The following is a 144,179-nucleotide window of genomic DNA, read 5'->3' as shown; positions in this document are numbered from 1 at the left end:
ACCTCCAGGGATGGGCAGTCAGAAGTTATTCCTTTTGTTTGTTTCCCCCACCAGCAGCACTCAGACCAGCTCTGCTGGTTTGTTCCATGCCTGCCTGGGGCAATCCACCCCTGCACCTGCCCAGTTCTGTGTGGAGGCATTGCCTGCAGGAGCCTTTGCTCCAGCTTTGTTTTCCCCTTAAATGGGAAAGTCTTGTATCTGCTTACTTCATCTGAAGCCAGACTCAGAATGCCTTTGGTTCTGCCTGTATCAGGGTTCCTGCTGTGGCTCTGGGGCTGTCACATCAGGAATCACCCATCCACACTGCTGATCCTGTAACTGATGCAGATAATACACACTCCCTTCCCATATGCTCCACCTAACTATAGGGTTGCTGTTTCTGAGCAATCAGTGAAACACAGATGATAGATAACTCTTTTCTGTCTCATTATTTTCCAGGTTTATCTCTCCAAGCCTGGCTGCACACTGTAAATGGCAAACACAGCTACAGTACTAGTCAGCAGTGGAATGTGATGATTCTGTCCTACACCATCTAATTTAAAACCTGCTTTCACCCTTGGCAAATCTCTCAATTAAAAGCCCAATAACAGCTTTTATTGGCTTCTGGATATCATAGGCCCAAGGGGGAAAACATAGTTTTCTACTAAAAAAATCAGGTGTTTCTTCATCTCTGCCCAATATATTAGTCATGGAGAAAAAAATGGATTAAAAGAAACTTGTGCTTCTTACAATGAGGAAATTCAGAGCTTGCAAAGATTCCACTCTGTATTTTCAGTTCAACAGGATGAAGGAACTGGATATGTAATAACACTTTTATTGCAAATTGTACCAAGATCCCTTTAAACAGCTAAATAATTGCAATTGTAAAGACATTATTTTCAGGCCTTTAAGGAAAAAACGAAGTTATATAAGAATGAAGTGCAACAGAAATACTTGGTTTTGTCATATTTTTGGACATTTAGATGTGATTTGTCACTGTTTACATTTAAATGCTTTGTGGATCAAGGCACACTGGAGAATTAGATTTCACTTATATGAAAGTTCAGGTGAGTTGTTAAATTTGTTTTGTAGCCATTTTTAAGCCTGGTTTTTAACATTCTAGCATGTCAGCCACACTGAGACAGGGGGTAGGTGAACATCTTCCAGTAGCAGCACAACCAGTATTGGTGGATTTGAGTAGTGACTGGAATTGGAAGATTTGCTGAAAATTGTGAGGTTAAAAAAAAAAAAAGAAACAACCAAAACATAACAAACCAGAGTTGTTTTCATCTGTCCTATTTTCTTAGGCGTTCACATTTGCAAACTTTTCTATGCATCAGTAAGAGCTAGAAAAGAACTTTCTCGTGCATTAAAAAAGAAAAGCTGAGTTTCCCATATTCCAGGAGCTGGGACTGCAAAAAGGACAACAGAATAAATTCTGAGAATTGCAGTGTTCTGTAACAGGAATAGTTGGTGAGAGTTGAAATAGCATCACGTTCCTTTGACTGCATAACTTTGATATTTAAATTGTCTTGCAGCATTCTCTTCCTCTGAAAACTGAACCTTATGTAATTGAGAAACAATAATCTAATATCATAATAGAGTTTTATCATGGCCATTAGCCAGCATCTCCAGTGGAAATAAATGCCTATTATTAGTCCAATCTATCACAAGATCTTGCAGCATTTAGGACATTCCCCTGGGTCATCATTGCACACACCTCCTATAGTAAGCCTTAAACTGTGACAAATAATGTCTTTTTCCTATGGATGCTCCCTCTCTTCTATATCTGTTTGTCTTGCAAAACATAGCAGATTTTTTTATGCAGCAGGCTAATGAATGATAGAAAAAAAATCCTATTAAAGCCAAGTCTTTGTTTCCTGTTTCAGTGTGGTTTAGACATGCAGAGACAGCATGATAAATATTTTATGAGCAGGATCCAGCAAACACACAGTGATAGGATGCTGCCATGATTAAAGGAAGTATTTAAGATGTCTCAGTTGCCCTTCTGTTTCTCCTTAAAGGTCAGCTGGACAGCAGCACAGGCCCCTGTCAGTGCCCTCTCTGCCTCAGCTGCAGCCCCAGTCTGCAACCTGCCAGCAACAAAAGGACATTTGCCAAAAGGCTCTGTGCAACTTGTTCCTGCCTGGAAAATCCCAGGAAAAATCCCTACAACCCAGCTGCCTCCAATTCCTCACAGTTAGAGCAGAAATTTAGCATGCCTCCCACCCTGCTTCCTTCAAGACCTTCCCACCAGGTCCAGCAGAGACATTTTGACACCTGGCACAGGGAAAGGTTGGCTGCCTCCTCCCTGCCCAGCAGGACCCTCCTGCCAGCCACCCTTCAGAGAATTGCTGCTAATTGCAGCAAAGAGCTTCCTGCTCAGACTCCTGCCACTGAACAGACCTCCCTGAGCACTGCAACCCTGTCACCTGGCAGCAAACACACCTATTCCTCCTGGCATCAGCTGGCTAAATGGAATAAGGACACATAAGGCATTTGCAGAAGTTTTGCAAAACCAGATCCCTTCCCTGACAAAGATGTGGTGGGAACAGAATTGGTGAATAGGAGGATATTTGCTTTGGAAAATATGGTGGCCACTCCAATATCAGGATATTAGGAAGAAATTTTTGACTCTGAGTGTGGTAAGATGCTGAAGCAGGTTTTCAAGAGAAGCTGTGGGTCCCTCATCCCAGGAAGTGTTCAAGACTGGCTTGGATGGAGCTCTGAGCAGCCTGGAATAGTAGAATAGGGCTCTGCCCACAGTAGTGAGATTAGAACTGAATTAACTTTAAGGTCCCTTCCAACCTAAACCCATTCTATGTTTTTAGGATTTTACAAGCAAAAATTTCTCCAGACCAAACAAAACCAACTCCATGCCAAGTCAAAGAACAGGATAACTCTCAGTTGCTGAGAAATCTGGAGTGAAGAGCACTGGACCAATGGGTGCACTCACTTACCCTCAGTGTATTACTCAGTTCCTGCTCTGTGGGTTGAGCTTGGTGGGTTAAAAAGAAACTCATGTGGTCTCTCACAGAACAAGAAATAATTCTTAATGCACTTGCATATTATGCAAGAGTGAAGGCATGTGGCAAACTAGTGGGAGCAAAATCCATTTTGTTATGACTCAGTTGGTGGGAGTCAGCCAGAGGTTAAAGATGGATTTTCCTATTTAATCTGTTCAGCCTCAGTGGCAGGGCTGGACCAGGAGCAGTTCCCTTCATGCTCTGCAGTGCCTGCCCCCCTCCTGTCTCCTGCTCCTCCTGCTCCTCCTCCTCCTGCTCCTTGTGGTCCCCCAACCCACCCAGCACCAGCCCCTGAGCACGTTCAGTGGCTCCTAAGGAAAATGCAACCTCATTTTCCTGTTCCTGCTGGTTTTCCCATGTATTCAATGTTCAGCACTGAGGAGAGGGCTGAGGGGCAAACTTCTTCCTTGCTGCTGGCTCAGAATCCTTAGGGAAGCCCAGCAATAACACAGACCAAATCCCATCGTGTCTGGGCTTGCAATACAGGATGTGGCCATGTGGCAATGTGTATTCTGTCCCCATCTGTTCAAGCTGGGTGAGTCAGTGACCCTTATCTCCTGGCACATATTATCTGCTAATGGGCCATCTTTAAAACAGCTGGGGCAATCACCTTTATCTTTCCCACAGCCCATCCTCCCTCCAGGAGATATCTCCTGTTAATGGGCCATTGAGTCCCAGTGCATGGCTGATAAAATTACATCATCCCACTGGGAGATGCTCCAGCCAGGGGAGGAGCCAAGCCTTTCCTACCTAGAGAAAAACTGAGATTTGGAACACCAAGGTACCTTCTTTCCACTGCATTCCAGAGGAAAGCCAGACCTTTCCACATCATCCCTGGACCTTCAGAGGAAACTGCACCTTCTCCAGGAGCACTGCTCCAGCTGAACCATTTCAAAGAGAAGGTTCTGCCTTTATTGGCAGACACCTTCTTCCAAACCAGGACACACTGGTGAATCCCATTCCAAGGAGTCAGGCTCAGAGCCCCTGCTGGCCATGGTTGTTTCCCAGCTCTGTCTGCCTTGGGTGCACCCAGGTGTGTTCCTGCACATCTCCAACACTCCCAGAGGATCCCCAGGCACAGGGATGGAACACAACATTGAGCTGATAATAAAGCTGCTCCTGCTGAGCCACCTCCCTGTCCATGCTGGCTCTCAAAGCCCCAGCTCAGAGGGTGAATATAGAAAAATATAAACAATTCTGTAAGCAATGTTGGTGTTGCCATAAGTGCTGAAATTGTCATTGGCTGATCTGGTGCTCTCAGACAGTAATTTTTGTCTTACAAAAAGGCCCTTTTTGCACTATCTTCTTCCACAACATTTATGTGACTCGATTTTCTGCAACAGCACCTTAATTCAGCCAATTTGAACATTAACTTCTAGACAGGGTTGAATTATTTGCAGATGAAATAACATAAATTGCATTAGTTTTTTAGAAGACAGTGCAGATCCCAAATGATACTTTTGTTCTAACAGGAAAGTCAATGTTCACTAATTAGGTGAGTAGCCAGTAATAAAGGAGCAAAATCTTAGGAGAACACTGCTACTGGTTTTTGGTTGTTTTCTCTAGTAAATAAAATGCACCCCCATCATGATGTCAGATGCCTGATATGCTCTACCCTTAGAAAAGACACAAGGACAATTAGTGGTACAGTCTCTGCTTTGTTGTAACCTGTCAAAACAAGCAATTATGGTTGAAAATAATTCTTTAATAGAATATTGGACATCCAGGTACTCTCAGAGCAAAAAAAAAGCAGAAATGTAGAGGGGAAAAAATCAAATGAAAAAAAGAAACCAGAAAGGGATATTTATATACTTTGAGGGAGAGAAAAAAGGTCAGGAAAATGCAAAGCAAGCTGAGGATTTTGTGTCAGGTCTACATGGCTCATATTTGGTAACTGAGAGCTTATTCTCTATTATCACTCTGTAGTCCAGGGAAAGGCTAAATTTTCACTTCAAGCAATTAAATTAATCCTCTTTTTTTTTTTTTTTTCCCCACTTGTTCTTTGTTTCCTTAACTGCACAATGTCATTAATTGGTATCAACCCAAATTGCTTGTATCAGCTCATTCATCTGTAAAGGCCACCAGCTTTCAATCCAATTCCTTTTCATTCACTGCTCTGGTGTAGTTATCTTTCAAGAATACACATTAATTTGTGCTCAGCTAATGTTTGGTTTTTGAAATATGTTTGGATGTGTGTGCAGTGTCAATATTTGATGAATTTAATCAGGAAATGCAAAGGTGGATTTATTGCCTGAATCATTAGACTTAGGGATTTTTTATTCATTAGGCATTTGTACCCACACCACCTTTTAAAAATACTTGGTCACCACACAGAGATGATATAACATTGCTGGCAGGACTATTTTATTTATTTCAAGACTTTAGCTTAAGCCTGGTGGTTCAACATCAGCTAAATTCCTTGATACAAAGTCATCAGGCCCATGAAATTTATAATCAGATATCTCTACCCTCTCTAACCTCCTTATCTCCCAAATACATTGTTTGCAGTTAAGGCATTTTGTATTCTTTAAAACAAGATGCTATAAAAAAGAATCTAATTTTTTTTTTTTTTGTTTTTAAATTTGGCTTCCATTAGGGTAAAGCTCAGCCAGGCAGAGATAATGCTCAAACTACTTAAAATCGTGGAAGTGGTTTTGTTTAAATTCTTAGAGCCTATTATATAGCTCAACCTGCTTTAAATGTTTAGAGTGATTTAAACCTCCTATAGGTTAATGAATGAAACAGGCACATGTGTGCACTACTCATGGCATTTGTTCAAGGTCATTGGAAAAATTCACTTATTCTTTGTTTCCACATCATTTGGCACAAGTCCCTTGTCAAACAATAACCCCAGACTAAGTGATTAGAGGAACATGATTAGAAACATGGTGAATACTGCTTAAAATTCTTGAATCTATTAGTGTCTCACTTTAAAGAGCTCTATCTTGTAAGTACAACAAAAGAAGTCTGAGATCAGTGGAAGAACTTTGTCACATAAATCTCTGCATCTGGTGGAATCTGCCCATAGTAGAGGGGTTGGAACTCAATGATCTCTAATGTCCATTCCAATCTAAACCATTCTGTAATTCTTTAATTCTGTGATTCTATGAATTCTATGACTGAAAATCCTTCATGAGCACAAAAAAAAAAAAAAAAAAAAAAAAAAAGGAAAAAAAAAAAGGAAAAGAAAAGGTTAAGATCATAACTTTCAACTGTGAAACTTCTTTTTTTCAAAATATGTAGTTTTGAGCTCAAAATTTCCTGCTCTATCTTGTAGAGAAACTTGCAGGGAAACTGCCAGAATTTTGCCAGAACTCCAGGATGACCTTGCTTGGGCAGGGATTGGAACACACACACTATGTTCCCTTCCAGCCTTACCCATTCTGTGATTCTGTGAAATTGTAGTCAGAATCTAAATTCTCAGTATTCCTTTCAAACTGTTTTGTTCCTTTAATAAAACCTTAGCCTGCCAGTTAAAATCCAGTACAGGGAGTTTGAATCAGAATAGAATTTGCTGAAAGATGGCAGAAACAACAGGAATTCTGAAACAGCAGGGCTTAATGAGAGGGTTTGCTAGGAGACTCCAAATCCTGCAGATTATTGATGTGTAACAGAGGGCAATATGCTTTAACATAATTTTATCTTTTGTTCTGGTTATCTAAACAATGTAACAGCTGTCTTATTTTTGCAGCTATCTTATCCTATCTAATCTTAACAGCTCATATGAGCTCTATGAATTTGTATCTTGCACCTTCAAAATATCAAAAAAGCCATCAGATTTGAATCCAAAGAGCAAATGTAAATAATTGAGATGTAAATATTTCTGATGTAAATGTCTCATTCCATAACAATTTCAGGGCATTCCATGCCATGGGATAAGAGCATTTGTGAGTGGAGTTCAAATGGAATGGCAGCTGCAGTTCTCCTTGCAAGGCATCCCCCTGCTTCCAGCTTTCAGTCTGGGATGGGACTGACCTTGTTCTTGTTCTGAGGGATGTTTGCTAGCTGACTGCTGCTATGCAGATGATGGCTGGAGGAAGGAGGGGGAATAAATAAGAAAAAGAATAGAGTATGAAAAAATAGGAATATGTAGTTAGTCTGTTCCTTGCTTCCCTCCCACATGCAAAGAGCAGTAGGGGAACAATAACTAAACATCTTTGTCCTCATGAAGAAATAGCACCAAAAGCTGTGCAGCTGTTCCTGAGCTAAGGGTGGCCCAGTCTCTGAATAAATCTTGAAAATCAAGGAGTTCCTTCTTCAAAGTTACATGCTCAACACTTTTTTTATTTTAGTTTTAATTTCTCCTCTGAAGCCTTGGGATCCTGATTTCTTTTCCTTGGTGATCCCTTTTATTCTCCCTGCAGAGTGTCTGTCCCCATGGGGGATCTGAGTGCATCCCTCCAGCTGAGCAGAGCTCACCTGCAAGACCCCTCTGCACTGGAGAGTCCTGGAGCAGCACAGCCTTGACAGCTGAGTGCTGCTTGGGCCTTGGCACTGTTTAATTCATTAATGCATTAATTTATTAATTATAAATTAAAATTATAAGTGCAGAGTCCAGCAGCTCAGCCAGAGCTCACCCATGTGCAAAGTGTGACACCCACACGGTGTCATTCCCTTGGTCCCTGGTGGCCCTGGTGTTCTCAGCCCCTCAAACCTCTGTGCCAGCAGCAGGAGCCCTGCTGGACTCCTCTGAGCTTGCCACCACCCACGGGCACAAAGCTGTTCCACAAACTGCAAATCAGCAGTGGGACTGCAGTCACAGTTTGCCTGCGCTGCCTGGGATGTGCCACTCGCAGGGCTCAGGGAAACTCAGCCAAACTGTCCCTGCTGCTGTCTCAGGGCTGGCTGGGCTCTGCCAAACTGGGCTAGGGGCAGATGTCCCTGCCCTGCCCAGGGGAGCTGGAACTGGGTGGACTAAAGCTCCTTTCCCACCCAAACCACCCCATGTTTCTACAAAACCAATAAAGACAGGACAAGCTCTTCTTTTTCTCCCTCACTCCCTCCCCTTGGAGCTCTTGGAAAATACTTTAAACATTATTTGAGTGTAAAATAACTTCAATCCCTCAATTCCTTGCCTTTTGTGATGTCTCAGAGCCCAACTGCAGCACTTTGCAAGGTGGTGCTCCCACCCTGGGGAAAGGTCTCCTGGTGGGATGGGTGCAGCAAACTGAACAAGGTTAAGCCACAGTGAACATGTCTAAGCAAGCCCAAGCCAAAATCTATATTGTGTGCACCAACCTAACTATATTTAGCTGGTTTTCTCCATATTTTGCTGCCTAGGTGTTTTTCTACGTCTTAGCTGTTTTTCTGCATATTTCTTAGTTTAAACGAATATTTATAATAAGTACACAAAAATAAACTATTTTAAAATATTTTTCAACAACTTGTTAAAACTCTTCAAAACCACTTAAACATAATTTATATCAAATAAAAAACCCCACTAAATAACAAAATACCAAAATTAAAAACCCAAAATAAAAATAAATAAATTTTAAACAACCACCAAACATGGTACCTAAAAAACTGATGCAAAACACATAAGCAACATAAAAACACCAATCAAAAAATATATAATCACATAAACAATGATTTTAAAATATATAATTAAAACTAAAAAATAATATATCAACTTCTACGTAATCATATTAATTTACTATCCAAAAATCCTATTTCTCCTGCAGATGGGACATGTCCATGCACCAGGGCAAGGCTCTGCTCTGCCCCTCCAGAGCCCTCAGCAGAAACACTCAAACCAGCAAGAGACCCAGCCAGCCTTTGGAGAGTTTGCTTTCCATTTTTCTTCTGTTAGGGTGACAGGAGCAAAGAACAATTACAGCGTTTTTAGTCCAGCTGACAAATTACATGTTAGCTCAATTTAGCCTAAGCACAATTTCCCAATCAAAGTCAAACCAAAACAGCCAAACAGGCTTATGTTTTCTAGAATTCATTAATCCTGTTTGTCTTTTTCACCTCTACTGATTACTATTATTATACCATGTCCCCAACCAAAGAAAAAATGTGAGTTTTGGTTTTGTTTTCTGGTTGCATTGGGTTTTTTCCCTTTTCAAAGGTGCCTACATTGCAAGGTTACAAATATTTAATTAGAAAATGGAAATTCCACTGACTGACCAAATGCAATTAAGCCATCAGCTCATTTAAAAACTGGATGTGAATTTAAATAAGGCTCAGCTTTGTGGAAGCTGCCTCCCTCTGATGGACATTTTTTGGTTTGGATCAAAACAAAAAGAGACTAATTCCTTATTAATTTCTGGCTAATTTCTTACTAATTTCTTACACTCACCTCTGCTATTAATACAGATATCCAGTGACTGTCATTGACAAATGGCAGGGAAGTTGTTTTTGTTTTTTTTTTTTCCCTAAAGCTAAAGAATGCCAAAAAATGTCACAGAGAATGAAGGAAGAAGAGAGGTAGGATCTTAGATGTGTTTTGCTCAAAATCTGGTATTGATTCCCCAGGGAGCAAGTCCAAAATAACCATCTGTATGAGTGGGGAGATGCCTCCAGCTAATCATTATATGATACCACATGGAGAAATGTCTTTGAACTCCCAGATTGTTCCAGTTTTTGGAAGCTTGAGGCAGGAAAACAGATCCATGGGATCCCACACCTGTAGCTGTCTGCTGGAGGTGAAAATTGAATCCATAATTTAAAAGAATTAATCTCAAAGAAAACTTCAGGTTTTCTCTACAAAGAAATATGCAGAAAAGGCTGTTTTAGTTATAATAATAATGTGTAGGCGATTCCTGCCATCCAGATGAGGTAAAAAACTGCCCTAGATTTAGATGCCTAGAATTATTTCTGACTTTTTATTTCATTAATGTATTATTGTTATGTATTTTTAATATAGTGACTTTTATTTTTTCCTGTGAAACACTTCAAGGATTTAGAACTCCCGTTTTCCGACCTGGTATGAAATTCTGCCTCGTGGATTTTGAGTTCTTCTATCCTATTTTCTGAAGTTATGGGGCTCCTGAAGCCTGTTTGATGGGAGAAATAAAGACAGGGATAGCTTGCATCAAGCTTTCCACTTGTGGAGGAAGTCCTTATTTATTTTTCAGGTAGAAGGTAGAGGGGATAGAACTAAAAAAATACATAAAGAATCAGATCTTGACTTTTGTGAAATCTTAACCACACAGCTGTGAGTAGACTTGTTCATTTTTATGTTTTATTGACCAACCAACAGCAATGTCAAATTCTTGATGCTCACTGAGCTTAATCAAACCAGTCTCAGGGCTGGAACTGGATGCATTTTGTTCTTAGAAACACAACCAGTGAAACCTGCCTGGAAAACAGGATGATTTCTTCTAAGTCCAAGTGTCTACCTTGAAGGAAGGGGCTTTTTGGATGTAAATTTTCATGGAATTGCAGAATGTTTTGATTTGGAAAGGACCTTAAAGACATCTTGTTCCAAACCACCTTCCTCTAGACTGGGTTGCTTCAAGCCTCATCCACCTGGCTTTCAACCCTTCCAGAGATGGGATTTTGAGCTTAAGTGTCTGCCTCCATCTAGATGTCATGAAATTACACCTGCATCTTTTTAAACTCCTTGATTGACTCTAAATTTAACTTTAAAACACCCAAAGGTACTGGAGAGCCCCTGAGTGTCCACGTGTGCCTTCCCTTTTCCTCCTGTCAGCCCAATTCCTCACAGGCAACACTTGCAGACAGTGGAAGCACTAACTAAATCACAGGCGCTGCCAGGTTTTCCCAGACCTCAGAGAAGATAAATGATACTGGGTAGTTCTTGTAGCACATAATGCTTTTCATCCACAAAGCATGCAGCTAATATTCATTCAAAACCAGAGAGATTTATGCAATAAAATTCTGCTTAAAGACACTTCCCAAATCACAATAGAAAAAAAATGTTAGACAAAAGTCAATGAGGCATTGGCTCAGCCATTACACACCTTGTAGGTGTTTCCTAAATAGATAACTGCTGGATTGTTGAGGAAATTAGAGTTTCAACAGTTGAGAAATTGTATATTTAAGGCATAGTTAATTTTGCACTTGCCCTTGGAGTTATTAATTATAGATATACAATACCCTTTCAGTGTCTGTGCACCTGTATTTAAAACCAGACATTTTCAGCATATCTGCAATGTCTCTGACATACTTTAGACATTCATTTTAAATGAAATGAACCCATCCAAAAAGGCCAGACTTCCCTGAGGGACAGAGGTGGGCTAGTCAAAGGTAGGTGTTGGAGACAACCAGTTTTGTCAGATAAATGCTCCTTGAAGTGCAAATGCTAAAGCCTATTACTGTGCTGGAAGTAATCATGAGCACTTTGTGCACAATAAATACATATTTTCCCTTTGTTTAATGATGTTGTTTTCATCTTTAAATATTTAGTTGGGTTTTGGTTGTTTTGTTTTTTTTTTTATGCTATAGTTAAGAGATCTGGAAGACTTTGTCTTTTTATATTAGTAAATAAATTGGGGCTGGGACACAGGATCAAGTCCTGCCTAGGAGTGCTCATGCTGCTCAGTGCAATGTCCATGGCAAGCATGGCCCATGGCAAAAAAACTCTCCCAGACATTGGACAGGCCTGGAGCAGGGAACAGCATCAGCCAGGGACTGGTCCCAGTAAGGAATTTGAACTGGGGATGTGGAGATGTGGAGGTGAGAGGTGATTCATTCTCTTTGACCTCAGCACTAGAAAGAGATCCTTGGCTAATTTTATTGGCTAGTATAAATGTGGGCATTTCATCCCAAAGTTTTGGGAAGTGTTGCTGAATACTTCAGAAGAAAAAGCCCAAAAGGCTTTGACATAATATGGGAACTTGGAATTTGCTGGAGTTAAGGTGTGGGAGCAGAGACAAGGGTGATGATGCCTCACAAGGCCATAGTTTTCTTTTCTTGCTTGGACAAAGCTCTTTCTTTTCAACTCTCTTGCATAAAGCAGTGAAAGCCATGGCACAGGCTTGTATGCTTTGGGAGAATCATCTGTCAAACCTTGCCAAGGTGGAAATACTGATTTGACTTTTGAGGCATGATGAAATGAGAAGGTTGGAGGTGGGCTGAATGGTTTGATGCAGTGTCACTGACAATTCCTTCACCTGACACCCAGTGCCACAGAAAACACAAAATGCATGTTCACCTTTATTAGTAAATATAGATTGAAAAATCTACATTAATAAAGATGAGTTGCTATGGGCTCTTTACTGATTTAGTACCTTCCATGTTTTTGAGCTCACCTCACAAATTTATGAGAAATGAGAAAGCTGTAAGATTTAGATTTTAAACTTTCTCTTCACATCATTTTTGACAGCTCTGATGACCCGATTTCCTGCTACCTTCCTGTGATTTTGATTCAGACCTGAGTACTTAGGAAAAAAAAAATCACTTGGATGAGTTTAAATGAGTCTTCAAATAACTTTGCACACTTCTCTATTTTTTTTATATTTGCATGATTCCACTAATTTCAGTGAGTTCTCACACAGCTTTGCAAACTTAGGCACAAATTAATTAGGACCAGAGCTCAGCTCATGAAGTGCTCCAAATGACTTATGAAAGTCAATGATAACATGATGCAGATTCACAGAGCAAGATGAAAAACTCAGGAGGCTCCATGGATGCCTAGACCAGTACCACACAGTAGAGCTTGATTTAATCCAGCACCCAAACTTGTCTGTTTAAAGACAGCTCAGTTAACAATAGCCTGCTCTGTGTTGTTGGTGAAAGGGGAAGAGCAGAATCCTGTAGCATCAGCAAGATTCAGAGAGCATGAGAAACAAGCAAAGGGACTTTGCTTGAATTGTTAATGAATTATGGAAATTACAGCATTACAGAAGCAGCAGAGGAAAAAATGGATCATTCTCACAACCAAAGAGAGGAGAAAAAGCTGAAGACTGCATTTATCAGAAGAGTTAATTCTGCTGCTGAGAACATTTTGCCAATGAAAAAATTAAATGCCATGAATTATGGAGATTGTTTAATGTATGTGACTGCTCTGAATAGAAGAAGGTACAAAGGCATGTCAAAAGAGTGGGGAAATCAGCAGCTGAATTTGGCAGCTAGTGAGGAAAGAAGGCCATGTGCAAGTCATCATGACAGCATAAACCAGTAAATAACCAGGGGGGGCTGACACGGGGTTTGATGCAGCAAGGGAAGACTGGGTGTGTATGTGGTGAAAAAGCCTCTCAGAAGAATGAACAGAGAAAAAATGTGTTCTGAAGAAGCTGGGAGGTGTGGGAGAAGTCTGTCAGAAAGCTGCAAATCTACAAAAATTTGGATTAGAACAGAGCTCATTGAGGATGGCTGGAATTACGAGATTAGAAAGATTTGGGGTTTTGTTCTTACAACATGGTTTTGATGCAAGAACACTACCTTGTTTTATATTTTCCATTAAAAAAAATAAGTTTAACACAAATTCTAGTACCACCAGATGTTTGCCTCCAAGTTGTCTTCTGTGTGAGAGATAATGTTATGCTTCCTCACAGAAGTAGTAACATGACTGATTTAAATCCTCCTCTCCTTTGTAGGTAGAGGTGTTGTTTAGGGCTCATCCCCATGAGCTGCCACAATGTTCCTTCTTGCACAGGCTATTCCCCCAAGGAATTGTAAGCCAGCCATGGAGCTGAGCTTGGGAAGAGGAACATGAGGGTACTGACCCATTATTCCCATGGGACATCATAGAAGTAAAATAACTGAGTTCCAGGGCATCCAGGTTTTCAACTTTCTAGACTTATCTTTAACAGAAACCTTTTATGGGAAAAAATAGCTTTAATCAGCAATCCAGTCTCGATGGAAAAAAAAAATAAAACAACTTCAGTGTAAATTCCATTGATATTTCTGGAAAAGATCTGGCAAGGTAAGAAATATCAGGACCCAGGTGGTTTGAAGTGGGAGGATGCTGGAGTCACTACCAGGGGCCAGGTGATGTGGTTGATCAGCGAGATGGAAGATGATGGAACCAGTGGCAGTGGGTAAGCAGGGCTGGGGAGGAGAGGAATGAAGAGAGGGAGGAGAAGGGAAAAAACTCAGCATTTCATGTGGTGAGTCCAGAAGAGAGGGTACAGGGCAAAGGGCTGTGAGCAAACCATTGTCACTTGAACATGGTACAAAGGGCAAAAGATTTCTGCTTCCCTCTCTTCACTTTCAGAAGTGATTGTAATCCCACATCTCCAAGGCACCTAATCAGAGTTAAAAGGAAAATACTGGGGGGGAGAAAAAAAAAATGAACAAAAGGGGAAAAAACCCAATAAATTCCATTAACGGATAATCAAAGCTGTATCCTCCTGTATCCACAGATCTATTAGTGCAAGTGTTTTAATTTGATTTAATGTTTTGGTCATAACTCCTCAGTGTGGCATGAAAGTAATTTGAATAAAGGGATCTGCAGAGGCATCAAATTCCATTCTCCCAGCTGTGTTGTGAAGCTTAAGGATGTTTACATCTATAGACCAAGCACAGGAGTTTGCTGTTTATTCCTTATATATATATTAAAAGAAATGTGCCTTTTCCTTACCCTCACAGAAAAAGGTCTTTGTGTCTGTCAGTGGGATTCCTTTGAACCTAAACTCTTATTTTATAGAGCAATTTTTATTCATAATTGTAGCTATGGGGCCTGATCCTATTTTCACACCAGAAAATGCAGTCGATTTCAATCCAGCCAGTCGTGGTCAGACTTCTGTAAATGAGATTAGAATTGAGCCTATGTCAAACACAGTAGAGCCAGAGAAAGATTTATTTCTCTCATTGAACTCTTTGGGTGAGGATTTGTCCAATTAAAATATATTATCTATTATACTTTGGACAGCATGACCAAACTAAACTAACACTCAAAATTGGATATCTGGAAGGGACAGGTTTCTGTTTTTCTTCTTCAACATCAGATCATTTTGGAGCTTTTGTTGATCTGGGAACTTTTTAGAAGCCAAAGACACAATTTTGCAAAGATCAGGAAGACCTGCCCTAACACCTTTGGCAAAAGGCCTGGGCTGTGTTCTGAAGAAATGAGTGGGTGTTGTTCTGAATTTGAAGCATCTCACACTCTTGTAGTCATTGATGCATTGGTTAGAAATTTCATTTCATTCCCATGCCTTCAGGAGATCAGTGTTTGCACAGTGAGCAGGGGATGGTTTTTACTGCAGGTTTGGGCAGCTGATCTGCCAAAACTTGGCCTAATCCCCACTGAACAGTAATCAAATAATCACCTTTCTCTAGCACTAAATGAGCCAAGAGATGTGGCCAAAGCAATCAGCCTCACCCACAGGAGTGCATCTCCCCATCTTACCCAAAGCCTAAAACTTACCACAACTCTTTAAACTTCCAGTGCCACCCCCAAAATGTTACTGGGTGAAACAATCTCGGGCATGGTTCTCAATAACTGTGTCTGTGTCTGCCAGCAATTTCCACAGAGGGTTTCCTGGAGCCATGCTCCCATTGCCAGGCTGCTTTATGAATTTTCTTCTTTGAAGATTTCCATTCCATCTCTGAGGGAGGTGGCTGTTGTGCATCCCAGCATTTATGGGATACTAATGCCTGGACAACCACAGTAAGTGTCTGAAGCATGAACTGTCAATAGGTACCTAAATGTCCAGAGAAATCCAGGAGACATGTTTAGTTTCAACATATTCTAGACATCCAAATATCTTTGAGAGTTTGAGAGAGAGATTTTTTCATTCTTCCCTTAGTCTATGTTGACCTTTATTTTCTTCTGTTTCCTTCCATTTCTTGAGGTCTCTGTGATGCTCCAAATATTTGCTCCTGTCTCTCAAGAGACACAAAAATGCTGATCCTATGGTGCTCCTCTGTCTTTTGCAGGTCCCTTCTGCTTCCACCAAAGTCTTAAAATAAAACTTCTTTTCATTACACTTTGGCATTCATATTTGGATATGCTATTAGGATAGTGGCAGTATTTACCAAAACTATAAAAAGAACATGAAAAGATGATGTGATGGAGAAAGAAAATAAACAGGAACACAATGCTCCTTAAACTAGACCCTTTTAAACTTAGATATTGCATTCTAAAGGTGCCAGCAGTGCAGATAAAAAGGAATCACATCAAGAAATGTGAACCATGGCCCTTTTCAAAGGATTGCTCTGTAATTAGGATTTCTCCCTCTTGGCAGACTCACTGAATAACTGTTGAAAGAGCCACTGATGGCATTGGAAGCACGAGACCAGAGCCCCTGCCACCACAGCACCATGGTCATCCTGAGACCCTACTGCAGGGTCTCAGTGCACTCATACCCACTCTGAAAGGCAGATTTTGGTCTGAAATCTGTCACTCTTTTGTGGATCTAAGAATAGTTAAAGAGGTCACTGAACCTCAAGCTCTCTGCTACCTATTCTAGCTGAGAAATGATAAGTGATCATTAAAGCAGTCCTAAATCCATGCCAGTGCAAAGTGGAACAGGTTTCATAAAGAAAACCTCTCAGTCTTTTCAGTCCATGTCTCACTCTAGTCAATTAAGAGCCATTTTTCAGCACAGGGTAGGAAACAGCTCTGAGGCTGAAGGGGGTGAGTGATGACAGTCCCCTCATTTGCTGCTCACAGAGCCATCTGAGAGATGTACCTCAGGAGATGACAATTGCTGCTGTCAGCTGCCCCTTACAGGGCAGTTTCATGACAGTTAGCTTTTGAATTGGAAAATATTAATTATTTATATTTGCTGCAGCTTCACAAAGATTAGTGCAGCATTTTAAGCTGTGCACAGTGACTTCCAGACAGGAGATAGAAATGAAGGAAGTCAGGAAATGCTTTTGGTTAGAAATATAAATGGGCATTACCTGTGTTTAAGTTGGATATATTACAGTCCTAGTAGGCATTCATTATTAGTCATATGGCATTTTTTAATCAGTATGTACAGGAATAATTAGTTTTAGACAGTTTGCTTTCACAATTCCATGTTTACCTGAGCAGGCAGTTAATGCACTGGGAATAAAGCTTAGCTAGTGTACCTATGTTCAGAGATGAATTTTGGGAGCTTTCAGGAGACCTGGGAATAGGACCCTCAGTCTAATCACAAGTTCAGTAGCAGGGAATGGCAACTAAGCATAGAAACCTTCTGTTATCAGTGCATCACCTGTCTTTTGACTCTCTGTGCAAATTCCAGGTGAGTTTTGTATTAAATTAATTCATATAAAGTAAGTAACTGCAGACATTGGTTTTCCAAACAGTTTAATCAAGTGCATCTCATTCAAGCTGACTTTCTGATCAATGTGGGAAAGGGTCCAACCCTCTATTTTTCTTTCAATATTCTTACTTCCCACGTTTTCTGGTGCTCTTTATTTCCTAATAAGTAGCAGCTCTTCCTTGACATTTTATCAAGCAGTTTTCATACTGTTTTATTAGAAGTTATGAAGCTGAAATATTGAAGTGTACTAAATGAAAATGTTTAAATGATAGGCTTGATACATTGCAGATGCATCACAAAATTTACATGTAGCACGTAGTTAAGTGCATTTTTAAAAACAGAGAGCTACAGTTAAAAAACTAGTCAGCTCTTTTCTATTGGTGAGAAATAGAGTTTCAAAAATACTTTTTGCAGAGGCTTGCCTTGAGGCTGGTTGATGGGAGGCCCTCCCTGGGCTGAATATGGATCCTGCTTTCATTGCCTGGGAGAGGAACAGTGCAGATTCTATTAATCATAATAAGGATTGCAATAAATCATAACAAGGATTCTGTCCCAACCAAGGAATGAAGCCAACTCTGAATCTGGGGCTGAATGCAGAGACAAGTTAATTCATCATTAAGTTGCCAATAAAGAATTTGCCTTGATCTTAATTACTGGTAGACCCCCATGTTAGAGCCCTGAAAATGTCTAAGTACTAAAACAAAGAGCAAACAAGGTGTCAGCATGGAGTGATGTGCTGATCTCCCATCCTGAGGTGATGCTGGATGCAAACAGCAATTCTGCCCAAATTTGCAGGCACCTCAGAGGTATCCAGCTCTCCTTGATGTGCTTGCCCTGGATGTGACATGGGAGGCAACAGAAAAACACTTCTCTGCCTTAATGGAAGCTTTGGGATCTCAGGATACTAAAGAAATGGTACTTTTAAATTTGTCTTTGTGCCTGAAGGGGAGAACACGTGGTTTCTTGCACTCAGAAGAGATAATCTGAACAGTCTTGTGGTCAGGCCTCTTGTGGGATATTAAGACAAATATAGCTGACAGCTGATGATTTTAATATGTGGCAGAATTGTCCAAATTCCCTTCATAATAATGGAGAAAAGATTAGATGCTTCTAAGCTGAAATGTATTTTATCTTAAGATAGATATTACATGATTAATTTATTTAAAGTCCAGAGGAGGCCCTAAAGATAATCAGGGTCTGGAGCATCTCTCCTAAAGAAACAAACTAAGGACAAGGGACAATGGCATTAAACTGAAAGTGGAAGGATTTAGATTAGATATTAGAAAGAAATTATTTAGTCAGAGTGTGTTAAGGCCCTGGCAGAGGCTGTCCAGGGAAGCTGTGGCTGCCCCATCCCTGGAAATGTTCAAGGCTGGGTTAGACAGGGCTCTGAGTGACCTGGTCCAGTGGAAGGTGTCCCTGCCTGTGGCAGGGGGTTGGAATGAGATATCTTTAAGACCTCTTCTCACTAAAGCCATTACATGAGTCTCTGACAGGTTTTCTTCAAGTGAGAAAGTCTCCTTGACCTATGATGCTGAATAAAGTTTTGCAACTAATCCCAAGATGAAAAATCCATGAATTTGAGCATGTTAACCTGACCTGCCACAGACACCAGCTAGTACTAGTTTCTGATCACATTTAATAATGTTTATTTATGCAAAAGTAAGAAGTAATCAGTCAAATACATTCTGTGCTTTCTTGCCAAGATCTTCATCTCTAACTAAGTGCCATCCTCAGCAGTGTATTGTCAATGTCATTTGTTTCTTTGTCTGATTCCTATGCCAGAAACTTCTCTATCACTTTAGATTTTCACCTTCAAACATATTCAAGCAATCTGTCTTTTCCTATCAATTTCTCCCATCGTTATTTCCCTCTTTTGGATATTAAAGCCTGGTGGCTCATGCAAAGAAATTACTGCTCTTTTTCTAACTTGGCAGCTTTTATTTGTAGTTCACAGTGCTTTCCTTTCAAACTTGTTTTCTCCCAAACTTTTTTCTTTCTCACTGCACTTCTTATTTTATTTTTGGTGTTTGTGAGCTTTTTCTTTCTAAGGTGACCTACAAAGGATTTTTTTTTAATTGGACTTAAACTTTGTCTCTTTCTGCAGTACAAATATACTCTTTCTTTTTGTTTGTTTATTCATAGCAATTATTTTTTCTTGGCTATTTCAGGAATGTCAGTGCTGGCCTTTTCTGGTTTTTCTGGATGCTACTTTGAATCTTCCCAAGGACATTTATTAATAGCTCTTACATTGCAGCTGACTGGATATGGGTGTTGAAAGTTTAATCTGTTATCTCCATAAAATATAATTACTTGTACCCACCAACCTTGAAACAAGCCCATATTTATATAAAAATCCCTAACTATTTCTCAGTGAAAGCAAAATTTACTAGGTACCTCATGTCTTCCTGAAATGTTCTCTAAAACTGCTTGCTTCATCAGTTACCTATCATCTTCACTTAATTTCATCTAGATTTTCATATCTATGTACATGTGCCTAATATAATAAATTAAAATCTTACAACCTTCCACTCCCTGTCCCACAAACATGAAACATGAAGAAACATGTTGTATCTAATGCCTTCCAAACTTCCTGAGGAAGATTTCATCAACACTGTAGTTCTCTAGTTTTCACTTTCTCATCCCAATATTAGAGCCTGAAACTGGTTTAGGTGAATCAAACCTTAAATGCCTATTTCTTGCTCCCCAGGTTTATTTTTTGACTAGTGGATTCTCTCTGTTTCTTTTTGCAGTTCACTTTTTTATACTGTGTAGACCAAGATCATTTACTCCCCTCTTAACAGCAAAACAGCAAAACGTTTTTCCTCTGATCTTCCTTGTAGGCCTTAGTAATTTCTCTTCCTTGGTGATGCACAGCCAGGGGAGTATTAGATATAAGTCCTTTACAAGGTCTTTCTGCAGGGCCATTAGTAAGAAATCCCTCTAAATGGATACTAATACTTAACAGGTAGGAAACTGAATATCAGGAAATTCATAGAACTATTTCACTCTGTGAAATGTCTCTCCTCGAATTTTGCTATTATGGCTTTCATCATAAAACCATTTGGGTTTAAAAAGACCCATAAAATCACTGATTCCAACCACTGAGCTTGATTGTTGCCATTTGGGGGAATAAACAGCAATCCTGTGTTAAAAAGGGATCTGTGGTTTGAACACCAGTGAAGAGAAGTAGCTGTTGAATTGTGTCCTCTCCTGCTGTGGCCAACAAGCTCAATGACAGAGATAAATGTGTGTTGGCAGCGTTACTGGATCCATATTTTAAGCAAAAATTGAAGCCTCACTTCTGCAAAATGCTGACATGGCTATCTAGAAAGATGAACCATTAAGTGCAGGATCCATCCTCCCTCCCTTATCTGCTGTGCTGAGTGCTCTGCAAGTTGGTATTTCACATATCAGCAGAAAGAGCCATGTGATGAAGCTAGGAAAGTCTTCTGAGTGGAAAAAAATACCCTAAAATTAATCTCAGCCCTGTGCCAGTGTTTTAGGTGGTCTGTTGCATCTCCTGTACCACCAGGTGATTATGTACTGAGAAATGAGCTGATCCCCTAATGCACTGAGCCCCTCAATGGAAACTGTTGGATGTTTTTCTCTTCAGCTCCAGCTGATTAACACCTTCATGTTTGGTCAGCTGAATGTCTCAGCCCTAACCCTGTGTCTCTGTCCTGCAAGGAAAGGCTGTGGGCTGGCCTGAAGGTGTGGAAGCAGCACAGGAAATAAAGACTTGTGTGCTGGCCCCTTGGAGAACGTAGACACAGTCCCTGGGACCAAAATATTGCCATTTATTATTTCTTGATTACTTGATCTTAACTGAAAGGAACACATAATTTGTTTCTATATAACTCAGCAAATTGTATCTGTGAACAAGACTCTGGTTACTTTAACCCTGTCCATTTCAAGAACAGGTTGATTAGAAAATCACTTTTTTTGTGCAATAATTAATTTCTGTTTTTCCTTACAGATTCATCCAGCCATCAGGAGACATTTACAGATTTGTCCTACATTTCCAGAAGATCCTGTCTGATTTGAAGTAAGTGGTTGACTGCTCAGTGATGGCCACTTGTAGAGGTCAGCACATTCAGTCAGATTTCTGAGTGATCAACTATTCTGAAAATAAAGCACATTCTTTTCTGATGGAGAAATTCCTACTTCCTATGTATGAAATGCAGTATCAGGATAGTCCTTGAGTCCATGTTTCTATATTTTTATCCCTATACCCACCATTTTCATGGAGGAGATGGCCACATTTCATATCTGCTAGCAGTTCAGTTGCTTATTCTGGCAATGCTGATATTACACTATTTGGAAATGGCAAACTTATTTCACTGTTTCACATTTAGGAAAGCCCAGAAGGAAAAGTCTGGGGATTAATCTAAAGGAATATCTTGATTAAACCTTTGTGTTGAATTAGAGTGGATTGGAGCTGTAAGGCTGATACAGCCTCGATTTTCCAACATTTCCCAACACCAGTGTCCTTTTGTGCTGCCTGCTGGGTGATTCTTCAGAATTATGTATTACCTTCAGCTCTATTTAATTTGTTCCCATACGAGGGGTGTCTGACAACGACAAAAAGTGTGCTCTTAAAAGTGCAGCCATTATAGTATCTCCTTTTATTGTCTGCTGGTTACACTGTGTTCTATTACATTACATGAAAAATAGAGTGTCTCTTCTCTGATTAGATAGAGAGGAAAGATGGGCATTGTATTTTGTCAGAATTTTCAGCAAGTGATAGGGGTAAATGAATAAAATATTCTAAGTTAGTGTTTACCTTGTTTCTTCCTTTGCTGACTACTGAGATCTCTTCATATTCTTTCCTTTTATATAACAACGTTAGCCAGAAGCACATTTTTTTTTTTTTTTTTTTTTTTTTTTTTTTTTTTTTTTCCTGATCTTCAGCATTTTTTAGTGGATTCTAGAACTTATGGCACTGATTCCAGGTCTGGCAGCAGATGGCAGTTTTCTGAGCAGGCTGGCAGGAGGATTTTTCTTGTGCTCCCTGAATTAAATATTTAAATAAAAGGGGTACAACTGATGGCTGATGTTGACCCCTAAAATCCTCTAAAGTCAACACTAAGAACTCTCCTCTTTTGCTCTGTTCATGTGTGTGGAAGTGAGAAGTTCTGTGATGGATAAATCTAAATCAAAAACCAGAATTGCAGATTTTTCTCCCCAAAAGTGTAGCCTGTAGTGCATATATTTGTCTCCTGTTTCCCAGCAAGGTGTGGGGATCTTCTAGATGAAAGCTGCCATAAGAAACCGACCTATGAGTGAAGAATTCCCTTCTATTACTTAGTATCTATTACTAGCTCTACCAAAAACTATCCCAGTGTTGGGTTGATGTGGCCAGCAATGTGTATTCTGTCCCCGTCTGTTGGGGCAGTGACCCTGATCTCCTGGCACATATTATCTGCTAATGGGCCATCTTTAAACCAGCTGGGGCAATCATCTTTATCTTTTCCACAACCCATCCTCCCTCCAGGAAGATATCATCTGCTGCTGGGCCATTGAGTCCCAGTGCATGGCTGATAAAATTCCATCATCCCACTGGGAGATGCTCCAGCCAGGGGAGGAGCCAAGCCTTTCCTACCCAGAGAAAAACTGAGATTTTGGACAGCAAATTTTCCATCTTACCACTGGATTCCAGAGGAACACCAGACCTTTCCACACCATCCCTGGACCTTCAGAGGACACTGCACCTTCTCCAGGAGCACTGCTCCAGCTGAACCACATCTGCCACTGCAGGAGGATGCAGCCACCATTGAATGGGACTGCTGCCAACACCCTGCCTGACTGACAGGGGGTCAGCTTGGATTCTGACTCTGGCAGGGTTTGGGATTGTTCTTTGTAATACTGTATTTCTATTTTAATTTTCCTAGTAAAGAACTGTTATTTCTAATTCCCATATCTTTGTCTGAGAGCCCCTTAATTTCAAAATTATAATAATTTGGAGGGAAGGGTTTACATTCTCCATTTCAAAGAGAAGCTCCTGCCTTTCTTGGCAGACACCTGTCCGTCAAACCAGGACACAGTGGAAGAATATCACAGTCTACATCTGTAATGGAGGCTGGTAGTTTTGAGGGGCCTTATTTTCAAAGTAATTAAGTTTCCAAAAATAAAGGAAAATCCCCTTAGATCTATTCTTGACAGTTCACAGTCATGCATCTTTGTTTTCTCAGGATAGGTTGGCTGAGTTTTTTCTTGAAAGCCTGAAAATCAAAGACAACTTTGGAAATTTGTGACATTTAGGAGAGAAAGGATTCCATTCATGCAAAGCAAAGAAAAATGAAACACTCCTCTCTAAATGAGCCATAATCCATCTCCCGTGCCCAATTAAGATGTCGATACATCTCTTGCCTGACTTATGTCTCCTTTCAAACTTGACATTGCTAAAACAACATTCCTAATCTCCACCCCTTCCCTGAACTTTCATTCTTCTCTGCATTTCAGTCATTCTGAAAAATAACACTATCATTCTCATCAGTCAAGCTTATCATTTGGGCATTATATTTACATGGATGGATTTTTCTCCACTGCATCCTGTTTCTAAATCTCACTGACACTTCCTGACAAAGAGCTCTAGGTATTCTAATCCATGTAAGGAGTTAAATTGTAACCAGGATCTTACCACCTGATGTCTCAAGCCTCAATAAACATAGTTTTTCCCATTTCCTTTTCTCATCTCTTTTGCAATGTCTGTAAAAACTTGATAATATTCAGAATAGGTGGGTTCTGCAAACTGCTCCCTGTAACACCCTCAGTTTCTTTACAACTGCATTTTTTACCTATCTATTAGAAATTACTTACATAAAGAGATCACTTCTTCTTTTATATATGTGCAGTAGCTGTAGAAACTTCAATAAGATTAAAAAAAAAAGATGGCTGTTAACTTTAAATGCAATTATTCAAACCATTCCTAAACGTGAATGGCTTTAAAAAAAATGCATTGAAACAGCTAGCTCAATTCTAGCCAAATATCTGAGTAATCTTGTGAGAGCCATACCCATCTTTATTGAAAATAATGACCTGAAATAAAGGTAAAACTGAAAACATTTGGAGCTATCCTTCTCTATAAGACTCCAAGGCACACATTTAAATGGAATCAGTGTTTACCTCTCATCTTTACTGAATTGATCATTTACTTTATTCCAGCTTGGTTACTCTACAAAATGAAACTAATGCCTTCTAATAATTGTTGGCACAGAATATTGTGCTACTTGGGCATGTTTACATGAATTTTACATAAATGAATAAGTAAAGTAATGGTGTCTGTCAGTGCAATATTTATCATTACTTACTGAATTGTAAGTGCCTAGTTTAAAGGCCATACCTTGCTAGCAATGAGGATCTGCACAGGTTACTCCAGCAAATGTGATTTTTTCTGTGATTTTAGCTTCAGCTGCAGCCTAGTGGCCAGCTGCTTTAGCTGTGATTCAGCTGTCAGCACAGCAGAGCTGTGTCCCTGGAAAACCCCTGCAAACTCCCTGACCCTCTGTGATCCTGTGCCAGCCCCATTCAGACAGGTACAACTCACTGGGGACTTCAGGAGAAAGGAAAGCTCAGGTGTCCCACAGATCCTTTCCCCTCTGCCAGAGCCAGGCAGGCTCAAATGTTCTGTTTCAGATGTTCTGGTGCATCTCTAAAGGATTAAAGTCTGATGTGTGAGCAGTGATGAGTCCCTGGGTCATGTGTAAACCTTCCTGTAGATACCTGTAGCTGTGAACCAGGACTGAAATGCCATTTGGGGTGTCTGTGTTAGCAGACACTGACAGACAGACAGAAAGAGGGGAGAGGGATATTCCCTCAAAATTATTCAGTTCATCTTAAGACACAGATAATTAAATAATCCCTGAATATGCCTTGAAGATTATTTCATCCAATTGGCCAGGCTAAAGAAATGTCAGAACAGGTAGACTTATAAAGTCTGTGAAAACTATTCCTGTCCCAAAAAGAAGAAGAGGGAAATAACAAGGAAACAGAGCTCAGGATTTTTACTTTATATAAATCTGTCTGCTGACACAGAAAATGGATTGGAGGGGGTGGTTCATCACCACTGAAAGCACATGACCCTGTCACACGAGCTGCAGAAATAGCTCCTAAGGGCTGGTACAGATCAATCTGAATAGTCTGAGGTTGTGTTTTAGAAACATCCCTGCATGTGCCAAACCCCAACATTATATTCTTGTATTTAGTTCTTACTGCTACCATGTGATGCAGATAGTCCCTCAGAACTGGGACTGAGGTTGGAAAGAAGCCAGAATCACCTCACAACCCAGTCCTGACAGACTGAAAAGGTGAAAAATCAACTTTAAGGGGTTTATTTCTGAATCTATATGTGCAGAATTCAAGGATGAGCAAAATACCAGGATGAGCCCGGCAGGAGGTGACAGGAATTGGCAGCTGAACCAAACCCAAGCTCCAGGAAGGCAGTTAAACTCACTCCAGAGGAAAATATTCTTACTAAGGATAGTAAACTATCCATAGCTGTTTGTTTCTATATTTTCAATTTGCCTGTTAACTGCTTTGCAGCCAGGGTAAGAGAGGTGGCACATCCCCCAGATTGCTTTCAGGACATGGTTCAGAGGAATAAGGATAGATTCACAGGAATAAGATTCCCTTTGACATATTTCCAAAGTGCACAGGCTGGCATGGGGGTTTTTTTGTTACCTTTCACATTCCCAGTGTCCTGTGCAACACCCCTACATCTGCATTCAGCCTTATTGCTCAGGTTTAAATTGGCTTAATTAGTAGCATTGATTGAAATGAGAATCATGGGTGTGGGGGGAACTTACATAATAATTTTTCAGTACTTTTGCTCATTTAATTCTGAGTTGTCAAACACTGGAACAATTGTCCTGGGTTGTCAGCCATGGAGTGGATATTGTACTGGAGCTTGACTCAAGTTCTACCCTACCCCAAGCTATTTCTAACATTAACTCAGGTAGTTAGGAGAACAGAAGCAGTGTTTTAAACCAGTCTTATGTGAGCAGCTTGCTGTGGCAGAGGCCTGAGAGCAATTCCTTATGTCTGCCTGGACTGGGGCCACCCTGGGTGCCAGTCAGTGCCACACTGGGAGCTGAGCTGCTCTCAGCTGGCCACAGAGAGGGTGTTTGCATCCATTCAGAGCTCACATCATCCTAAGATTTAGACTTGGTGAGGTTTTAGAAAAAGATTCACTTATACCAATAGATTTCACATTGTCATTTTTACCTGTGAACAAAATCCTCATGACTACAAGTTTTGTGAGCTCTAGCTTCAGTTCACACGTGGAATGTGCCTGGATCAGGGTCTAGGTTGGCCACAATTCTCAAAGAAAAGAGGAGATGCTAAAAATGACTGACCCATCAACAGTCTCTCTTTAATTTCCCTTGCATCCAAAGTGATCTGTTCCAAGTTATTTTAGCTGAGAGATCACATTCAGCATGCAGAGCTGAGATTTCATTACACAGTTTATCACACCCCTGAGTTTAAATCAGGAGTAAAACTCCCTGGTGCTTACCATGGCCACTGTGCTGCATATAAAACCTACCAAAGCTCCTCCTCCATGAAGTGAAGGGGATCCACACAAACATCAGCAGTCAGGGTGGCAGACCCTCCTGTGCCTCACTGCCCAGATTATATATAATTATAGCTGTAATGTGCTTATAATTGTATAAATACAACATTACATATCAATTAAATGCACTGTAATACATAATTATAGATGTATAATATAGCTGTGTTACATTTATGATTTTATCTGTGCAAGAAAGAGTACAAGCTAGGAGCATATAAATAAAAATCATACCTTATGCTCTTTCATGCATAGGTAAGTACTAAGTCAGGTCTTGCTGTGTATCTAATGAAATGCAAATAATCCTTTCACCAGCTTTTTTATCAACTTTCCTACACATTTCCTGTGTGCTCTGCTCCTGGAGGGACACCCTTTTTTAAATCTTGACAAGGTGTATGGCCTGACTGCAGTGTGCAGCAGCTCCCTTCCCCAGGGATTGCATTTTGGATATGATTTTCTCTCTGGATAGCACAGGAAACATCCTATTTGAGATTCTCTGGCTACTGCTTCCACAAGGAGCAGGATGCAATGTCTATATTTTCCCAGTGATCCCTCAGGCAGCTGCATTCCCTTAAACACCTGGATGTTCCACATTATGCAGAGTGCTCTCTGCAAAGGGCTGGGAGAAATTATGAGATTCAACTGCTGGGGGAGTAACCTAATCAACATACAAGGTCACATTCAAAAGCTTGAATGTTGCTTCCCAATTAGAGCAATGTATCAGATGGAAGGCAAGGGATTAAATATTGATGATTTCCTGCACTGGGCTAGTGATTTTTTCAGGGAAGCACTTGCAGTTTCTCAGCCTGAATCCATGTGCCATATGCATGCTTACACTAGGTATTTTTTCTTTACTTAAGTCAGAAGAATAAATCTCAAATAAAATTTGAAATATTACCCTGCAGTGAAGACAAACTCAAAGGTGGTTTTTTTTTCCATTGTTCTTTCACACTCTGGATAGAAATGACAAAGGTAATTAGCCATATTCCATTTCCAATTACCCCAGTTTCCTGATCCAAATTCTACTCTGCTGTTCTTGTTAGGAATTGCATAGATGCTGCAGAACAGATTTCCATTCACACATGTTCAAGGCAGCAGGTTCTTCCAGGAGATGGGCAGATGTTTCTGGCTGGGATCCAGAGGGAGCCTTGGAGCACTGAAACAGCTCAATCTGACCACTGTGAGAGATGCTCAGGACAAGGCAGTTGGATCACTGGCACTGAATAGGTCTTCTTCCCTCTCCTGTTTATAAAGAGTGATGTGGCAAAATATTTCAGTGCCCAGAAGAGATTTTCAGCTGTGTCTTTCACAGTGATGGTTTTGGGGGTGTAGCTTCACCACACTGAAGAGCCTTCTGTGCAACATTTTCCTCTTTACTGAATCACACAGAGGTTTGGGGTGGAAGGGACCCTTAAATGTCCCCTAGTCATGAGCAGGGACACCTTCAGCTACATCCAACCTGACCTTAACTGTTCCTTACCCCTTTCACCAATTATTCATTGCCTCCTCAGCATCACACATTTGTGCTGTAGAAGAACGGGGTGTAATTTTTCAGTGATTTGTAGACTCATTGCAAAAGTTCAGAGCAGTTTGAAAGTTGGCATACTATTTGGAGAACAGCTTCTTACTACTAATATTGAAATTTACTTGAAATTCTTTATTTTCAAACTGAAATATCCACTCCCTTCCCCAGTTAAAAAATGGTCCCACAGCACCTGGTCTTATCACAGGATTACAGAATAGTTTGTGTTGGAAGGGATCCTTAAAGGTCATCCAGCTCACCCCCCTGCAATGAGCAGGATCATTTTCAACTGGACCAGTTTGGGCAGTGCTCAGACCCCCCTGAATGTTTCCAGAATGGGACATCCACCACCCCTCTGGGCACCTGTTCCAGTGTTTTACCACCCTCACTGTCTAAAAATTCTATTTGATGTCTAATCTAAATCAAATATCTTTCAGTTTAAAACCACTACACCTTGTTCTGTTGCAGCAGGCCCTGATAAAATCTTTCTCCTAGGCCCCCTGAAAGGCAAAAAGGTCATGATAAAGTTTCTCTGGAACTTTCTCTTCTCCATGCTGAAGACCTCCTTATGAAATAATCTGAAGGTAATGAAAGGGGAAAAAAAAATCCAAATGAACACTTTCATGTCAAGGCCATGAAGTCCATCACATCCTGAAAATACTTTGTTTGCAAGCTCCTATTGCTTGGACTCTTAACCTTTCTTGATCACTGGATATTTTTGCTGTAATAACTGCCTCATTGTATAATTAATTTCACTGGAGAATTCATTCATACAGTTATTGCTTTGCATTTTTCAATAATTAATTCCCTGTAAGTAGGTTCATATTTTTTGTATATTCCCTGTAATACTCCTGACTTCAAGGTTACTGAACCAATCTTCTCCCCAGCCATTCTCTCTGTCCTTTTCTTGTCTCCCTTACTCTGTTCCTCAGTCCTGCAGCACTCTCACACAGCAATGACAATGACAATCTTTGTTCCTTTCTTTGAGGGCAAATATACCCAGTTTAAGAATAGACAAACACAAAAAAAAAAAAAAAATAGTGGATGGATGAGATGGATGAGGCACTTACAAGGTTTTTTGGAAACAATTCAAACCAATGCCTGGCTAACTCTGGTCTTGGCAGTGGGAGGGTAATCCCAGGGCCAGCAGGGTGGGCTGGAAGTGACCAGTAAGGGTTTGTTAAGGACTTGGAGAACTTTAGAGGAGTTTGGGAGGCTCCAAAGACCTGGAGTGACTAAAAGGATCTGAGATGAGCATTTTACTGGTGTTTGCAGGGGTCCTGGTAAAATCCCTTGGTAAAAGGAAGTTGTTTCTCTTTTCTCACAGGGAATAATTAACAGAGCAAGTTTGGTGAGCTCACATCTCTTGGGAGAATACAGGAATTACTCAATGAATTTCTGGATCATAGCACTCAAGTATTACTCACTTTGTTTTAAATGTTGGCATTCACAAAGTTTGTGTTTCTTCCCAGGACAGCTGTTTCCCAAACACAACCTTGATCTCAGTACCTGTTTCATAATTTCACAGAAAGTGATTGTTTATTAGTTGATGTCCCCTCATTTGAGTTTTCTGATCAAACAAATCAATGTTAGAGAAACAGTGCTTTGGGGTTATCTGTGTAATACATGATACTGATCACTGTTAATAAGTGAATTGTTTCTTGGTACAATTTTGTCTTTGTTAAACTGATCCTACTCCAGACTTTTAAATTTTGGACTGGAGTTATGCCACTGTTACAGAATGGACCTGTTATACCCCTTAGGTGGATACAGTCCAGTGAGATGGACCCTCCACTCTGCCTCTTAGAAGAATTTCTTTAGTGAAACACTTCCAGGTTTGCAAATTTATTATTGGAAATATTTTCTGTTTCTTTTTTTTTTTTTTTTTCCAAATAAAATTGCTTCCACAAAGCTTAATTGCTCTCTAAAGGAGGCAAAAAAATAAAAACTCAATAAAATTAAAGAATCTATTATCTATCTCCTTTGCTCAGTCCAGAGGACACAATCCAAACTTTCCTGGTGACTTTGTTTGCCTTTGGATTAAGTTCTGACTGCAAAGTTTGGGTTTCAGGCACATTTCTGAAGCACAAAACTGTTCAAATCATCAGCCCCAAAGGGATCTGTGCTGCAGGGGAAAGCAGGCAGAGGACAATTAAATGATGATGTCTGGATTTGTCAGGCTTATCAGGACTTTTTGTATCAGAGCAGAACTCACATCTTCATATGTCAGGGCTCATCTACCTTAAATAGTCCATGATCTTCCAAATATTGGGTTCTAAGTTTCATCTGAAATATTATCAGTAACCATTGTTAGAAAAGTGATACACTCTTTAGGGATTAATCCAAATATCAGTGGAGTTGTTAGGAGCTTTACTTTAAATACATTGGATTGGAGATACACCTGATTAATCCTCTTTTAATCTGCTGCTTTCATGGCCTTTTGCAGCCTGGTATGAGTTCACTCAACCCACAATCTGCAATGGCTAGCAGCTGTTAGTAATGGCAGCCTGACTCTGAACTATGAAATCCTTTTTCCCTGTGCACCTGAGGTGGCTTTTCACCCACTGTGACCCTGCAGCTTCTCCTCAGCTCAGAGTGTGGGCACTGAGGAGCTCAGGTGTGCACACAGACCCTGACACTGGCTCAGCTCCCACAGCCTGCTGCTGAAAAAACAGCCTTTAATCCCCAAATGTGCCATTTACTTAAGAGCTGGACAGGGTGATACTTGTGTACCCCTTCCAACTCAGAATATTCCATGTATTTGTGAATAGATCAGACCCTTGGCTCTATTAGAGGCACAAAATCTCTGCTCTTGGAGTTGGTTATGCAGGCACAGCACATCAGGATTAGCACATTAGATGGACTCAAGATGCTCAGAAACTGTGCCCTTGCTTATCCCTCATTAAAACAAGATTTAATATGAACTTTATTTGAATGCATTAGCATACATATATTATCATTATTCCTTAATATTTCATCATGAAAACATATTAAGATGGCTATATATGGGAGCAGAGTCTCTGCTGGGTGAAATTTGCCTGCATAATGCACTCACACAAAATTCAAGGTGTCATAAGGTATTTTTAATAATTTTAAAACAAAATCTTAAAAACTGTGAAGACAGAGGTGTACATGGTTCATTGCCATGGAAAAGGAAATTAAATTTAAAGTTCAGAGAACTTAAATCTTAGAAAAAAAAAAGAAAAAAATACATGGAAAATAATTTAGGTTTAACATTTCACTATGAAATGACAATTCCAAATTAAAAAAATTACCAGTTATGTGATACATTTCTTAAAATTTTAATTCTGGTTTCGAATGGAAACATTTTTGAAAATTGTTTCCAGTTGTGCAAATCTCAGTTTTTCCCTCAGGATTGAACCTCATGTTTGCTATTGAGTTGCAGACTTCACAAATATTACATAGAAATTCTGACAAAGGTTATGTCTTCCATTGGAGAAAAGAGAAAATACTCTCATTTGGTTTAAGGTCTTCCCCCACACTCTTGCAGTGAATTCCTGCAGTAGATCTCCAGTTTCCCAACATTTCTTGCTCCTTCCTGCAACAACTGTGTCCATGATCCACATGCCCTGTGTCCCTGACAAGGGTTTCTCCCACGACCTGCTTTGTGAACCAGGAATAAAATTAATTCTGACCATTAAAATCAAACCTTGCAATGCAGTTTTCTGGTAACATCCTAATAATGAAGAATAAATATGTGCTACTACACTTTTCATTTCAGAGAGATTTTTCAATGAGATTGAAACTCTAAATTAATGCACTTGACAAACTCATAACAGCTTTAACCTGAGAAGAGTGCAGAGGGTTTGTGCTCAGCCATCCCTGACATCAGTTGCTGCTGCAGAATTTACAGGCTCCAGAGGTTTATTCTTTCTTTCTTATATAGAGATAAGTGTAGACCCTATAAAGCTGATAAACTTTGGATGAAGTTTTCTCCTGTAGAAGAAACTTGTGTTTCCCTCAGCAATTTTGAAGCCTTGCTCTTTTCAGTAAAGAATTCTTTCCTTCATAGAAATGGATTCCTGGGACAGTCTGCATGAGGACTAATTCCGTTTGATCACATGTTATTTTCAACAAAGCCAAATATCCCAAAGGAAATCTATCTTTCTTTTGATTTCTGAACAGCTTTCAGGTCCAATTGTTCATTCTTCCTACCCCCCAAGCACACTGAATCTAGGAAGAGCAGCTGTAGCCTTCAAGAATATAAACATATGTTATTGCTTAATTATTAAAATAACCCAAACAAGCACCTCCTCTCCCCCCCAAAAAACCCCTACAACTATTTACTTCTTGCTTTAGTTGCCTTTAATTGTAGTGGTAGCTTAATAAGCTAATTTTTTAAAAGATGTAAAGAAAAATTACATTTTACACTCTTTGAGCCATTATCCAACACTCATTTCCTCAGTTTTCTTTCTGTCTTGCATCTTTCTGCTCTTCATTTGCCATCACAAGACAAGCTCATGGGATTTGTTACAGTTATGCTCAGCACCAAGCTATGAGAATATATCATGTTTGCATTTTTGGCTAAAAACCCACAAAATTTTACATCTGATGGTTTTGACACGTGCTGATCTGTGAAAGTTGCTGTTAATGCAGTCATGCCAAAAAAACTTAAAAGAAAACAGAGACTGGTGGCTGGAAGCTAAATTGCTTTCTTCCACACCCTCCTCCACCAGATATATCTTGTATTATGTATTAGGCTTTTTTAAAAATGCACATACTCTTTAATGTTACTGGAAAGTTAGGGAGGAAGAAAAGGGAATGAGTTTCACTGTTGGATTCCAGCCAAACTTCTTTGGCAGGTCTGAGTGAAAAAAGAAACAGGGAAATTTTCAGAAACCTCCTTTAAAGAGAGATCTTTACTTGAAAAAAAAAATTAAATTGTCTTAGCATATAAAAAATACTAAAAATTTTAGGAGTGAAATCCTGACTTCATTGAAATCTCTGGCAAAATCCCAACTTGTTTCAATGAGACAAAGGTATTTGTTGTAAACTCTCTGATCTTGCAAGATTTTGGCTTGTGGAAATAATTGCAGATGATCTAATTTGGACAAGGAACAATCAATTAAATGATGAGGGATGTCACAATGTTCAGCAGCTCACTGCAGATAAAAGACTTATCCTGAAAGATACCAAACATCCATTCAGGCAGGGTTTACTGTAAAGAACAATATTAAACTCACCCAACATTTTTTCTTCTAACTCTGAGCTTGTTGAGGCTGAGGTTCTGCTCCAGCTTCAGACATCTCCATGCAGGCACCCCATCCAGGTGGATTCCTGGAAGTGTTTAAATTGCTGTTAGGATCAGAGGGAAGCTGGTCAAGCAATCTGCAAAGCAATTTGACTTGTGCTTCACTCAGTGCCACGAGCTGCTCCCAGTCACTCAGGGAGCAAAGCTGCTCCTCTGCAGGGAAATTTGCCCCACTGGTTTTCAGACAAGATGGACTGTGCTCTCCTAGAGCCCATTTGACCACAGAGGGAGCCCACAAAATGAAAAATAGTTGAGCTTAGACCTCTGAATTATCTTTCAAATAAAAGAATCTTGTAACAGGAGGGCTTTTGCAAATGTTTATGGCAGGCTGGAGTGTCAATCAAATTGATCCCTAATCATTACAGACACCTACTTGACTCCAGTAGCTTCTTGGCAGACAGAGGATGGTGATGGGATAATAGCCCAGGGAAAAATTTCTAGCTAGGAAAGAAAAAAAAAGTCAGAAAACTACTGGCAATAAAACTTTGGGATCAATAAGGTGCTTGAAATTTCTGTGGAGGAAATACACGTGAATGTTTATATCAGCCTTGAGCAGCATCATCACCATGTGACATTATACCTTCTGCATAAAAATTATATCTGAGAGCATTTACCCCTCTTGGCATGAGACTTTTTTTTTTGACACCTGACTCCTACTTAGGCATGAATCCTTACTGTGCTTCAGAAGGGAAGGTGGCTGAAAATAGAATCAATGATGTCTTAAAAATAGGAAAGCTGATAAAAATAGGACACTACAGCTTGAAAAAATAATATTTTTATAAGTAAAGGCTATTGTGAGAAAGGCAATTCTAGGACTCAAGCATTTACAAACTAGAAAATGACAGAGATGAAGTGTAGAAAACTATGCATTTAGAACTGGAGATAAGGAAAAATGTAAATTAGATAATGCTCACCTTGCCATTGGAAAACAGGACAGATGTTTATGTCTCTTTTGGTGGCTCTACATAAGTGCTGCCTGATTTCTATCAGGAGCTGTGCACACTTGCCAGAGTCAGGCAGGACCACAATGACCTCAGTGCCAAACTTTCTCTTTCTGAAGGAACACTTAAGCAATTTGGAAGTTGTCAAATACCCTGAGGTACTGGAAAATAGAAATTATGGAGGCAATATGGCAAAATCAGCATCTCTGCAAGCAGGAAGCAGCATGAAAGTCTGAGGAAAAGAGACTGTAAAGCTGCCAAATTAATATCCACAGCCTCCTTACCAGCGCTGCACATCTTACACTAGAAATTCAGTCCCTCAGTGAGAAGTGAAGTCTTCTTGTTAAAACTAAAAATACTGCCTCTGCTTCTAATGAACAAAAAATCCTAATGGTAGAGCTTATGTTCTCTGGGTGAAGGCTCACTGCAAACCTCTATGAAGGAGGGGTAACAGGAGCAGGAAATGGAGGCTGAAGGCAAAACATAAATTCAGGGGTCAAACTGGAGAAGGAGCAGCTTTGCAAAGGTTGATATGAAAAGATGAAGGGGGCAGGAATTTCTGTATAGGCACTACTGTGCATTTTATAAATGAAATTGAACTTGATGGTCAAAATGCTGCTACACACTCTCAGCACTGGAAAAATTATCATCTTTCTATCCTGGGAAGTGAGTCTATGAATTTTATTAATTGGTTACAAAAGGCTATGGTCTCTGCTTTTCATGGATTCCTGTTTATTATAACATGAGAAATCATCATTAGGCTAATGAGAGGAATGGTTCTCAGGGGTCTCTGGATAGAGAAATTATCAATTCTTCTAAAACAATATACCCTTGAGAGACTGGAAACTGTCTCTTTAGTTTCTTCCAGGAACCACATAATTCTTGAGGCATTAGGAAACTAGAGACAATGACTTTTCACTAGATCCACAATTTAATAAATGCTTGCTAAAGAGTTTAAATTTTTTTTTTTTTTTTTTTTTTTTGTATTGGAAACACTACAAAACATTATGACAAGAATGAGCATAATTTTCCTGTTGCACTGGGTTGGTTTTGTCAGGAACCATACCTGTCCAACCTCAGCACCTTGTACCTTCATGCAGAAGTAAATTGATGTAAATTAACAACGTGTTTTGTTTACATTCTCTTTTAAAATTTCATTACTGGGCACGTGGTTAGGGTGATAATTCCCCATAAGATACCTGATACTATCAGGTTGCTCTCTCATTTGTTCCCAGGCACAGCAGATGAGTTATTAGCATCCATGGAGGGGCTGTAATTCTGCAGTGACATCTTGCTCCGTGCCCTTCATGCATGTGGGAAGACAAGCCATGCTGCAGAGCTAAGAAGGAAATAGATCCCCTGCCTATCCAGCTGCCAGGACTTTTCCCACTTCTCTACCCCTCTGATCCTTCCATGAATCTTGGTGCAGCCCCTTCATCTGTGTGCTCCAAGACCTGCCCTACTTTTCTCAGAGCCTTCAGTGGTGTGAGGCTGGGAATACCCACAGAACTGTAAATTCAATACCAAAATTTGCCTAAGGGATAATGTCAGTGCAATAGAGTGCTGTGACAGGATAATGGTCTCCTGGCACAATAAAACTGCCAAAAAGAAGCCAAGCAGTTTATGGATAATAAATGTCAAACAGAGGTAGATGTTTATTTTCAGAACATCACAAGCCTATTATCCTGTCAGACCCTCCTGTTTCGATTTCTTTATTTCCATTAAGGTAAATGAATAAAGAAAAGTAAGGAATGAGATGTCCTGCAAGCCAACCACGTCCTGTTCATCCTGAAGGCTCCAGTAAAGCATTAGTTTACTTCAACATACATGTTTTTGAGCAGCTGCCTTGCTCAGCTTCACTGATACAGGAGCTTCAGTCAGGCAGGAATCCCTCCACCTCTTCCAGGAGGTGCTTGTGTTCCAGTCTTGTAGTTCTCAGCCTGTTAGTCCTTGTTAGTCCTGTTAATCTTCATTCCAGGGAAGAGGGGTACATGGAGGGGAAGCAAGGACTAAATGTTTGTCCTTGCTTCATTCTGTGTCTGGATCAGCTTGGCAGAGACGAGCATTAAATGTTCTTGGGAGGGGTAGATGAGGGCTGTGGGCAGCCAAATGGGACAGGTTTATGTGGGTGTGATCACCCTGAGTTTCCAGAAGTGGGTAAAAGTTATCTCCATTTATGTCCATATTGCAAATAGATGTAGGTTGAGTAAATCCAATGTCATCTTTTGACATAAAATCACAGAAATCACGGAATGGTTTGATGCTGCTGTCAGGCTAGGAGAGAGGTGAAAAGGATGTAGCAACAATACTTCCTTCATGCAGAAGAGAAGCAAAAAGCTCATTTATTAAAGAAACAAACCACACTTATATAGAGTAGATTGTGAAACTAAGGATAGAAGTGATTCCATTGGTGCAAGGAAGGTACCACCCCTGCTAAATATGATTTCACAAAAACATCACGTCTGTCATGTATCCAGCAGGTGCTTGGTCATTGTTGTAATTCTTTCTCTCATATTTTCCTTGAGCAGCCTGAGAAAATCCAAGCCTGTTTTTCCCCTGGCTTTCACCAGAATCCCACAGTTTGAGTTGGAAGATGCCTTAAAGTCCCAAATCTTCTGCCATGTGCAGGGACACCTTCCACTATCCAGGTTGCTCCAAGCACCATCCAACCTGGGCAGGGATGGGGCATCCACAGCTCTGGGCAATCTGTGCCAGTTGCCAGAGCTTCACCATGCTTATAATAAAGAAATTTTTTGACATATGTTCCCTCAGTTGAGCATTCTGCACTCTTTACTGTTTTTTTCCTGTTGTTTTTATTAGTGGTGATGGTATTTATTAATTTTTAATTATATATATATATATTCATATTTTATAATGGTGTTTAACTATTAAATAATCACTACATTACCATTAGTTTTTATTAGTATTAAACAATACGTGTGCTACTGCTACAAACAATCTGTGCCTCAAAAGACGGCATGGCCTGTCATTGAACAAAAAGAGGAGGTAGAAGAGGCACTTTTATTTGCATATAAAAGCAAATTGTGCTTTTATTTGCATTTGATACATATAAGAAAGCTCAGAGCTGCTGTAGTGGGCAGGATGTCATGAGCAGGCCATGCCAGCCTGGGTCTGGAGGGTGGATATAAAGGGAAGAAAGCAGAGTATCTGAAATGGGGTGAAAAGGCTGTTTCCAACAGAAAATGCACTGAACTGAAGACCATCATGTGAGAAGAATGCTGTGGTGACATTTGATCTCACAAACATTATTTACTTTGTGTGCAGCTTTCCATTCACCATCTAAGTAAAGTCAAAAGGTCTCCAGAAAAAAAGCAGCATGACTAAGGGAACTCTTGGCAGCTTTCCTGTGCAGAGAATGCCAAGGGCACAATATTAACCTTCAGACTTCCCTCTGGTCCCTTTCTCTTCCTTCACTGGCTTTCCTGACATTGCTCCACTTTCTCTTGGGGGAATTAAGATTTTTTTTTACTCTCCTTCTTTCTTTATGGCTGAAAGAAAAACATCCAAGGCTCCATTTTGAACATCCAAAACACCCAAGACTCCTCCACAGAAGAGTGATCTGGACATGAACCCTAATATTCCATGGACAGCAGGCTGGACTTTAGCACGTGCATTTCCTAGGAGTGGCTGAACAGCCAAGGACCAGCACTTGAAAACAGCACTTGCAGGGGGAAGATGGAATCTGGGCACCAAGGGGAGAACCACAGTGTCATGATAAAGCTGTTTCAGGATTATCTCATGGTAGATGGATGCAGTTCTTTGTGCTTGCTGTGACTCTGCTCACAGACCCTTGATAATTAATTTCAATACAGAAGGGGAACAGATTTACTGAAACATTCCACAATTTCTGCCCATAAGGATCCTTCCATGCTCTTTCTGAGTGGGTTTTCCTCCCCAGCTGCAGGGAGGGATGTCTTTGGTAAACAGCCTGGATGAATGAGGGCACCTGGCAGCACAAGTGACACTCATCCTCCAAGAGTGTGGACATCTCACCTGATCCAAAAAACTTTGCACAGGCAGATTGTGACAGGACAAGAGGGAACAGTTTTAAACTAAGAGGGCAGGTTGAGATGAAGATTTTACAAAAACCTTTTACTGTAGAGGATGGTGAGCCCCTGGCACAGGGTGCCCAGAGAAGCTGTGGCTGCTCCATCCCAGGAAGGGTCCAAGGCCAGGCTGGACAGGGCTTGGATCAACCTGGGATAGTGGGAGGTGTCCCTGCCCATGGCAGGGGCTGGAATGGGATGAGCTCTAAGGTTCTTTCCAGCCCAAACCATTCAGTGATTCTCTGATCTGAGGGTCAGGGGTCTGTCTAAACAAACCACCAAGGAGCCATCAGTAGTGCAGGGAGGCAGACAGTCATGTCCAAAGGCTGTTTAACTTCAATCTCAAAAGACTTAAAAGTCTTAAAATGAACCCCCTGGTGAAGATGTCTTTTTGATGATTATTAAGGGGCTTACCTAAACTGATAAGACTAGGCACATATTTTTAACAGACAGTGTTATGTGAGCTGGAGCCCATCCCATAAATGAATTTCATTACTTCCTATTGCATATTATTTCAATATTGCTATACAAAATACACTCTGCAAACCAAAATCAGAGGAAAATGAATAGATGATAAAATGATGAAAGTTAATTATATCAGATGAAATGATGGGATTTTCAATTATTTTTTTATTTCAATATTAACTGTCCTTAATATTTAATTTTAAATTCTGACACCTCTGTTAATCTACTTAGAATAAGCTGGGACTGAGATATTACTTCCATTTATATAAATAATTTAAACTAATTTCAAGAAGTTTAGGGTTTTTACCAAAGTTATAAAAGTGTGATATCATTTAAACTGTGAAAAGCACTGAGCAAGTAGCAGGAAGTTGGAATTTAGGAATCAAAAAGGTGGGAAAATTCTGTATTTCTGTCTGGAAGGATGACATTTGCTATGGTGATGCTGTGATAAAATCTTATGGAGTTCTGAAACTATCTGTTCAATTTATTTGTATAAATTCTAGTTTAGCTTCATCACAGATGAAAATCATGCTATAAAAAGCTCTCCAACTCTGCTTATGCATCTAGGACATTTAAGATAATTTTATTTAACTAATAAAAATTATTTTTTAAACCCTTGGTTTCTGTACTTTAATTAAATACTGGGATCTATGTGAAAATTATTTGGCACCTACTATGCAGAGGAAGGGGAAGTTAACTGCATCTTTAAAATAAGAAATTTGTCATTCACACTTTTTCAGCAAAACAGACACATAAAACCCCAGAGAATCCAAATAAGAGTTTTCTGTGTTATTCTGTATATTTTGTTATGTAAATGCATACAGATAAAAAATATCCAATATTTGCAGAAGTGTGTCCCAGATTCTGTCAACTACTGAAGGTGAACATAAGAACATATATATATATATATATATATATATATATATATATATATATATATATATATATAAAGTATAAGTGCATTTTTTCCTTTCTCTTTGTGCTTTAGGGAAAAAAAAACCTATCCATGCTTTCATTTTTTTTCATCCCTGAGGAGGGTGAGGTTGGAGAAATAGGATCTGCTCCAAAGCTGATAAATTTTGCATCCACAGTTCAGGACAAGGAATATTAGGAAAGTCATAGCAGACTCCTAAAACCTTCTGATGATGGAGTTTGGGCCTCTTCTCCAGGTGCCTGGTGCCAGCAATTGCCTGCTCTCTGTGTTAGAAGGTCTTGGTGCAATATTCAAAAACCTACTTGCTGAAGTTTATTTCATGTTATCTCAGTTACCAAGGTCATGCAAAACACACTAATTCTTTCTTCTCTTATATCTTATTTCCATATATTTGGGAAAGACCATTGTGTCCCCTTTGTTCTGTGCCTTTGTTCACACATTCTGCAAGGAAAATCCTCAGAGGGACCAGTGCTGTCCCAAAAGGATGGGAAATAGGTAAAGCCTGAAGAACTGAGAAGTTTGCAGAGGGGAGATGGTTTTGGATTAGGGGACAAACCTCATAAACACTTGGGAAGGGGAAGGAGAGTGATATTGGTGTGAGACAGGGTGCCCAGAGAAGCTGGGGATGCCTCATCAAGGCCAGGCTGAACAGGGCTTGGAGCAACCTGGGGCAGTGGAAAATGTCCCTGCCCATGGCAGGAAGGTCACACTGGGTGATCTCTAAGGCTGCTCTCACTCTAAACCATTCTATGGTTCTGTGATGATGCTGTGATTCTCAGAGTATCACATCATATTCAATAAATTGGTCCTAATATGCAAAGTGCTTCATGATCTTGGCATGGCATTCCTCAAAGACAAATTAATTAATCTCCTTTTGGCAAGACAGAGCCATTCACAAAAAAGACAGGGCAATCAGGCTGACTTATAGCAGAGCTCTGTGCAATTAGTTTACTGAAATTCTACTCCATAATCCCTCCCCATGGGAGAGTGTGTCACTGAAATCAGCTCAGCAAAGATGAAAGAGGTTCTTCATGGTCTTCATAACAATTCAGCAGGGCAACTTAACTTTGTGGGAGATAGAAACAGAAATATTTGAACAGAAGTAAATTTGCTTTCGAAAAGTTTTGTTTATCTTTTATTGCAATTTAATTAAAAGCCATTGATAGCAAATGATGAGGTTTCTGCTGCAGCAAGTTGCTCAGGCAATCGTTTTCATGCTGATGATAACAGAATCTCGAAATCAAACCCAATAATTAAACTCAGCAAAGAACATCAGAGGAAAATTATTGACTGAGGCATCAATTCATGTTTTGTTGAGGTATGACATCTCATGCCATGCAGTGGAACCTGCTTGTACTGAATTAATTTTTTATATTTTGAGACTGTTTCTTGGATAAATGGCATGAGAGAAATGGACACTGGTTCCTGAAACTTGCTGTCATGCAGATATGAATTTGCAAGGGAGATAGAAAAGGCTGCAATGACAGAGTTCTCTACAGCCTGGGGAAAGTGCAGAGGCTGTGATGATTTATATCCCCTTTGGGATGGGAGCAGAAGATGACAGCCACATTATATCTATATATATATAACCCTGACTTATCTTGTCTCCTTATGGTTTCTCATATATAAGCAATGGAAATGGTCCTTCAACAAATGAAGCAGAGGTGACCTTTTTTTGTCCAAAAAGTAGAAATCAAAGTTTGGAGTACACTATAACACAGCACTGAGACAGGATCTTTCAAACTTATCCTTGAGTTCATTGACTTAACACTCTGAATTAAAATTTCAACTCTGGACTGCACTTGCCCAAATCAAGTTTACTTCTGGCTCAACTCTTTATACCTTTCAGCAAAACCACATCAGGCCTTAAGGTGTAAGCAGCAGGATTAAGTGTCATGACTTAGAGACACATTCCATGTGATGTTGAACTATTTTGGAAAATACCTTATTTTATTTTTTTTTTTTTTTTAACAGGCTCTGGTTGTGATGAAGTGAAAACTTGTTTCCCCTACTTGATTATCTTCATAATTCAAACTCCTTGTGATACCAGACCAAAGAAAGAGTCTTGATGAGTCTGCCACAGTACATCCATTTGGAAAATGAAACCATGCACAATAATTACTTTCAGGAAGTCATTTTCTAACCAGATTTCCACCCATCCCACTTTAGAATTACCATGACCATCTTTCTCCAGTTTATTAGTAATAAAATAACATTTAACAATATTAGCAGACATCCTACAGTCTAATATTTAGCAATGGCCTTTAGCTATCTTGAAAACTGCTGTAGAAGCAACTGACACTTTTTTCTTTGCAAAAACACATTTCTTCTTCTTTATTTCCTTCTGTGAGCTTTCAGATAGTTAATTTTCCATTACCTCTGGTTGACTGGTCAGTAGCCTTTGGCTTACTATTCCTCCTCTTTCTTTTTAAAACCTCTACTTTATTTGCTTTATCCTATTTTATGGGAACCTTACCTGATGTCTAGGAGTTCACAGACATCAGACAAAAATTCCAATATATTTTCAATTTGTTGTCTGAGAATACAATTTAAATTCATCAAAGTGTTTCTCAGAACCTCTTCTACTTTTGTTGTGCTTCAATTTGTATTCCTCTTTTTCTGGCATCACTCTTTTAGCCATCTGATTTGATCACATCTCACCCTCTTGGTGAAAATAGAAACAAAAATGTTATAGTATAGTAACAAAAATCTACAGTACCTTGATGAAGAGTCAAGAGGATCTAGTCTAAGAAAATGTTAATTAATATGATGTACCACAGTGTCCATTCCCCCATTGGAGGATCTAAACCATCACACACCTGAAGGTCTTTGGAGGAGTTAGGATCCATCAAAGGCAGAAGAAATTGTTTAAAGGAGACAATCTTAGAGAAGCACTAAAGGCAAATGGAGAAGGAAGGGGGAAAGCAGAGGGGTGTGTATTTGTGTAATGAGGGAGGTGCATTCTTGTAATTTGTGTATTTGCAGTGACAAACTTTCAATGAACAGGTGAGATTTGTGACAGAATTTCCTGTTGATCTCCCTGTTTTGTGCTAATTGACATTTTAAAATTAACAGGTTCATTTGGGACTGGGGTTTTTTATTCTGCAGTTGCTACCTCTCTCTTTTCCTCTGTATTCTTCCCATTCCTCCCATCAAAGTTGTCTGAAATTATACCCCTGACACAGCTACTGAACACAATCACAAAAAAAGAGAGACTCTGTAAAACACAGGAAAATTTACATACAGGCTGAAGTATCTTGCACGCCCAAGAGTTTTTGGAGAAAAATTTTCCAAAAGAACAGAATCCAGAGAGTGTTCCAAAGGGTGGGAAGCCTTGTCAATAATATGTGTCAATAATAAACAGTATATCCTGGGAAAGGCACAGCAGCATCAATAACTGAACGGATTGGGGGGGGAGGGCAAAGGCAAATTAATGAAGACTAAATAAGGAAAAGGGAATGTAATTAATTAATACTAGTCACCAAAATTTTACAGAAAAAAGTCTCCTAAAACAAATGCAATTTAAATTTTGATGATTTTCCAAGGGTGGCTAATTAAGGTAATAACAAAACTATAATGTATTTAGAGTTCAGTCTGGTGTTTGACTTTTTGCTGCACAACATTTTGATTAAAAAAATTGGCTCCACATCATATTAATAAGGCAAATGATAGGAGATTAAGAGAGGGTAATGCACAAAATCTGCAAGAGGGTTTGTCAAAATGGGAAACTCTGATGGAGAGAAGATGCTCTTAGCACAATTCTGCACAAACTGTTCCTAGGGCTGGAGCTATCCCACGTTTCTGGAAGGCTGGTTGCAATTGCCATTGGTTGGACTCAATTATCTTAGTGCTTTTTTCCAATCTTAATGGTTCTCTGATTGTTCTTGCATATCTTTTTTTTAAGGAGGGATCCAGTTTTCCTGGGTTGTCTCTAACCACCAGCTGTATTTTTGGTTCCTATCTGAGTATCCTGCAGCAAGCACCCAAATTTCCAGGCAAACAGTGATGATAGGTGATTTGAAACCCCTGTAAAGATCACTTTATCTAATTTAGGTGATTGAATTCAGGCAGGCAAGAGATCTCCTTGGAGGCCTCCAGAGCACCCTGACTATCTCCACTGACCATGTCAGGAATTTCAGCTCTTCTTTTAAGAGGAATTTGACACTGAGTCAGATAAACTGGATCACATCCCCTTGGATCACTTGGCCTATATAAATCTACAGTCTCAACTGATAGGGAAATCTGTATCATTCACTCAGCCTTTCTTGCTTTTAAATTCATTAAATTAGTCCAGTGCAACAAAAACCTGATACCACACATGGAAATCACCTTTATTCTCTGTAGTGCATGTGCTGTGTCAAAGGTTAAGAGCATCCAGAGTTTTCATTAAGGACAAAATATAACCTGAATTAAATTCTTGCTTTGCCAGGAATTTAGGGCATGAAAATTGAATTTCCAGCTGGTGTAAGTGGAGTCAAAATCACAGTTCCTGGTTTTATGAAGAAATAACAGTCTTTCCTTTTTCTAACACTCTGTTTTTCTTTTCTCTTTGCCTGTGTCTTAGCTCCAGTCATTCATAATCCGCTTTCCTATTTTTCTATTTTATAGCCATCCCACAGGAGTAATGTGAAATATAACCAATCAGTATTTGTAAAGCACTTTGAGGCTATCAGGTGGAAGGAAGTGTGTAAATGCAAATTGTTATGATTGCTCTTACATTGCTGCCAAGGGACCTGCAAACAGAATCAGGTCCCCATATATTCAGATATACACAGATTTTAGTCACATCTTGTGAAAGCAGCCAGCAGATACAAGCTGAGGAAGCATAAGAGGATAGAAGTTTAATAAAATATAGAAAAGGGTCGTTCAGGGATTGTTTATGAGTTCAAGACTGAATCACTGTTCTGTCACAGATTCTTGCTCCATTTTACTCCTAGCACTGTCCTCAATACCTGCTTTTGGAATATTATTACCCTGTGGTGTCTGTACTGGTTTGTGTTGTTCACAATGCAGTGACCTGGTCTTTCTGGACTCCTCCTGCAGTCAGTGTAATCTAATTCAGCTTTTTATGAGGCAATCCTTGTGGCTGTGGTCAGACATTCACTTAGTGACAAGTAGATCTCATATGATAACACAAATTATGACCAACTGTTTTTGTCATCAACTATGCATTGTCTGGACCCAAACAACTGTCCCAGATGTTGGCATCTACATTTGATTAGGCAAGTCCCATCCTATAATTACCTCTGTCAGTAGATTAAACACTGCCAGGGAGCATTCTCAAGCACTGGAATGCAATCATCTATATTCTTCAATTTTAGAATGGTGCTGGAATTATTCTGGCCTGAAGCAACCAGCACTTTCCCAATGCATTCCTGAGAGTGGCTCAGGATCCAGCACCAGCCAGGGACCATTCTGAGTGACTGCTTTGGATGCAGCTGTCCTGCTCCAGAGACAGGGATATTTCATGGCTGTAGACACTGATAGGCTGTGCCAGCTGGACCCAGAGGTAGAAAATGGACCCTGGCACTGCTTGGTTTACCAGGAGAGTCATATCCACAGCTCACCCATCCCAATGTGACTGGGAACATTCAGTGGTTCACAAAAATGTGTCCTGATGTCCCAGGCTGATAGGACATTTACAGCCTGATGGATCAGAGTCTTTTCAGTGCCACTCCATGGAAAAATAGTGTGGCAAAGGCAGGAACAAGACCATATTCCCTGCAGGCAGCTTTCAAATGCTTCACACTCCTGCAACCACAGTCACGCTGGGCTTGGTTTGGTTTTTTGATTTTTTTTTTTTTTCCCTGTTTGTGTTTTCAGGATTTTGGTTTTTGTTGTTGTTGCTTTATGATTACTTGTTTGTTCTTTTTTAGTTTTGATTTGGTTTTGTATTTTTGGTTTTGGTATGGGTTTGTCCATCTGGGTTTTTTTCAAATGTTGCATCACCCCATAAAAGACAGAAAGAAAGAAGCTGTGCTGATACATTTTGCATGGGCTCATGACCATGTAGGTTTGCTATTCATGAAACAAGTTCTCTGGCTCCCTGTTATAAATATCTTAAAGCAATGCAGCTTTTAGGAGTAATAAAGTACTCTATCTTCAGCTTCCTTTCCTAGGTAATAAATTAATTAGTTTTCATACTCCTTTTTACCTCTTATTGAAACCACTATGCCCTCATGATGTTTAACAGCCAACAATATCACTAGGAGAATTATTGCATGTCTCTTGATTTCATGTCAGTCTGAAGGAGCAAAGCCTGGATCTGGCTGCTCTTTCTCCTCCTTTTCAGTTTCTGCAGCAGCTTCTCTCACCACACTCATCTCAGGATTCACAGCAAAGGCCATCCCAGGCCACCTCCAAACAGCAGACTATGGGGGCAGGATTACAGAGCAGCTGCAATAAAGGAGAAGCAAGAAGCCTCTTAGGAGGATGTTTTATGAGGTGGTCTCTTCTACAAGATCTGTAGTGTTGCCTTTCCTGAACCCACCATTGTAAACTCAAAATAACATTTCTGTGCAGCATCACCCTCTGCTCTGGGCTGAAGGACAGCACTGCCCTCATCCTCCATGAGGAGGTGAAATAGCACAAGGCAAGCATCCAAGATGTTGTCAGACCAAGAATTAATGCAATCTACTTTCTTCCTGGGATTCCTGTGCTTAGGAGAGGATTTCTGCCTTCCTCTGCAACCCAACATTAAAAATACATTGCAGCACATTCCCCAGCCAGTTTGAAAACTCTCAGCACAGGTTTGGTGTCTGGGCAAAGCCCTCACAGAGGACGTGGGGAGCAGGTATAATTGACAGTGCCACAGATCTCCATCTAGGGATGGGTTATAGCAGACACCTTTGTTTTCAAAGTACTTTTCCAAATAGGCAGAGACATGAGAATCAACTCATGATGATAGAAGAAATGAATATTCAATGTCTGCCTTTTATGATCATAGGAAGCACAGCAGCAAGAGCTGAAAAGATGGGGTTTAATTGTTGCAGAAGTGATAAGCTACACGTGGGAACACATTTGTTGGATTTTTTTCACTTGTATGAGGTAGCTTCCTCAGTCATTTCCATTTTCTCCAGATGAATCAATATTTTCTCTCTAACAAAAGAAAACAAAACCACAACTTAACCTCCCCACCCACACAGAACATATTACTTAACTGCCTGCTGCTCCCAGCTATCTTCACAAGCTGTGTTCTTGCAGCATTTTAATTTTTCAGTCCTCTCAAGAAATATAATAACATTAACATTATGCATTTTATGATGCTTTTAGTTGTTACAGATCTTGCAGTTCTTTTCTGGCAGCTTTTATCAGGTTACAGTGTGAATTAGCTATAAAAGCTTAGAAAATGGCAAGGATGGATTGCAATCAAAGAAAAAGGTAAAAAGGAGAAAAACCTGTCTATGTCATTCTAATAAATTTCCAACAAAGCTTCTAAATTTTGGTCAAAACCCCTCAAGTTTATTAAGATTTTCAGAATTAATCAGGGGGGAAAAATTGCTTAAAACATGGTCCAAAAGCTGGATTGACAAGTTTTTCATTTCAAAACTAAACTTATTGTAGGAGAGACAAAACCATCCCTCAATGTAAATAAAGCACTGTTGTTATGCCCAATATTTTTCAAAAACTGCTTTTCATATGTGAAAGAATTGGCCAAGTTTATCCAACAAATATTAACCCTTTGCAAACCCTGGCTTGACAGTCTTTACTAAGTGAGCAACATTTTAGCAACTTCCCCAACCGCTCTGCAGCTACTCAAGGAAATAAAACTCAACTAGGGGAATAAAACTTTCACAATTAGCTGAAGTACTTGAAAATATATCAATGCATAATGCAATACTTGCTCCCTCCCATACCAGAGATTCAAAGGCTCTTTAGCTTTTACTCTTTTCACATTTTACTCCTCTGCTTTAGCCTGGCTGTCCAGACTTTTCAGCAATGTCTGGTGCTTCTGTATAAAATCTCCAGTGCCAATGGGTGCAGCTTTCTGTCCTGCAGGGCTTGATATTCTCCCTAAAAGGCACCTCAGTGTTTCATTCTCTCTCCTTGTTCAACTGGAAAGGTTTTCTCAATTATTTTTCAACACAGAAAACAAAAGAGCCAATTCAACCACAGTAACCAAAGGTTTTACTTTGTATTTTTTTTCCCTGGAGGGTCACCCCAGTTCTTACATCCTTTCTCCACTGTTCTCATTCCCCAGTAGGATAAACAAATCTCCTCTGTCTCCCCCTTCCCATCCCTGCTCCCCCTGTGCAGTGCTGGCCCTGCTGTTCAATGAAGTTCAAAATTGAAACCAGGATTCCTAAGGGATTTTTTTTGATGATTTGCATTTCTGAAACTAAACTCTCTAACACAATAGAGTTTTTCTTTCCCAGTTTGAGGTAGAAAATTATAAAAGTCTATGAACATGAACTGCTAGTTGGTCTTAAGTTTGTTTTACTTGATCTAAAGTACACAGCCTCTGTTGCTATTCTGAATTATCCCTCTGCATTGTTTTTTTCAGTATTTAATGTCTTTTTATGCCATTAATTTTCACTATATCTGCCCAGCTATTAAACCATAACAACTTAGAATCACTATGTCAATAGGACCACTTGTGCCTTTACTTGTTTTTTAATCTCCATATGGCAATCTGGCTCCTGGGCACCCAATATACCTTTTTTTAGTACCTAACCAGCACCTATGCCAACCCCTCAAACCTGTTGATAATTTTTATTTAAACTAAATTGTGTTTCAGTAGCTCTTTGAGCTGAACACAGTCCACCAGTGCAGCCTCATCAGAGCATCACAGGGACTATTCCACTCCTCCTTGCTTTAGGTTACCCTGCAAGTAAATTTGATTTGCTTTGACTTTTGGTTTGCTTCTCCTTTAACCAAAACCATGTCTACTTTGCCTTGTGCTGTAATACCATTATTTTAATTGTGCTGAATAAATTTTTTTCCCAAAGTTGTCTCCTTCCTGGGAATAGGCAACTTCAATTATTTTCCTCAGACAGATCTGCACTTTTTCCAGACTGAATTGTCTCAAATATTTTGGAGTGTTTTTAGTTTCTCTCTGTGGTTTTCTCTTTCTCTGAGCTCCAGACTCTGTGAACCATCACTCAGCTCCCCCAGCTAACATCCCTGACATGCCTGTTATTCCATTTTAAAGAGGATTCATTGGATGACACCAGGGAAGACATAAATATCAGCATATCCCAGCACAGTTCTCAGAAAAGGTGCTGATGCTCTCCTTGCTTCAAGCTGACTTTTTAGATCCTCCATGGATTTTACTGTTTGGGATGACCAATATAATGCAGTGCTCACTTTATCATCCATGTTACCTGAGGGGTAACACTTGCAGGCACCTTCAGAACATCAGTATCTGGGCCACTACACAAAACCAGCCTGAATTTGAAAGGCACAATGTGCTTGCAGCACCCACTGATGTATCTTAAAATTAAGCCAGTTTTACCGGCACTAATGTGGATTACACGTTGCTGCTGTGCACTCCCAGGGACAGGCAAAGGCAGCTGGCAGTGCCTTTGGGCACTATTCTTTATCCTCCTGCTCAGAAGGAGGCAGCAGGTATCAATCACACCTTTCACAGCTTTCTTTGCCCCTCTTTATCTGGTCTGTGTTTCAGCCATGCTGTGTCAGAATGCTCTGCTGCATCCTGGCACTTGTTGTCCTGGTGTTGTTCTGGTGTGGTCCAAAACCTTCAGAAGCTGCAGAAAAAAATCATCCTTTGCCATATCTTATTCAGGCACTAGAGGGACATGCCTGTCCCAGCATGGTACAGTCAATTTTTGCTGTGTTCCTGAGGTATTCCTGTGGTCACTGGCTGTAATGAATCATCTCAATTACTGTCTGCAACCTACAGGTCAATGGGGAATGGCTTTAAGTTTAAAAAAGGGTAGATTTAGATTAGATATTAGAAAAGAATTCTTTACTGTGAGGGTGATGAGTCACTGGATCAAGTTGTGGATCACCACTGGATCAGAGATGTTGTGGATCCCCACCCCTGGAAGTGTTCAAGGCCAGGTTGGATGGGAATTTGAGGAACCTGCTCCAGAGGAAGGTGTCCCTGCATATGGCAAAGGAGTAGAACTGGATGTTCTTCAAGGTGCTTTAGAACCCAAACTATTCTGCCACTTTATCATCTGGCCAAGCTCCTCAGCTCCTCAGCTCTGTGAAGGACCCACTGGGCAAGGCCACAGCAACCAAGAGAAGTGATTCCAGGTTTCTCCCTGTCAGACCAGCTCCCAACACCATCTCAGTCACAGAAGCAGTTAGTGCCAAGGATCCAAAGGCTACAGGTATCCCACAGCACCCAGGTACCTCTGCCACTCACAGCCTAGACATGGCCACAATATTTTGTCAAAGACTGTCACAAGCCTGCACGTGTAGAAATTAGGAAACAGGTTCTGGCTTCCCAGTCAAGGTCTCACTTCTGTCTATAAGTGCAAAGGCTCGATAAAGTCTTTGCATTTAGACTTTATTCTCTGGGAGCACTCAACCATTGGCATAAGTACATCATAAAATAGACAAAGAGCTGTAATATGTACTAATGGAGTGTAGCATTTCCTGGGGTTATTGAGGAAGGCAGTACCTTAAGATGTGCAGATAGATGGCTGACAGGGTCTTTTCTGCAGAGCTTCCCACCTTACACCTCTCCTTGTTGCCTTTAAGATCTCCAATCTGCATTTGTACATCAAGTATATCTAGGCCACTAAATAAAAACAGCCTGAATTTGAAAGCCATGGTGTGATTGCAGCACCCAATCAAATATCTAAACATTAAGCCAGCTTTACCAGTGCTGTTGTTTTCACACTTCTGAAAGGCTTCAGGCTCCCAATCTGAATCAGTGTTTCTGCAAACTAACACAGACCCTCCAAAGACATCTGAGTTTGGCTCCTTCTCTACCAGTCCTGTACACTCAGAGTCATAGAGTCATAGCATGATGAAGTTGGAAAAGACCTCAAAGGTCATCAAATTCTACTGCTGGTAGCAGCAGAAGCACACATAGAAGGGGTGTCAGCATGAAAGGGATTGTTGAATACGCTGTTTCATCTCCAAAACACTGATAAATTCAAGTTGGGTGCAGCATGCTGTTCGTCCAGTACTGAATCAGACAGAGGCTGCTAAGTGACATTTTTGAGCTCACCATCTTCCACTCACCCTCTTCTTTCTGTTGGGGTTTATTATGGAAGAGCCTTTTTCTCTCAGACTTCGCAGTGTCCTTGGTCCCATCTCAAAATAAATAATTTCTGCTTGACAAAACTCACTGAAACGTATCAGGAATTTTGTGAAAGAGGAAACACCAAGCAGAGAGCTGCATTTTTGGGGTTTTGCTTTTTCATTACGCTTCTGTGATTTAGGATTACAAGTTAAGTACAAAGCTCCTGCAAAGCCAGGCTGCCTTTCCTCCTGCCTTTCCTGCACAGGGCTGTCAGCTCTGTTGGAGCTGGAGCTGCTGTCCCGGGCAGCCCTGGCTTCAGCTCCCAGAGGAGCAGAGCTTTGTGTCTGGAGAGTTGGTGGGCAGCTTGCCTGCTGCAAATGCATTTCTCTGCTGCTCTCCTTTGGTCCGAAGGAGCTGCAGAATTTCTCTTATGTAATGGTCTGCTGGTGTCTTTGCTTGGAAAACCTCTTTTTCAGCTGGAGGGTGTCAGGAGCTGTGTCCTACCTCTCTTGGGTCACTGCTGAGAGAGCAGCTGGCCGAGGGAGATGTGCCAAGGTGTGGGGCAGAAGGAAGGAGCAGCTCTTCTCCCCTTCCTCCCCTTGTGTCCAGCATTTCCCGGGGTCACAGGAGCACGGGGGCAGCTCCTTCTGGGCAGCAAATGGGGCAAAGGGGAGATTTGGGCTGGGAGCTTTGCCTGGAGCAGTGTGTACCGTATACCGGCCCCGAGAGCCACAGCGCGGATGGGGCAGAACCGAGTGCGGGAGAACGCGGTGGGACAGCGGGATGGGAGAGGAGAGAGGAGGGGAATGCGGTGGGACACGGGATGGGAGAGGAGAGAGGAGGGGAATGCGGTGGGACAGGGGATGGGAGAGGAGAGAGGAGGGGAATGCGGTGGGACAGCGGGATGGGAGAGGAGAGAGGAGGGGAATGCGGTGGGACAGCGGGATGAGAGTGGAGCGAGGAGGGGAATGCGGTGGGACAGCGGGATGGGAGCGGAGGGGAATGCAGTGGGACAAGGGATGAAAGAGGAGCGAGGAGGGGAATGCGGTGGGACAGGGGATGAGAGAGGAGCGCGGCCAGGGGATGCTGCAGCCCTGGGACCGCGGGACGAGAGCGGAGCGCGGCTGCCGCTGCCGCTGCTGCTACCGCTGCTGCTGTGATAAAGCGGATCGCCAAGTCTCCGGGCCGAGCTCTCCCTCCTCCGGCAACCGGCGGGGATGGGGAGGGGGAGCGAGGGAGGGGCACGGAGGGGTCGGGGGACGTTGAAATGCAGCATCATCCTCCAGCCATGCGGATGCCCTGTGTGGTGTGTGTGTGTGTGGTGTGTGTGTGTGTGGTGTGTGTGTGGTGTGTGTGTGAAGGGGCGGAGGGGAGGCGGCAGCGCTGCCCGCAGCTCCCGGGCTGCGCGGGGCGCGGAGCGGAGCGGGCACTGCGGAGCCGGCAGCGCTCCCGGCGCAGCGCCCCAGCCTCCCGGAGAAAGGGGGGCACCGGGCGGGAGGGGAGGGACGGGAAGGGGGGCGGCGATGCTGCCTGGCTTGGGGGGAGGGAGGAGAGCGGGGAAAAAAAAAAAAAAAAAAAGATAGGAGAGAAAGAGGGAAAAAAAGGCAAGGACCCCCCCCCCCCCCCCCCCCTCCCCTGCCCGGTCCTTTCCATCTCCGGCACACACACACACACCCACACGCACACACACCCCATTGATCAATATTTGGCTGTCTTGCTGCAACTTGCGCAGTCTTTTAAAGGAGTAGTAGAGAGAGAGGGAGAGAGAAAGGGAAACTGGCAGGAAGGGGTAAGGAGCTACACATGTCACATGTGCTTTCTAAGACGGCCAGGAGCATCTGCAGGCTGGATCTGGTGGAGGATGCTGCGGCAGGTGATACACAGAGGGCTCCAGTCGTTTTTCTACAAGCTGGGCTTATTCGTGAGCAGGCATCCGGTGTTTTTCCTCACTGTGCCCGCAGTCCTGACCATCATCTTCGGCTTCAGCCTGCTCAACCGCTTCCAGCCTGACACTGACCTGGAGAGCCTGGTAGCCCCCAGCCACAGCCCTGGCCAAGAATCGAGAGGAGCTTAGCCCAGCAGCCTTTTCTCCCTCGATCAATCCAAAAGCCAGCTGTATTCGGACTTGCACACCCCGGGGAGGTATGGCAGGGTGATTCTCCTCTCCAAACCCGGAGGCAATATTTTGCATCAGGCTGATGTGATCCTGCAGATCCACCGAGCCGTGCTGGAAATGAAGGTGAACTACAAAGGCTATAATTATACTTTTTCCCATCTGTGTGTGTTGAGAAATCAGGATAAGAAATGCGTGCTGGATGATATTATTTCAGTGCTAGAGGATCTGAGGCAGGCTGCCCTCTCCAATAAGACAACAGCCAGGGTGCAAGTGAGCTATCCCAACACTAAATTAAAGGTATGCTCTTACTGCATGCTTTTGCCAATTAAAGAGGCAGCACTTCATTTCTTGTCCTAAACAGCAAAGAGAAATATAATCATATCTATCTCTCTCTGTGGAAATGTGTGTGATCTGGGCTTTCCTCGTGAAGCAGCTGAATCTGGTGCCTTGCTTTTGTTCTGGGTGAGGAGGGAGGGTGGGGGACTGGAGCTGCCGGAGCAGGAGAAGGGAGCAGAGAAGAGCCTGGGCACCAGGAGACCTTGCAGTGCCTTGAAGGTTCAATACCTGGGGGGAAAGGGACAGGAGGTGGGTGGGGGGTTGAGAGCTGGTTTGCACTATCCCTTTTCCAGCCTCACTGCTGTGGTGGGATAATTTGTTTTTAATGTGGCCAGAAAAAGCTTTCCTCAAAGGCACAGTGAGGTCCTGTGTCTCCCTGCCCCTGCCAGTGCTGTAGGAGCAGCAAGAGGTTTGGGCCAGAATTAATTTCAGGTGTCCTACCTTCTTTACCTGCATGCAAAGAAGGTGAAGGGAAGTGGGATTTTTTTTTTCTCTCAGTGTAAAAATTATTAACTCTGTCGCTGATTGATGGGCTGGAGTTTTGGGATGGATCCCACCAGCTAGAGGCTTCCTGCAAAGTTGAAACAAGGTAAAAGGTGAAAGAAGTTTCAGTCCTCCCAATTAAAAGAACAAATAATTTTGGCACAGAGTATCTCAGGACTATTTCCTTGGCACACAAGCACCCATCTGCTTTCCCTCCCATCTGGAGCAATTCCGCTCACCAGGACTAACCTGCTGTGAGTAAATAAGGTACAAAGTTTGCAGGTAGCTCATGAAAGAAGTTTTTGTGGATTACAGTATATCTGCATGCTCCCCTGGGCATTGTACCAGAGGCAAGATTTCTTAAAAAGAGTGTAACAAACTCCCTAGGACACTATTTACTCCTGGCTCAGGTCACAGGGGAAAGGAAATGCTCCTTCTTGTAAACCACAGATCTCTGGGGTTACCTCTCCCCCTTTTTCAAAGAGTTCCTTGGGGGTAAAGGGACATGCTCTTGCAAGTACCAGCACTAAGATTCTGAAGTCATAATTTGTTTCTTACTGTACATTTACCAGAAAAAGATCCCATAAAGTCAATATCTGTTCTGAAATCTGAAGTAGAGACCTAGATTAATTTTATTTGATTGTCTTCTTTCTTCAATAAAAGTGCAGGTGGAACAGTTGGATTTGGTCCTGTGGCTGTAGATGTTACAGTATTGCTTTGTACAGGGTTGTGACGCCTGAGATGAGTGTGTGAAAATGAAAGGGTGTCCTTGCTACTGCTGGAAAGTCCTGAGTGCAAGAGTGCTCAGAAAAATGAGTTATTCTGGATCAAATGTCCCCAAACAAATTTTATCTTCTAGGTGTTGCAATCCCACTATTGCAGAATTGAAGTGTATCCTTTACATTTTGTTTATTTCCTTAGAATTAAAATTAAGGTAATTTAGAGGAGAACACTGATAAACTAGACCAACAGTGTTATAAACCAGCTTATACAGAAATAGTCACCCTACTCTCTCAATCCAGGTTAATTTTCTTCTCCTAGACAAACTCTGATCTTATCAAAACTAGGATGTGGTCATTTGCAACGTGTTTTTTCTTTTTCATTAAAGATTGCCTACAGCTCCTCCTTTTTCTAAAGATAAAGCAAAGGAAAAGATAATGTGGTCTGGATTAGCTACTTATTGGATTTCCAGATAACTCACATAGATTTTCTGAAAACATAGAAGTCTAACTCTGAGCACTGTCCAAACACCATCCCAGCACCTTCAATCCCCCAAGGAGTTGTGTTTCATCTTCCAGATGAGGGAATAAATGCCCTTAAGTAACTCAGTTTAAAGCTGGACAGAGCAGGGAGCTTTCTGCCCTCTTCCCAGAGAAAGAAGGTAAAGCCTCCAAAGCCTGTGACTGCACTTCAGAGAAAAGCCAGCAATTTACAACCCCATTTCTGTGCTAGGGAGAGTTCCTGCTTTTACTGAGGAAAGAGAAACACACACTGCCACAGTTTTCCTTCTTCTTACATGGTCAGGATCTATTATGGAGCTGTGGCCAGCCTGAACCTGTATGTCTGCAGTTCTTCACCTTCTCTGGTCCCTTTGGCTCCAGCTGCTGGGATTAAGTTACCGTTTTGTATAAATTAATTCACTTTTTTATCTCTGTCATGTCTGTTGTCCCATCTACCGAGATGTGGGCAGCATCTTGTGATCTCCTTCAAACCATGAGCAAAATCTTGATTTAATCCTGGCTCTCAGGCTGTTTACTGACCTTCCTTTCTTTGCACCTCTGAACGGAGGCTGTGGAAACTCAGGCCTGTATTTCTTCTTTGTGTTTAACCAGAAACATCTCAGATGCTGCATCCGCTTTGGTAAATGAGTTTCTGGATGTTCAGAGAAGGGAAACAACCCCCATGGCTGTATCGTGAGGTTTTGTATTTCTTCATACATGAGTTGTGACATTAAGGAAAAGTTGTGTCTAAACCTCATGGGACTGCAAACAAGAGGGCAAATCTGCCAGGTCTGTTCAGTGTGGGCCAGTGGTCATTGCATTCACTGGTCCATGCCCTTGGGATTCTTCTCAGCTAAACTTTCCTGCACCATTAGGACCCACCAGGATCTTCTAGGTTGACTCATTTTCCCAAAGATCCTGTTGCCTGGTTAATACCGGTAGGTTTTGCTGTTTTATTCTTTTAATAATGGCCTCAAATTGAACAAAATTCTTCTAAAAACAATATGGGGATTTACAAACCATAAAGGTGCCTTATATGTGTTTTGTTCACAGCTGACATGAGTCAAGTGTCAAACTGTGCTGGTCTGGGGCCACAGTGGACAGTGTTGAGCTGTTCCACTCCTGCTCCATCTGGGAGCTGCAAAAACATCTTGGGGTTTTTTATTTCCCTCAAGCCTTGTGAGAAGTTTTCCCTTTGTCTGTCTTCTCATCTCCTGATGGAGGCCAAATCAGTTCAAACCTCTCAGGTGAGGCTGGCTGAAGGCTGGAAGGGGGTGAGTTCTTGGCAGGTTTCCCACAGGAGCTTTGTGGGAACCACTCAAGCAGGTTCCAGCAAACTGGTTTTGAAGCAGCTGTTATCAGGTGCAAAATCTGATGGAACTGCTTAGCTTTTCCTGAGGAAATCTGGATGTGAAGGGTAATTGTTTAACCATTATTTGCTGTAATGTTGGCAGAACTTACAGCCTAAATACTCATACTTTCACTATCCCTCCATAAGGCAGGAACTTGGTCTCTCCACTCAACAGAGAAGCAGCAGAGGCAGCACTCACATTCAGAGCACAGGCTGCAGAGTGGTTTCAAATGTCTGAGATGGGTTTAAAATCCACTCTGGCTGCTCAGAGATCATTGCAGGCAAGTGCAGGGGAACCAGGCTGAAGGAAAATGCCAGATACCATTGCTGTGGGGACACTGTAGCCTGCTCACTGCAGCCTGCAGCCCAGCCAGGGAGTGACTTGCCCAAGGTCATGCAGATAGACAGTGGCAGAGCAGGAAAACAGAGCTGCATATATGAAGTCTTGATGAAGACTTTTGAAATACTTGCTGGAGATACATTGCTTTCCTCAGTTCAGGACATAAAAACCATGTCCCTGTGCTTGGAGTCTGAACTGTGCCCTAACTTGCACGGGCTGGGCAAATCTACACTGTGCACTCACCATCAGTTGTCAAACTGTTAAATCTCAAGTTTTGCAAATATCAGCATTGTTTTTGTCAGCTGAGACTTCCAGAAAAGTGACTGGGCACGACCTGGGAGACAGCAAGGGAAAGAGTCCACTCTGGGTTGGTAAATCTGCTCCATCCCTCAGTAATGGTGTGTGGTGTTCCCAGAAGGGAGCACATTGTTCCTTTTTGTTTCTTTGTTTCTTTTCATGTTAATTTGCTAGTTTGTCTGAGAAAACTTGCCTGTCTGAGATCAAAATAAATATGACAACTGCTGGTTTAAAGGAACCTTTGTCAGCAAGTTGGTTCCTGTAATACTGCCTTCAATTAATTAAATATCAGTCATTTATGAACACTAGGCAAGATAGCAGCCAATAAACCAGAAATCTCTATTACCCCATTTGTGATAAACACATCAGCTGGATATTGAATCTGCTCTTGTTTAAACTGAAGTGTTACTTGCATTCACTTAACATCTTGAAACCTCTAATTGCAGTTTTGCTACTGGCCAGATTCACAATTTGTCTCACATTTACAGCTGTACTTTAAAATGATTATTGCTCCATTTGCATTTGTGGAGTCTTTCTGACTGCTCTAAGTGTAATCCCTCCTTAGATGTCCCTGAGGGGGACACCTCTATGGGACAGAGAAGTTATGAAACCAGAACCCACCTACATCAGGGTAGGCATCTATGCACCAGTAATATCCACAAACTGATTATCCCTTCAGCAAAATCAGTTAGAGTGTAAGATTGCCTTAACTCCAGTGAGCACATTCTTCCTTAGGGGCAGAGTGGCTCTGCATCCACCTGTCCCAGCCCAAGCCTGTGGCTCAGGATTTTGTGAAGGGCTCTGTGGCTGGAAAAAGCTACCAAGTCAAAGCAAAGTCATAAAACATGTGCAGGAGAAGATCAGAGAGGGAGGCTGGAAGCTGCAGATAGTTTTCATCTCAGCCTTGCAGATAAAGACAGGATGGGGCAGGCTGAGCTCAGAATAGCTGCTCAGTAGCATGAAAGCAAGTGGAAAATGTTTGAAGCCTAGGAGCATCTTCTGGCTCACAGATTGGGAAGATAATTTGGGGGAAAAAAAGCCACTTTTACTCTTCCAGCTGTGTTTCCATACTGTTCAGCAGCACTGGCAGGGCTCCTGACCCTCCTCACCTGGATGGGCTGGTGGAGCTGTGCCTTTGCTGGGAGATGTCTCTGCACATATCAGCTTCTGAGGATGTGAGCAGGCAGCCTGTCTGCTCAGTTTGGGCAAGAAATTAAGTGCTTCCTTGCATTTTTAGGAGAATTCTTCACTCCTTCCTTTGCTTAGTACACTAGGAGAGTTCTCTTCCTTGGCTCTGATAAACCAAGCACTAAGAAAACCCTCTTCTGTAAAAGAAAGGCCAGACTATGAGCCCTGACTGCACCAGGACATGAATCTGGGTTAACATGTACCAGGACAAGCTATTCCAATGTAAACAAACAGCAGAAAGGCAGCAGAGTCCCAGAAAAGCAAGAATGAGTGCTTGGATGTTCTTTCTGAACTGTTGTTCTTCAGTTCAGAACTTAACATTCCTTGTCAACCTCTGAGGGACATTCCACCTTCAGCTGACCAGGGGTGGAGAGAACAAGTTCCTTGGCTGTGGGGCTCATTCCTTCCCATCAGCAGCTCACAGCTCTGGCCAGATAGAAAACTATAAAGGAAATATTCTCCATTGACCTTTTGGATGACCTTGGTTGTCTGATTTCCCTCCCAAATTCTACTCTTTGGTTTTGTCAGCACTTGCAGGGGGACATGGCCTTTTGTGCAGTGCCAGGCCTTGATGTGAATATTAATAAAGAAGCAATTGGAAGGTTGTTTAGGAGAAGAGCAAGATGCAATTACAAACCCCTTCTGCTAGTAATAATGGCTCATCCCTGTGGATCTGGGATGTATGTCATCTGCTTGCCAAGGGGACAAAGCCCAGCAGAACTTTGCCACTTTCCTAATAAAATATTGGTTAAAATATTTGGTTAATGTTTACCAGTGTTTCTACACTGACAAATAACAGTTATCCCTATGTTTTCACCAAAAGGTCTTTATAGCCTTAAATTATTTAGCATCCTTTATGAATATGTGCGTATACATTAGCATGCATATCTTAGTTGGCAAACAGTGATGTAGGTAGGGCTGGGGTAGGCATTTGGAAAACAGTAATCTAAGAGCAAAACCCATATTAAACCTCTTCAGCCACTGAGATGAGTCCTCTATGCAGTGGTTATTACAGAAGTCACACCCAAAAAAAATCACTGAATGGTATTCCAAGAGAAGTGAATTGATTTGGGGAAACCATGATCTCACATTTATATTGAAAACTTTTAATTTCTGTAGGCCCCACATCCACTGCCCCTTCATACTGCAAACAGTGAGATGGGGCTGGGACTTGAGCTGTTAAAAATTCTTCAACAATGTAGGAAAGCAGATAGTGTGTGTGACAGAAAGGAGATGACAATGAGAGGCAGAAAGAGCAAGCTATGAAGTGTTCTGCATCTCTTTTCCTCACTGTATTTCTCCTGTTCTCTGTTTTCCTACCTACCAAGGGGAAAGGTGCCCATGTGGGGAATAGGCAGCAAAGGAAATTCTTGGAAGTGAGGCTGTGAAACAACCCACAAAGGGAGAGAGCAGTGGCTGAGCTCCTGAGCAGTGCAGGGGGGATCACATGCATGGCTCATGTCACTGCCCCAGCCCTGCCCTCCCTGGGGGTGAATTGGCCTCAGTTTTACACTGGCCAGGCCACCTGAGGGCAGGAGCTTAAGGTGAAGTGCTGGAGATCTCTGATGACACTATCCAGGGTAAACTGGGGGCAGCAGAAAGATTTCCATCTAAAAAGATTTACTGGGGAATCAGCTCAAGGACAAACTGGTAATCTTTTTTTTTTTTTTTTTTTTTTGGTGGCAGCTGTGGTATGAAATTTTGCTGAAGTTTTTTTCTTCTCCTTAGCACCACTCCTACATTGTTAGGCAATTCCTCCACAGCAGCATTCCTGCATGCCCAGCAGCAGCTCTGCAACACACCAGACAGCCTTCACAGCTGTGAGCTGGCCAGATCAGCTCTTCGCCCCAGTTTTATATTTTGCCACAAAACACACCCTCCTCCAGTCCACTCTTGCCATCAAACTGGCATCACACCAGGGAACTGCTGGGTGATCATGGGTTGTGAGACTGCCATGTCACTAGCTGGCTAATTTGCAGAAAGTTTTGATCTGATAATGACTATAGCTAAAAATCTGTTTGCACTACATGTGTGTAGTCTTTCCTGACTATGCATGATGACAAATATTTTGGTGTCTTGCAGAACAATTCTTCTTTACAAATTACACAAGCCCTGAAGCCTGCTTGTCTGTGCTGAGGGCACCTGAGAAGGTAAAGGGCAGTCCTGCCTTCCTGCCCCACACCTTTGAAGGCAGCAAACACCACTGAGACTCCCACGCCATGCAGTGTAAGCAAGGGGGATTAAAGATCCACAGTTATTTCTTTGTGCTAATGGAGACCTGGGAGCCCCATTAAACCCTTGCACAGGGAAACCCAAACACCTGCATGTATCCTCTCACAGCATGTGAGGACAAACATCACCTACAGGGCACCTCTGGGGCACCCAGCCCTCCTGCCCAAGTCTGAAACAAGACTGAGAAGCTGCCCTTGTGTAAGACAGGGTCTTGTTTCTCTTACACTTTGTGTGCTTGTTTCCACCAGGGTTACACAAGTGTTGTCAGACTGATGGGCAGGTGTTATTTTTACCACAGGCATAGTGCATTTTTGCACAACATAAACAGCTTCCTAAAGGGAGCTACGATTCAGCAGTGGCCATGCAGGGTTTTGCTGCTTCTGTTCTAAATGCTGAATTATCTGGACTAAATCATGCATGGCCTGGCTGGCCCAAAAACCTTTTTCTATCTGAAGTTACAGCACTCTTGAAACTAAAAGCATTTCTGAAACAATGTCCACCCTGCCCATAATTTCATTTTGGAGGATGGAAGAATAAGGGCAGGTTCCCACAGTTCCATTTTGACATGCCCTTAATAAAATGTTCCCATTTTTTGTATTAAAATGGTTCATTCTAGGTAATCTTTTAAAATTATTCCACAAATACTTTTCTCTCACATTATACTTTAGCTTAGAGAGCAAAGGAGGGGAAAACACCAAGGTCACTTTAAGAGAAGTTTTTTATCCCATGTTCAAACTTTAGGAAAGGAAAATTGCAGTAAAATAAAGTCACCCAGCTGGTTGAGGACACAGCCCAGAGTCCTGCACACAAATTTACCCACCAGGAGGGTGCTCTGGCTCCTGTTAATGCCATTTTACACTGAACACCAAAGCACTGTATCCATGGGACAAGTGATCCTGGCTTCCTGTTTTCAAATCTGATTTAGTTTGTAAAAAATTGTGTGGTTCATTAAGAAGAAAGATGTTGTTAGCAGTATTTCATTATGCAATTCCATCTCTTTGACAGAATCTGTGACTTAAATATAAATCACCTTTTTCCTAACCATTCTCCAGGATGATTTCTTAGTGCAGATTGTAATACATTAACAAATTCATTAACAAATTCAGTGCTGAGTAGATGCAACATAGAAATACTCATGTGCATTTATCCCCTAAAATTCACAGTTCAGTTTGTTCATGTTCTTCACTCTTTGAGTGAGGTTTTATTCACAAATAAGCACAAAACACCCCCCAAAACAGATTTTACCATGTAGACTCACATCCAGATGACAAACCCACTTCTCCTCAGGAGTGGCTGGAATATGTGGCAATAAATTTTCTAACAGTGGTGTTTCTTAGTTAACTAACTTTATTTTTTCTGTCCAGAACTGATTTCCCAACTGCTTGTAGAAAACACTGGTCACCCAGTTGGTGCACAGCAGATCTGTCATTGTAAATAGCATAGAAATTTGGGACACCAGCAGAGAAATGTGAACATTTCTGAAGATTTACAAATGTCTCTCTACTCTTTTCTTTCCCCAGGCTTCAAGATTAGCACAAGCATTAGGCTTTAGGTATATACCCTAAAATAAATTTTACAAGCCTGACAAGCTTAAGAGCTCCCCTGCTCTCATAAAGCATTTCATTTTCGGTTTTGGGAATTTAACTTTAAAGAAAAGAGTGGCTTTTTTGTTGTTTTTTTTTTAAACTCCTGAAAGAATAAAGCTCCTATCCTTACAACTTTTACCATCTTCTTGCCTCAATTATCAGATTTTGGAAGAGGGAGAAAGAGGACATCCGTGAAGGGAAATTTGTTTTATATAAATGCCAAATGCTGTAATTGCATATGATCCATGGTCTTTTCATCACAACATTCACCTCAAAAGGCAAGTTAAAACAGATCATTTGTCACTACTTAACAGATCTGAGCCAAGCTCTTTTAGGAACTATTCTGATACTTTTGTTATGGAAAACCCAATTACATTTTAAAGTAGTAAAAATAAAAAAGAAAAATAAGGCAGAATGGGATGTTTTTTCATTTCCTTTAGAGCAGCTAAAAAAAAGATAACCAGGATAGGGAATAGCCCAGGATGAAGCTCAAAATACTCAGATTCACACCTAAACCACTTGAATTGGCTTTTCCCACAGCCTCTTCAATGAGGATACTGTGGACACAAAGGACAACATTGCAGATGGTTTTTGGTAAAGGAGCAGTTTGGGGTGTGGGATGGTGGTTTTGGTGCAGGGTATCCATTCAAGAATTCATATTCTGCAGAGACTTCTCCTTTACATTGATTTTTCCCATCATAAAGGGCGGTGGTGCTGCTGGAGAAATGCAAAGAGCTGTTGGAGTTTTATGAGCCTCTTCCATGTAACATCAAGAGGTGAAACACATTAAAGGTTTATAAGGTCAGTGTAACCCATTCCATGGCCTGTGCAGGATTATGAGGAAACCCTAATAGAGGAATTAATTCAGATTGGCTTGGATGGGAAATCAGTCATGTGGGTTGGAAACTGGCTGAAAGATTGTAAACTAGGAATCATGATAAATGATAATGGAACAAGTTTATGGAAGGTATCTTGCAGGGCATCTGGAGGATTTGTGTTAGGTCTGGTCTCATCTAACATCTCTGTTAATTATCAGGAAATGGAATTGAATTGCACAGGAGTGAAGTTCACAGATAATATTAAGCAAGGAGGACATGTCAGCAGCAGCTGAGTCACAGAATTTACACAGGCAGATCCAGAGCAGTTAGAAACTGAGCAGAAATTAATACCATTTTCTGAAGAGCTTTGTTTGCATTCTGGTGCCAAAGGGAAATGTAGGGTCCTCCCTTGGAATTGATTCCTGCTAGCTGAGTTCTGCCAATCTCAAAGTGAAGGTGCAGCACTTAAATGACATGACCAAGGTCAAAGACAAAGTTGGAGTTTTGCTGCCCCCAGAGAAAGGGCACTTACTCTGACTCTGACTCTGCTTTGCAAGCACAGAAATTCCAGCACTCCATGTTCTCCTTCCTCCCTCACCTTCTTGAAGCTCAGCAGGACACACAGAGCTCCTGTGCAGAGTTTGAACAGTGCTGTGGAGGCTGCAGAGGACAGGATGTGTTAAATTGTCAGGGAACCTTGCTGGAATGTTGCTTCTCTTTGTTTCTTTTGTTATCTTTCTGGAGTGAAACAAGTCCTCTTCTGGAGTTTTGTGCTGACTGTGGATTTTTTGATGGGTGATTTGGTTTGGATTTGGATGATTTGTAAAAGTCCTTTTGCCATGTTGTGCATTGTTTGATTGCTCCCCAGCAGCTCAAATTTGAAAATCCTCATACCCCTAATGCCACAAATTGGCTCAATTTTGTCCCTGTTGAATTTTGTAATTTCTTAACTGCATTCTGGTTGTGCGAGAGAAAAATTGTGGTAGCAGACAGTCCTAAAACTTAGTTAAATGGGATGGTTATGAAAAATTCAGCCAGATCATATCCTACTATTTCTAGTCCAACTTGAGTTCAATTGCAGATTGATTGTCTAAGAAATGGCTGGTGATGGTTGTGAAAAGAATTGTGGAGTCAGGCCATTTCTTCTCCTCTTTTTGCCCACAACATCAGGACCTTTGCTGCAGTGGATGGGTCCTGGTCTGGTCTTCAGAATGAGGCTGTGACCCTGAATGAGTGTCTGTGTGGAGAAATTTGTGGGTGCTCATGCAGAGAGTCACAATAGCAACACTTCTGTTTCCTCTTAGTCTTTTTCTATTCAACATCTAATATGAAGTGAGTCCAATGTGCAACCAGAGAATAGGAGTGAACCTCCAGGAGTGATTAATTTCATTTTTTTCTAAACATCTACATTAGGACAGGAGAAATTCACCATTCAGAGACATCGTGGACCAGATAAATAATATTCATATTATGCATTAACCTTTCAGATGGTTAAAATTAGGTGAGATTAATGCCACTATACTTTTATTTCAAATCACCCAAAAAAATACCATGAAATTTCTGTTAGTATGAGGATATGCTAAATCTAGAGATCTTTACAGAAAAGGCTCATGTCATGTAAAGCTTTTCCAAAAATCCTAGGGAATAATCTGTGTTTTCACTGGCATCAGAAAAAACCTCCCAGAGTAATTTCACAGGGAAAATCTAGGCTCCTTCTCAAGTCCATTGAAACTTTTTCTCACTCCAAATCTCTGACAGGGCTTTGAAAAACTCTTTTTGGAAATTATTATTAGACAGTTGCAAAAGAACTAAAATACATTAATCTGAATAAGGAATTAGCTCCCACTGAAGGAACTGGAATTAAATGCCATCCTAGTCCAAAATAGATTGCCAGATATTGGCAGTTTATTGCATCAGGGAGACAGAGATTTTGCAGAGTGCTCAGAAGACAAATGCTGAAATTCCATCATCTAGAAGTGCTTTACCATCTGATTACTCTTTGGCTTCCTCTATCAGAATTTTTCCCTAAATATTTGCTTGAAATCCAAAGGTGGCTAGATAACACAAGGTCCCACCATCTGCAGCAGTTTTTGTTTTAGAATTAAAAGTCCAATCTTCCCTGTTCTGCTAGAACCAAAGCCTTTCCAAATAGACTATACTAATATAAAATTGAAAAATCACTTTGCACAGCAGGTGATTTTGAAAAACCTTTTTTAACACCTATTGCATTACAGTAATTGTAAAATGCACATTTGGAGAGAAAAGCTTTAATGTATTGCAAGGAGACATCTGAAATAAGTTGAAAAGATGGTTGTTAGTATTAATATTATTTACAGAGAATTTTTGCATTTCTCCAGAAGTGCCTATGCACGGTAATTAAATATTCATCTTACTTTGTATCTTCTTGAGCTCATTCTTAACAGCAGCACTACATTAATGTACACATCTAGGAACACATATAACCTAACTTTAAGCATTTTATGAAGGTACATAAACTAAGCTTTAGGGCATTGTAGGCTTTAGGAGGACTAAAATCCCTAAGAATGAGATTCAGTCCATTTAAGATAAAAATTGCCCTCCAGAGGTGCCCTGTTTTCTTATTTTCCTGTAGCAAGCAGTGAAGTAGTCCTGACATTTTCAGAGTAGTTCTGTCATTTCTAACCTCATGCCTTGGTTAGGCAGACTCAGGACCTCAGAGCCTCAATTGTGGCTTCTCATATTCTGAGCTTTGTTCTGGACCAAGAGACACATCAGACAAATCAGAAACTCTCCCTGAAGATAACAGGGACAGTGCACCCAGAGTAAGGACAAATACTCAGCTATGAGTTATAGCCAACTTTAGGATGGAGCTGTTTAGGTGTGGCACAACTGAAATTCCCACCAGACTGGGGGGTCTGAGCAGAGAAAATTAAAGAAATCTTCTGCCAGATGGCAGCAAAGAGGAGATCAAGGGATTGAATCTTTGTTTTCCCTTTTTTTTTTTTTTTTGTTTGGTTGGTTGGTTGGTTGGTTGGTTGATTGGGGTTTTTTGGCTTTTTTCGGTTGGTTGGTTTTTGTTTTTGTATTAAAAAGTTTGCATTAAACTGGATTATTTCTCCAATATATTTCGCCACATACCACATGAGCAGCTGCTCCCAAGCTTGGCAGGGAGGAGATGCCAGCTTAGGACAGAGAGGAAAGGGAGCTCTCCTTTGGCAGAATCACCAGTTCACACTGAGAAATTCAGTGATTAAGGAAGTCCAGCACCAGAATGGGAAGATTTGTGGAGCATGGGCAGCTTCTCCAGTTATGTGTGTGCACAGCACCTTGCACAGCAGGGTCCTGGGCCCTGCCAGAACCTGACTGGTGACCAGTGATTATGGGCTGAACCAAGACCTCAGCATCTGCTGGGCTTGGTTTGTGTCGCCCAGTCCTCCACAGCACAGAGGCTGCACTGAGATAATTTCCAGGCATGCAGACCTTGTTCAGGGGCACCCCTGCAATCTCTAGGTGAAGGGTTTGAGATGATGTAAAGTTTCCTACTTGTCTCATGCTATTGTGTAATACCTGTGCAATGTGCCCTGTGCTGAGACAGTGCAAGACACCTTCTCTCACAGAGTGACTGAGAAAATACAGAAATCCAACCCTCATAGTGTCAGTGAACTTCCAGTGTAAGAGCTCTGCAGTGATGAGAGGCAGTGGGAAGCCCAAAGTGGAGAATCATAGAATCATTCAGATTGGAAAGAACATCAAGTCCAACAATTAACCCAACACTGCCAAGTCCACCACTCAACCATGTCCCCAGACACCACACCTGCATGTTTTTCAACAATTCCACAGGATGACATGGTCTTTACTTTTTTTAACTGGGATAAGAATTTAAAAAGACCTGTTAGAGGATCACACATGACAACACCTTCATCTCTATGGGCTGTAAGAACACAAGATTTTGCCATGAAGGGAACACATTACAAGGTGATCTTGAGACAGAATTTACAAATATAAAAGCTAGCTGCTGATGTTCACATGTGGGTGTCACAAATCTCTGTGAATATACTGAATTCAAAAGTACCCTGGGTGGGAGGCAGCAGAACACCAGCTTTAGTTAGATTTTAATGCACAAACACAGGCCTACTTAAATGCCTCATTCCCACTTCCCCTTCCCAGATCCTCTTCCAGCACCATGAAAAAAGAGAAAAAGGAATAAAAAAGGAAAACATCTGAAACTAGACATTTTTTTGGCTCTCTCCAGCTAACAAATGGCCAAACTCATTAAAAACCAGTGTGTGCTGGAGACAAGGGAGGGATGCTTCACGGTAGAGAAATTGCTTCACAATGCCAAATTTGAGAATAATAAAAAAAGAGGGGAAACTGATTAATTATCTCTTAGAAAAGAGGAATTTTCAACTAGAAGTGTTAAGTGTCCTCAACTGTATCTGCTTTGTGCAGTGCCTTGTTATATCTTACTGAGCATTGTGAGAGCAGAAGTCCCTGCTAGGACTTGGATAAGAGCACAGCAGCATCTTGTATTCAAAGGCTGAGTTTAGCTAATCCAGCTACCTGTAAATTAACCTCAAAACCATTCTAGCCTCAAAATCTTGCCACATCACACTTGGCTCTTCTGATTCTCACTTACTTCTTTCCTTCCTGCCTTTGATAGAACATTTTTGCAGTGTTTCAGTACTTTGGCTGCTGGTCCCTGGAGGAAACAAGATGAGGAGAGACAGATAAAATTAAAGAGATGTTTGCCAACATAAAACATAATTTAAAAAGAAAAAGGCACCCTTTTCTGTGTCATTATTGAAACTTCAGATTGTAAGAGCTTAAATGATTCCTGTGGATCTGCTTTACTGCTCACTTTTTATTCTCTGCTGTTTGTTTTTAAACATTTCCTTTAAATGAAGTAATAAAACCAGGCAAATCCAATCCCTTTCACTTTCTGGCAGGTTTCCTTCCTATTTCTTCTGTGTATTGGACTTCAAGTGGTGTAGGGAAAGCAATTAGAAGAGGCACAGAGTGGGATTCTCACAAAGCAAGAGGGCCCACAAATATGTCAGTAAAAACCTGTGTCTTTTTAGAATCTCCTCTTAGGGACAGTCACTGGATCCCATTCTCATCCACCCAAAACCTCCTTAGCTTGGGTTTATGGAGTATGGGATGAAGTTTTTCAAGCAGTTTTATGTCTTTTGCTGATAGGGAAAGAAGACAAGAAAGAAACATTTCTATATTTTTGGTGTGTTCTGGTGATTTTTTAATTTAGTAATTAGGATCTTGTTTAACTTATATCTCCATATAAGACTTCAAGAAATCTTGGTATTAAATATTCTCAAGACATAGAAAGAATTTTGGTTGAATTTTGTCCTGTTTAATCCATTTAGAGAAATCTGTGACCCTCTTGAGATAACAAAACTGTTGGATTTCAGTGGGGTACAAAGATAGCTTTAATTCATTAATTCACTTACTTTTCATTGTTAATATAAGTCAAATCACTGCCTTTAGGAGAAGGTTTATCTATTTAAAAATTTGAACAGTTCATTCTCCCTCCTTTTACCAAGCAGCTCATTTCATTTCTGTTTTTGTTGAAGAGCTGGAAAATCAACAATGTCTGAGACTCCCAAAGGTTTCTTCCATCTGTGTCGTGGAAGACACTGTCCTGGTTCATCATAGTTTAGAAATGGACAGAAACTGAAAATTTGGCTAGATGGATCACTGGTCTGCACTGAAAAAAAACCCACTTTTTTAATGCTTGTTGCAATTTTCTTCCTTTCCTTTGAACACTTTTAATATTGCACTTAAGATGTGGAGGAAATCAGAATTAATACTGAGTATTCATTGGTTAAAAGTACTCATGATATAGATTCATAGAGACTGCCAAACATGAGAGATGGCAAATGGATCAAACACATCCCTGCATATGTCAGTGATAGTGTTTAACCGTATATATCCAAATATTGGTGTTTCATGCAATTCCCTTGAGGTATTGCTGTCAGTGATTTATTCCTGTGTTTCTACTTGACACAAACAAAATACTTTGGGATGAAGAGTAGCTGTGGGCAAGACCACAGAGACCAGCACCTTTTTTCTTTTTTCAATTGTACCTGGGAAGTTTTCATGACTTAGCATCTGACAGAGGCTCAAATGTTTTCCCAGTTTGCATAGGTGGAGAGCCACAGCTCTGCCATGGAATGCAGGAGCTTGGGTTTCCCCCACCTGGCACGTCCTTGCAAAATTCTGATCTGCACTGGCTGCTTTTATCATCCCTTATCCTGGAGGATTTAGGGAACAGATGCAGCCATACCTTTTGATCCATGATTCCTCCCGTGGCAGGACAGGCTGTGAAAAGCAGAGGCTGGTCCCAAGGTGCTGCCTCGAGGGCTGGTGACCCTGGGCAGGCAGAGCACAGACTCCCAGGACAATGAATGATGAGGGGGGAGCAGGGGCTCTGAAAACAAGAGGACAGTCATGTTTTAAACCTGACCTGGTAGATTTACACACACAGGGTAACCTACAACTTCAGAGGTCCTGCTGACGTGGATCTCCTGCAGAAGGTGAATTTGTGTCACCTACAACAAGCTGTGCTGGGCCGCCTACCTTCCTCTTGAGCAATCCCCAGGCTGCTGGGCATCCAAAGAAAGCTGTGTCCTGTCTCATGGGACTGGGCTGCAGACACAGCTCACCTGCCTGAACAGCCCTTGCCAAAGCTGCTTCACTGCTGTGCCTGTGTCCAGCTCCTGGAGAGAGACAGGCAGAGGGACCAGCTGTGCCCAAAAATCATCCCCCAGTGCTTGCAGTTCTCTTTGTGCTGTCTGTGACCCACCCCCACCTTCCAGCACCCTTCCCACCTAGGGAGATGAGTGATCACAGCCCATGTGGGTATTGCTCATCAGCTTCAAGGACACCAGTGTGTCCTTGGGTGCACAGGTGCTGCTCGGGACAGCTGGGACAAACTGCTGGGCAGGTAATTTATCCCTCTGTTCCAAAAGGGACTGTGATGGCAATTGAGATGGACTGAATGGGAATCTGACCTTGTAAATGAAGGGATCAGTTGAGCAACAAACAGCTTGAAGAAGGAGGGCTGCAAAGGATGTAAAGATGAAATATTTAGGAGGGAAGTGAAGCTGGTGTAGGAGGGAGAGGGCTTATCTTGTATTTTCTTCCCAGAGGGGTGTGCAAAGGAAACAGAAGGTGAAGTTAGATCATTTTTTCCTTCCCTTCTGTCTTTCCCTTGCCTTGACAGAGATGCCCATTGAGGGTGGTGGGACACAGGGACAGCTTGGCCAAAGGTGGATGCCCCATCCCTGGAAATATTCATGTCTGGGTTGGATGTGGCTGAGCAGCCTGACCTAGCTGAATATGTTCCTACTCACTGAGGGTTGGGCCAGGTGACCTTCAAATGTCCCTTCCAACCCTGACCACACTATGATTGCTAGAAAACCTGGCAGGATCACCCTGAAGGAGCAAAGTGAGGAGCACCACCCAGAAACAGCCTGTGCACTGCCAGAAGCTCCTCCAAGAGAAGAGCTCTCTAAAAGCAGCCCCACTCTGTTACTGCACCCTTATGAATTCTTCCATAATTTGATTTACTTCTAGGGACATTTCTCTTATTCTCTGTTATTAATACTACAATATATAAGTCTCTTGAAACACTTTTCATCTGTTCTTGTTTCTTTTATCAAAAACTAGAAACCCAAAGCTGTTAAGGGTAGGGCACAGCCCCAGAGTCATCAGAAAGAGGTGCCAGGTGGTTCTGGTTCCCCTTTGGGTGTTCTGTATACTTTTGTCTTTCACTAAAATCACCCTAGGAGTCCATGATTTCCCTGGGAAGGGGCTGAGGGGCTGTGGGTTTGTCCAGCAGGACACATCTGTGAAGGGGCTGGTGTGAGCAGGAATGACAAGGAAGGTCAGGCAGTTTTTAACATGATAAAATCTGGGGTCAATTCTTAAGTAATCTCATGCCTCTGCTTAAAGTGGAGAGAGATAGACAACTGCAGAGAACAAATCTGCTTTTGACCTGTACCTCAGGATGGAACAGATCATCCTTTGGATGTGCCTGACTCTTCACTGTGACCATAAACCAAGTTTTCTTGGCCAGCTGGTGAGCTGAGCCTCATCATTGCTGGGTAGCCAGAAATAACTGAATTCTTTATTGCAGCAGAGAGTTAGACAATAATTTCCTGGTTAACTTCTCATGGCCACTTTCGCAGGATTGATTTTTGCTATGTGAGCAGCCCCCTTGGCCATTGCTCTGTCCCTGTTCCCAGCCAGCCAAGGTGCAGCTCTGCCTCAAATGTGCTGTGATCACCTGCTCTGGGTGCTCCCTCCATCCTCCATCCACACAGAGCAGCTGCTCAGCAAACAGTGCAAGAGCACCTACACAGCTGCAAGGGCAGGAAAACTGCTACATGAAAAATGTGTGGGAAAATGCTGACATGAATCAGCATTATGTGCCTTGCTCTGGAAAGGAATGCTGTGAGAATTTTTGGAAATGGGTGGCTGGTACAAGATCTCCATGCATAACTGTACTGGGGACAGGGACAGAAAAATCAGTTTGATTGATGAGAAAAAACCTTCCTCCAAAGTTTTACAGTGAGGTTGAAGGGAACATGAACAGCCCAATATGTTAAACTTTAAATGAAACAGGATATAAATTTTTTATTATTTTTTGCTTTGAAAACTGGCAGCTGGCTGAAAAGAAACTTGCTTCATCCTAACTTCCGTGGTTTTTGGCATAATACTTTCTGTGACCTACAGTAAAGTAGGAATGTCCTTATCAGAGGGAGAAACAACTGCATTGATTTCATTAGGATGTTTATCACACAAAGTATTTCAGCAGACATTCCTGGTTGCCCTCTGTTGAACAGTTTAAGCATTTAAGATAAAACAGCATGCAAGCAGGATGGCAAGCTTTATCCTAACATTTCTATAATGTAGCTTGATAATGATCTATCACTCCAGCTGATGAGAGGTAGCAGTTAAAGAAAAATAAAAATAAAGATAAATTTGCTGGCTAAGGTCCTGTAGGTGTACTTGAATGAGAGTGATCAGGCAGTAGGGAACAAGGGCTCCTTTCCTCCTTGCCAGGCATCTGAAAAGAGCTTTAAAACCCTTGCTCCCCTAACCTCTGCTGAGAGAAGTGCTAAGAAAGCAGGAGCCATGCCCTCCAAAATACCTCAAACTCTCTCTGTTCCCTGGGAGAGGAAAGCCAGTGGAGGCTGATGCCATTCAGAACAGAGATGTTCCCACACAGAAGTCCCAAGTGGGAACTGGGCCTGCAGCAGCTGCATTAAAAATATTAAGGAAACAAAACAAAACAAAAAAAAAAAAAAGCAAAACAAACAAAAAAAATACTAACAAATAAATTTAAAAAACCCCCACAACAAAAGAAACAAACCCAAAACCAAACAAAGAAACAAACAAACAAAAAACAGACAAAACCAAAATAACAACAAAAAGCCAAAACAGCAACAACAAAAAAAGGCCACAGGTAATTTTAGCAGTGAGGGAGTATTTCCAGTGTCCCTGTGGGTTGCATGCTGAGAGGATCTGTGCCTACTACTATTATCACTAACAAAAGATATTTAGCTCAGTAGGAGCAGCTGGTTTCCTTTAACCTGAGAGGCTCTCAGCCCTGGAGCAACTCAAACTTCCCAAGCCACTTACACATCTTCTTAGGAAATTAAGGTCCAAGCATCCTGTACAGATAAATTTCCAGCCTGAAACATGGTAGGAGTTTATTCTGCACCCATGCATTCACAAATGGTGAATTTACTGCTGAACCAACAAGGAGTTTGGATTTTCAGCCACAAGCAAGGTCAGGTCTGCATAGACACAGGTGGCAAAATCCATCATGCTGGGGGAAAAGGAAGGTGAAGCTGCTCATGCCTGTCAGCTTAGCTCTCATTCCCCTCCCTTTCAGAGTCTAAATATATCAAATAGCTTGGGGGCAACTAGGAAAAGAGAAGGAAGAACACAAAAAACAATTTAATAATGTCCACTGAAGCAAAGAATTTTGCTTGCCCCCTGTTTTAGATGAAATATCACATCCCCAGCAGAAAATCTATATTTCATTGCATCTTTAAAGATGCTTAGATCTGGAGAGAATTACCTGCTATAAGAATCTGGAAGAACAGACACTGTTAAGATTTCATCAGACATTAAAAAAAAAAAAATCAGACAAGAAGAGAGAGAGACACATAGGCACAGCCTGGGAATCTGAAACAAGATTCCAACCATGCAAGTGACCTTGCTAAAGTCAATTAGCATCTTATGTTTTCTGGAGATACATGGGTATAAAATCATGTCCAACAAATACTTATTATCATTACTTATTTGGGGCAGGGGTTCTTTTTCTGTATATAGTATCAGAGAGTAAAAGCAGATGTAGGCAAAAAGTGTAAGGGGTCTGTAGTCTGAAACATCAAATTATGTTATGAAATTAAAAATAGCAGTATGTAGGTATATACCAGGTAGGACACACTAATTATCAGCAGAAAGCACCTTTTTTCATTAAGAACTATGTGGAATCTTATTCAAAACCTGCTTGGCTCATTGTGGCCACATTTTGTTTCCCAGATGTTAGGCTTAGTTTAGGAGTTTATGTCCTGTTCTTTCACTGAGTTGGTCCTAGAGGACAACAGAGAACTTGGAGCAGTGAATAACTCCCCTGAAGATCCCATGAGACTCCAAGAATGGTTAGGTCCCTGTCTTGGGCTCTGGGAGGTGCTGAAAGTCTTGTTGGCAGCACTGGGTCTCCATTTTCCTACACATCAGTTGTTATCCATAAAATGGGATGAACAAATGACTATTTTCCCCCATATTTCTTCTGTTTTCCTCACTAAGATTGTAACCACTGCAGAGAGGCTGTGCCTGCTCCAACCCTGGACATATTCAGGGACAGGCTGGACAGGGTCTGCAGCAATCTGGACTAGTGGAAGGTGTCACTGCCCATGGCTGGGGGCTTGGAATGGGATGATCTTTAAGGTCCCTCCCAACCCAAGCTGTCCTGTGATTCTATTACTCTCCAAGAGCTGCATCAGATAAAAGCCCCACTTTCCCAAGTGCTGTGGAGCCATGCTCATATTTGCAGGCTATACCTGCAGCAAAGGCAGAACCCTTGCTTTTGTAGGAAACAGTTTGCCTCCAAAAAGAAGGAACAGACAAAATGTCCTCGCAGCAATCCGGCGCCTGTGATTTCCTCGATTCCATCTGAAAGCTTGCTCTCTATTTTGCTGACATATGAGCTGGGTGCCCTATTCTACATCAGTGTAAAAAATAGCCCTTATCTGCTGTTTCATGGGAGATATGGCAGGACATGATTTATTTGTGCCTGCTCTGCTGCCTGCTTTGAAATGTTGCTGCACCCTTCGCAGGGGAAGGCAGATGGTCATCACAAAGTTTCCCATAACCTTGCCGTGCCTGCTGCATAGTGAATCAATGAAACCTGAATTACAGTGCTCTGCCTGGGCTGGGAGCTGTGCTGCTACAGAGTCCTGCAGTGCCTGCAAGCCTCTGAATGTCAGCACTGCCCAGACACTGAGGAAATGTGAATTTTCTCTCCCAAATTGCAAAGCGGTGCCAAGTGGGGATTTTTAGCTGCAAAGTTGTATCAATCTGAGCCAGGACTGCATTGCTCAAACCTTAATTACCAGCTTGGAAATGCACTTTTTGTGAGTGTTTGACTGTTAGGTGTGACCTCTCCTTAGAAAGAGTAGAAATAAAAAATCCAAACAGGATTTGAGCATGAAATGCTGGGGAGAAGGATTTTTTGGAGTCTGAGCAGCAGCAGCTGCCCCTCTGTGATAGCTGTCTGTGCTTATGTGACATTTGCAGTGAGGCTCCAGGTGATTTGGGGAGCTGGCACTAGACTGCAGCTCACCTTTTATGTCAGCTGTGCCAGGATACCCTTGCCAGAAGCCACTATTTTGGTGGGAAATAACAACTGGGAATAAGGGAAAAATGAACTTCTGAAAAGCACTTTGTCACATTCCCTGGGCTGTGGCAGGCAAATGCTGGGAACAATGTGAGCTCCTGCCATGAAAGTAGCATAGGCAGAAATTTCTCAGTGGGAGGATTGCCTCCTTTTCATACCTGATTGAAGGCAAGGTAAGTATATAAAACATTTTCAATACTGTCTCCTGATTTCAGATATTTATTTGCTCTATGAGTCAACATGCTGGAAGACTAAGTTTTATAAAGCCTCATTTCAGTGATTTTTCCTTAGCATGGGAATCATTGCTATGAGCAGGTCTGGCAATTTCAGATAATGACCTGCATGCAGCACAGGTGCTGCTAGAAATGGGTACTGCTGGATGAAATTAATGTAAAAGTGAGTCCCCCAAATGGTTCTGGCCTTTTGCAGATGACTGCTTCCATGTGTGTGGGGAGGGCAGAGCCTCTCCCAAATTCAAGCTGTCAGCTCATTGCAGTAGTGTGCCTAGCAAAGAATGTCATCTCATATGAACTCACTGCTGCAAGACAGATTAGACATCAACTGTCTTGATAATTTTATGTGTTTATTTAATACAAGAGAAACAAATGTGAAAACTTATAATCCAATTTATGTTGGGGAGAAAGCAAAATATTATTTGGTGCTTAAGAGACAATCCCTGGATTTAGACTTTTTTGAATAAAGAGATTATTTGTGCTGGGGCAGTTTTATCACTGAGTCTCACTCCTCAGTTTGCAACTGGATTTGATCTTCTAAACCTGCACAGGCTTACCCTGTCTTGGAAGGGGCACATACAATTATCCTACAACCAGTTGCTAAAGAGCAAGGACCTCTCTTACAGGACTTTTTTCATTAAATTCTTCTAAGAATAAAAGAAAAAAAAATAAATGGAGCCAGATAATTTTACAGAAACAAAAAGCAAGGCCTGGTCTTAACAGACAGGCTGAGTGGACTTGATGTGTCCTTTACTCATTGGAATTTTATATGTCCTAGCATTTACTGAAATAAGTGAGATCAAAGTAACATTTATCGTCTTGAAACATATAATAAAACAAGTCCTGGTTACATTTAGGTGTAAGGTAGATTCTTTTCTCTATGCCACTGATATAAATCCATGAAATCTCAAATTAACGATTTAAAAAGTCTGATTTTAATTCTTTTTTTCTAGGGACAGAAAATTAAACATTGTGAATCTTTTTGAATATTAAACTGTGAATATTAAACTTTGTGTATCTGTCTGTATCCTGAGAAATCTGGCTTCATTTTCTGTACATTTCCAACATCTAAAAAATAATTTCCAAAGTGTCAAGAAATCACAAATCTTCCAGAAATTAATCTTCAACTCAAACGTTTTGTAGTAATTGGAGATTTGTCATTGTCCATCAGTTAAATATGGAAGGTCATCCTCTCCCATGGGGTGAGGAGCTTGCATGCAACATTTTGGCCCTGGATATCTGGGAATCCCTGAGACTGCAATGAGCAGTCCCTGGAATGCAGATGAGCCCATAATGAGCAAGGCAGAGGTGTGGCAGGGAGCAGGGGCAGATCCCAGGGCATGGATGTGAATAACCAGGCTCCTGTTGAGTGCAGTGTCTGAGCAGAGCTCTTGGCATGTCTGAGAGGGACAGTCTGTCACTGCAGCACAGCAGAAGCACAAAAACCACACACTCACCTTTTCTGCTTTCTCCCCCAGGATGGAAGGAGCAGCTTCATTGGCCACCAGCTGGGAGGGGTGATGGAAGTGCCCAACAGCAAGGACCAGAGAGTCAAATCAGCCAGAGCCATCCAAATCACTTACTACCTCCAAACATATGGCTCTGCCACCCAGGACCTCATCGGGGAGAAGTGGGAGAGCGAGTTCTGTAAACTGATGCACAAGATGCAGCTGGATCACCAGGACCTGCAGCTCTACTCACTAGCATCCTTCAGCCTCTGGAAGGATTTCCACCAGACCAGTCTGTTGGCCAGGGGCAAGATTTTGGTGAGCCTGATGCTGATTCTCCTGACTGCTACCCTCTCGAGCTCCATGAAGGACTGCCTGCGTAGCAAACCTTTCCTGGGACTCCTGGGAGTGCTCACTATCTGTATTTCCAGTGTCACTGCGGCAGGGATATTTTTCATTACTGATGGAAAATATAATTCTACTCTGTTGGGAATCCCTTTCTTCGCTATGGGTAATTATTTATCTTCATAATAATAGGATTAACGGAGTTTAAGGACAGAATTGTAAATTGCATCCTGGGTTATAAAGTGCAGATTTTACTTTGAGTGAAAATCTAAGTAATTTTCATCTCTCTAAATTGATCTGTGCCTTGCCAAAAAAAAAAAAAAAAAAAAAAAAAAAAAAAAAAAAAAAGAAAAATAACCCAAAGAAAAATGGAAGCAAAACAAAGCAGTAGCAACAATAAAAAGCAAATGACATTCCTGGAATCTCAGCCAACATGAGAGAGGGGCAGTTTTATTGATCTCTGTTACAGAATGAAAGAGAAATTGTTATTGAAAACTAGTCAGCTCAGCAGACAAAATGGGTGTGTGTTGACCCAACTTTGATGGGAGGCCAGCCAAAAGAGTAAGTTAAACAGGAGGGTACCAAGGAAGGGCAGATTTTGACATCCTTCCCAAGAAGGGCTTTCCTTTGAGCTCTGCCTGAAGGGCAGAGTGGGACAGGTTGGTGTTAGAATAAGATTGATGGACTTTATCTCAGAGAGGAGATTACAGTCGTGGTGTTTGCCAGGCTGTGAGCACGGGGGCCTGTCAGGTCTGAGGCTGTAATCCCTTGGTTTGTGAAATCCCAGATCAGCTGCAGATTTCCTCTGCATTGAACCCAGACAGGGGAAGGTGTGGAAGAAGAACAAATGTAAAACCCAGATCTTTAGGCAGAAGAATTGCTTTCAATTCTTCTGTTACTGTTTGGTAACAAGCACTTCCAGTGCATTCATGTGGTTGATGAGTTTGCTGGGAAGTTGCATTGGAAAGGAGGAGGGAAATGTGCTCAGCTCAGTTATGGAGGCAGCATTGGTTTGTTCCCTCATATTCAAGTTTGTCAGAATTTTGCCATACCATGACTCTGAACTCCAGTGAAATCTCTGTGCAAAATTTCAGAACTAAATATTTTCATGCTCAATTTCTGATGGCAGAAAATCTTACCTGTGGCCAGAGTTCTGCATTTTTATGACTAATTTCTAAAGTGTCATACCTGCTTCTAGTCCTCAAGACCATGTACTGTGTTATGGTAGGAGTCAACTAAATATGTAAAGTCCCAAGCCAGAATCAAGGTTGGAAAAAGGGTCCTTAAAACCTCAACCTCTCAAAAAATCTTATTTTATCTTCCCCTAAGAAAACTCCTGTAGGTGTATGCATCCCCAATCCCAACCTCCTGTTTAATCTAGCCCCTAATAATGCATCTGTGTCACCAAAGAAAAGGGCTGAGCTATGGCCTCATCAGCTCTGCTCTCAGAATCTCTGCAGCAGCTACTTGAGATGGGAAGGAGTGGAATGGAGGGATTGGTAAAGATTCCAGAAGGGAGAGAGAGGAGTGGGGAAAAGACCCCAAGGAATTGCATGTTTGGTTCAGCCTCATTAATAGTGACAAACCAGGCTGTGCCAAAGCCCCTAATTCAATCATTTCATTGTGAAATTGTGGCAATGGCCGTGGACTGCCCTGTGCCAGCTCTTCAGTGCATGGCTCTGTGCTGTCAGAGGAGCTGATGGAAAGAAAGTGCTGAGATGGGGAAAGGGAAGAAAGACATAGAGAACATACCAGGCTGTGACTAGTGAATCCTGACCTGTGTGAGGGGTGTGGGTTTAGCAAACAAAGACTGGAAAAAGGGATGAAGTGAAGAGTAGGTCATGCTTGTTTTGGCAACCTTTTCCTTGTGTGTCAGGAGGTGCATGTCAAAGGAGGAGACAAAAGGAGGAAACTTGTGCAGCAAGGTGAAGTAAAGGTGAAAAAATCCTGAAGTGATGGAAAGCACCTTCCCTAAATTGTGCATTCCTCTGTTGGTGCCTCTTTTTAGATGGCTGGAGAGATGGGCAGCACATTCTCTTTGCTTGACAGGTCCCAGACTTGTCACTCCCAAGGAGCTCCTCAATTTAAACCTTTTCTGCAGCCCCAGGGTGAGACACAGGTCACAGTTTCTGAAAGCAGAGTGCCTCAGTTGCTCACCTTGGTAGACCATGACTTTGTTTGCTGTCTTAGGAAAAGTAACATTTATAACTTTCTGTTGTGTTTTGCTCTGTCATTCTTGTCACAGCCACTGCCAAGAGCAAAAGGAAAGGAAAAAACAACCTCTCTTGAAGAGAGATGTTTGCAAGGATTGTTTCTATAATATTACATTGAATTGCAATTCAGGTTGAAAAAGTAAGCATTTATGTAACTTCTTCAGAAATTTCATTCAGGAGTATCAGACTGAATTGAAAATATCATTAGACAACAGCTTGCAATGCTTGGGAGCTGCTGCTTAGAAATATTAGGCAACACTTTTACAGTTTAGTGGAGGAAAAAGACATCCAGAATGTCTTACCAAAGCCTAACTGGGTTACATTCTGCAAAGTCCCTTAAGGGACACTAAGGGCCACCTACTGAGACCTTCTCTGACCAGAATACACCCAGGACCTCACTGGGCAGGACCTGCTGGACCTGGATGCCATGGGCTGATCTGACAGCCCAGAACAGAAAGATGAAGACCCCAAGACTGATGATTCTGTGGGTCAATAAATAACCCTGGCCCAAGTTGTACCAGCACATCAAATAGTAATTGAGTGAATATAGAAGAACAAGTGTTCAAGGTGGGGTTTCCCTGATCTGCAAATTCCAGATTTGCCAGCCAAACTTTCAAAGTCAAGTTACTTAGGTTGAAAAAAATGAAGCCAGGCAATAACAGTGACAAAGACCCTGCAAGTACAATGCAGAGTGCACAGGCAGCATTAATTCTGGCAGCTCCCAACTTTGGAACACTTCAACCTGACATTTGCAAACCATCCATTTAAAGTACATTTGTTTGGTAAAAAATATTCAGTTTCTTCTAGCATTCACTTTTCAAAGGATTAATTTTAATGGAAATTTTGTGATTTTCTGGGCTTGTCCTTTTCTCTGCAAGGTTGGCAGGATGCTGCCATCTGAATAACAGGAACAACCCTGGGTGTTGAGATTCACAATTCCTCTTGCAGTGCAGAGCTTCTGTAGGTTTCAGTTGGTGACAGAAGCCTATAGAAAAGCGGAAAGTTTAATATTTTTCTAAATTTAGACTGAATGACCTCCACCATAATTATTTGCTGTAGTCCTGCTGTGAGGGAAAGGTTCTGCTGGGATAAAGCACAGCTCTGCTGCACTGGGGGAAGAGTGTTAGCTCAGACTGGCTTTTCTTTTTCCTTGAAGGTGAAAAATTTCAGCCTTGAGTTAGGCATGAGGACAGTAGTGGGAAACCCTGCTTTACTCCCCTCTCCCAACCACAGTTTTCTCAGACAGCTGCTTTGGAAGAAGTTTGTCAGTACATTGTCTACCACCACATTTTCACAATCATTCAGAAGAAGCTCTGCAAATAATTCCCTGGCTCCCAGGATCTCCTGCAAGCAGGAGCAATGGAGGCTGATTTTAGCTGTTCACACCTCAGACAAATTGATAAATGTTGTGAGTTAATGCAAAGGTGCTTCTCTAGCTTCAGAGCTTCCTTTTTATTCACTGAATTGGGCCTAAATGTTTTATTTGTCCTTTTTTTAGTCAGAATTTAATAACCTGCATGTGAAATCAGAATATGAGACTGTTCTACCTTGCATTTCTCTTCTGGGACAAATAAAACTTGCAGTTTCTTCAACAAATTTAACATCAGCAGAGCTGTCATGACAGGCTGTGTTTCAGACAGAGGATAGAGGGTCATATAATTAAGTTTCAGATTTGTTCTAGCCCTGGTTAGATGTTACATCTGCCTTTTGTGTTTAGATTCATAAGCAATTTCAAAGGGGTGTTATGTACGTGACATAATTATGGTTTCCCATGCCTAATCATCACTAATTAATATAACCAGAAGGTTAACTGCATAATTGAGATATTATTGCTCCCATGATCTGCTTTTTAATGCACAGGAACCAGACTGATATCATCAGGGAGATAATGATTTAACTCAGCTGAGGTCCTGACTGTGTATTTTTAAATGCAGGTGTACCAATTACATCATTTTACACTGCAATTATTTTTGGCCAGTCCATGAAGTACTTCATTATATACATGGGTGGAAATCTTATGATAAAAAACCCACCTACAATACAATTATAGTGTAATTATGATTCTTGTGCTATAAAGGGTGTGTGTTTCTTAGAAGGTTGGATTCACGGTGGATGTGAGAAATACTTCCTGTCATTTGTAAGGCCAGACCATGAAGTCCATAGGATTTTTGTGGGAACAGCTGTTTGTGACCAACTCTTCAGAGAACATTAATCTCACTGGGTTCCCTACCACACCTTGCAGTGTTGCATCTCTCCTGCTGCTAGAGATGTAGTAAGGAGAATCAAAAACTTTAAGAACCAATAGCTGTCTGTATCTAGCAGCAGCACCATGCCTGATGTAAGAGCTCAAGATGGATGGCACAGATTGTACTTTCAGTACAGATTTTTCTGTTAAAATTTCCTATTATTCCTTCCCCAGAGTTGTTCAAATGGAAGGAGGAACCAAGGCAGTAACAGACAAGACTCCAGGCAGTTATTAGCATTTCAGATAGAAGCCATCTAACCTCTTTCAGATGGCAGTTGTTGAAATAATGACTGGTGATCACCTTTCAGTAAATTTGAGATGTCACAGTATTATATTAGCAGCAGAGTCATGGAAAATTGCAGAAAAAAAATCTTAGTTCAGATGAGAAATTATTTTTTTCAAACCTCAGAAGACAAATGTGAGAGCCAAAGTACAGGCTGTCACTAGTTTACCTGAAGTGTCACAATATTCTAACCTTTACTTTAAGAAATGGACTTTCTGATTACAAATGGAACAGAAACATTTCAAGAGTGACTCAGACTATGGGTTTGTCCTTTTGAATGCATCAGTAAAGCAAATCCCATATGAATCTCATGTTGCACCATCACCTCCTATCTGGATGAGGAGCAATAGAACAATTCTTTAGAGAAAAGAGACCTCCTAACATAAACCCCCACCCTTCCATCTTAGAAATGCAGTGAATCTATTGTTTAGATCTCATTCAGCAGGTCTTTAAGGTCTTGAAAGTGCCTTGTCCTCAATTATAAAATTTCTGTTACTGACTTTTACAGAGGAAAATGGGAAAAAATAAAAAGATGAAAAAACAAAAAAAGCCAACAGGGAAAGAAACTGGAAGATTTAAAAATGTTTAAGATTATTTATTTGGAAGGGCATCTAACACAAATAATTCATATTATTTGGTTTAGAAATTCTCCATATCTGTATATTTGTAAAGTTGATTTCCCCATAACATGGTGTATTTCCTGACAAGTCTACTTCCTGTTGCAGTAGGTGGGATTTTTTTTTCATTTCTATAGGAAAGAAATTTTACCCAAGAACAATCTTTCCTGAAATTTGAGTAGAAGTCTAAAGCCTTTCTGGGATAATCTGCTGCACTTGCACCATGCAGCCTGATCCTGCAGCTATGTCCTGAAATGGTGACGGTCAGACTTTAACACCTGAGGTTTTGTGGTTTTAGGGTGGTAAAATAAGCTCATTCCTGGACTGGGTTATTTGAGGCTCTTTATTGGATGCACTTTTTCTGCATGTTGATTTCATTTAGGTTGGACATTTAGTTTGGACATGAGAAATAATTTCCTCACAGAGAGAGTGATTAAACACTGGAACAGGCTGCACAAGGAGGTGGTGGAGTCACCATCCTGCAGGCAAGCAATTTAAGGAACAGCATTCTGTTTAAGGAACAGCTGGATGAGGCACTCAGGTCTACTTCACAAGGTGGTGTTGAGTCACAGGCTGGACTCAGTAATCTCAGAGGTCTTTTCCAACCTAATTTGCTCTGTGATTCTGTGATTCTGTGATACACATAAGTTCTAAGATACAGACACTTGGATGCACGTACAGCAGATATGCACAGACTGCCTTGAATCCCTCAGAGATGGAATTCTAGCCCTTCTTTTCCTGTACAGACTCTTCAGAAGGTCTCTTATCAACCCAAATGTCATCCTCCAGGGACAGTGGGGCTGCAGGTCAGTGTCTCTGAGGCTCAGCACTTGTTGAAGCATTTACCTGTGGACCACTGCCCAAGCACAGACTATCACTGCCAGGTCTGTAATGACAGAGCAAATGCAAAATCCATTCTCTGTGTTTGTGGCTTGAGCAAAGGGAGGTAAAGTCTGGCTTCTTCTGTCTCTAGTTGGAACTCAACCCATTTGTCCCAAAAGAGAGAGAGAAGTCTCCAAATAGTGTTGTCTGTTATTGATGTTAGTATCATTAAAACATCTTCCTCAGCTCTCCACCTGCAGCTAACAGGCTGGTAGCTGCCATTTGAACTGCTTCTAATTTGCTGCAAGCATTTCTAAAATCCTTTGGAAAAAATGAATTGAAAAGAGAAGAAACCATGATTTAAGCTAAAAAGTCAAAGGCTGAAAAGAACAATTTGCTTTTGCACTTGAAATGTATGATTTTTACTCAATCAATACACCAATTCAGTTCTGACAGAAAAGGATATTTCCTCTTCAGATGCTTCACACATTTGACTGAACACCTCTTGCTTTAATTTTTCTACTTTTTACATGGCAATGTTCATTCCTGTGACTGGATTATTTAAGGTTCTTTATTGGATGCACCTTTTCTGTGTGTTGATCTCATTAAAGCAGGAGTTTCATTCCTTGTGCTTAGTATGTATTGATGCACATCACATTTACCTTCTTTGGTTAATTTGGGCTGGAAAGGAGCTGCCTCATGGCAAAAATTATTTAGCTCCATGTTTATCATCCTTAATAGGGCACTGACAAATCCAGCCTCAGTTAGCACCTATAGCAATTCCACAACCTGCTTCAACAGCTTGTTCCAGGGTTTAAAAATCCATGCATTTATAAAGGTATTCCTTAACATTTCCATTTCTGCAGTTTGCACCTATAAACTCCTGGGTCTATCTGGCTCACCTGTGGAGTGTAATTTTTCACAGTATCTATGAAAATGCAAATACTTTTACAGTATTTTATGTGTAGGGCTGTGCTTATTTCAGTTTGAATATGATTTTCTGCCAGACCTTTTTCTCACAGATATTTACTATTAGTTCACACTTTCCTGTGAGCTCCATACACACAGGAAGATTGATAGTGGCTTCTGGTCTCTGCAGGAAAAGGTTGGATCTGCAGGAAACAGCAGATGTGGGTTAGGCTGAAAATGAACCCTGTGTTCTTTGGTGTGTTGGGAAATATTCAGCCTTGCCCTGCTGTTTCTTTTGAGCTGGGAAGGAAAGGTGGGCTCAGTTACTCGAGGAAGCACAGGGTAAATGTTCTATGCTCCATCAAGCAGGCTGACTGCTTGCCTTAGAAACTGTGGTTCTCTGCAGGGAAATCCAAAATTGTGCCTCTGGGTTTTGGGCAAAAACTAAAGCCAGCAAATGTATTTGTTTTTTCTCTTGGAATACATTTTGTGCAAATCATCCCTGGAATTCACTGTTTTGAGATATGGTTCTGACTCAAAATTCAGCATGATGCAGAAAAGGTTGAATTTTTACATAACTGGCTAAAACATCTTCATTATTTTGAATAATATTGCAACACTGAACCATAACTGTAAGGAAGATGCATAAAAATTAATGACCATGATAAAAACCTGGTTCAAAAATTGGTACCAAGAAATTTAACTTGTGAAGAAATTTTCCCATAGCTGCCTTCTTTTAGTCTAATAATTTTCCCCTGAAGAGTTTGGAAAAGGATACAGAACTCAATAGACCATTTGCCAAATGTTCTAAATCAATATTTATCTGCTATATTCATCTGCAATGTTAAAAACTTTGCATAGAATCAAAGGCTTAAAGAGTCTATTGCAAATACCAAACGAACTAAAAAGACTTTACTCAGTATTGTATCATTTATATGTCCTTTGTGCAGCCACTACCTAGTTGAGCTTTTAATAATTTAGTTCTTTCTTTCCATTCCTGATCCTTTTTCTCTCCATTTCCTTCCTGTTAAGTGACTTCTCCTCTCTGGTAGGATAACTGCAGCCACATCCAGCATGCAGGACCCACACTGACTCAGGGCTCTCTGCTCCATGAGCAGCAATAAATGGCAGCAGCAGCCCATGTTATTCATGCCACCATCGTGTGCCTGTGCTCCTGGCCTCCAGGGAAAGTTATTCCCAGGTATGACAGCAAACTTTCCATGTATTAGTCCTGCTGGATGTGTACAAACAGGGCATGTTTCATCCACACTCATCTGGTGGTGAGATGAGGAAGGAGATGCTGTTTTGGATGCCCAAAGTGGCAGGGAGAGCTGCAGCAGCTGAAGATGCAGGCACAGAGCTGAACCTGGTGAAAACCTCAGGCCTTTGCAGCTGTGGATCACTAAAAATGCTCTTTAGCTTTTGTTCTGCAAGAGTGAGCACGCTGTCCTCACTGTCTTGGCTGGTGTTCAGGGAGGATAATTGCATTTGTCTCTTCCTCCTGTTTCCCTGCTGTGCAGAAGTGCTGGTGAGCACTTCTGGCTCCAAGCACTGTGCAGGTGCTGCTCTGGGAAGCAGATACTGGTTTGTACCAGTGGCTGAATTCCACTGGTGAATGCAAAGGCCACATTATGTGGCTCAGCAGTGTCTAAAATCATTCTGAGTTCCCTGAGAACATGTTGCTGTGCCTCAGCATGTTATCCTTGCATTTTCCTGCAGTCATCCCTGGCATTTCAGCATTAGGAAATTTTTGTTCATACTTTATATTCCTAAAGTCCAAGGAGGAAAAGCATTCCTTTACAGCCTGATATGACACTTAGACCTGCCCTACCCACATATCCCAATCAAATTAAAATGCTTATTTTCCCTGGAAATGTTAAATACCATAACTTTTCCTGTGTTATGAACTCCATTGCTGGTGATATCTCACTTTGAAGAAAAATATTGTGCCATCATTGCCAAGAAACCATTCAGTACTACAGCATTTTGCAAACTTTGCAGAAACTCAGAAACCACAGGTACAGCCTTCTAGAGGGAGCATTTTCACTGTTTTATAATGGGGGACCTAATGACAGGTTAGTGCACCTGGTGATGCCCCAGAGTGTGGAAAGTTCAGTATTTCTTTAAGTTCCTAGCTGATATTTTTGCTGTTACTCTTGAGAAATTATTGTCCTGCAGGGAAGACATAGAGTTGCAAGAAGCTGAAGGCAGGGAGTTGCTGTCCATACTGAGTGCAGAGCAATGGAACCTTCTGTCCTTCTGCTGTAACTGGAAACTCTTTAACAAAAAAGGCTCCATGCTAATGCAATTTAAACCTTCTAAAACTAGGCTGGGAGACTTGGGGGCAAAAAGCCTGTTTGTGCTTAAAGTAGATATCACTGGAAAAGGAAACTGCAAAGAGCAAAACCCAAACCCATCTAAAGCATGATATTCTTATGGGAGTAGTTGAAGAGAAGGAGAGATGCTGGCTGCTCTCCTGAGAGCATTACCAGAAAGTGCCATGTTGCTGCTATAAAAAGCTGAGTATTTTAGAAAACAACCCACCAGTGCAAATATATCTCCCATCACACTCCCAGTCAACTTCAAGACACCATTTTTCCCAGTGGGAACTGCTGGGTTCACCTCATCTTCTACTCAGATGTAGTAGATTGTAAAGTAGAATCATAGAATCACAGAATGGTTTGGGTTGGAAGGAGCCTTAAGCCTTATCCAGTTCAAATTCCTCTGCCATGGCCAGGGACACCTTCCACTAGAGCAGGCTGCTTCAAGCCCTGTCTAACCCAGCCTTAACACTTCCAGGGATGGGGAACCCACAGCTCCCCTGGGCACCCTGTGCCAAGGCCTCAGCCTCCTCACAGGGAAGAATTTCCTTCCACCATCTAATCTAACCCCACCCTCTTTCAGTGTAAAGCCATTTCCCCTTCTCCTGCCACCACATGCCCTTGTCAAAGTCCCTCTCTTAGCAGCTCAGCTCCTTTTGTATTCCTTTATGTGGACTTTCAATGCCTCTCCCATCAGAGCTGAGAAACAGTGAGAACTTTATTGTGCAGTTAGCCTGCTTTCAGATGAATAACCTTGGTAGGATATTGAAGCAGGGAAGGCTTTACTAATCATAGATGGAGATGTTCTGACACTTTCTTAGGTTATTTGGAGTCAGACAATGCAGTTAATGAAGCAAGTTTCAAAAGATCTCTCTTAGGTGGATTTTGACCTCTAATATACTGATTCTTTCCCTGAAGGGAAAGTAATAGAATCCCTTTATGGACTATTTAAAAAAAGAGGTGTAGAAATTTATGACAATTTTAAAATTGGTCAGGAGGTGTTAAAGTAATTGGTGGTCAAGGACGGACAAACAAGACCAAATGCATAAACTGGGCAAAACAAGATAAAAATGTCAATCAATTTATTATTCCTTTTTTAAAGTAAAAAACTGTATATGTGGTTCAATTTTATAGCAATGAAATTGATAACCACTTGGGAGTTCTGTTCACAAACTGAAAAAGACACTTGTCAGCTCTTATATTTCCAGAACATTGTCAGTGCTCCAGGAGAACTTTTCTTGTCTTTTGTGACCTCCTTTACCTGACCCTGTCACATTTGTATTCCTCTTCCCTAGGACCTGCCACTGCATTGCCAAATGCACAGCAAATCATGCATTCCTTAGGAAATCTCTTATTTCAGCTATTGAGAAACACTCCATGAACTTCACTCAAAGTTTATTTGGAAAGATGAACATACTTTTAATTTCTTCAATCAGTGACACAAATATCACTTTTAGTGTCTTTTCCTGGAGCACATTGTAAGGTTTTTAATTTCCAGAGCAGATTGTTTTGCCTGGCATGAGAAAGGAAATTAAAAGCATCTTGGAAATTGTTGAAAAATAGAGATTTCAGCCTTCACATCAGGTTATTTCACTTTTCCCTCAACAGCTGATCCCACATTAGCTTAAATAGGCAAATGGAGGCAAATTTCTTTTTTGGAAATCCCTCAGCCCTCAGGTGCTCCTCAAAACAGGAGCCTTCCAGCTTTTCCCATCATCTCCTCTGAATTAATTCAAGTACCTTAAAGTTTTCAATTCAAATATCACCAAGTTCCAGCAAAATTAGACTGCTATTTATTATAAATTTCATTGAAATGAAATGGTTAAGAATTATGTCAGTAGTTCATTAATTGAAAATATTTTATTTCCTGAGGGAAAAAAAAAGTGATAACCTCCTAGTTTTCATAATTTTCAAATTATTTACTTTCCAGTCTAAAACCTTATTTTACTTTTTCTCTGGAGAAAAAAGAAGAAAAAAAGGCAAGAAAAAAATCAGAGTGTGAGGAAATAAATGAATGGAAACATCCAGTAGCTACTTTCACTTTTCAAATTCTAAACACAAAAGAAAACAAAATACATTCTTAGATAAAAGATTTAAGAAGAAAAGTTCCAACAACTTTCTTTTCAAAAAACTTAATGCAAAATATGATGGCAACAGATGTTTTAGCACCATAAATGAAGCATCTATGTGAAAAAATCAGCATATTTTATCCTATAAAATTATTTTTAAATGTGAATGATATAATGAAAAATACATCTTATTAGAAAATCTGATTTTTAAAAGTTAATCTCCATGCTTACAAGAGAAAAGAAGCCATGCTGGTATAGTCTATTTAAATAATGGCAATTTGATTCACTCTTGCACAACATTTTGATACATCCACATATTTGTACTACATTAAATCATTGTAGTTTATATTAAATACAATAATGGAATATTAAATCATAAATGCACACTCTTTCTGCTGGAGAGACATAAATAACTGGGGAAAAAAAAAAAAAACTCCTGTGGTATTCAACACCTTTCCCCATGTTCTGGAATGAAAAAGAAATCAATAGTAGTAAACTTGTTGGATAATGCAAGGTTTGGCAGATAAAAAATAACAAAAATGCAGCCGAAGCACATCGTTAAGCAGCTCATTTTGTCAACATGTGCTCCATCACAGTTAAGTGCTGGATTATGCATCTAGAAACAAAGAATATATTCACATTTGCAAGATGAGCAATTGCATCCCCAGAAGAAAAAAACAATGAGATCACAGCAGATAAAGCAATGAATATGAATTTTCAGTGTGGTGCTGCTGCTAACGCGGGAGGAAGAAATGGGAAAATCTGTTAGGGAAAGAAGGGGAAGGTGACATCAGTGAGCAGAATGGCTTTAGGAAGGTGTTGGTTGGCAAATTGGGTGGACTCACCAATAAAATGCAGATGTCCATCGTGTGTGCAGCATCCCTGTGGCACTGCTGAGCCATTCCTAAGCACATTTCCAAACAGACTGGAAAACTGGAGTCCAGTGGGAGGAGTGGGGTGTTCATGTAGCACTCAACAGCTGCAGGGCAGTGGGGATGGCATAACAGGACCCCCATGTCTGGAATCTGCAGGAAAACCCCTTGATACAAGAATAAAGGCACAATTCTTTTACATGGAAAGCAATTCATCACTGGGATGGTTCTTCTGATGGACCCTATGATTGAAAAAATTAAAACTCAGACTTCATTTCCTAGTGTACAGTTAGACTTCAGAATTGTGATTTTGATGCAGAGATAAATGGTTGCAGTGATTTGGCATATCCTGGAAATAGTTTCCCATAATCTCAAAACCCATGTAGTTTCAGTTACAGAAAAACATAGATTTTGTCTTCTGTCTGTGTAACAAATCAGATTTGCTTCTGCTCAACCTAAATTTTCAGCTTCTCAACTTTATCACACTATTCCCATTTTATGCCTGCCTTTAGGGAACTTTGGATAATTGTCTTTACTCACCAGACTCCTACAAATATTCTTTCAGAATAATCTTATGCTCATATCTCTGTTGCATATCCATTATCTTGCAAGACTGATAATAAAAACCAGTCTGCTATTTAATGGTATTTTGTAAGACTGTCACATTGCAACCAATATCCAAATTAACTTCCAAAACCTTTCTTCTTAGAAAACTTTGATAAGTGCACAAGGTCATCTGACCATTCCATATACAAAGCCATTTTGGTGTTTTGTTTTATTTGTTCTCAAAATTTTCTAGCTTTTAGGTTCTTCAGAGCAGCTGTGACTCACACAAAAAAAACTCTTCCAGGCCTATATGTTTTTTGCTCATATGAATTCAACATGTGCAGAAAATACTGGAAAGCTGTTATTGTTTGTATGGCTCACTGGCTTTTGCCTGCACTCATACCACAGTGGGACTCCATGAGAGGTTGACCATAAGGATTTTCTCTAATGATGCCATACTGCATCTCTTCTATTGGTTTCTGTTTTCATAACATCCTGCTACACACTGGTCTTAAAAACTTTGCTCTTCCAGTGTTGCTACCTTATGGCAGTCCCAATAAAAAGCTGGTGTCTTATAAACCATGTGTTGCTTCTCAACACAGAGATTAATTTCAGCTACTTCCCTTTACTGGTACCTTGTTAAAGGTATTTATTGCTCTTTAATACTGCTATTTGCTTTCTCCTAGACATTAAAGCTGGTTTTTGTGGTTAGTAATTGCTGCATTCTACCTCTTAGGGTCAGCAGCAGGATTAGTTCTTCATATCTTCAGTTCTTTGACACCCTTTTTATGTCTTTCCAGTACAAACTGGCAGTGATTCACTGAAGCTGGCCACAGCATTCCCTTCACACTGGTATGGTATATGAGAAGGCTGGGTATTTTGGATTTATGAAACACAGTGAAGAAATAAGTCTCAGCAAGTGTTCAAATTCAAGCTCTTCCTTGTTGGAATTGTAGCACTTGCTTCTTAATACACTTCTATGATCATCACTACCTGGATTTCACAACAGATTAGAGCCCATATACAGTCTCAGATTCTAACACATGACAGGAATAGGCTGCTGGAAGTTTTCTCTCATCACAGCTCTCCCTCTATGGCTTTCTTTTGGTAACTTGCATTCCTCAGATCAATGCTGGGTACTGGATTTACAGTATAACAGATTAAGTCAATATCCAAACCATTTGGGAACCTAGTAATCACAAACTGCTTCTTAGTGCAGTCTATCTTTAGAACTACTAGTAGCAGGAAACAATTTTAAAGGGAAATGGAAATAAAGCAGTTATATTGCTTTGTTAAGTTTTTATCCCTGTTATGGCAATTTTACTTGCTGCTGATTGCCTTCTAGAGATATGGTCACATTATTTTCCTTCTTCCACAGATTCCTCCAGTCATTACTTTTTTACAACACTTTGTTTTTGCCTTCTGTACTCCAGGCTTCCCCTGGTCAATGTGGTTGATCGAATATTCTCCCTTTATCCTTTCTTCCCACAACCTTATATGCCCTCAGCTCTCCAGAATGGAACTGTGGCCTTTCTTTTTCCTCTGTTTTCAGTCACAGCATTAGCTTCCTATTTGCACCAAGTGTATGGCACATGACCATGAGCCTCCTCCAACCCTTTGCAAATCTCTCCTTTGGCTCCTAAGGAATTCAGGATAACAGTGTTTCCCCACTTCTTCTTTCAGGCAGCATCCTTGTAAATCCCTCTGTGCCAGATGCCTGCTGCCTGTGGTAATCCCCACACGAGGTGACATTGTCAAAACATAATCCACAGTCTCCTTGTTGCCTCTTCCTATTTGCTAACACTGTTCTTTTAATAGTCAAACACAATAATCTTCCAAGTGTCAACTAAGGCCTCAGTTTATCTGCATGGAGCAGCAGAGAATCCCAGCAGTCAGTAAGGCTAGAAGGGGAATTTGCTTCCAGCCCCATCCCAGCAATCCTGGGATATGATGCTGGATTGTGGTGTCTGCCCACACCAGCTCCCAGGACCTGGGAAAGCTCAGTGAGGAGTGGGAGTGGGACCATGGTGAGGAGCACTAAAGGACCTGACCGGATAGAAAACACTTGGCTCTCAACATCCTGATTCTGTTTCCTGCATCTTTTGAAATTTCCTCATTGGTCTTCAGATGATGTAATTGGTAAAACGAGCCTGCACTTTAGTTTTTGGGTCTTTAGGGTTGAAAACCTACCATGGGCTGCAGTAGTTGTGTTCCAGATTGCCCAAGGGGAGCCTGCTCCTGCTCTTTCAGGCACAGCCCAGCTCAATTTTACCTGTCTCAGACCCCAATCTCACCTGATCCCAGGGAAACAAGAGTTGACAGGAAGGGATTCTGATGGCTGTGCTGAGCTCTGAAGAGCCCCACAGTGCCTGTGTCAGGAAGGACTTGCTGGTTTGGTCCTTGTAAGAGAAGAGAAAAGGAAGCATCGTGAAATAGGAGATCTTCTTTTATGAGAGACTTCAAAATACTTCTCTAAAATGTATGTGTTTGGGGTTTGGTTTTTTTTTTTGTTGTTGTTGTTTTGTTTGGTTGTTTGGTTGTTTGTTTTTTGTTTGGTTTTTTGTGTGTGTGTGTGTGTATTAGAAAAATAAATACATTGCTTGCTTTGTAGTCCGGCAAAACATGTATGTGGTGTACCAGAGAAGACTCCTCTACTTCACCCTTCATCAATCTTCCACCTTCCCAAAACTCAATAAATCAGAGTGGAAATGGCAGAAATCATGCCCTTTTCACTCTGGCTTCTCACTGTTATGGTTAAATTCACAGAATAAGTCCCTCAAAGTCAATGGAATTGCCTCAGAAATTATTTTATCTGGAATATCTTGCAGCAGATGTGCTGTTGGCTTCTGCTTTTATAATTGCTGTGCTCATAGCATGGGCCTATTGTGTGAGATCCTTTCCAGGCTCTGAGGACCCTGCAACACAAAATCATTCCAGAGACTGAGAGAAAGGAAAACAGAGAGATTTCATCGATGCCACAGAGGAGACCAGGCTTTAGAAATTGAACATGTCCCTTGTGGCTCCCCTGGTCTGTTTTGGGAGCTGGGTGGGAGTCACCACCCAGGAGCCCAGATGTCTGCTTGGGAGGGTGCCCAGGCCTGCCACCACTACATCAAACAAGAGAAAAAGCCACTAAAACTACTTTCTGATCTGATTTACTTGCAGTTGGAATATTTTCCCTGACTATAAAGCATTTGTTTGCCCAAATGCAGCTGAATTGGGCTGTAATGAGCCTGGGTTACTTGGCTGAGCAGGGTGTTGCTGCAGAGGTGGAGGTGCATTGCAGCACTGGGATGGAGCTGTTTCCTTCGTGCCTGGCTGTAAGCCACCCCCAAAACTCTGTCAGGAGCACTGAGACAGCTGTTCTAGTGCTATATATGTCTATACTGTGCACTCTGGGGCCTCCATTCAAGGGCAGATTAGCATTTAAAGAGGATAACCAAGGGGAGCAGCTGGTTCATCTGCTGGTCTACACCCAGACACGCTCACCCAAATTGCTACAAGCAAGAAGGAATAGCCATATCTACTTTGGAGAGTCACAATGATATTGGGAAGGTCAGTCTTGCTGGAAATACCTCAGACTCACTAGACATTGGCTGATAAAGGGGAGTAGAGGAAAATTCTTTTGCTCAATGGAAAGATAAAAGAGCAAGAGATCAGGCCTGGTGCCAGCAGAACTGCTACAGGGACCAGCTTTACCAGAAAAGTATCAACAGAAATGGCAAATAGTTTAATAATCCCTAGCTGGTATCAGCATCTTTCTGCTCAATCTCTAACTGAAGTCACAGAATAATTAACCTTGGCTGGGTTATGAGATCAGCAATGTCCTGAAGAGAATTGCACTGAAAGAATATTTACTGTCACATATGTGGGTAGGAAAATCACATCAAATTCTTACTAGAAAGTTGACATACAGCATTTCACAGATAAAGGAGCATTTATGGGAATGGAATATGCCAAAGGTGAGATATAAGGGCTGAGCCTTTGTAAAAGAACTCTCTCTTTTATCTCAGGGATAGGTGCAAAGTGCATCCAGAGTCACCAGAGGGATGAGGTCCCCAAGGGAGTAGCATATTATGGAACTATCCAGGTACCATGGATTTGTTGTATTTTACCTTAAAATACAGAGTTCCACTGCCATGTGCCTTCACACCAGGCAAGGCACAGCTCCCCCAGGAAACACCAGCAGGCAGTTTTGCACGTGTTCCTGCCTCATGGAGTGATTTTATGAAGAGACTCTCATTTTTTGGCTTAGTGGCTGCCAGCACATCTGGGACAAGCAGCAGCCATCATTGCAGGACTATTGATAAGGCTTTATCCTGTTTCATCCTCCAGCTTTGCAATGTGTTTAAATAAGAAAAACCTCCAGAGTTACCACTTAAATATGGATTAAATTCAGATTTTTCTCCTTTAAGCATGTTTTTTGAGTAGATAAGGAGGTTAAAACTTCTGGGCTTTTGATCTGAGAGCTGAGCCTTAGACACAGACCCAGCAAATATAAGGTCCTTTCTGCTCCTCTGCCAGTAACACCTCCTTGTATGAAAATGAAACATCTGCCTAACAGGAGGAAAGTGTTGTGAGAAATAGTTTAGTTGAAAGTGTTTTCCTTGAATGGGTGAAGATACTCAAGATGAAGCTCATGACAGGAAAAAAGAAAGAAAAGAAAAACAACCACCCAAAAGAGACAACATGAAACTTTTATCTATTCTGATGAAGTTATAATGTCTTAAATGTCTTCTTTGAGTTAGCTAAAATATTTTAAATATCCTTCTATAGAAATAAATTCCTACTCTGAGAGAAGAAAAGGCAAAAGTGATGTATTCTCAAGAGCAACTACCATGATGACACTGTAGTTATGATGACATAATAACATTACAGTTAATTTTCATGCCCATTTGTCACATAACTGCCAGTTCACCTATGGGATGGAGTTTTGACATTTTTTATTATTTATTTCTTGCTTAATAAGCCAAGTTTGTGGCACAGAAGAAATAACAAAAGCATTTTAGTCTAAAATACAAGTATATGGAAACAGCTTAAAAATTACAGTATAATTGAAATACTATTACCCTCTGCAAGGAATTTTATATAATGAAGTTTACAACTATGAGTGTATATTTGGAAACTTTTGAAGTGATCATATATGGTTATGAAATGGTCACATCACTGGCACATCTGGTGGGAAAGCAAAGCCAGATGTCTTAAATTTTAGTGGGTCTTCTTTCAGATAGTGTTTCAGCTCCATGGAAGGGCCTGTGCTCAAAAACTCTAGTTCACTCATTCTTATTTATCCTAAATAAAATATTCAAAAATACAGATTAGTATATAGCATCTTGCTGCTTTGCTCATCTGAGGATATATTCTAATTCCAGCTTTAGCTTTCTGTCCTTCCAACATACCCTTAAGTCCAGTATAAAAAGGAACAAGCTAGAAGTAGGAATCTTTGACTTATGATTTAAAATGTGAGTCTGATAATTAATGAGTTACAATAGAAACATTGCTGTCTATTTTAGGCCAAATGAAATAAAGAGGCTAGGGGCATCCTTTAATAACAATAAACATGGAACTCTAATTTATTTTTATGTTCTGTGATCATATACAAAAGATCTAATATAAATAATTGCATTCGATGTCCTATTTTTGGAAAAATGCATAGCTAGTATTTAGGAAGACTCTTATTGCTCTGATTTATCTATTAATGAAGCAAAACCCAGTTAATTACCTAATTTGCATGATATTTTGTATCCACATATATGCTGGGATGAGCACTGGGGAGAGGTTTTCATCAATCCATTTTTAATAAGCTAATGAAGTTGGCTGGGCTGGCACTGCAGATCAAATCACTGGATGTTTTTCTCTTGCTGGACTGAGAATTTGTGATCAAGGTACAGATCAAACGAGGCTGTGAGCTGAGGAAGGCAAGATCTTTCCTCCTCCACTGCCAAGATCCTGTTCCTGCACTGGATCTGTGAGTCAGGAGCCAGTTTGGTGTCCCACACTCTTGTCCCACAGCCTTGAGTGAGGATATTGTAGATTCCTGTCTCTCACCTCCTTCCCTGCCTGCTCCTCTACCCCATCACCCTGAGGGAGCACAGGACCTGGAAACTGCCAGCCAGAGTCACTCCAATCAAGGTGGAAAGTGACAGCTCTGCTGTTGCTTTTGCACCATTTTTACATCCCACCTTCATGCTCTGGGCTGTTTGTCCCCACTCTTTGTCTGTCCCTTCTCTTCCCAGCCTATCTGTGTCCCCACGACCATGTGCTTGCTTTGGTGCATCCCAGGAGCTCCTGCCTCAAGGAAAAAGACACTTGCACAGTTTTCCCTGAGGCCTTCCCAAACCCAGCAGAGAGTCTGACTTGCCCTGTAAAGCAGATTTGTACAAGAATGCATCTTCTCTGACAATAACTATTTCAAACCAAAGCATCTGGTTCTAACCCAGCTGGTTGTCCAGGCAGAGCAGCACCCCAGGGAACGCTTCTTCCCACACCCAACTGAGAGTTGGAAATAGTTTTGAGTCTCCATTGATGTTCTCATCTCTCTGTTTTAGACACAAGTTTTGTGTATAAACTAAGCAGTGCATGGCTAAAGTTGAGATTAATTTCATCCTCAGGGTTTCTGAAATACCCTCGCATGCTCTGTGAGATAAATTGCTCATTCTGAAGACTCAGCTACAGCATAAAAGTTAAAACCAGCTAAAAAAAATATTGTCCTAATTACACAGGATCATGTATCGAAATATGGTAATTTGAGTGCTGAGTCACCAAGTCTGTTGAGGAAAAGGAAGTTTTTACCATTAAAAAAATTGGTGAAGTCTGTGTTTTCTGGTTATAAAGCCATCATTGGGAATAAGATAAATAAAACCACATTGACTTTTGATCTAATCAATGGCATTTTGCTTGATTTTTAAAATACTCTTGGAGTTTTATTCAGATTTTTTTACCATTGTGTCTAAGATGAGTTTTAACAGCTAACATGAGGATTGAAGCTCAAAGAGCAATTTGAGCTCCTTATTATAGGGCAGAAAGATTTCAGACCCAGTGGAGAGTGGTAAATGCCTTCATAAAAGTTCATCTTAGCCATTCAAAACTTAGTTTTATAGACCAATTAATTGTCTTAACTCTTTTTATAATTGCTAGTGACAAGTAGGTGCCCTAGAAAGTGATAAATCCCATGTATTTTACCTATCTAGTGCTATGGTGAGGTGCCTGTCTCTATCAGCTGACCACAGTTAGGCTCTGACAACTGATCTAGCCCAGATGCACAACTTTCAGATCTCTAAAATCAGTGAAATAAATGCCACCTAGACTGATGCAGTAGATACATTTCTACATGATCCTAAATTTAAAGCTGCATTATATTTAGAGCAGGCAAAGGACATATTTTCACTCCAATATTCTAAAGCACTGTTCAAAGCTAAGGGGGGAAAGGGAAGGGTGATTTGTTTGAAATATTGTAGAGGAGGAGTTATGAAATCACAGATTGGCAAGACGTTGACATTTTTAGCTTGTTGACATTAAACATGAATGTCATTTAAAGATAACACCTGCCTGAAAAAGCTTGCAAATGGTGTTGTTTAATACCAGTGGAAGGAAGCAGAAAGCCTATTAACTTCAATTAGTACTTACATCAGGACACCCATAGTTCAATTAAATGCCCCCTTTAATGAAAATCTTTAATACTCATGTTAAATATGACAAAAGTCTCCTGAAGAAGAATGGGCTCAGCACACATTTAATGGTTGTGCTGAATTAAGGTGTTTTGGGCAACACTAGAGGACAGGAGAACAATAAAATGATCATTTTCATGAAGAGTTCTTATAACAAAAGACATGGCTGACCTGCTCCCATGCAGACTTGCTTTTACAGTCATGGGGAGAAGGACACAGCTACAAAGGTCAGTCATTCTTTTGTGGTCTTAAGAGGATGCAGAGCATCTGCTGCCCCTTTGCTGCAGAGAGGTCTGTCCTCAGCCTGGACATCTCCCCCAGAGGGACCTGGATCCTCCCTCAGTATTTTTACCTGAGCGTCTTTTCTGGGTTTTACTCCCAGCACTGTGTGGCCTGAATAACCTGGTTTGTGTCAGTTCTTCTACAGCTTCTCTGAGAATAATGTGAGATCTGTGTAGGATACTCTCCTCTCATTCTGTGCCATGTAAACATTTTAAGAGATAAAGATACTTCCAAATACAGGTTTTAAATAGATCTTGGCTGCATTGAAAAATGTCCTGGCAGCCTTGGTCTCCTTGCACTTTGCAAGGGAGGATAAATGCCAGCTGATAACAAAGAAAGAAAACAAGATGATAAAAGTCTCAACTCAATTCTAAGAGTAATTGCAAACTTTCTCTATTTTCTAAATGTCTTCCTGAGCTTAGTCCAATTATTGCCTGTAGGCACTTTTGATATTTTGATCCAAATTTCCTAGTTGCCAGACAGACAATGAAGCAGGGATAGATCATGACGAAAAGGAAAATGAAATCCAAAGGATTTCACTATCAGCTTAACTACTATTGTAATAACATAGAATGAATAACACAACATAGAGACATAAAATTATGCAGCATTGCTTTCATACTGTCCTTCTTATTTCAAATTCTGATACTCTTGAGGAGCAACACAAAAATTTACAGTTGTATTAGGCTGGAATTTCCAGCTCAAAGTAGCACAAATGCATGGGAAAATTAGCATCAGTCACTCTTGGTTTGATGAAGTTTACCATGAATTCATTTCTGCTGTTTTACCCCAGTATTTTCCCCTGAGAATAATTTTCAGCACTGGGTGATGCTCTGATGGAGCCCTTTGCCTCATAAAGCAGCTCATGCACCTAGTCACATATATCAGCACTGTGTCCATACATGCACCAGGATTTAGCTTCACTACCAAGTAAGGTGGGCTCAGTTTTCTAACCACTGGAGAATTACTCTGAAAAAAAAAAAGGTCATAGAAAACCTGCCTGTTCTAGAATTTAATAGGGAATCAGGTGGTGATTTAAGAAACTTTCAGGAAGCAGATATAAAGGAGCAGAAATTAATCTCTTAAACCTCCTCTCCTCTCCTCTCCTCTCCTCTCCTCTCCTCTCCTCTCCTCTCCTCTCCTCTCCTCTCCTCTCCTCTCCTCTCCTCTCCTCTCCTCTCCTCTCCTCTCCTCTCCTCTCCTCTCCTCTCCTCTCCTCTCCTCTCCTCTCCTCTCCTCTCCTCTCCTCTCCTCTCCTCTCCTCTCCTCTCCTCTCCTCTCCTCTCCTCTCCTCTCCTCTCCTCTCCTCTCCTCTCCTCTCCTCTCCTCTCCTCTCCTCTCCTCTCCTCTCCTCTCCTCTCCTCTCCTCTCCTCTCCTCTCCTCTCCTCTCCTCTCCTCTCCTCTCCTCTCCTCTCCTCTCCTCTCCTCTCCTCTCCTCTCCCAAATATCTTCTTCTGTTGTCTTAGAAATCACTGTAAAAATCACCTCTAGGAATAACAGTCCAGGAATTACAGAGCTTAAGCTCTGCTCAAGAGCAAAATTATGGGATTCACCTTTAATTGCTATAAACAGCGCCTTAGTGGAACTAGATGTCAAAATTTCAAATTCCCTAATCAGGCTGGCATTTAGTTACTTTATCCAATGAGATGGTAAAATGATTTTAAAATAGAGCTAACTATCTAGATACATGTTTGTATTTCTGAGGATAGAACTAAAGAATTTTGTTCATTTGTGAGAGCTTTGAACTTTTTTTCTGCAGTTGAATCTGAGCTCTGACAATGTAGGAACCTGCTCTCTGGGCTGATTAAACCCAGCAAATTTCACAGTATTGGGAGAGGGGCTGAAGGTCTCCTGATGCAGCAATGGTGCTTGATCCACTCTCAAGAGGTGGAAGAGTATTATTCCAGGTTTGCTGGCAGCTGGGTGTTTTATGAAGGTTTTTAATGCAGCATTGCATTGTTGTGTGCTGAGAAGTCCTTCTACCATGAGGAAAAGCTGCTGACACTGCCAGTTTTCAAGCAAAACTCTTTGCAGGGCTGAATACCAAAAGCACTGTTGTGTTTTTCTGGTGTGACCTCCCTACAAGGACTGACAATAGAAATTCTTGCATTTCTGGAACCAAGTGAATAAATCAGGAAAAGAATGAAAGACAGAATATTCTCATCTTCCTTGTGCCATTTCTTACCTTAACTGCTTTGAATTTGGTGTGAACCCTCAATTCACAGCCCTTTCCAAAAGCACAGGCATAGATTTTTTTTCAAGATGATACCTAAAAATAAGTGAAAACATCTGAAAATGTAGACTGCAATCTTATTATTCCCCAAGGACACTGAATTGGGTCCAAGAGAAGGAAAACAATAAATAGGCAGATAGTATGTGGGAAGGAATGTGACCATGAGGAATAAACTCACACACAAGGAGGGGATGGGAGCAAGGAGAAGCCCTGGCAGCAGCCAGAGTTCCTGTGAGTTTATCAGAAATGACTCTCCAAAGGAAACTTGGCTCTTGCAAAGAGGGAAAACAAACAAAGCAAAACAAAATAGAGAAGGAACTTGCATAAAGAGGAGAAGGACTAAGCCAAAGGGAAAGGAAGAGAGAGTTTATTTAAGAACAGACTATGATGCTTGAACAGATAGAGGTGGAGGTGATGACAACAAGGAGAACACATTCAAGGTTCTCACCAGCTTGGAGCCTGTAGCACTGACAAACAGACACATGCTGAAAACTAAAATCCTACCACTATCATCACTGCCTGGATGATTCCCCACTTCCAGCACCTGCTGGTACAACCATTCCCCTGCAGACCTTGGGCTGCAGAGCATGGCTGAGCCTGCAGGACATCCCTGTCATTGCTAGGAAATTCATTTCTTTGTGCTCTGAGTTAATTTCTTATTCATTCCTACTTACACAGCATTACACCCCACTCCTCTAATAATTACAGTCCTTACTCAAACAAAAAGGCAACTCTTAAGTACTCCATCCCTGCACAGGGAAAAAAAGAAGAAGATAAAGTTGGTATGACCAAATAATGTTCCTTCCCTGATGCACACACTCTTCTGAGATTTGATATTACATTCCCTTTGCCTCATTTTTTATTTTCCTCAGATCATGATACAGAAACTTCCTCCCTCACTGGGTTTTGAGTCATCGGGAACAGTCTCCCAGTCAGCCCCCTTTTTTCAGCTCATGGCTGGTGTCCATGAGAGGGAAATGTACCACATGTGTTCAACACTTTCCTCTGGTGCACCCTGAGGCTCCACCTGCTCTCTCCTACCCTCAGACACTCATCTGAGATTCCTGCTTGCCCAAGGCTCTCTGCAGCCAAAGGCAAAGAGGGATCCCCAGCAGGTGCTTCTATCTCAGTAACCACTCTTCCTAGTGATTACAAGGAAGACCAATGCCAAAAATACTAGTGTAGGTGCCTCTTAATTGCCTAAAATAGGGTGGGGTGAAGCCAGGAAGCAGCATGTAATGGAATGTCACAGTCCATGCACAGGTTCTATAGATATTGCACCCTCCCCATCTCTGGGCTGATGCTGACTAAACTGGATGAGCCTTTCTTTGAAACCATGAATACAACAATCACCTATCTGGTCTCTTTCAGCATAAGCCATCACTTACTCCATCACTAGCCACACAAGTATCTGGATCTTGTCTTCCTTTTTGCTATTGGATTGTTATTTTCATAACAATTTCCACTGTGATTTCTTCTGCCCATGAAAATAATTATGTTGAGTTTTGCTGGTGGCATTTTTGAGAGACAGTCAGCTCAGGCTAGGAGTAAACAGGTAGAAAAGAGATGATTTTCTTCACAGTGAGACAGAGCCCCTTGCACTCCTGGCAAACTGAAGGTGATCTCTCAAACTTTGGTCTTTCTAAAATGTTTTGGGTTTTTTTCCTCTACTTTTGTATTAATGGATTGTGTACATCTGAGCAATGAAACTGGAACCTGGGAGACTAAAGTATGAGAGAAAAGTGTCATCTGAGCTTTACTGTAGAATTCTATGATAATTGCATTCAGAGTCATTCATCACGACCAGGGAACTTCCTGTAATTTATCACTTTAATTTATTTCTCTGTTGACAGTTTTTGCCAAAAGAAAAATAATCTGTGGATTATTATTATTATCTGACTGGCTTAAATAGTAATACTTCTAGTTAGCTCTGTAGGGTTCAGTTCTCTAACACCCTGTGGGGGATCTGGGGCTATTTATCTCATGGAAGAACATGTAAATACAATGGATTAAAAAAACCTCAAGACATCTGTGGTCTTGCAAAACAACACAAATTTTTGACTGCCATATAGTCAAATAACAATATTAGCAAAGATACAGTACTTTATGTTGGCAATATTTATATCTGATTTTTTTTTTCTTTCCTTTTCCTTTTCCTTTTCCTTTTCCTTTTCCTTTTCCTTTTCCTTTTCCTTTTCCTTTCCTTCCTTTTTTTTCCTTGTTCTTTTTTTTCCTTTCTCTTTTTCCTTTTCTTTTCTTTTTCTTTCTTTTTTTTTCTTTTCATTTTCCCTTTTCGCTTTTCTGTTCTTTCTTTTTTTCTTTTTCGTTTCTTTTTTTCTTTTTCTTTTTCTTTTTCTTTTTCTTTTTCTTTTTCTTTTTCTTTTTCTTTTTTCTTTTTCTTTTTCCTTCTCTTTTTTTTCTCTTTTTCTTTCTCTTTTCCTGCCTTACTTTGAGGGGCCAAGTAAAAATTTTAGGGTTTTGAGCTGGAATTTTGGTTGGAGCAATCACATAACCTTATCTGGCCTCACAAGGGAAATTATGTTCACTCTATTTAGTGCTAGTGAGAGCTTGCCTTATTTGATTGTATTATGCTAATTGAGGAAACCTAATTTAAGAAAGCTGGTCTGTAAAATCCTGCTATTTTCTTTTAACTTCAAGGTGTTGGTGTTTCTCCTAAGAATGAGGCAGGCACATAAATTTATGCTGTTGTAATTTTATAACGGATGTCTCTGACAGATGGCACATTTTAACAAGGTTGAAAAATCCCTATGGGCTCAAAAGAAGAACTGAGAACATAACAAACATTTCATAAGGAAGCTAAATTCAATATATTTTAAAGCAAAGGAAGACTTTTTCCAGTAGCCAACCTATATAGTGAATGCTTTTATTCTCAGGGGGTTTTAAAACAAAACAAATCCTAACCATTTTAAATGTGCTTGAAAATCTTTTTGCTTTCCTCTGTGTTGTTTTTCATCAATGTTTTAAACTCTGGTTTCCACCATAGACACACTTGAAGAGTTCTGTACAGAATTACTTAAAATGGCAGTGTATTTCTATTGCCTAAGGGATGTGACAAGAGAAAATCACCCCTTCCCTAATTTCCATCAGGACAGACTCATCCTTGGTGCAACTTCTTATATGGCTAGAGTCTCACTTGGAATAAAATGAAGCTGAACCAATGGTCTTCTGCACAGGAGCAAATCCAAAGTAATTTAAGAAATTGTAGCAGATGTACTTGGGTTTGAGACAGCATAATTGAAATGACAATTCAGAATAGTATTTAAGCACAGACATAACTCCATCTCTGTTCATGCTTAGCTTTAAACATGCATTAAAACCCAATCACTTAAATACATGCTTAAATATTTCCCTACAGGATTCTTCCTTGAATCACCTCCTAGACTCTGAAGCAGTGTTCCCAGTTTATGATGTGCAGTATATTTAAGTAATGTCACACTTCACAGGCATTCAGATTGGGAAATTTAAACTGGTTTGTGATATCTTAGAACAACCTTTCTGTTTATTGTGCAGACTTGGCTTGTGTCTCTGTGATTAAGACCATTTTAACTTTTCTACTAAAAATATGATTCAAATTCCTTATTTTCTCTCAGGCACCTTCAGTTCCTTCACCACTGTGTTTTGAGCTCTTAAGTCAATAGGTCTAGGTAGCACCATGAAAGATGGTGAGGAAAATCAGGGCCTATAAAAAAGATGGGACAGGTATTTTATGACTGGACAAGGGGTAATGGTTTTGAACTGAAAAAGGGCAGGTTTAGATTAGATAAAATGAAGAGGTTTTTTACAAAAGTGAGGGTGGTAAAACACAGGAACTGGTTGTACAGAGAGCTGGTGGAGGCTCCATTCCTGCAAACATTCAAGGTCAGGTTGGATGGGACTGAACAATTTGATGGATTTGAAGATGTCCCTGCTCATGGCATGGGGGAGATTAAACAACCCTTAAAGGTCCCATCCAACCCAAATGATGCTGCAAGGCAAATCATGTACATGGAATTCTAAAACTCTCTTGGAATACCTTTTCAAGTCCAAAATGTTATCTATTAAGGCTAGCCACTTTTGTTCCACATCCAAGCATTTACAAAGCTCTCTCTTAAAACACATACTATATCAATTTATTTTCTCTCAGACTCTGAACCACAAGATTAGTGATACTTCTAAATTTCAGATCTTGCCTACACATCAGTCTCCACAAAAACTCTTTTAAGTGATTAAGCTCTTTAAGAAGATCACCCATTAGAGGGAAGACAATGTGGAAAAATAATCTGTACCCTGTGTAGTGTCTAGCACGATTGAGGATTTGGATATTATTTTGAAGTAACTAAGCCATAATAATTATAAAAACCCTTCCTAATATTTCTCAATAAAAAGATGTCCTTACATCAGCAATTTGGAGACTCTCCCTTTTTCTCCAGTGCCCAAAGAGAGACCAGAGGTGATCATTTGGAACTAGATTCCTCTATTCTTGACTGAAGATAGGGAAGATGATTTCCAGCCACCCCTGGTGTTTCTGTGCTCTGGAATGATCCATTAGTGCAGTAGAGGCATCTCCATTTCCAGGCACTTCAGATGCCCTGAGACCACCAGCTGAGAAAGTGTGACATGAAGTCAGGCTTCATTATAGCATTTATGCAAGGCAGTCTGGGGGATTTGCATTTATGTTCCCTCACTTTTTTTTCTTTCAAAAGCCTCACTGATCAGAAAATAATTTGTTCAAAGTGTTCTCAGCCAAAGAATTTCTACATGAGAGCACATGCTTTTCCCCCCGAGGGTAATGCTAGTTTGACAAAAACTGAAGAAAACAATTGACTGCTTTTCAGCAAACACTTGTTTTTAGGCAGGCAAACAAACAAACAAAAGCCCCATTTTGATTGCTAGACATCTGAAATTTTAACCAATCCTAGATTAGTTAAAAGTTCCAGCTACCTGAAACTGGAAACCATAAAAGAGTTAAAGTTTCCCTTGAAAAACTTGAACATATAAATTTTCTGATGGAAAATAACTTGTTTTTTCACACTGACTCTGGTAGTCTGAGCTGTTATTTTTAATCACAGCTTCTTGAAATACTGTGCAGTTATATTCTGAATGAGATTTGCTGTGGGTGTGCAGCTGATTTTGTGGAAACACATCTACTGTCACCTACACGTGTTTAGAGACAAGTTGTGTAAGAAAAGAAGGTGGGATGATATTTCTTCATGCTTCAGGCTCTTCTACACCCTCACACTTCTGAACTGTTGCCACTACCACAACACTGAAGCTGAATACTCCTGGCTATTTTTACAAATTCCATTTTGTTTAGCTTAACCGTCAGAGAAGAGAATTTCTTCCTTCCCCCGCATTTGAATCTCTTCAGAAAACACACATTATAGTCTTTGAGCTATAAAGAACCTATGCTAATGTATCTCTAATCCTGACAGATATCTTTGGACAATATTTTAGTAAAATATATTTACTGCCAAATGGCTTTCCAGAGGTAATGGTCCATTGTTAAAAATGGTATTTCATGGTAATTTGAGTTCTTTCTGAATTTAGGGCATTTCACCATGCAAGAATATACCCTCATCAGAAAGAAAATTAATTGCTATGAGTGGTATCCTGCTTTAGTTTCTATTTTCCACCTTCTTGCCCAATACAGCTTGATCTATTTTGCAGGAGAAAAATACAATGGAACAAAAAGTCAATTTAATCTGAGTGTTTCCCAAAGCCATTTATATTAAAGCTTGCAATGTGTTTTACACATTACATCTGAAAGAGAAAAGCTTTGGGGTTTCTCTGTCTCCTCTTTTAGGAACAAATGTTGACAATCTGACCCAATGGAGTGGGAAAGGGAAAAGCACAAGACAGGCCACAAAGGTTTGTTTGCCCCATGTGGCACAATGGGGCATCCAAGATTTGTATCTTGGTATTGGCAGGACGTCCTCTGTCACCTCTGATTCTCTCACAGATAACAAACAACTCCCCTAGTAAATGTATGTTCTTTTGTGATTTGAACTCATCTTAAGCACACAACCACCCTAAAATGTTGTAAATTCACCTCCAAGATGAAATTCAGGTTGAGATCAAAGTAAAGACTTGCAGAAAATATGAAAAATTACTTCCCTTTATATTTCCACCTCATCTTTGGAAAGGTTGAAAGGAGAGAAAAAAGCATTCTGTGATCTCTTATTTTCCACAGCTACAAATCAAACAAAGTCTGAGTTTTTTTGAATTATAAACTTTTCAATTTATATTTACTTTTTTTTTGTTCCTCCTGATATACAGACTCTGCCAATGTTTGCTGACCTGACAGAAATGCTTTGCTGAATACTGATTGAAAACTTGACTTCCAGACACTTTAGTTAAGATGGATGCTGCTTTTATTATAAGACATATACTACTTTAGAAAAAAAAATCACTTTGGGGCACTGTCATCTTGAACCAAGAACTGCCTTTTGCAATGACAGCTTGTTCTTCCTAAGAATGTGTTGTAGTAAGAAAATAATTGGGCAGTGTGCTGTGCAAGATGCAGGAGGAGAGGTGAAGAACCTTTTTTGCCTTTTGAAGAAAAAGGCCAATTTATCATTTTCTCTGAACTGCAATAGTGGAGAAAGGCAGGTAGCAGGGGGAGAGCACCACTGTGAGTGGACAGGCTAAAGAAATATCACTTATGGAGCTGGTGCCTTCTCAGCTGCTAAGAATGACCCCCAAACATGTTTCAGGTAGTCCACAGTGAGTCTTTGGATCATTCCAGCCTTCTGGAACAGAAGATCCAGTTCTTGCCCTCCAAACTTTTTATGTGGCATAAAGGAACATGGCAAGATGAAAAACCCAAACCACACTCATATTCCTATTTGGCAACTACTGCTGTCAAACTTCTTATCTACTTTATTGCTTTCTGCTCTGGAACTTTTCCCTAGTCATTGTCAAAATACTCATCTTGCATATTTTTCTGTTCCTAAGCAGTAAATCTGTACATGGAGAGCACCTGAGTCCCTCTCCCATGTCAAGTCTGTCATGGCAACCCTGACAAGGAAGCTCAAACTCAGTAGGCTCAGCCTGATGCCAGGTCTGGGAATGAAAATATTCAAAAACCACCAAGCTGATAAGTGCTGGAATGCCTGAGTGTAGGCTGGAAATTTTACCTGACAGGGTGACAACTTCACCTGGGGCTTCTGCTCCAGATATTCCTGATGTTGGAGAGCTGGAGAGGGTCTATGGGATTATCTGGCACCCCATGCAAGGGTTACACAGGACATCATTGCCAGACCATGATAAAATAATTTACAGAGTCCATTTGCAAGCAATGAAAGAGAATCATGACTGACAAGGGAGGAAAAAAAGGTGAGAAAATTGGATTAATGAACCAGAGGAAAGACAGTGTGGTATTAAATGAAATTTGCATCTCCCCCCTCTATTTTAAAGGATAACAGACAATTCCATCCATTGCAGGATATTGCAGCATCCCTGAAGAAGGGTTCATTTTTCTTTTATAAATTCTGCCATGGGATAGTGTATCAACAAAGTTGTTTATGGTTTGCCCATCCAGCAACATGAAAGCAAAACTCATTAATAAAACAAACATCTTCTCTAAACCTCCAAGTCATAGAGGAAATGACTCTCAGCCCAGGGAAGGTAACTGAATATTTAAAAAAGCACAAAATCTCAAATGTATTTGGATATCTTAGCCTATTGATAGGTAAGGGTTAAGTTTCTTTGCACCTTAGAAGATCTGGGAAAAATCAGAGGCTTTTTTATTCATAAGACATTTCTACCAATCAGATACAGAGAGAAAAAAAGCACAGAATTACTGAACTGCATTAATTATTTATTCTGACAGTCTGAACAAGCAATTGAATTGAGATAGCTTGGGTGTCTCTGTTGACTAATAGAGGAGAAATATTCCAGAGTTTAAAGGCAAGGAGTGAATTAAGAGTGAGTGCTTATTAATACATGGTGGAATTTACTACTCCAAGGCGAAGTTTATGTTACAGCTCTTTGGTTCTCATTTACAAGAAAGAATAATTTGGGAAGGCTTAGAATTGTTAGGTAGGCTCTGAAACATAGAAACATTAAGACAGTAAAAAGGTAGTAGGAAGCTCCTGAAGGCAAATAGATAAAATGTCCATTGATCATAATTCCCATACAAAGTGTAAACTAGAAAAAAAAACAGGAAAGAAATAAGGTAACTGGATAAAGGAACTTTTAAATGAAGATTAAAAAATAATTACACAGCATAAATCATTCATTATCACAGGAAACCTGAAAGACAACAGACTTATCCTGAGTTTGTTTTATTCTGTTTTTGTCTCTTGGTTTCAGTATTATAATGTCAGCTAATTCTAGCTGAGCAGCAAAAGCCTTGTAAAAAAAGAAATAATGGGCAAAATTGAAATTCTGAAATTCACAGAAACCTGAAGAATTAAAGGATGAACTATATACAGTACAAGAGTCTGAGATGGTTCTCTCAGCAGGTATTTGCAGGTTCTCTTTGTAGTCAATGGGATGAAATATGCACTGTTGAGTCATAATTAATCTGTCCTGATTCAGAAGCCTTACTAGACTGAAATGAAAGCATTCCTCTTTTGTGGATAAAGAGTCTAAACAGCTCACAGTGACCTGTGCTCAGATGACCTCACTCCACATGTTTGTAAATGCATGAAATTCCAGGGAAAAAACTGAGTCAGTTCAATCCTAAGTAGAATCTATATGTAGAAAGGAAGCAAAAAAATAATAATTTGTATCTTGGAATCCCATTCTCTTAGTTTTATTTATCTTCCATCTCTGGAAGCAACAGCTGTATCCATAGCAGTTAACAAGACTGTGCCACTGTTTATTCTTTATCCTGGAGGCCAGCTGGCATTATCTGACAACATCCATATGTTTCAATTCTCCTAGCTATCAAAAGAGAGTGGCCATATCCAAATTTCCTATTGGGAACAGCTCCTGGCTTATAATGCATCCTCAACTGTGCCTGGGAACAATTTATGAGAACACCACTTGGCCCAGATGAAACCTCTCTGCCAATCAGAAATATGGCAAAGAGTTTTGGGGTGTCCTTTCCAGGGCATTTTTTAATGTAATGATACAGAGGTACCCACTGAAAATGACTGCATAGAATAGCTTTGAAAACCTGGGCTACAAAAAACTGCAGCACACTTCAGTAGAAAGAGTGGCAAAAAACCCTCTGTGCATATTGGAATCAGCTCTGAGTTATCTTGTCTCCATTTTCAATAAAATATAAGAAGAGAGTTGGGAATTAGAAGGGAAGGTGATAATATAGTGAGAATGACTGGCAGCTGGTGCTGATAAAGGGGAATATGTGCTGGATAACCTGAGTATATATGAATATAGGAGATACAATCAATGGGAAATGGGCATTAAAGTGATCACTGTCAAAAAACTGAAATCAAAGCAGGCCAGGAGAACAGAAAATGACTACATGATTTATTTCTGATCTCTTTATATAAGACATGAATCAATCACAACAGCACAGAGCTACATTTCTGGTTTATTTTTTAAGTCGAGAAGAGGATAAATCTGGAGCTCTGCAGTGTTGCTCAAGGGTAGATGAGCAGTGAGGGGTCCAGTCTAGCAATGGGTGTGTCCTGACAACTCAGGCCCAGTCTCACTGGGAATGGGTGGAATAGAATGTCACCAACCATAACACAAACTAAATACTTGATCAATCTGGAAAAATATGCATCAAAGAGAGTGCCGAGGAGGATAAAAATCCAGATTGGGCAACAATGGACAAGACCTGCATTGTATACCTGTCTTTCCCTAACTTTACCATGATTTTTAATCATACAATAGGAACATTGCAAAATGCAAGCTTGCTTTATACAGAAATAACATTAAGGTAGAAATTACATTTGAAATTTAAAAAAAATCAAAGAAGGAAAATTGGTTTCACTCTGGAACTGTAGATGTGTGCATGTCTTGTGTGGCAGAATTTGATTCAGCTGCTTTAACAACTCGATTCAAGATAAGCTTCTTGGTTCCCTTTGTATCAACAGAGGTCAAAGCTGGAATTCAGCTGCTTGTTTCAGGTACCTTGTGCACTTTAAGAAGCCCTGGGATATATTCTGTCTGGCCTCTAGCTGCCAAAAGAAAAGGACATGAAGAAACACGTATCAAAGTATCTGAATTAGTGAGCATCTGCATTTCCACTGCTGGATTTCATCACTAGCAAAAAAAACCACAAACACAGCTTTTCAGTTGATCAAATGCATTCCACTTTTCCACAAATGCATTCCACTTTTGGGACTCAGTACAATTTTCCAAGACTATGGATCTTCTAAGAGTCATGTTTGGGTACTGTGAATACTCCAGTCCTGGACACCTGTGATTGGGCATTTTAATGGATCCCTGCTGATTTTGTGTAACCATTTGCTGCCAAGTAAGAAAATGTTTCCAACCCAGCAGATCCTGCTGAAAAATAATTTCCAAAGTTTTGAGAGACTACCTCAAATAATGTTGTAAACTTTAGCAATTATTCCCTTAGAACTTGTGAAGGCAGATCCCAGAGAATGAGAACAAGGAAACATAATACCTTTAAACAGCAGCATAAGCAGAAGGATCCAGAAACTTATAGGATGGCCAACCTAACTGTGAAAGCCACAAAGACAGAGAGGAAGGTTGCTGAACAATGTTTGCAAAACTGGCAGGATAATAAAGTGGTAAGAAAGAGTTAACTTGAATTTGTCAAGAACAGGTCACAACTAATAGATTTTATATCCTTCCCTGATGAAGAAGCAAAAGTTGACTGTAAAGACATACAAGGTGATTTATTTTAGTGATTCTTATATTTTCATTTTCCCATAAATAGTGGATGCCAGATCATTAGCCTGTCTTCATGTGCTTTTTATGTCTTGCATGTGTCAAATGCCTCTGTTTAATGTGAGGCACATTTCCCAGGAAAATGTCATATTTTAATTGACACCCTGCAGTAATTGCCATACCTTGGCAAGAACAAAATGAGAGCTATAGCAGAACTTGTGATGGAAGTATTGCCACTGTGAGAAATTGCTCATGTCCTTGAGACATTCCCCCTTTTTGAATCACAGTTCTACACCTGTATCTACCATGGCAATATTTCCCAAGTAATAAAAAACTGCTGCAGTCAATCATTGTTATTATCAACCTGATTTTCCCAACACCTACAATGATATTCAGAATGTTGTGATCATTAAACTATACTGAGGTCAAAGAGGTACAGAAGAAAAAACAAAATTTCTTGATTTACAGAAAAAAAATCACAACATTCAGAAGTCCCATTTAGAGCAAAAGGAGCATTCAGTAAAATGACTCATGAAGAACCAAAATCCTGAGGATTTAGTATGAAAGTTATTGACTAGAGTTTGTGAAAGCCCAAAGCCTCACTATTAGTGCTTTTCTGTTAAAGGTATTATAAAATAAATGTCTACAATATTCAGTGTTTTTTCCCACCTCAGAATTATCATGGTGAGCTTTTCAGTATGGGCTTCTAATCATATTCTATTACATGAAACTTGCAGCAAATAATAGGTTGGCTTGCAGTAAATTTTTAAGCATAGAAGATACTTAAATACTAAATTAGTTTTGTGCACTCAACTTTCTCTGCATATAGCCTGTCAGTGCTTCTTTGGTGGTTTAAGTTTAAAGAAATTCTTGAGAAAATTTTTAAGGTGACATTAATGAAGTTGAGAGTGATTCATTTTCAAAAGTTTCTAAGGGAAAACTGTCAAATGTTAATATGTCTACACATGCATACATAGTGGAATTTTCAAAATTGTCTTTAAGGTAGAAGGAGAAATTACTTAGATGTCTATCAGTCAGTTTAGATGTCTACATACATTTTTAATTACCTCTTTAATGTTAAGAGTGACTAAAATGTCATCTCACCTAAAGTTACCAGCCTGAAAATTAAACTTCTAGACTCCCTCAGCAGTCAGTGATGTGAAGTGGGTGTCCCCAGGGAACAATCCATCCCACTTATTTTAAGATTCAATTAATAATTTTTTTGTCTAAAGAGGAAGCTCAGGTGCCTATCCTTGTCTAAACAACAAATATCTGGATATGCCATGTTCAGCATTGCAGAGAAATCAGCTGGGGGTAGGAACTGAGGGATCACCAAGCTGGTTCCTTCCTGGTTTACTTAATTATGGGCTGGAAAATGAATGTGAACAAGCAGCATGTCAGGTGTTGGAGTAGGAGTGTGTGTGCTGAAGTACCTAGAATTCATTTGGAAGGGTTTATTGAGACTGTTCTCTTACAGAGAAATGTCTAGGTTCTTCTCACAGTTCTGTAAATATTTCTTGTTGTTTCATTTTTTTAAGTCTACTAACTTAGATTTTATCACCTAGGGATTTTCTATAGAAGTTCTTCATGCAATTGAGAAGTCAGGCTCAAGTTGGAGCATCTCAAGTTTGAAAAACTTGCATCCAACTCTCCATCCTTTTCTTGCCAGAAAAAGACAAGGAAAAAGAGAGAATGGCTTTGACATAAAATGTTCAATTTGGCCTGAATCCCTTTTTTAGAGTCTTGGGGAAAAAAAAAACTCAGCAAAGGAAATGCAAAAAAGGCCCTACATTAAAAAATGATGAAAGGTATCTGCTTCCTGTCAGTAGATCAATGGAAAGAGCCCCTACACTTGCTTAGATCCAGTTCCAGGGTTTATTCCCTGTCTGCCTGAGAGAACTGGTGCCCACTTGGTTCACAGTCCAGCACAGGCTCTTCATCACCATGCAGCAGAAGCATTCTGGGGGAGGCAGTGCCTATCCAGGCACTGTTATTCTGTCCTGGCAATATTCCTTAAATCAGTGATTGATTTGAGATGTCACTGGATTTAGTCCCAGATCAGTGACATAATCCTCAAATGAGACATTCTCTGCTCTCTCACTTTGTCTCATCTCACTTGATTTAGGCATTTCAAGGCACTTTTAAAGTCAGCTCCTAAGAAAAGGAAAGGAAAAAAAGAAAAAAGACAAGAGTTACCTGGCACATTTGGACTCTTTAAATTTATTGCAAACAAAAACCAAACTTTGTGGTGCAAGACAGCAACTGGTACCAGCAATAGCATGGCCAGTATGTCCAGGACAGTGACTGTCCCCTGTGCTGGGCACTGGTGAGCCACACCTCAAATCCTGGGTTCAGTTTTGGGCTCCTCATGACAAGAAGGACATTGAGGGGCTGGAGTGTGTTCAGAGAGGGAATGGAGCTGGGGAAGGGGCTGGAGCACAAGGATCAAGGCTCAGGGGGAACCTTTTCACTCTGTGCAATTCCTGACAGCAGACTGGAGCCAGGTGGGAGCCAGCAATAAGGCAAAGAAAACAACTTCAAGTTTCACCAGAGGAAGTTTAGATTGGATATTAGGGAAAAAGTCTTCACTGAAAGGATGATCAGGCACTGGAACAGGCTGCCAAGGGAAATGATTGGCTCACAACCCCCAGAAGTGTACAAAGGTGTGTGATGCAGTGTTAAAGACATGGTTTAGTGATAGACATTGAGTGCCGACTTAATGGTTGGATGATATGAGAAGTCTTTCCCAACCTTAGCAATTCTGTTATTCTAGAATGAGAAATAATGACAAAAATTCAGACCTGAAAGAACAAAGATGAAAGAAAATCCCACCAAGATTCCTCATTGTTTTTTATTTACTGTATTTACTCTCAAATAAGACTAAGACACCCTTTTCAATGCTAAATATTTACCAACAAGGCTGAAGAAATTCTTTCACTTTGATATAAAATGAGAGGTAGGTGGGAAGGAGACATGAGAGCTGTGATAGAAATTGATGCATATAACCACAATAAGAAGGTCTCCAGCTATGGAATTTTGATTATCTGCTTCTTCAAGTCAATATTCAAGTCAAATTGTGCCTGTGCAGGTTGGAATATCTCCAAAGTCCTTTTTCAAGGGATAGTGCTTGTGGTGTGAGAGTTTAAACAAGTACCCTGGCTAGAAATCCTGAGAGAATAGGTTAAACAGGAACCTTGATTTAAGTATCTTCTATACCTTCATTTTTTAGTTTAGATTCTTCATTCTTGTGGTCCAAGAGCTTAAAATTGCTGCTTTCTTTGAATGAAAACTTGTGACTTCCATCAGAACTTTGCCTTCTGTTAAAGGCAAGCTCTGAGCTAACTGACCAGCACTAATTATTTTGCTCTTGGAGACAAATAGGGGTCACAGAAGAAGTGAGATAATTCATAGCAAGGCTGGATTTCATTTTCTGACAAGCTTCAAGAATCAGGGGAAGTCACCAAGTGCCAGGGGACACCCTTCAACTAGGGACTGGACCCTGGAGAAAAAGAAAATTACACCTGAACAAACAAATCTGAAAAAAGAAATTGAGAAAGGTCTGTCAACCACTTATGCTCAAAGAAAAAATAGAGAAAAAAAAGTCAGTATAGGAGAATGAGCATTTTGGGTCTTGTTTTATTTGGTTCATACCTCAGAGCTCAGAAAACAGACAAAGAGGAGATATATGAACCCATCCAACCTTCACCTGGTCTGCTGGACACACCACCTCAGTCAGCTGTTCCAGAAGTATTAAACTCTGCCATCATCGTTGGTTTGTTAGTGACAAAGGCAAAGAAGAACTTTCTGCAGAATTGTTTGTGAGAAAATTAATTGACAGCAGGCTTCTTGGCAGTTTGCAACCACAACATTTGTATGATCTGCTGATGCCACTGTTTTATTCCCTGCTAATCAGATATTGCTCTCTTTACTGTGCAAGGACATAACTTGTAGCTGTTGGCATGGAGAAGCCAGACCTCATAACAGTAATAATTCCACAGCATCTTTCCATCTATACAGGCACATATTGTCTCAGAATACTCCATGGAGACACACCAACACACCACAGCCAAAATGTGACCATCTGCTTGATCACTCCATGATGGGGAAACTCAGCTTTGCCAGCCACCTCCTTGGATCCAGTACAAATCCCTCCCTCACCAGAAGAACCAACTCCTCAGGGATAATTGTGATCTTTGTTTACCCCTGGATTGTTCCCTCCTGGCATAACTGAGCTGTGGACAAATGAAGCTCTGTCTCCTTGAGCTTCCTCTGGGTCAAGGGAAGGAGACAGACACCTGTAGATTTCCAGACAGACTGGCTAGGTTGTCTGAGATTTGAAAGGCAAGGGGGATTATATGTCCCTGCACATTCCAAGCTGTGGATGGTATGCCAGGATTAGAGGAATTCAGGGCTGCCCAGGACCCTCAGCCTGTTACTCTGAGATAAGCTGAGTACACTGGACAACACTTACAGAAAATCTGAAACTTTACAGAAACAATCCAGAATCCCCTGAGGTAATAGGAGCCAAAAGGGAAATATCAGAGAAATATCTCTAAGGAGTTAAGAGGTGTTCCTTTAGGAAGCCCAGCTCAAGTGCCTCTACATGAATGCCTCTACACCCAGCATAAGTAACAAAATGGAGAAACTGGAAGCCTCCATGCTGTTAGAAAGTGTGACCTAGAAACCATTCCTGAAACTTGGTGGAGTAAATTCCATGCCCAGAGCATGGCTATCAATGGGTAAAGGCTGCTCAGAGATAGTTACAAACATGAAGATTGTGTAGCAATACTTAGTGGGAACATTTTATGGGAACATTTTCTCTTTTCATTACTGCTTTTCTTGAAAAAATACATTTCAAAATCATAGAAACATAGAATGGTTTGGGCTGGAAGGGACGTTAAAGATCATGTAGTTCCAACCCCAGCCATGGGCAGGAGGCACCTTCCACTTTCCACACAGGATATTTTACAGACCACAGATAAGACTCTTGTAAGAAAAGGAATTTCAATATTCTTAGCTGAAACATTTTTATATTTTGCCAGAGTGTTCTGGTTTGTATTTAGCAATCTTTTAAGCTTGTACTGTGCAGTTGGAGCCTTATGAATGAAAATACCATTATAACAATCATTTATCAGCTTGAGAGATATAGACTGAAACAGTACAAATTTCTGGCTCAGTCTTATAATGATAACTCATGACAATATCTAAAATCATTTTTAGTTCTTTAAAACTGAAGGGAAAGAGCAATTTGCTATGTCATCACTTGGATGAATGGGCAACATTCTCAGAAGCAATCAACTAAAATAAAATGATATATAGATTCCTGTAGGAGGCAAGCAATCTTAAAATCTCTTTCTAAAACAAAGCATAACTTTGCATTCTGTCCCACACTTAAATTGCAGTGATTTACAAATATAGTTCATTTTATATTTATCTTTATTTGCCTTCCTGAGTAAATTCAGGGTACTGAGAGCACATTGTGAAGTGCTTCTCACAAAGCTTTGCTGACATAAAAGTAATAAAATGATTCCATAAGATCAGTGATTCATTGGGAACAGTCAGCACCTTGCTCCTGGCGTAGATTATAATTTTCTTTCTTCTGAGCTTGGCAAGCAAAACCTTTTTTGGGTAACAGACTTATGAGGCTGCTTATTCCCAGATTTTTTACATCTCTCAGTTACAAGTATCAGGCTATTAATTGGGATCTGTGGTCTGGGTTTGGGTTATGTCTGTCTTACCCCCATTGCAATGACTGACAATGCAGCATTTTAAAGTGTATCAAAAGCTCTAAAAACCAAGGGTTTGAAGTAGTTTCATCCAGAAGTTTCCTCATTCCCCCTTTTTCTCTCATAGTGTTGGGCTTCTTATAAGGGGTAATCAGAGTTTTTAGAGAGGAAGGATGCCTGGAGCAGTGTATCAGAGGGAAAGAGGCAGAGATCAACTCCTCCCAGTTACCATGCTGGTTTTAATGGCCAGAGAAATTAATGAATGCACTCAGTAAAGGCAGGTGGGAGTGGTGGGCTCAAAGCAGCAGAGGGTTTGGTCCTAAAGCAGTAGGGACCCACTGTTGTGTCAGTCACCCTGCAAAGGAAAGCAGCTCCTGGCCCTGCCACCTTCTGAAGGTGCTTTCAGCCAGTGAAGACATTGCTATAAAAATGTGATAAACAGAGTTAGTACACTGTGATTTCTGTCATGTCCACAAAGGGATTAAGTCTATAGATCCCCCACATTTATAGATATAAATGTGGTACCTCCACAGAACTCAGAAATTCAACATCAGTGTGATTTTTTTGCACTTGCAGTGGCAGAACAGCATCCCCCTTTGGCCACAGCCTTTACTAGAAAACAGAACAGAGCCAGGGATGTGACTTTCTATGCAATATTAAATTTTTTGCATGCTCCCTGGCATGCTTTTACTCTGTCTATGGCACTTTCCCAAATAATTCCCAGGTGTAAATTAAGGTTTGTGGCCACTCTGTTCTAAAGACTAAAGGAGTAGCATACCACAGTTTACATGCTTAGATTGCACCAGCTGGCCTCTGTGACAGAAAATTAACCCTAGAAATAATTAATTCATTAGAATGGATGCAGATTAGGAATCTCCAATGACCTGCATAGGGATGTAAGCACAACAAAAGATTCATCAGAGAAAGCACTATTTCTCCAGACTCCTTATGTGCTAGGAGAGCACATGTTCAAACTATTTTCATGGTCAAAATTTTTCCCATCTCAAAATATGGATATTCAAAATCATGTTGGGAAAAGGGAGGGCAGCCAGCTAACTCACTGCTCCTGGTATTCCAAGCAAAAACAACTCTCCCCAAAACAGAAGGGTGTCTCATATATTGTTCCAAGACTATAGCTTAGCCTTAAATTTTCAGGCTGAGTTTAGCCAGAATAATAATTAAATGAAAAGCTTAATGATCCTTCCCTTGAGATGGACTGGTAAAGGTCAGGTTCCAGATTCATTAATGAGCTGCTAAATGCTGCTCACTGGAAGAGGCTTTTTTTGAGTCCTGCACAAGCCAACCCACTCATGTTTTTGATGGCAACACTGGGCATATCAGATGGCTGTGGGAGTTTTGCCATGAAACAGAAGCTCCTCTTGTGCTTTATTTACAACCATTTCAGCAGGGTTTATGAGAAGCAGCTTGAAGGTGAGGCCATGCCCTACAAAACTGAGAAAGAGCTTTTTGGTCTAATTCCATCTCATTATGGAGTCCTCTGGTCAGTGATTTGGGAAGTGAATCAGAGCCATGTAGGGTAGGAGTCCTTCCCTGGTGATAGCTCTGACTGGTGGAAAGGCTGAAAAACAATGTGGGAAGGAGTCAAAGGCTCACAGGAAAAGCAGCAGTCATGTGCTATCTTGAAAATTGGGAAAGCAACATATTTTAACAATTGTCCATGAGTTTGCATGGTTTGTTTCTTCTGTGTCTTGGTCCAAAACCCGAGGTGTGAATTTCCAAAGTAAGACATATATATATATTGATTGATTGATTGATTGATTGATTGATTGATTGATAGATATCAGGTTTTAAGCATATAAATAGCAATAAAAATCCTTTGCTAGATGAGAACAGCAAGATTAGTCAATGCCATGGTCTTGTTGGTGGATCCTTCTGATAATTCAAATCTAGATAGTTTAGAGCCTGATAGATTAAAACTAGTTTTCTTTTTGCCTCAATTTGCCTGCCATAAAATTGATGTAATACCCACAACAATCTCACAGAGGTCATGATATTTGTTCATATGTAGTGCATGAGGGAATGGATGCATGCACTGCTGTATCATCCCACAGCAAAATTATCTATTTCTAATCACTGCTGTGCACTGGTGCCAAGGGTAAATGGGACCTGAGACCACACAGTGAAAGAGGCAAGTGTTTGTATCAATTAATTGCTAGCTTTCTAAATGGCATTGCTACAATCCTAAAATAAATAAAAAAACTTAAATGCCACATTTAAGGGCTTGGAGAGCTACACAACTTTAATTCATGCTTCTCATGCATTTGGATTTTAATGCAGTCAGCCCCAAGAACAAAAAGGAACATAAAAGTATTTAGGCCAAAGGGTTTATCTAGCTCAGCATCCTATTTCTCATAGAAACCAATGGCAAGTGCTTTAAAAATGGGGATTTCAATAGGTCAAGCATCAAGTCATACTGTCCCAAAACACTCCCCCAGGCTCCTGCTGCTCCTTGGCTCATTGACTTGTGCATCCAGATATGGGATCTCTGACTTTAATGATCCTTTCAGTGCAATTTTCCTTCATGAATGTGTGCAAGTTGTTTTAACTTCTGAATGGTTCATGTTATTATTGCAAGGTTTTGAACCAATTGGATAAAAAAGTAGCTGCAAGTTGTGGAGCAGCAGGCAGAGCATCAAGAAGTTCTGCAGTTTTCATTTCCCAATAGAACTGCATTGTAAGGAATTTTAATGAAATTTAAGGGGAATTATTTTGTTCCAGTCATCAGGTAAGTAATTTCTTGTCCTTTGGTTCATTTTGCTTTTAACCCCTTGTCTAGTGAGAGCAAGTCCTTAGATCCAGGGCAAGGCTTTTGGCTATGAAGAGACGTGCTGAGCACGTTTATAACCATTTAGTAACTTGTCTGAATGAATTCTTGCATCTACAGCATTTCCTGTCACTGCTGTCTGATAAATAATAGATATGTAACTTACACATCCTGCATTGGCAACCTGGCTAAATTTATAGAGACACACTGGGCATATGGGAAGGGGCTGCTGCTCTGCAGAAGGCTGTTGTGTGAGCAGCTCAGCTTGTGTTTCACAGAGCAGGGCAGCAGCCACTTTGGTGCATTGGCTACTTGGCAGCTGTCTGTGATCTGGAGCAGACAAAAGTAAGGATGTCAGGATGTCAGGATGTCAGGATGTAGGGATGTGTGGATGTGGGAATGTGAAGGTGTGAGGATGTGGGAATATAAGGATGTGGAGATGTGAGGATGTGGGGATGTGAGGATGTGGGGATGTGAGGATGTGAGGATGTGGGAATATGAGGATGTGGAGATGTGGGGATGTGGGGATGTGAGGATGTGGGGATGTGAGGATGTGAGGATGTGGGAATATGAGGATGTGGAGATGTGGGGATGTGGGGATGTGAGGATGTGGGGATGTGAGGATGTGGGGATGTGAGGATGTGAGGATGTGGGAATATGAGGATGTGGAGATGTGGGGATGTGGGGATGTGAGGATGTGGGGATGTGAGGATGTGGGGATGTGAGGATGTGGGGATGTAAAGATGTGGGGATGTCAGGATGTGAGGATATGGGGACGTGAGGATGTGGGGATGTGGGGATATGGGGAGGTAAGGATGTAGGGATATAAGGATATGGGGATGTGAGGATGTGAGGATGTGGGGATGTGGGAATATAGGGATGTGAGGATATGTGGATGTCAGGATGTGAGGATATGGGGACGTGAGGATGTGGGGATGTGGGGATATGGGGAGGTAAGGATGTAGGGATATAAGGATATGGGGACGTGAGGATGTGGGGATGTGGGGATGTGGGAATATAGGGATGTGAGGATATGGGGATGTCAGGATGTGAGCATATGGGGATGCTTCCCAGCCTGAGCAGTCCCACTGGTGGGACAGCCTGAGCCAGAGCCCTGGTGCTGCAGTGATCCCAATGCTGTCCCAGACCTGGCAAGGGCAGTGGAGCAGCCTTCCCCCACGTCTCTGTTCAGTGCAGGAATGGGGCTTTTTGGGAAGGGAAAGGGAGATTTAGTACCTATTTCAAACTGCTGAGTCAGTGCCTGTATTTCCTTCACTCCCAGCAAACAAGCAAAAGGCCAATGTCGCCTCCTGCTCTGCCTTCCCATCCCTTTTCTGAAGTAAACAAATGTCAGCAAATCCTGCACAAGCAACTGTTAAAAATATCACCCTGTCAGCAGATGGGCTCATTCCCTTTGCTCTGAAGCTCTGTCTCCATTGCAGTAAAGGTGTGCTGCTACATCTAGGTGGAAATCTCAGTGTCCAGGAGAGGAGCAGAGGCTGTGTGCTCTGCACCACAGTGTCACCAGCTGGAGCAATTTCCAAATAGGAATTATCAGTGTAGGAATTTGACAGGATTTGGCCTGATGACTATCAAGGTAGAGGCCAGCCCTGCTTTACTCAGCTGGAACTTGTCCCTGGTGTAGCAAATGAAAATGAGCTGCTTCAGCCAAGATGCAGCACTCACTCTCTTAGGTGTGTTTCAAACCAAGTTAACACCACCACCAGCTCTACAGTCAGTCAAAAGATGGTGTTCCATTACATTTTGGGGATGTATGAAAAATATTTGTAATCAGAGTGACTACATACCATTCAAAGAGAGATAAATCCCCACAAAGTTTTTCCCAGGTGATTTTCTATCTGGTCCAGGGAGGGACGTTGGTTGTTACAAGAATAATATAAGTGGGGAAAGTGAAGAATGAACTTTTTCTTCTCATTGCTTGTTATATCTGGAATCTTTCAGTACAGAGACTTCCGATTGTGCAGAAAAATTGATCTTGTCACTGACTGGTAAAAGTTTTCTCCTTTCACAATTGGGTCTCACCAATGATAACATTATACACTTGCCTCATGGATAAAACTCCAGAAATTTGCCCCACTCCCTTCAAAAAGTCCTTCACTCTCTTGATTTGCTCAGACTTACAAAGCATAGGTCATTTTTGGATATGTATTCTTTCACATCTATTTACTTCTCAAATTATTTAACCTTTTTTATTTTTTTTAATAATCTATTATTGCTTTACAGAAAGCAGGAAATTATGAAATGCATTGTTTCTATGATGATTCAAGTACAGATTATTTTTGCTGGATGCCAGAACCTACACTTGATTGAAACATTTTCCTTTCTTGAGTCTCACTAGTACCTTATTCTTTTGGCTGTTGCTGGATTATCACATCCAGGTGATGAAGTGTTCTGATCAGCATCACAAATCCATCCTATGCTTTTAGCATAAATAAGTACATAATAAATTCATTTTAGACTTGATCTAAATTAATTATCTTGTCTTCTATATGTCACTTAAACTCTCATCAATAAATAGCAGTTTCCATATGTGCAGCTCTTGCTTACAATGTTCAATAAAAGTCTTAAATGAGAAACAGCAAAAAGCATTTTAATTCATTGCTAAGCAAAGCAGAAAACTAAGCAGGATTCCAACTTTATGTATAATTTGCAAGCCATATACATCAGCTCAAAAGTAAATCTCCCTTAATGAGGTGTGCAGCCCGATTATTAATCACATTCATTGAAACATTCCCGTGTTCAGCTCTATTTCAATGCAGGGGGGTGCAGTTTAATATTTCTGTTCCTTCAAAAAAGAAGAAGAGTTTCTAGGCATGAAAAATTGTAAAATTTTACCTTAAAAGTGAACCTTGAATACAAAGATGTGTCATTACAGTTCAGTTAGAAACATGTTTGTGTCTGGACTAGCAGATCTTTGGCTCATCTCCAGGGCTCATCCTGGGCTTCTTCCCAGGGATGCTTCTGGGGAAGCTCTGGAAAGGTCTTTTCAATAAGAAAGATCCAAAACTGGATGAGATTCAAAATCAGAGATGCCAAATTCTTGTTAGCATTAATTATTCTTAATTTAAATCAAGATCAAGGTCCCACTATGGTGGTCCCTGTGTAAACAGGGACAGCAGTGCTTGCCTTGAGACCAAAGTGAGAGACAGAAACTGGTGAAAGATCAGGGAGGTGCCAAAGGGATGTGCTGTGTAAGCAAATGATCTGCATGTGATTTAGCTCAGTTCCCGTAGTTGTTTGCATATGTTTGGGCTTCTGTGTGTAGTCTGGAACATTCTTTTTGAGATGGATAGGAAAGGGTAGGCTGTCAAGGTCTGTGGAAAGAATTACCTGAAGAGAGAACATATCAGAAAGGAGACTAAAAGAGCATGAACCAGCACTCTTAATCTGTGTTTCCAACAGATTGGTGTTAATCTAATTTATAGGTTGGTGTTTCTTAGGAGACTGGAAGGCAAGGGAGGATCTGCAGCTGTGACTGATGCATCCTTACACCATTCTCTTCTTGTACAGGCATCTACAGCTGTGGTTGAGAAGTTGGCAGAATTTCATGGCAGCAGAGTTAGACTGATACTGAGCTTTTTCTGAAATGTAATTATACAGCCAACTCCAGACAGAAACAAAGGTTTGCCTCTCTCCTCACTGCTCCTCAGCCTCAATCGTGGGGTTTCTGTCTGCCAGGCTCCACCAAAATGCCCATGAGGACACCAAAGCTTTTATGTTTTGGTCTCTTTGGAAATTCCCAGAATTATTTAAAAGGCTTTCAGAAGTGGTCATGCAAGTAGAAATAAATGCAATTACTCAGAGTACACATGAAGGAATAGTCTGTATATTTAAGAGGAGTGCCCCATGATGCACTGCTGCTTTTTAAATGAGGTTCATATTGTAATGGGGATACACCAAAACTTGGAAGCTGGGAGTATTGACATGTTCAGGCCTATGGCTATGTGCCCACAGTCTGGCAGAAATATTTAAGGAAATCAAAATATCTATAATGCATAGCTGACTTTGTTGATTATATTTGTGATGAATTTAAGTGCATTTTCTGTGTTTATCAGAAGTGCTAAAATCTAGCCATAATGAAATCTCTTGAGCAGCACTGGAGATTTCCCTGAAGTCCCTGTCCCTAAAGAAGATAGCTCAGCTGGCTGAAGTTTCATTGCACTTGGTTAAATATTCTTTATATAAAACCCAGATTTTTAAATTAGACAATTTATTATGATAGAGATCTGTTACTCACAAGAAGAATTCTACCCTGAATACTTTTCAAGACAGAAAGGTGCAGCAGGGTGTAAAACCCCTCTGACAGCACTTCTACATAATCTGGTTAGAGGAGAAATTGTGCATGTAGTGCCCTCACAGGAGAATGGACCTAGAAAGGATTTAATTTCTCTGTTTTAATGCTTCTAAATATCATCAAATGCCATGTACCAAATGAAATAGAGAATTATAGATTAAGTGAAAACAAAATTTCTGCAGGAGCTTCAGCAGGAGATCTTGACTGGACTTCATTTTTTGCTGCAGATACTTTAAGCTCTGTGACATTCAGAAGATGTAAATTCTGTGATACCACTGAAAATTCCTATGGCTCAAGGACACACCTCCCTTTGGACAATGCATCAGTCAGTGTATCACTGCCACAGTTAGACTCTCTGTCCCCAAATCTGAACTATCCCGGGTGTTTTACTGGCAGGATGAGGTCTGACTTCACCTCTAGTACTGAGATTCTGGAGAAAGAGTAAACCAGTAATCACAGAGTGTTTTAATTCCTCAGTTCCCTCATCAGACCCTCCCAGTGCCCCATAAAGCAGCACAACAGCCAAGGCAAAACTCAGTAAAGAAGAAATGGTGAACAACCCAACTATGTGAACAATTCAATTCAACTCAATCACTTCACAAGTACCTAGAGAGATGTAAAATTAAAACCATTTTTTTCCTACCTACATTTTAGATTAGTTTGAAAAAATGTTCTCTATGTTTTCCTTCTCCTTAATCAAGCTGGGAATTACTTTACTCAGTGTTGTGGTTAGGGTCCACCTCTTAGCTGGATGCATTGTGCTGGGATTTACCTTTATGGAATGGGATCTAGATTAAGGTACACATTTCCTACTGCTACCAAAAGTATGAACAAGCTTCAAATTTTCTTTGCCTTCTACATCAAAATCCCTAAGGATTTACTGACTCTTCATAAAGAAGTGGTTTAATAATTTTTTTCTATTGCTTCTTCCCTCCCTGAGATGCAGAGAGTCCTTGGTGACTGTGATTAATTTGCTTAATCTCTGTGCTTCAGTTTTTAAACGTAAGAGGGGATACCAATATTAATGATACTAATATTAGTGATTTAGAAGAAGAAAAAATGCATCCTACACTGCAGTGTGTTGAGATGCAAAGTTATTCCTCTATTAAAAAAAGGGATGATGTGAACCTAAACTCTAAAATGAGGTGTACTTAAAATCAATAAACCTGGATAAGAGAGTTCAAAAACCCAGCAACCTGGTGGGATGGAAGATGTCCCTGTCCATGGCATAGAGTTGGAATTAAATGGTCTTTAATGTCCCTTTCAACCCAAGCCATTCTATGATTCCATGATTCTGTGCTTCAACATGCTCCTGATGATCATGGTCCCTGCTATTATGGGGCAATTATCAGATAAAACTAGACAAGTTTTTCTAGGGCATGAAATGCCTATTTCCCAGGGAAAAAAATAAATGAAAAAAACATAGGTATATACTATTATTGTTTCTTTTTTTTTTTTTTTTTCCTTTGCCTTCAACCACAGTTAGAATTAAAGCATGAGAAACAAAGTTTCATGTTTAGACTCAATTTTTTATTAATTTTTATCTATAGTATAGTGAGTACTACAGTACTTTTAGATAACAAGCTAAAAGCAAAAGAAATTGAATTGTATTTTGCTTGTTACAAAGTTTTTAAAATCTAACCATTTAATTAAAAAACAAACATCTTTATTATTTATACTTTTGACTTAATGACTAAACATTTGTGGCCTGCACTGCAGCACTTTTTATCCAATTAAAAAGTAAAGAAAAAAAAAAGAAAGAATAAGAAAGAAGCCAATGCTCCAGAACCTCCATCTTGTCCCATACCTATTACTATATTCTAAAACCTCAAATTCCAAATTCTTCACCATATGATGTTACACACTTTTATTCAACTGCACACCAGTAATTTTAACCCCATCACTCAAATTTAGAAGTCTTCTCTAAGATTTCAAGTCAAAAGCAGTGTTCTTTTAGAGATCAGTGCCAAAAACCACAAAAAGTTCAAAACTCAGGCTTCAAGGTTCCAACAATATATTTCCTGCCCACCACTATGATTTAAAAGAAAGCTGCCTCCTCATCCTCCATATACAGTACAGGTTATATGTGTGGCTGTTAATGAAAACTGAGCACAAGACTTGGATTCCTCAGTGCAGAAATGCTGAGTAATCTGTGCTGTGGCACTTTTAAGACTTTTGTTTGTTTGTTTGAAATATAACATAGACACCAAGGTTATCACCACATTGACTGCTATCACCTATTGCAGCAAATAATCATCTTTATGTCTTGGTGCCAAAAAAAAAGTGCAGAGTCATCCTGATCTTCCTTCCTAGAAAGTTTGCAAAAGCTGGCAGCAGCCAGCAGCTCTCCTTCCAGCAGAGCCTCGTGGCTCAGACTGGGATCAGTATGAGGAGTGATAAATGCACATCAAATCCCATCCAAGGAAGCTGATTGTGACAGAAATGCTTTGGTTAAGAAAACACTGGAGATAGATTATTTTTTTCATGCTTAAAAGATCTTAAGCATCTCTAGACTGAGTTAGGTATGATGGCAAAAAAGTAAGAGACCTCAGGAATGTGAACAGAATCTGCATCCCAGCACTGACAGGATGTGCCCAGCACCTACATTAACATTTATTAATCTGACCTTTAGACTTATGAAAACTGAAGTAGACTTTATTGCCTCCTTTGATTGTGAGTTCCAGAGTTTAATGAAGCTTAAGTAAAGAAAGTTTGGGTTTTCTCTGATATTTAATTTAATGGGGTTTGGGGTTTGTTTTCCAAACAAAACCAATGACTTATTCTCCTTCTCCAAGTAGAAAGGAGAAAGACGTGGTAGTTGTCCTTATTGTACCTTATTTTGAAAGTTGTTGAGACTGGCATTCCAGTCTATGAGGGGAAAAATCCAACTCAGTCAGTTTCTCTTTGATTTTCATGTACCAATAACAGGCTATTTTTTTGCTGGTTTTATTCTCCAGGGCATTCAGCCTATTTTCTCCAATTATTTTAAACATCATCTACAGCAGAGGTCTAAAACTAGGTGATTTTAAAGGTCCTTTCCAAACAAAATCTTTCTTGATTAAATGAAAAAGTCATGCCCCATTTCAAAACAGTGCTCCAATCCTCCTTTTTGAAGATAGATACTTTGCTTCTTCTTTCTATTTTTCTTGGACCATCCCATCTACATTTATCCCGTGAGATGATTTTCAATTGTTCAGAGATTGCTTTGACTTAACTTTTAATTGATTCATTTTTCCAGGTAGATTGAATTTAACTCAATCAAGTGGTCTTCAAGCTCTCATTTCACTCTTTTTGTTTCTATCTCTATCCTCTTCCAAATTATTTTAAATATCTGCTCATGATTAATCTTTTGCCTTTAAATTTGAGGAAGAGAATGCATTATTTATTTTCGTCTTCTCTGTGGCCTCCCTTTCCTGCTCTCCTACCCTCACAAATAATAGAATAAAAATTTCTTGTCTCCTTTCCTTTAAAGTAGTCATAGGCCATTGCCTGTCCAGCAAATAAAAAATTGCTGTACTTCATTCATGTCATGTTAGTACCAGAGAAACTTGGCAGTTTTGACCCAGAGCCAGAATCCCACTGGACCTTCCTAGAGTGGCTCAGTGAACTTCACTCCACTGTCAGTGTTGTTGTGGCATTAGGAATGAAGTGAAAGAACAGAATTTTGTAGAGTGACTATGTTGTCTGAATCTTGAGAACTGTCAGAAAATGTTCTGGAAAAATGGAGTTGTATCCTTGTTGGGAGAAAGGAATAGATCTGCTACTCTGGAGAGAGCAACAGGGGCTGGCTGGAAAACTTGGTGTCAGAGCAAAGACATGGGAAAACCAGTCAGGCAAAGATTCCCTCTTGTGTCAGCAAGGGAATTGCTGCATTGTATTCCTCAATACCTGCATTTGTGTGACAGATCTGAAGTTACTTGAAAAAGGGGAATAAGTGGAAATTTAACTTTTGTATAATAAGAATCATAAAAAAATTTTGGTACTCAAATGAGCTACAAATATCAATACTTCTTTTCCTTAAGATAGTATTTGTTCTATTTGCAAAAAAAAGCCTAGAGTTTAATTACAGTGTTTTAATTTTGTACATTATCCCAAGTTTGGGCACACTCATTAGTGCACCCTCTTGTGAGTCCTTCACATATATGTTTGAAGAAAAGCATCTCTCTATTAGTTATTGTGTAGCTTCCCCAAGGTTAAATGCATCCAGGTACTCATCACTGAGAATGTGATATGTTAACACTTATAAATTAATAACAAGAGAAACACAACAAAGATAAAACTGTGAACATAAACTCACAGCAAGGTAGATAAGTGAGATTTTGGAATAAGGAGAGAAAAGTCCATATTAATTGTTGATAGAGCTGGTAGAGCATTGCTTCATCCATTGCAGTGCTGGAGAGAGTCCAGGGAAGGGAACGGAGCTGGGGAAGGGGCTGGAGCACCAGGAATGGCTGAGGGAGCTGGAAAGGGGCTCAGCTGGAGAAAAGGAGACTCAGGGGGATCTTGTGGCTCTGCACAACTCCTGACAGGAGGGGACAGCCAGGGGGGTTTGTCTCTTTTCTCAGGTAAAAAGCAATAGGACCAGAGGAAAAGGCCTGGAGTTTCTCCAGTGGAGGTTTAGGTTGGATATTAGAAAAATTTCCTTCACTGTAAGGGTTGTCAAATTGGAATAGACTGGCCAGGAAAGTGGGGGAATCACCATCCCTGAAGATATTTCAAAGATGAGCAGATGTGGCACTGAGGGCCATGGTTTAGTGGTGGGCTTGGCAGTGCAGGGTTAATGGCTGAAGTTGATGATCTTAAAGGTCACTTCCAACCTAAATGGTTCTGTGATTTCTGTAAATTAAGCCATGCCAGGACATGGGCCCTTGAAGTGGTGATCAGCCAGCCTGGTCCACACCCTGCAGGAGAATTAAACACTTGCTGTGAACATATAAAAATTGCATTCAAGTCCCTTGATTCTGCAGATTTACTCAGCTGAAGGAGACAATCCTTTCTGCTTGATGGCCCAAAAATGACAGTGTGCAAGACAGCTGTGCCATGAGAATTTGAACAACTCACCCTAAACTTACCAGGGAATTCAAGGTCCCTCCTGAGCTGAGATGCTGGCTCATAAGAGAGCAGGATTTACACACAGGCTTTTTGCTGACTGCAAGACTTCTGTACTGCTGCATGTTTATTTTTCACTGGGGACACTGATCTGCAGTAGAGCAGGTAACACTCACAGAACCTGACAGTTTATGCTGTAATTTTCCTGTTTAGAACGGCTGTCAGGAGTCAGCTTTGGGCAACATAAGCAGCTGTATGAATCCAAACAATTTCAATCTAAAGACAAACTCAACATTTCATTGCACACACTTGGTTGTTTGCAAATCTCCTGTTGTCATATTTTTGGCTTTGATTTGAGAAAATTTCCTTTGTGCCTGCTTTGGTTCATGCAATTCTTCTACCACAGAGAATGAATGTCCACAAACAGAGGCAGAAACCTCTGCAATCTACTCCTACTTCTTTTTCTGTTCAGTAATGTGTCTTCTTACATTGGCCAGAATTTTCTCAGGGCTAGATCCAAAGTGAAGAGAACTTTCCACTTTTTAATGCAAATAAAAGTTTGTAGTTTTAATTGTTTCAATTGTTATTTGAAAGCCAAGTTTAATTGTTATTTGAAAGGCAAATTATTTTGGATGGGTTTTTGAATGTTGGCCTTTCTATTTTCCCCAAGATGAAATTCTCTAATAATAAAAAAACACTCAGAATGTGCATGTGTATATATATATATATATATATATATATATATATATTCTCTTTTCAACATGCACATTATATGAATACATATACACAATATGTAACTTTTATTTGTTAAACTTTTCCAGTAAGATCAGCTTCAGCTTTACCATTCTGTCACAAAATTTAATAGACTGTGACTGTGACAAGTAAAATGGAAGTAAGTCTGTATTAAATTTTAGTTTATTAGAATATTGTACCCCTAAAACACTTAAGAATGGAATACAAAATCAGAAACTGTGATGGAACACTGACCACATCTGATTTTTCTGAATGTCCTCTCACATGAGCTAAGAGAACTCCTTCTCACCAGGAGAAGCTCTGGACAGCAGAAAGAGACACAGATGTAATCTTAGAAAATAAACTCATCGATTTTCTAGCCATCATTATTACCAGTATGTCAATTTTCATAGTGTGCAAAATTGTGTTCTACCATTGAGAAGTTCCAATTTCACTCAGTAGGCAGAGAATCATGACACAAATTACTCTGATTATTTGTATTTACAGCATAATTTTTCCTTTAGCATGTACGAAGAACCAAGGTGTCCCAATCTTGGTCACAACCACTCAGTTCTCAAATAATCCCTTTAATTTCTACTTTATGGAAGAAAACATAACTTGTATTTTTAAGTGTTTCAAATTGAATCCCTTAAACGTTGAAAGATATAGTAGGATGACTAAAGGAATTTTTAGAATGATCCCCAGATTTGAACCAAACTTCATGTTCTCTTGCATTTGCAGTCCATTTGGGAACTAATTCAATGTCCATTAAAACCAATTAGTGTCTTCATTTTTATTTTCTGAGCATGGAGAGTCTTAGAACATCAGGGCTGTTAATTTAAGAACCTGAAGGTGAATTTGGTATTTGGCTTTGATAGGCATTTAAGACAAAAACTGGTGAAAAAAAAACCTATTAAAATTTAGCTGACAAAATTTTTCTTCTGGAGGCTGAAGCACCTGGGGGATGATGGGACCCTCTATGTTATGCACAGATATAAACTTTGTTTTCTCATTTCAGGTCATGGAACCAAGGGAGTGTTTGAGCTTCTTTCAGGATGGCGTCGGACCAGAGAGAATCTGCCCTTCAAGGACCGAGTAGCAGATGCTTATTCAGATGTCATGGTCTCCTACACCATGACAAGCTCCTTGTACTTCATAGCCTTTGGCATGGGGGCGAGCCCTTTCACCAACATCGAAGCTGTAAAAGTCTTCTGCCAGAACATGTGTGTCTCCATCCTGTTGAACTACTTCTACATCTTCTCTTTCTTTGGCTCCTGCCTGGTCTTTGCTGGCCAGCTGGAGCAGAACCGGTACCACAGCATCTTCTGCTGTAAAATCCCCTCGGCAGAATACCTGGACAGGAAACCTGTGTGGTTCCAGACCATGATGAATGATGGCCATCAGCACACTTCCCACCACGAGACCAACCCCTACCAGCACCACTTTATCCAGCATTTCCTCCGAGAGCACTACAATGAGTGGATTACCAACATCTACGTCAAGCCATTTGTGGTGATACTGTATCTCATCTATGCCTCTTTCTCCTTTATGGGGTGCTTACAGATAAATGATGGAGCCAACATCATCAACCTTCTTGCCAGTGAGTCCCCAAGCGTCTCCTACGCCCTCATACAGCAGAAATATTTCAGCAACTACAGCCCTGTGATAGGCTTCTACATCTATGAACCTCTGGAGTACTGGAATGGTACTGTGCAAGAGGACCTGAAAACACTCAGCCAGGGCTTCAACACTGTGTCCTGGATTGAGCAGTATTACCAATACCTTCGAGTGGGCAACATCAGTGCAACCAACAAAAGCGACTTCATCAGCATCCTCCAGAGCTCCTTTTTAAAAAAGCCAGAATTCCAGCACTTCAAAAATGACATCATTTTCTCCAAAGCTGGAGATGAGAATAACATAATTGCTTCTCGTTTGTACCTTGTGGCCAGGACTAGTGAAAACACACAGAGGGAAGCGGTGGAATTGTTGGAGAAGCTGCGGCCACTTTCTCTTATACAGAGCATCAAGTTCATTGTGTTCAACCCTACTTTTGTTTTCATGGACCACTATGGTTTATCAGTAACTATGCCTGTCTTGATTTCTGGTTTTGGCATCCTTCTGGTGTTAATACTGACCTTTTTCCTGGTTATCCACCCTCTGGGAAATTTCTGGTTAATTCTCAGTGTCACCTCAATAGAGCTGGGTGTCCTTGGCTTGATGACTTTATGGAATGTAGACATGGATTGCATTTCTATACTGTGCCTTATCTACACTTTGAATTTTGCCATAGATCACTGTGCACCCCTGCTTTATACATTTGTATTAGCTACTGAGCACACCCGAACTCAGTGTATAAAGAACTCCCTCCAAGAGCATGGGACAGCCATTTTGCAGAACGTTTCTTCCTTTCTTATCGGGTTGGTCCCCCTTCTCTTTGTGCCTTCAAACTTGACCTTCACACTGTTCAAATGCTTGCTGCTTGCCGGCAGTTGCACACTTCTGCACTGTTTTGTTATTTTGCCAGTCTTTCTAACCTTTTTCCCACCTTCCAAAAAGCACCACAAGAAAAAGAAACGGGCCAAAAGGAAGGAACGAGAAGAGATCGAATGCATAGAGATTCAGGAGAATCCTGATCATGTTACAGCAGTCTGAAAGGCTTAGAAAAATATAATAGTATATTCTCTTTTTAAAAAAGCGTTGCACAGAGATGCAGGGAAGATAGAGCAAAGATCTCAGCTGCTTGTGCTGGCCAGGTCTGACAAGGCAAAGGAAGATCAAGAAGGGGTATTCATGACACCTCAAGGTGCAAACATTTTTTAACAAAAATAATGAAAGTGAAATAGTTTCAAATGTTTCCTTTGAATCCTCATTCTCCACCAGGGAAGAGTCTGTTGGTCATTAAGTGTTCCTGAGTCTCAAACTGTAGCTCTAATGGGAATTGCATATTATGTCGTATGTAGGACTAAAGCCAAGGTGAAAAAAAAAAAAGTTACCATTAAGTAAACAGTAGGGGAAAAGGAGATTTGCTTGAAAAAATTGTCCATGAAAGAAAACTAAACAATATTTCAAAAGAGAAAAGGTTAAAAAACCATGAGAAATTGAAAATGCCATGGTAATTTTTTATATTTTCTTGAGCAAGTTAAAAGATGAAACCTATGCACTTGGGAAGTAAATGTTTAAAACTATGTAAGCCAAAGTACTTCTCAAATTCAGTTTATCTTGTATATCTGTAACACCACAATTAGAGCATTATTGCAAATATGGCAAAGGGATAGAGTGCTATTTACACAGGAGAAGAAATAATCATAGCCATTTGGAAATCTAACACTTAGTTCCTTTAAATGTGATATATCTCTGTTTTCCCAGGAGGACACAGCTGGTAGTTAATACCACACAGTTATTTTGGTATTTATGAATTATGAATTTCCCCTTGAATTAACAGATCTCACAAAACTAACCCAGGCCATCATCACTGCAGCACTGTTTGCAGTTCCTGCAGTGTAGCACTTCTGAATCCTAATTTATTGGTGTTGACATTAAATACTGAATATTAATCAAGCAGGAGCTGGAAAGGCAATGATGGATTGCATTTCACAGGCACAATGTGACCATGTAGCAGCTGAGTCAGCTCTGGAGCACCTGCACAGTATTATCATTGTATATTTGGTCCAAGGGATGAAGGGATATGTTTGCTGGTCCCTGCAATATGCTGCAGGAAGTGGGATTTTCCCCTTCTTTAAGCAAAACATTATTCAAAAAACTTGCCACACTCTAAAAAAAAAAACGCCTTGTAAAGGTTTGCATAGGGCCAGCTCAACCCCTAGTTGTGAAAAGACAGATTGGTCCCCTGTGGGAAGGGGAAGGGGAGGGTGAAATGTCTTTTTATTGTTATTATTGTTCCTAAATATTTGAGTGTTGATCATCTGCAACATAAAGCTTTGTAATGGCAGTTGAAATTTCACAGGAGAGTGCAGTAAATCCTCAGTTACTGTGTGGCACTAGAAATTGTACTGTAAAGGACTATGAATGACTTTCTCTGCTTTGTAAACTATCCAGCTTAGTAGCCCAAGGGAAGGGATGAACACAGATTTAGCCATTTCAGTTTGCTCTTGGCCCAGTTCTGCACTGGAGCTTCTTGCCATGTCGATCGCTCCTTTCAATATTTTCAAAGGGCTTGCTTTCTACTTTCTGGAATATGGTATAGCATCACTTCCATGAGCAATGTCTTCCTGAACCTATAGTATCCATGAGGGCACTATGTAAAGATATCACTATATGAAGTGTCTATGTCTACTTTGTATTACTTGTGGGTACCTTTAAAAGATAATCTGGAAGCTGTTTGCTTTCCAAAATGTGCATACATGTCTATTTGTGGCTGATAACTCAGTCTCAAACCTGCAGAGTTTGCTGATGAGGGTGTGTACATATGTTTTACTAAAAAAGCTCTCTGCAAGATGTTAATTCTTTGATGTCTCACCTCTTCCTACTGTTTCATGGTTAGGGAGAGCCAGAAAAAAACCATCTGCAGTACAAAAAAACAAAAAAAGCCATTTGAATGCCAATTCTAATATCCATGAGCTGCTTCTTTTTCCAAGGAATGCAATTTCACCTCTTCTCTATATTTTCTGTACTTTGCCATTATCATCTGCCAAAAATGACCTCTGTGTTTTAGGAGTGGTCAAAGCTCTTGATTGTTTGAGGAAACTTTTGAGTGCAACATGTCTTAGAGAGAGAGAGAAACTTTCTAGACAGGCAAAACTTTTGAAATTTGAATCTGGATCTAAACTTCAGGGGTAGCTGGATCAAGGTTACTGGTTTGACCCAAGATATTCAAGGGCTAGACACAGAACTGAGATCTAAATAGTTCAGTAAGGTTCAGAAGCAGGGGATGTTCTAATGTTGGATTATAGTTCAGATGTGTCTCTAGCTGGGAAGTTTTTAGAGACCTTGATTTGCATCTTGATGGCATTGTGCAATACCCACCCTATTTTAAACAGTCCATTGTGAATGCCAAACTTCCCAAGCCTCTCTTTAGATTTCCTCCACTGCCCACACAAAACCTGGATTGTTGCAGCACTGTGACCCTTGGTTATCACTTCTGGAGGTATCACCTGGGCAATCCCTGGTCTTCTCTTGTACTGCCCAGATGCATCCCAGGGGTGTCTGTCATGCACTGTGTTGGGGGAAATAGCACTTTCCAAAGCCATCAAAGCCAGGATTCACCTCATCTAACTTCAGATAGTAGCAATGTAGATATTTATGTATGAATTTCCTCTATGGCCATAAGAGTGACAGACATTTCTGACCCATTTTACGGTTATATACTAGGAGTAAATGAATCACGTATTTAAAAATGCAGATTTCTGTCCATCAGTGACCAAGGAAGCTCAGCAATTGGTCCAAACACAGATATCAGCAATGCAGACTCATCCAGGCTTGGGAAGATTAACCCCACTTAAAATGACAAAATATCGAGAGAAAGATAAAATATTATAAAAATGCCTACCAAGCTGCAATTTTAGGGTTAAGTTCCAAGAATAACTCAGCCCAAATTTTATATTTTGCTTATGAAGTTTTATGCACAACAGATTGTTTAAAAAACTGGAATTCCCATAGCAGAGAATAGTAAGCCAAAACATCACAAAATGTCAATATTAAAGGTTGCCTCACACAAATGAACTAGAATTTGATGAGGTGTCAAACCAACTCCTCTCAGTGTCATGCATGTGTAGCACTTGTTTAACAGGCACCAAATATTGATCACACACTGGGACTAGAAGTTTTTATTCCTCTGATAATGCAGGAGTGAAGCAGAAAACAAGCCACATCTTGCATTACTGTAATTTTTTTCCTTATTTCAACCAATTTCCACATCCGCCAAAAAAGACCAGTGCAGCCTTTGCTTCTGCAGATACATCAGCCTCTGTGGAAAAAGGAAAACTGGAATAATTTTGGGATGGAGAGTCCATATTTTTTAATTCTTTCTACTTGTTTTTACTTTTTTTCCTTTCCATTCTTTTCAGTACATTATACCTTTTTCTACAGCACCTTTTCAGCTTAACTGGAGCTGCATAAGCACCTGTGAAGAAGGCACATAGCTCATGCCAAGCAATTTGACACTCTGATAACATGCTGCATACTGGATCTTCATTGCACAATTCTTCCCCTGTTACCATAAATCCCCTGCAATACTGTGCATATTCCTTTAATGTCTGATTTTATATATGGTCTAGATAATCTTCCAAGAGCCCTGTATGCATCTCCTGCTTGGTTTGTTTTCATTTCCTCAGAGCATATTGCTTTGAATTCATTGTTGAGATAACTCTCTTGAAGCCAACAGATTTATTGCCATGATATATTTGACTTTGCATGTTTTCTATCTGGTAAGAAGTGATACCATGACAAATGAGCCTCTTACCTTGCTGGTGTGCTTGTTGAACAATATATCTGTCTATACTCTATAGCCATAGTTGCATGCTGCACTTGGGGGCTGCAGTGAAGGTCTAGTTTATACTTTGCTCTGTGGGCTATTTTTACCTTAATCTAATCTTCTGTCTTTTTTATTTTATTTTATTTATTTTTATTTTTATTTTTATTTTGAAGAATTAAGTCTTCACCTCTGTAGTACAATATTTGGTTTAAATTATTTTTTTGGAAGAAATTCTTTGCTGTGAGAGCAGGAAGGTCCTGGCACAGGTTGCCCAAAGAATCTGTGGCTACCCCATCCCTGGTTGTATCCCAGGTTGGACAGGGCTTGGAGCAGTGCAAAGTGCGCTGCCCATTGCAGGTGATTGGAACTGGATGGTCTCTAAGATCCCTTCCAACTTAAACCATTCTATGTTTCATAAATGTATTGCCTAACAAAGCAATGCACTCTTTAAGGTCAAGGTAAATGTGGATGCATGATACCTTACATGCATAATTTAGAGAGATTATCTTCAGGGTTATCATTCTCAAGTTTTTGCTTCAAACAATTCTATTTAGAATGTAACCTGCCACATGTTAATGTGTATTCAAGTTCCTTGAGTAACTCTAGTTTTGAAATTTTCACTGATGGAAAGGAAAAGAACCAGGGGGGAAGGAAGAATATGCAGTTAAGTGGTTGTGTAATCAGTGTTCTTTTTTTCCCCAAAGGCTTTCACTGCTCTACTCCTAATTAAGTCACACTGAGTAGTAACTCTAGCATAATTAAGATTTATTTCAACGTAGTTATTCCATATTTCACTATGACAAGAGCTTGGCTTATTGTCTTTATGCAAGTACCACGCTAAGTCTCTGATTAATTTTTCAGTAATTATAAACTTTAATAAGTTATTTTTCATTGCAACACTAGGTTTTTGAGTACTTCAAGCTCCCATTTGATCTCCTAGGAAACACTGTAAGGAAGCAAAGTTAGGCAGCCAGTGAGCAAGGGATGTGCTGTAGCATTGGGGAAATGGAATTCTTCACAAAGAGGCTTGAAACAAATAATGGTACTCAGGATATCTGAGAAAATTAAGGTGAAGTGGAAACTAAGTGAAATATGTTTGGAGTGCAACCAAATTATTACAGACAGATAAAACTTTGATTCTTCTTTCAGAACTTCTGAGGTGTTTGAACAGGAAAGGAAACTGCATATGGAACACACCCCATCCATCACCTAAAATGATTATTTTCACCATAGTCTTGCAAGGGGGGATTCCATGTTTGTTTCACAAACCCTTGGGGAGGAGGTTCAGAGCTCCTTCCTGACCTGCAGAGCTGTGTGTGGGTGAGAGCTGAAAGATGCAAGTGCAGATATTTATTGCCCCATTGTTCTGTCTCTGTCTCCTGGTGAGCAGCAGCACCATGAACCCCTGGTACAAACCCCAGGCTGAGTGCAGGAATTCATCATTTCCCCAGCAGCAACGTGGGATTTGTGGCCACAGCAGCTCACAGGCTGACACAAGCTGATACACCTCTGACCAAGAAGACTTCAAGGGCATTTTTTAGAGATGCTCTTTGAGAGATTTCCACTTCTCACTACAGAGCCCCAGACAATACCTCACCTGCCCAACACTGGAGAGGTGTAAATTCTTCTTCTGATATAGCAGTCAGGTAAAAGAATTTTCTGGAAGTTTTTCTTTTTAATCCTATTGGCTTTTCCCAATATTTGTTCCCTCAACCCTTTCTCAATCTCTTTCTACCTCCTTCATGGTTTAAAAGCAAAGGATCCAATGTGAAACTTGGATGCTCATCCTATCCATAGCCAGGCAAAACATCATTAACCAAAAATTTGAAGTGGGTTATGGATGTTCAGTCAGACTCAAGGATCTTGCCTTCTGGCCCACACAAGCAGTCAAAATCCTGCTGAAAACAAATGTGAAGTGGTTCATCTTTCCCAGCTCTCTTTGTTTCTTCTCTCACATACCAGTTTGTCCACAACACTCTTCTCATTTTTTTCCTGCTTCCTCATTAAAACAGAGTTTCTCTTTCCCGCTCCCTGAGGCTATCTTCTTTTTGCAGCTCAACTTATTTTGTACTTTATTCTTCTCTGTGTGCTCTCAACCTCTTCAAAATTTCCCTGTTTATTTTTGAAAATTCTGAGAGCATAACTCTGTTGAAATAAATGGAAGATGTTTCTATGCTTCAAAGTGCAGCCTGTGGTACAGACTTAACTAATTTATAACAAAGTCCAAATAGCAAAATACTTTCTTCAGACAGAAAAGTGTCTGTAAGAAAACTTGGAAAAAAATTAAGACTAAATTTCCATTTTTATGAGGTTTTTATCTCATAAACTTTTACTTTTGAATCCTTTACTTCAGACATTTATTTTTCTACACACTTTTATCTCAGAAATGCCTAGTTTTTCCTTGCTTTTCTTTCTCAGCAACAAAAATATATGGACATTTCTTCATGCCCTCTAAAAAAAATATTGCCCCTGCTTGGAATATTTTTTTTGTTGTTGTCAAATTCCTGTCCAGACCACATTTTCCAGGCTTAATGGTACAAATCTCTGGAAACAAGTATTATAGTGGAAATGTTGGTACAGCCTTAACTACAGAAAAATGATTGGCACCTCAACATTGTCCTGCTTGATTCCAACCCTCTGCATCAGCCTGCTGGATACTCCAGGCAATATTCCTTACAGGGATTGGGAATCATCTCCTTCACCATGTGAATATCAGCACAGCAAAATCATGGACAGATCAGCCCAGCTTTTGCTGCAGAAGGGAAATATCCCAGAGTAAGGCAGTGTGGCAGTCCTCTACTCTGAGATTGCTTCTCAGTTTCCCATCTGTGTGTTGGATATTGCACTGAGTTCCTCTGCAAAGGAAAAGAAACTTTTTTTTTTTTTCATAAGCCTTTTGAGAATAGCACATGGAATATTTTAGATTTAGTCATGGATAGACATTTTTTACATGGGAATTTGAATAGAGATGTCAATCAAATAGAGTAATAGCCTCCATGAAGAGAGAAATCTGAGTCTGCAACATCTTGCAATTCTGACTTGATACTTCTTTGATCTTATTTTCTTTCATCAATAAGGACTGAACTTTTTCACACTTATCACATTGAAGATAATCCCTGACCTACAAAAACATCCTGTCTGCCAGAAGCAGACATCCTCTTGGAGGAAATCCCATTGGTTTCAGCTCCATGTCAAGGGAGATTTTGCAGGATTTGGACAGCAGTGGTTAGGATGTACCTCCCCAGGCACAAGCCCTCATTCCCAACATGCAGACCCAAACACTAAGTATGTAGGATTAGTGGGATTTGTGATTTTTGCCTCTACAGAAAAAGAAGGGGTCATTGAAAATTCAGTTCTGAATTCACCATGAGGTGGAAAAGCAAAGAGTGGACAAGGAGTCAGCCTTGCTATTATTGTACCTGTGTGAGAATTTCAGAGAGGCCTCATCCAGCTGTGAAAGCTTAAACAGGGACAGTAGCATGCCCTGAAGAAGAATTTGTTCTCTACTCACTACCTCAGAAAGCCACACTGCTCCTGAACAGCATCATGGAGCCTGTCCTAAGTCCTGGGTAGGATAAAGTTGAAGCACAGAACTCAGGTGTATCTTAACACCAGGTGATTACAGGTTTTGTAATGACACAGGTATTGGAATTTAATCTTCAAAGCTATTAAATATCCAGAGAAGTCCCTGGCACAGTTTTGCTCCATGAAACCAACTCTCTCCTCAGCAACTCCTGGCACAGTCTGAGTGCTGGCACTGCCCAGGGACAATTCCCACCAGACTATTTAGTTACAGTCACCAACTTTTAGACTACAGGACTGTTTTATAGTATGGACACAAACCACATCATCCTCCTTCAGGGCTGCAGAGCAATCCTGGCATTGCTTGATTTACTCTCAAAGTTATAACTTTAGACAGCAATTCAGCCTATGTTTATAGTGGTATTTTACATCTGAAGATCTTCATCTGGCAAAGTACTCAAGTAAATGATTTAGTTTAATCAAATTCTAAAGTCTCATGGACTGGGACATCTTTAAATTTAAGCATGTGTTTAAATACTGAGCTGAATAAGGATGCACTTATCTCTGTGTTTCAAGTTAAATAGGGGCTTTGCAGAAATTGAGGCCCTTTTTCCCATAAAAGAAAAGGCTCTTTTTGCCATAACATACTAAATTCTACAATTATAGTAGCAATTTCACAATATGTAGAAACACCGTGCCAAGCACATATATTTTTCAGGGTTTCAATTTCCCTGATATAAGACATCTCAGGGATGTTTTAGTGATTTGTTACAGTCATAGAACACTCAGGCAAGAATAAAGCCTTGCTGAGCACTTTCTTCTGGAAAAAATGTAGCAAAATATTGGACTCAGAATGAGAATACAGTATCTTGTGATGTTAAAGCTCATTTCTAAAAAAAAAAAAAAAAAAAAAAAAAGAAACTTTTCATTTAATGTAATATGTTATTTCTTTAAAGTGACATACTAGGGAAGTGCTGGATATGCCTCTTTTATGAATAAGACAGGAACTGCTCAATGAAGTCAAATTCAGCTTTGCCAATAAAAAGATAATAACACCCACCATAAAAAAAAATATAATGCAGGCTTTGTGCCTAGTGTAAAATTTGTCATGACATCATCTCTAGATTTTTAATTAAATTAAATATGAATGGTGACATAAATAGGACAGAAGTGGAGAACCACATGTCCTGGGGCTGCATCTGGTAAGGGACACTTATATACACTGGGAAGAGAGTTGAGCAAAAACAAATGGAACTGCCAAGCCATAAACATGGTGAATAATCCCATTGACTTCAGTGGAACCATCAGGATGCACATAAAGATATTCACATAAGCCTTTGTCAGTCTGAGGACTGGGATAAACTGATATTCTAATCTGGAAAGGAAACAGAAAATCTTAAACCAGACATTTCCTCAAAATCCTTAAAAAGGTTGGGTGTAACTAATCGCTGTTTTTTCCAAGAGCAATGTTTTTTGAAAAACTTTGCCTGAAAACATAAACTCAGTATGTACAGAGGGAGAGAAACATGCTCTGCAATCCCTTGAGCTCAGATGGATACTTTAGGCTGAGGGTCCTTGCACAAGGCTGGCAGCAGCTGCCAGAGCTGGGGAATAGCCTGGGAACAGTCTGGGATAACCAGCCCATAACCTTGAAGGCACATGCATAAAATGGGGTCAGGCTAATGCCTCTGAGGCATCTCTGTTCGTTGTAACTGCAGTGAAAATGCTGAGAGGCAGCTTTGGGGTGATGGGCTGTGAGCAGCTTGACTGTTCTCTTGGTTTGGTGGGATTAGGACTGGCCATGAGGGCAGCTCAGTGACTGGAGCAGCACAAACAAGGCAGCTGTGAGCAGCCAGGAGTTACTTAAACAGGGGTTGAATTAGGCAGGTTCTGTATGGAAAATGCAGGTCATTTTATTCCATTATTTATTTCCATTTACTCCTTCTTTTAATGCAATGCTTGCTTTTTTCTTTTTTCTTTTTTTTTTCTTTTTTTTTTTTTTTTTTAAGCCCATAATGGTCAGATTTCCTACCTCCCTTTAAGTTGCAGAATTTGCTTAACCTTTTTTTTTTCTTGGTAAGAATTTAGATTAGATGTTTAATTACTGGGATTTCTCAGGTGTAGGCAACTTTACTATGCTATGGATAAGCAGCATAAGTCAATATTGATTTTCCTCCCTTGTAAAGCTCCCTTGTTGCTGAAAACTGTTAACATTTTTCAAGATTCAACCATGACCATATTTGTATACCAGTCTTTTACTGAGTTTGAAATTCTATACCAAATATTTATGTCTTTTAAAGACTGAAATCTTCAATAAAATGTGTTACTCATAAATATTAGAATTTCCCCCTCTTCAATAGAAAGATATTCAGTATTAATCCATATTGCAGTACCATTTTGTCAGGTGCCTATTTCCTTACATTTAGATTTAGAGGAAATTAACAGGATTTTTTTTTAAGAGCAAATGTGGAGCTAAGACCTTGGGCAGCAGCAGGAACTGGCACCTCCATTCTCACAGGAGGTACAGGGCATTTCAGGACTTGGGAAGAGTGGGTCAGAGCCTGGGATTTGGCAGCCCTGAGCTGGCATATGGTCCCTCACTGATTATCTGCAGATAGGCAATTTACAGGTGCCCTGAAGCTGTGTGAAATGCAACCAAATGTTTTGATTTCCCAGACAGAGCTGGCTACAGAGCAGGAGCCAGTTCCATTCCTCACCAACCCTCCTGCCAATGGATCCTTTCTCACCAAGATTCCTCCTGCTTCCTCCAGCCTTCTCCCCTCTCCTCACAGCCCTGGCAGCTCCCAGCTCCTCTTCCCACAGTGGTAGAGTTGGAATTTCAATCCCTTCCAGTGCAAAGACATGGGGCAATCCTTCCCAGGATTTCTTGAGCATCTCTGGGAAGACCAAGGGGATCTGCCCACAGTGCACCCAGGGCTGCCCCATGGCCCAGAGATCTGCCCCTGCCTCTGTGCTGCCTTTTCTCTTGCTCTTGATAGTGCAGGAGCATCCCTCAGACCCTGGAGTTCACAGTGAGCTTCTAAGGACACATTAAATCATCCACACATTCCCTCACATTCCTCCATCCATGCAAATGGGAATATTTGGGCTTTGCCTTCAAGTGTGTGCATCCCAAAATCCTGGTCTGTGTCACCCCATCTAGAGGGAATGTACTGGACTAAGATTAAGTGCCTGGTCTCCTTTCAAATGAAAACAGGCAGAAAACACAACACAGCAATTTTCACCTGAATGTGAGCAAGAACTTATTAGCTGTAAGGGTGATTGGGCACTGGGACAGATTGCCAAGAGAAGTTTTGGAATCTCCTTCTCTGGAGATGCTCCAAAATCATCTGAACATGATCCTGAGTAATATGCTCTGAGGGGCCCTGACTGAGGGAAGTTGGACTAGATGACCTCCAGTTCTCATTTTCAACCTCAACCATTTTTGTTTCATTTAACTAGGTGGGTAAAAAGTAGGAAATCTCTATTCATTTTCTAACAGATTTATTTCAAGGGGAAAAAGAATTTTCCTCTATTGCATCATAGCTACTAACACAGCTTTATTTGGGAGAAGGTGCTGACACCTGCCAAGGTGAATAAAGCAGAGAGCCAGTGATGCCTCAGAAGTGTTCAAGGCCAGGCTGGATGGAGCTTGAAGCAGCCTGGTCTAGTGAAAGGTTGTGAAAGGTGTCCCTGCCCATGGAAGGGAGGGTGGAACTGGGTGATTTTTAAGGTCTCTCCCACTCAAACCATTCCATGATTCTATAATTCTGTTTCTCCTAACCTGAGCTAGGTCCTGCCATTTCTGCTTGTGTTGATTCTGTGCTGGTTTCATATTCATGAGCAAGGATGCAGATTTGACCCAAACTTAGAGGAGTACTCTAGAGAATGAAAAGGGGTTTTTTTCACTGTATTCCAAGGAATAGTACAGAAATTCTCTAAATTTTTATGAATAAGAAAAGGTAGCCTAGAACCATGGCATGTATTTCTCCTCTTCATTGCCAAGAACATAAAAACCTTTGACCAAGTTTTCTGTGCAAGTTGGAAATAAAACAATGAGAGACTCTTTTCAACCAGCAAAGCCCTAAACCTGCTGAGCTCCTAGAACCAGGATAATCTGTGTCTGGGTAAACTCTAAAAGAGAGACCCCAAAGGCTTGGGACTGCATGCAAATTTGATAATTGCCATAATGTGATGAGGGTTTTAGCAAATATATTTGCTATTAAAATATGTGTAGGAGGGAAGTTTAATATAAGATTTTCATACACATTTCACTGGAGTTGTCTAGGCATGGTGAGCTTCTCTTCCTCCCACCCCAACCTGAGTTTGATCTGGGAAATTACAGCAATAAAGTAAAAATAGTGACAACAAATCTCTTTCAGAGGCAGGTTGGACCTGCTGGCTGCAGCATCTCTTGTTTGTAGCTGGCCACAAAGCAACAGCAATTACTGCTCTGGCATATAAAGTACCAGCTGAAAATACTGGGGTTTTCTATTTTAGCTTATATTGGTACTTATGCTGCCCTCCAGTGATAAAGACAGTTGTTCCAACTTGTATTCTAGACTTCTGTAGAGTTTTATTTCTACTCTGCTCAATTTGCACTGAAAACTGCAGTTCTCGTTCCAAAATTTTAGCCAGTTCTTGTCTAAAAGTAATAACAATAATAGTATAGTTCCAGTTAATTTTATTTGTAGTTTTTTTAAAAACTAAAAGCAAATGTAGATCAATTTAATATGAAAAATAAAATAAGTAGCATGGATTTAAATATTAAAAAACCCCACATAAATGTATAACTTTGGACCTACTAAAGTATCACAGTTAATAAG

General features: G+C 40.5%; 1 protein-coding gene across 1 annotated transcript; it reads left to right on the top strand.

Annotated features, from left to right (window-relative positions):
* Nucleotides 1-52,850: 52,850 nt before the first annotated feature.
* PTCHD4 (patched domain containing 4) lies at nt 52,851-135,971 on the top strand (the record flags this gene model as incomplete). The annotated part of the gene is given in 5 exon segments (XM_079298434.1): nt 52,851-53,087; nt 53,090-53,116; nt 53,118-53,453; nt 76,627-77,107; nt 130,420-135,971. Coding segments are annotated over 5 exon segments (2,715 nt in total). The 3' UTR covers nt 132,054-135,971.
* Between the last annotated feature and the right edge of the window lie 8,208 nt (nt 135,972-144,179).

Source organism: Erithacus rubecula, assembly GCF_903797595.1.
Source record: "Erithacus rubecula genome assembly, chromosome: 2".
In the NCBI taxonomy this organism is placed as follows: domain Eukaryota; kingdom Metazoa; phylum Chordata; class Aves; order Passeriformes; family Muscicapidae; genus Erithacus; species Erithacus rubecula.
This window is presented reverse-complemented; position numbering and strand designations above follow the sequence as displayed.